The 144,179-nt window shown below is 38.0% G+C and overlaps 3 long non-coding RNA genes across 3 annotated transcripts; 2 read left to right on the top strand and 1 right to left on the bottom strand.

Moving 5' to 3' along the window:
* Positions 1 to 9,131: 9,131 nt before the first annotated feature.
* Positions 9,132 to 27,443, top strand: LOC148130393 (uncharacterized). Its single transcript, XR_015749737.1, has 3 exons — positions 9,132 to 9,254; positions 17,739 to 17,760; positions 27,339 to 27,443. It is a non-coding gene; the product is annotated as an uncharacterized LOC148130393 (long non-coding RNA).
* A 16,412-nt stretch (positions 27,444 to 43,855) lies between these two features.
* On the bottom strand, positions 43,856 to 55,412 carry LOC148130392 (uncharacterized). Its single transcript, XR_015749736.1, has 2 exons — positions 54,943 to 55,412; positions 43,856 to 44,584 (listed from the first exon to the last, which is right to left on the bottom strand). It is a non-coding gene; the product is annotated as an uncharacterized LOC148130392 (long non-coding RNA).
* LOC148130391 (uncharacterized) lies at positions 55,208 to 129,925 on the top strand. Its single transcript, XR_015749738.1, has 3 exons — positions 55,208 to 55,303; positions 68,544 to 68,679; positions 129,669 to 129,925. It is a non-coding gene; the product is annotated as an uncharacterized LOC148130391 (long non-coding RNA).
* Positions 129,926 to 144,179: the final 14,254 nt, after the last annotated feature.

Here is a 144,179-nt window from a genome sequence, read left to right as displayed (position 1 = left end):
AGTATTCTGTGGGATTAAATGGATACTGCTTCTGGAACCTGACAGGTCTGACCAAAAATAGGAATGACAAGGAACCAGTGATGTATGGACACCTGCATCAGCATATTGCTAATGGTTTCTATGTTTCTGAGGTCAATATGAGAGGTTGGGCATTTCAAGTACTATGAATGTACGCTTCCTTATAAAAAGTCAATTGTTGACCATTGGTGATCTCAGCTCCACCTGTCATCATCCATCCATTTTGATCAGGAGCAAAAGCAAGGATGAATAACAGCTTTAATGTATCTTCCCTTCCCTTCCCTTTTTGGGCAGAGGTGGGTTTCAGGTCTAAAAGAAGAAAAAAGCAATGCTACAGGAAGTGACATGGGGTTAATGCAAAGAGTGGAAACCAGTGAAAACATTTTACTGCATTTAGGAAACATCTAACATCTGGAGATGACTCTCCTTGCCTGTGGACACTTTTCTCAAATTGAAATTACAAGTGTTCAGTTTTATTGAATGAAGGGTAGAAATGTCACCAAGTGGTAAAATATCCATGCCTTAATAAATCAGACAATTTCATTCTTTTGTTCTTAACAAATCCTGAAGAAATCAATGTTGTGTTAAAAAGAGTCAAGATTTTATGTATATGAGAATGCTTTAATTATTTTAACCATTTCAAGGCCCAGTATCTTGGAATTTAAGAAGAAGCCATATTTTGCTTTTCTTTGAAATCAGTGTGAGTATATACTTAGGAATTGTGCCTCTAGTCTAGAAGAAATATAGCCGTCTTTCCATAAGCAAACTAAATACTCCAGGAGAGTTCCATGAGGTTATGCCAAAATTGTCCTGTCTCAATTTCACTCTTATTAAATTATTTTTACAACCACATTTTTATCATTAAATGGACATACAAATGACTTAATCTGAAAGACTATCAAATTCATTCCATTGGTCTGGACTTCCCATAGGAATATTTTGACATCCACATAAGCCTGGAGAAAGAAGCACGCAGGCTTCATGGAACATTTTTTTGTGCCACAATAAAAATAAAGTAAAAAAAAGAACTCCTGAGCAATTATTGATACAGAAAGAAATGTAAACCAAGCTAAACTATTAGAATATTAAACCATGGATAGTATTAAGAAGTTTGCATCTTTCATCAATGTTTGCATCTTTCATCAATCTGGGTAGCAAAGTCATTTAGCAATACTCATAAATTATATTAACAATATGAATATACAAAGTCCATTTACAGTTAATGTATAAATGAGCAAAACAGAGGTGTCTCAGGATCAAACCAAATAAGGGCCATTAAGTCTCACATGTTGATTGGATCAAAATTTTCTGGATTTTTCCTGGTGGAGATTCATTTTTAGATATTTTTTGGGGGGCGTATGTTGTTTTCTAAACCATATTAAGCCTGATTTAGGTTTATACCAAAATGCTTATGTCACTTTTTCAAAATGGCAAAAAGTCATGCCTTCATTGTAGTTGAAAAATACCTGGGGGCTTCTGAGCTTAAGGCCAAACCATGTGCCAAAATCATATCATATCACCCAGGATTTAGTCAAAAGAATAAATTAGGTTGTCATACATTTTCTCCGAGTAAAAGGAAACTGTGCTTATTTGGCTTTATTTGTTTATTTAGAGAATTTATATAGCTGCCCATCTTAAATACATAATTCTAGGTGACAAAAAATGTATACCAAGACAATATTAAAAACCTATACCCGATATGAAGGATTTTTTTTTTTCCTGGGAACCTATATTGTCTGGAGCAGTGGTCTTCAACCTTGGCAACTTTAAGACTTGTGGACTTCAATTTCCAGAATTCCTCAGCCAGCTTTGTTGGCTGGAGAATTCTAGAAGTTGAAGTCCACAAGTCTTAAAGTTGCCACGGTTGGAGACCACTGGTCTGGAGGGACATACTTAATGTGGTTTTTGTTCAATAATGATTTCTGTAGAAGAAATACATCACTCAATGGACAAAGTTTCTGGAAAATTTGATCAGGCCCAGTCATGTTTTTCTGTCCTGTATTTTCTTTGTACAGTTGGCTTTCCCATGCCACGTTTTTGCCACATTTAATGCTTCTCAGAGACCATACGCCTAGTTCTTCTCTGCATATTTAAAGTATGATCCTACTAGTCAAACCTGGGAGAAATGTTCTGGTACAGGACCTCCAAACTTGGCAACTTTAAGACTTGTGGACTTTAATTTCTCAGCTGAGGAATTCTGGGAGTCCACAAGTCTTAAAGTTGCCAAGTCTTAAAGTTGCTAGGATATGTTCTAGGATATCATTGTCTGTATCAAATAAAAAGACATTACAATCACAGTGGATTGTTGTGGAATATAACTACCTTTTGGCAATTTAACATTTCCAACATCCATTGGCAGGCCATTAAAGGCTGGTGAAATCCCCTTTTGAAGTCTCTGCCAGCCACACAGATTTTCCCAATGGCAAGAACTTGCAAGATTCTTTTCTGACTGAGATAATGGCTGGTGGGAACCCAACACTTTTTATTCTAGAGGGATACAAAACAAAGTCCCAGGACTGCATGCATTTTTTGAACATTTGGTTGTCATCTATAAATCTCCCAAAGTTGTCAGCAAATAATAGTTTTCTCCATGATAGAAGAAAATCATTTTTTAAAAATGAGGAATAATCATATTAACTGCATTTCATTAACTTAATACAATTATACTGAATGTTCAAATGAAGGTATTGTCCTTGCCCAGCCAACCTCTGTGCCTGGCTCCATCTAATTTGAGGAGTACTGTTCTTGGCAAACAAACAAAAAAAAAAAAAAAACCACCCAAAGGGAAAATGAGGTACATAGCCTGACATAGTCCTTGCATATCTGCTATAACGTTCTGGAGAAAATTGTCATTTCTCTCTTCTGATTTTGGGTTTTTGTAATATCCTTTATAAAATGTAATTGATTCCCATTTGTTTGATTCATTTAGATGATGTAATGGTATTTCATTTACTTTTAACTGTATGCAAGATTGTAGATTGTCCTTCTACCAGTTTGGTCAAATATCAATTCACTGTAGTGAACAAAACATTTTTTGAGTGAAAATATATGGAAATATGACTTAGGAAAAGAACAATATGACTTAGGAAAAGAACAGAGCCAGAGGCAGAGTCAAAAGAGGATTCAGCCTAGAAGCGTTGTGTCCACAAATTTTCCAATTCAAGCTGCTTTTGAATTTTGTTGACCCTTTTCTGGTGCCAATTTACAGTAAATCTTCTGATCTGGAACTGATCTGGAATCCTGATTCTTCACACCTCTATACGCAGATGAAATATGCTGCTAAGAATCCCTAGATTAATCCGACTATTTAAAAATGTGTTAAGTTTAGCTATAAAGTATCCATTAGAAAACATAATGATGCAATTTTTTTTTTGAGTCATTTCTATGATGATATCAAGGTAAACGTGACATCATTTATCCATGGACACCTATGAAATAGGGCCAATTAGAAGCCACAATGTGACACCACCTATGTGTCATCTTTATCATACACATTTTGTCAATTACATAATTCTCATTTGTGAGATAATAACATGTTTCTGATATCACTTATCACCCTAGCAAACAACAAGCATTAATTAATTGAACAGCCTGGTACAAGATCATTGATGGGAATTCCTCAGCTGACTACCACCAAAACTGAAAAATTTAAAAAATAAAACAGGAGGTTTTTTATTTTAAAAAATAAAGTTAGAGTCTTTTAAGACTGATATTTCAACTTTATATAATAAATAACCACCACCACCACCCCAAAAATATCCCCACCACAAGCTTGTCAACCCAGTTGTCATACTTATCCAAACTTTAAAATTGTTTTTCTCTCTCACCAGATATGATTTGTAAGTCATGTTACCTGAACCGCTAGACCAAGCCATTTATTTAAATTCCTTTTAAATAGCAGTCTTGGAGAAACAATACATCAAAGACATATATCTTTAGAAGTGCAGAGCACAGGATTGTGAAGACAACAGAAGTCAACTGAGAGGTATCAAACTACACACACCTGGGAATGCAAAGTATAATAAGGAGCTCAATGCAGCTTCCCAAGTCTTCCTATGATCTACCTAGCTATATAGTGGGGGAGTGTAGGCCATGGGAAGCCATTTTTTGAAGTCTTCCTGTGAAAATTATGAACTACAGATAGAGAGGTTTCAAGAGGCTTAGAGGACAATGTCTCTTAGATCTCCTGAAGAAAAATAGGAGATTTTGGAACAAAATTCTGAATAATAACATGGGAAAATATTTGTTTTGGGATAAAACTAGATGGTTTTCATAGATACAGTAGTCCCTTCTGAGGACATGAGTTCTATGGAATTCCAACAAAAAGACTGAGGATATTTTTTTCTTCAAAGGAGAAGAAATAGGGGTGTCAAACTTGATTTCATTGAGGGTCACATCAGGGTTGTGTTTGACCTCAGGGGGGAGGGGCAGAGTGGCCAGGGTGGGCATGGACAGCTCAACATCACTGTTGGGGGCACCTGTGGAGGCCCGAGCTCTCTGCTAGCGAAAACGAGCTCAGAAGGGCTGCATGTGGCCCTCCCAAGCTCTGTTTTCATTGGCATAGGCACTGTGGGCCAGATCTAAGCACCCCACAGGCTGGATCCGGCCCCAGGCTTTGAGTTTGACACCCCTGATTTAGAAGGATTTTTACTTTTTCCAGATTGTTCAGTGAGTAATATGGATGAATGGCTGGGCATGGGTAAAATAAACCTCCCAATCCCCTTCTTAATGATCATAAGCCAAAATTCATGGATTTGCAAATAGGGTAAGTGAAATTAAGGAAGTAGGTAAATAAACTTTATTGCTTTAAGTCATAATTAGATATTTGTTGGAAATAGGGATAATTAAGGAAAAAATTGTTTGAAGAACCTAACACATTTAATGTTTGTAAGGCAACCATTTTTATTTGAATATGGCTTCTAAGATTTAAATGATCTTTTTGTGCTCGTTCAAATTTATTCATTTTATTTATTTATATTTCATGTTTCCAGACTGCCCATCTCGCTCAAGGACATTTAATCAAGGGATAGTCAATATACTTATTTCCAGCATGTCTTAGTTACTTTGGGCAAAAGTCTCCTCATCCTGTATTAACTCTGGTTAATGAGATAGATAGCATAAACATTTAATAAACAGAACCAAGGAGCACATTTTGAGTAGAATTTTCAAGCCAGTTATGAATTCACTTAATTGTCAAGCCATCAAGCTCACATTTAACTACTTGTTGATCAGCATGGTAGGATATACATTAGTCAAATGCTTTGCTGAACTCAAGCATACTATGCCTATAATGATAGTCCAAATTCAGTGGTTTTGTCTCTTTTGTAAAGTACTCTTTTGCAATATGTACTGTATATTCATTGTATATCTATAATTTTTCCAACTGTTTTTCTAAGGAATAGCTAATCTGAGGTCACTTTATTCTCTTGCCGGATACACAGATAATATATATTTTTGGACTCTCCTAATACAGTACAATATATTTAGTTGGGTCTTTGCTTATTCTAGAACATACTACTTGTGAATATATCTCTATAATATTATAATTATAAAACCTGATTCACTAATCATTGTTCTGGTCATATTCCTGCTTTCAGGAGCAGTCACATGCATACACACAGTGCTTCAACCTCCAACACTCTACAGCATGGGTGTCAAACTCAATCCCATTCCAGGACACATTAGGAGTTTGTTTGCCCTTTGGGGGGCTGGGGGGGGCTTGGCCTGGTCATCATGACCAATTGGTTGGGTGTGGCCAGAGTGGCAGGGGCCAGCTCCTTGCTGTTTCCGGGATGGCTCTGTGGGCCACATATTTGACACATCTGCTCTACAGCATTCCCACAGACTATTTTGAAAGTTTCCCATTCAAAATATGACATCATCTGCCTTAATCTTTGTCAGTAAAGCATGTGCTCTTCCTCTATGTATAGTCTCTTCAAATGTGATCTTCAACTTTGTGATAAGTATTTTTCTGTGATAGATATTGGAACTGAGGCATTCTGGGTTATATTGGACTACAATTCTTGGAGGCCTTTGTACATTCTTAGATGAGACTTATAGGAGATGAAATCCAAAAAATGTAGATGGTCGCAGTATTCCACTCCAATTTTCAGTGATTGGTCTTCCAACCACAGCTTTGGGCATTTAATCATATCTTTTTCCTCCAGGTTCTGAATTGGATGCTACTGAAAATTGGACAACTTTCAAGACAACCGTATGAAATTACATCAGCTTCTATGTTAAGTTTTGCCTTTTGATCATTTGCTGAGGTCAACCTTCATAGCTATGGATGACTCCCTGTTTCTCAGGGTGTCCCTTTTATGTAGACTGACTGAGATATCACTAATTGCTTTCAGATAAGCTACTAGCCAGTTTATTTATGGGGTACTCAAAGAAGGACACTTAGTTCACTACCAGCCTCAGAAGTAGTTATAAATCCCCCTCCCAACTCACATAGAATTGACCTCACAGGAGAGCAGGGAGGGAAAATATTCAGAGTCATTTAAATAAAGAAAAGACATTAATTTAGAAACAAAACACATTGTTTCTACAGCTCTGTGACAGGTAATGAAATAAAAGGAGCTCACAAGCTTTCAAATGGGAACATTAGCTGGATTAGCCCCTGCAACAAGATCAAAGTAAAGGCATTTTAAGTTGCTGTCAGATAGTATCAGACAGGGAGACTCACCACAAAGCTGGTGGAACCTATCAATCGTTTTCTTATTCTGTTAACAACCACCCACCTTTACCACATTTACACCCACACTGTGTTTACAACATCCTGCCCTTAGTTCAGTGTTCTGGTCTATTAGATTCAGTAAACCTTGAGTAACCTTACCATGGATTCCACACTTCCAGGAACTATTTGTTCAGTGGCTTTTGCTTATTCTTTCATCAATAAAGAACAATAGGCACTGCATTGCTGAGGTATTTGTTATATGCTGGGTGTCATTTTTTAGGCAAGACCCAAACACTTTCTTGGACCACCATGAATTTGCATTAACCCAATGTACCCTGTAGTCTGCCAGTATTTCTTCTGATTTCATCACTAATGCACCCATTACTGACTTCTTTAACCATTACCCACCCACCTTATCTCCACCTTATCATTACTGTCTAATAAAGGTTATCAGATTTCAAGTAAGGGAAATAGCATAATTTTGTTCTGAATTAGTTTGAACACCACACAATCGTTCCATACTAGGTTTGCAGGCAAAGCAGAGACGTATTTTTGAGGAGGAAAGACTTCACATTTTATCTACCCCTTCAAATTTTTTTGAAAGAATGAATAAATTAATATATCCCAAAACCACTTGAGGTTTTATTTCTTATTTATTGCATATCTACAGAGATCATGCAATCACTGATATATAAGTTTAAATAAAGCATCAGCAAATGTATAAGGCATAATATATGAAATAAAGTATTAAGATAAAACCATAATAAAATCACCATAATATGATGCCCTAGAGTCACAATAGGATAATATGTTATGATTCAATATCTAGGGAAGCTAACTATTCTCATTCTGAATTTTCTACCAATTTTCATTCAATCCAAAGGAAAGACGTGGGGCATATTCTTGCACTGATTTCTTTATGGCTACAGTATGTATGAATTATCTTTGTACAAACATCTCTCTCTTCATCTTCCTGGTTTCCCTGGTTTTTAAATCCCCCCCAAAAAAACATTCTAAAAAGCCTAAGCCTGTTGGGATTTTTCAGGTTTCAAATGTGTGGACATTCAGGAAGTCAAGAGTTACAGAAAGACTCATATCAAAAACAGCAGCATTGCCAATAATTTATTCACCACAGTACTTCCAAAATATTATAAATTCAAAAATGCCACCAAGAAAAATTCAAAATCTTCAACAATTCTTGAAAATAATGTAGGAAAACCCAGTTTCTTTTGCAGGGGAAAAAAACTCTTGAAAGCTTGTAAAACAGATTTTGGGAATAAATTCCAACTCCTGTGATCATGCTTGTAACCACTTACAGATCCGCTGTCTTGGTGATGGAGTTGAAAGAAGGAACCAAAGGAAGCACAGACAACATTAGATTGAATGTAAAGCCAATCCATCTTCTTCAAGGGTCCCTACATTGGTATCCTCTGCTTATGTCAGCTTAGACTAAGCTTTCCATAAAGACTGAAAGACTGACTGCTCAGCTGCTAGGAAACAATTGTCCAAAGCAAATAAAAAGCAAATAAAATCAGAAAGAAGAAACTGTATATATAGGTGATCAGAGAAGAATACAGAATTGTACAGCTGATTTCCAGAAAATAAAACTTTAGAATGGCTAAAAGTTGGTGAAGGATGATAAGAATTACAAAAATTTTTTTTTAAAAAACAACAACACTCAAATTAAAAGTAAAATAAAAGAATTAACATACCAATTGCTCAGTAAAGAATGCAAAAAGCTAACAGGTAACAAAAAACAGAGGTACTCAACTCTTAGTTTGGTTAGGTCTCCAACCACAAAGTACATGTTCTACTAGGAAATTGTGAAGGGTTGAAAAGGCAAGACTGAAACTTGATAGAAACATGGTTAGAGAATCTCAATGATGCCAGTAAAGGAGGATATTTGTAGCTCAGGTTTGAAATGAGGGATCCTTGGTGCTCTCTGAGCTTGGTTGTTTTCTTGCAGACATTTCGTTACCCAAATTAGGTAACATCATGTTACCTAGTTTGGGTAATGAAACGTCTGTAAGAAAACAACCAAGCTCAGAAGCATCAAGAATTTCAATGAGTTTAAATTTCCATGATAAGATGAATTGTATCATAGGATACTCAGGTGGTAGTCTGGCAAAGACTTATCTATTAAATGTAAGAAATTCTTGAGATCTGGTAAAATGCTAAAAGTGTTGAAATGCTGCATTCTACTAACCAGAAACAAAACCAAGTACACATAGGATGGGGGATACCTTGTTAATAACACAAAGAAGAGTAAAAATAGATTATGAAAATAGAAAATAGATTATGAGTCAGCAGTATGTTGTGGCTGTAAAGAAATCTAATGTGATTTTAGGCAGCATAAACAGAAGTACATTTTCCAAAGCACTGGAAAAAAAACAATTCCACTTTTGTCTGATTTGGTCCCATCCCTTTCCAAGTACTGTGTTCTTCTTGAGCACCACACTTTAAGAAGGATCAGCAAAACTATAAGAGATTCAGAGAAGAACAAAGAAATTCAACAGACTAGAAACAAAGCCCTAAGAAGACAAATGGAAGAAGCAAGGTATGCTTAATCTTGCGAAAAATAGCTGAAGGAAAATGTTATGAACTAATAAAAACTATTTAATAAAAACTTGTCAACCTTACGAGAAAAGCAGGCTCGTAATCCTGCACCTTTGATTGGCCCATGGATAGCGAGCTGGGATTGGTCCTTACAGAGCAGCCTGATTGGCTATTAGCTGAACATCTCTCATTGGGTACAATTTAAACGTTTGAACGCAAATCATTGCTTAACGGGTCAGCAGCCAGCTCTATAAAAGAGCTGCTGCTGCCCAGGGTTTTTGGCTCTGTTCTTAATCGTTAATAAAGAGTTGAAGTTCATAAGTTCTCTGCCTCGTCTCTGTTCCTTGCTCCCATGCTCAGAACATAACAGAAAATATGTAAGCAGTGTTTAAATATCTGAAAGGATGTTTCAGAGGATGAACCTCTGGAAGGCTTTTCCAGACTACTGTGACATGCCCTTGGTGGTTATGTTGGGGGATTCTGGGTAGGGATAAATAAAGCAGATGTGGTGCGGGAGGGAAATTTGTTGAAAATTAACAAGGAAGCCAGAGAACTAAGGAGAAACTTTTTGTATACAGTGACATAGAATCTGGAACTCTGCTGCTATTCCTTCTTTCCCCACTCGCCTCCTTTTTTCTTTCTCAATCAATGATATGTGCCTGGTCAGTGAGAAAATATCTGTTGATATCCTGAAGCCTTATGGGCAGTCTCATAGGGTGGTTGAATACTAGATACTACTTGTGTCTGCACTTGGAAGATGGCAGTTCTTCACTCTTCTGCGAGCTACTAGAACTTCCCATATGGGGCTGCCTGCATTATGCTAACAGGTCCCTGGAGTGGAGAAGCTCCTTTTTAATTTTCTTTGCCTGTGAAAATGGTCTATTGCCACAGAAATATTGCCTTTTGTAGTGGCTTTTATCATTTTGTAGATTGAAGAGAATACGTGTTGTTCTCAACTTACAACCATAATTGAGCCTGGAATCTTTTTTTGTGGTAGTCATTAGATAAATTCAGTGGTCATAAAGCAACACTGGGGTTGTTGAGCAAACACAATAGTTACTCAAATTCATTTTAGCTAATAGACTTTTCTGACAGGAAGTACCGTAAATGCTTGTTTTAGCAAAAAAAAACAAAAAAAAACACCTTGCAAACATGTGACCACAGGATGCTGCAAATGGCCATAAATGCAAGCTGGTTTTGCTAAATTCCCAAAATGTAATCATATGACTGGGAGGGGCAGACTGTTAGAACTTCTGTTCCAGGTCATACGTACTTTTTATTGGGTCTGTTGTCACTTAGTCCCTAAATGACTAGTTTTAAGTCAAGGACTACCTGTATCTACACCTAATTTTTCACACTAAAGACAAAGACTTCTTCTTCTCATTCCTTGATTTATTTGGTTTTCTAGTTCTTACTCTTCTAGTCTAAATATATACACTGCATTTTAATGATTTTATATACAGTTGTTTTAATTACCTTGTTAGCAGTTTTGACTACCTGTAAACTTAAAAAGTGGGGTTAAATTACTTTAAATAAATATTTTTGTACTTTGAGTTCCAAGAAATGTAGCTGGAGAAGATTTCACCAAGAGCCAGGAAAAAGTTACACCTGTTAAAGTTCTGCTTATCTGATTTCTTTAGAGCCAAAGGGGCCAATTATGTAGGGAAAAAATCTCCATAACATCATATGTCTGGTATCTGAAGTCTGAGGCAGAGAGCTAAATGCAAATGAAAAAACCATGTGTTTCTGTTTTTAAAGAGAAGCCAAGGTTAGGTCAGCTGTTTGTAATAAAGGAAGCTTCAGAACTCCTATATAGGCAGGGATTATTGGGTTCACCACAATTTGGAATTCCAAATGAGCAGAGTAATTCTAAGAGTCCATGGTATTTGCTGTAATAAAATTTAGTTTGTTCAAAGTGAAGTCTTCTTACAGGTGTTCTCCCAGCATTCAGTACTGGGTAATAATTACTGTTTGGATTTAAGCTTTTGAGGCTCTAGAGCATTGTCTAACAGCTGGATTAGAAGATCACTTGGAATATTATAAATTTATGCTGTACTGCAGCTGTGTCCCTAGGCTAAAATAGTTCTGTTGATAAAAGCATAACATTCAGAAATGTCAGAATGAGTTCTACAAGAAAAAAAAAATAATCTATAAGGAACATGTTGCTTAAAGTACAAATCCAGCAACTTCTGTTCTTTTTTCTTTTGAAAAGATAACTGGGGCTGAAATATTATAGAAATGTGAAATGAGGAGAATACATATTTTACTGTTCTATCCTCCAGGTATGGGAATAGAAGAGTTGGAAGGGACCTTGGAGGTCTTCTAGTCCAACCCCCTGGTTAGGCAGGAAACCCTATACCATTTCAGACAAATGGCTGTCTAGTCTTTTCTTAAAAACTTCCAGTTTTTGTTCCACTGATTAATTGTTCTAACTGTCAGGAAATTTCTCCTTAGTTCTAGGTTGCTTCTCTCTCCTCCATTGGTTTCCACCCATGGCTTCTTGTCCTGCCCTCAGGTGCTTTGGAGAATAGCTTGACTCCCTCTTCTTTGTTGCAGCCCCTGAGAAAAGGGAACTCTGCTATTGTCATCCCCTTTTCACTAAACGAGACATACCCAATTCCAGCAACCATTATTTATATTTTTTAGCCTTCACTCCCCTAATCAACTTTGTGGCGAACCTATGGCACACGTGCCACAGGTGGCATGCAGAGCCATTTGTGTGGGCACGTGAGCCCCAGCCAAACTTACCTGCACTGCGCATGCGTGTGCCTCCCAGCTGATTTTCGGCCCGTTTGAGGCCTCCCAGAGGCTCTGCAGCCTCGGGAGGCCAAAAAATGGGCCTTCCGGAAATACCGGAAGTGGCGAAACGGGCCCGTTTTCAGCCTCCAGAGGCTTCAGAGGTTTCCCTTGAGCCTCCAGGAGGGCAAAAACAGCCTCCCCCAGGCTCCAGAGGCCCTCCAGAGACTGAAAATGGGCACCTCCGGTATTTCCGGAAGGCCCGTTTTTCGGCTTCCCGAGGCTGCAGAGGCTTCCCTTGAGCCTCTGGGTGGGTGAAAATGGCCTCAAACGGGCTGAAAATCAGCTGGGAGTCATGCACATGCACAGTGCAGGTTAAGAGGCGGGGTGGGGGTGTTGTGCATACATGTGCAGGAGGGCGGGGCGCATTGCATTGTGGGTGCATGCTTTCGGCACACCACAATAAAAAGGTTCACCATCACTGTTCTAAAGTCTCGACATCTATTTTACGTTGTGGCAACTGAAACTGGATGCAGTATTCCAAGTGTGGTCTTACCAAAACATTATAAAGTGATATTAACAGTTCATATGATCTTGATTCTATTCATCTATTAATGCAACCTACGTTGTCCATGGGATCGCGATGGGTCAGACATGACTTCTCAACTAATAACAAAGAGTTGCATTGTCTCTTTTGGTAGCTGTAGCACACTGCTGGCTCATATTTAGGTGATTATCCACTAAGACTCCAAGACCCCTCTCACAATTCCTACTATTCAGTGAGGTACCACATATATTGTTCCTGTGTATTTTGTTTTTCTTGCCTAAAGGTAATTGTCTTCCACATCCCAACCCATCCCCCATTATTTCATTTCATTTATACAGTTCCAGGCCTCAATGCATCCTGCTTCTTCTAAATTTAGGTAATTATCACAAAAATCAGAACAATGATATAGAAACAGTAAATGTTTTTGGGTGTGGGGGGGGGGGAACAATTTGATCAATCTTACCATTAGGAAAGTTGAGGTGGTTTCATCAGGTAGCAGACAGTGATAGCGGAGAAGAGTTCCATTATTGGTGAAGTAAAGGACAGTAACTGATGTGGTTATCTTGGCATGTGACAAGCACTTCCCCCCCCCCCCCCCCCCCCCCCCCCCCCCCCCCCCCCCCCCCCCCCCCCCCCCCCCCCCCCCCCCCCCCCCCCCCCCCCCCCCCCCCCCCCCCCCCCCCCCCCCCCCCCCCCCCCCCCCCCCCCCCCCCCCCCCCCCCCCCCCCCCCCCCCCCCCCCCCCCCCCCCCCCCCCCCCCCCCCCCCCCCCCCCCCCCCCCCCCCCCCCCCCCCCCCCCCCCCCCCCCCCCCCCCCCCCCCCCCCCCCCCCCCCCCCCCCCCCCCCCCCCCCCCCCCCCCCCCCCCCCCCCCCCCCCCCCCCCCCCCCCCCCCCCCCCCCCCCCCCCCCCCCCCCCCCCCCCCCCCCCCCCCCCCCCCCCCCCCCCCCCCCCCCCCCCCCCCCCCCCCCCCCCCCCCCCCCCCCCCCCCCCCCCCCCCCCCCCCCCCCCCCCCCCCCCCCCCCCCCCCCCCCCCCCCCCCCCCCCCCCCCCCCCCCCCCCCCCCCCCCCCCCCCCCCCCCCCCCCCCCCCCCCCCCCCCCCCCCCCCCCCCCCCCCCCCCCCCCCCCCCCCCCCCCCCCCCCCCCCCCCCCCCCCCCCCCCCCCCCCCCCCCCCCCCCCCCCCCCCCCCCCCCCCCCCCCCCCCCCCCCCCCCCCCCCCCCCCCCCCCCCCCCCCCCCCCCCCCCCCCCCCCCCCCCCCCCCCCCCCCCCCCCCCCCCCCCCCCCCCCCCCCCCCCCCCCCCCCCCCCCCCCCCCCCCCCCCCCCCCCCCCCCCCCCCCCCCCCCCCCCCCCCCCCCCCCCCCCCCCCCCCCCCCCCCCCCCCCCCCCCCCCCCCCCCCCCCCCCCCCCCCCCCCCCCCCCCCCCCCCCCCCCCCCCCCCCCCCCCCCCCCCCCCCCCCCCCCCCCCCCCCCCCCCCCCCCCCCCCCCCCCCCCCCCCCCCCCCCCCCCCCCCCCCCCCCCCCCCCCCCCCCCCCCCCCCCCCCCCCCCCCCCCCCCCCCCCCCCCCCCCCCCCCCCCCCCCCCCCCCCCCCCCCCCCCCCCCCCCCCCCCCCCCCCCCCCCCCCCCCCCCCCCCCCCCCCCCCCCCCCCCCCCCCCCCCCCCCCCCCCCCCCCCCCCCCCCCCCCCCCCCCCCCCCCCCCCCCCCCCCCCCCCCCCCCCCCCCCCCCCCCCCCCCCCCCCCCCCCCCCCCCCCCCCCCCCCCCCCCCCCCCCCCCCCCCCCCCCCCCCCCCCCCCCCCCCCCCCCCCCCCCCCCCCCCCCCCCCCCCCCCCCCCCCCCCCCCCCCCCCCCCCCCCCCCCCCCCCCCCCCCCCCCCCCCCCCCCCCCCCCCCCCCCCCCCCCCCCCCCCCCCCCCCCCCCCCCCCCCCCCCCCCCCCCCCCCCCCCCCCCCCCCCCCCCCCCCCCCCCCCCCCCCCCCCCCCCCCCCCCCCCCCCCCCCCCCCCCCCCCCCCCCCCCCCCCCCCCCCCCCCCCGCCCCCCCCCCCCCCCCCCCCCCCCCCCCCCCCCCCCCCCCCCCCCCCCCCCCCCCCCCCCCCCCCCCCCCCCCCCCCCCCCCCCCCCCCCCCCCCCCCCCCCCCCCCCCCCCCCCCCCCCCCCCCCCCCCCCCCCCCCCCCCCCCCCCCCCCCCCCCCCCCCCCCCCCCCCCCCGCCCCCCCCCCCCCCCCCCCCCCCCCCCCCCCCCCCCCCCCCCCCCCCCCCCCCCCCCCCCCCCCCCCCCCCCCCCCCCCCCCCCCCCCCCCCCCCCCCCCCCCCCCCCCCCCCCCCCCCCCCCCCCCCCCCCCCCCCCCCCCCCCCCCCCCCCCCCCCCCCCCCCCCCCCCCCCCCCCCCCCCCCCCCCCCCCCCCCCCCCCCCCCCCCCCCCCCCCCCCCCCCCCCCCCCCCCCCCCCCCCCCCCCCCCCCCCCCCCCCCCCCCCCCCCCCCCCCCCCCCCCCCCCCCCCCCCCCCCCCCCCCCCCCCCCCCCCCCCCCCCCCCCCCCCCCCCCCCCCCCCCCCCCCCCCCCCCCCCCCCCCCCCCCCCCCCCCCCCCCCCCCCCCCCCCCCCCCCCCCCCCCCCCCCCCCCCCCCCCCCCCCCCCCCCCCCCCCCCCCCCCCCCCCCCCCCCCCCCCCCCCCCCCCCCCCCCCCCCCCCCCCCCCCCCCCCCCCCCCCCCCCCCCCCCCCCCCCCCCCCCCCCCCCCCCCCCCCCCCCCCCCCCCCCCCCCCCCCCCCCCCCCTAACTAACTGGTCTTGAAAGGTAAATAAAGTTAGGCTTAGTCAGTACTTCTTTATGGGAGACCTTCAAGGAAATCTAATGCTGGAGGCTACAATAAGAAATTAGGAAAAAAAATTCTAAAAAAGATCAATTACTTCCATATTGTTGCAAAAAAAACCACAAACCTATTCTCCATAGAATTACTCAGGAGGGACTCTCAGTTTACCTTACTACTCTGGGCTTTTGTATATAGATTAGGAATTGGGGAGTTGTCATTTTGCTGTTCAACTCAACTTTCACCTTCAACTGAAATAAAATTAAAATAGACAACTATACTTTCTCATTTGTTTTTGGGAGTGAGCCTTGCTGCATTTGATAGGACGATACCCAGAATCTCAGTTAAATATGAACCAACATTGTAAAAAAATGCACACAAGATAATCCTTCAAGTTAGAAACAAGGTTTAGACTTGCATTCTGGTAAACTAAATGCCAAAGTAAAGCAAAAGAGAAGCATAATCTTATTTTTCCTAGTAACTTGTATTCCAACTTCTTTGATATGGGATGCACTTGCTTCGTTTCTCTTTAATGTTATTGGTATATCACCATTGCTTATGGAATATTTGCACTGAGGAGGGGATTGGACCTTGGTGGCCTAAATAGCCCCTTCAGATTCTACCATTCAAAATAATATCAATGTAAGACGAGTAGTTCTTCAGACCAGAGGTGGCATTCAGCAGGTTCTGACCAGTTCTGGAGAACCGATAGTGGAGATTTTGAGTAGTTCAGAGAACCGGCAAATACCACCTCTGACTGGAGATTTTACAGTATCTTTCCCCTGCCACACCCACCAAGCCATGCCCAAAAAAACGATTGTAAACATTTTTGAATCCCACCACTGCTTCAGACCCTGCTGCTACCCTTTCTCTAACTCTATGACTCAGTTACACTGGATGACCTCATTTCTAATATTACATAAGAGGGAAATATTTCATAAATAATTCATGCATTTGCCATATTTTCTGATTAAACAGCCCTAATTATAATACATTTTCATTATTTGGGAATTGATTTTCTTGTTTTAGCAACAATCTGTGCATGGTCTACCTTCCATTCGGGACTACAAAGCAGCACATGCAGCAACCCTGCCTCTAATTTTCCCCCAAGTCTTGCAAACTAGGTTGGTCTGGGAAGTAGTGACTAGGTTCAAATCATCTAATGAATTTCTACAGCTGAGGATGGACTTAAATCTATGTCTTGGTCCTAAATTCAGCACCTTCATCTTTTTAGCAGATTGGATCTTGGATTTTTTTTAAATTTAAATTATTTCTGGATTATTAGCAAATGAATTCATGTAATTGCCTTATAGACCATCAGTGAGGCCATCAATTTTGGGAGACCTGGTAATAAAACTAGTTTGTAGTCATAAAGGTCCACCCTTTTTCACAAAAGAGTCAAATTTGTGTCTATGTAGCTGTTCAATTGGGGGCATTTCTGACTAAATTCATTGATTTATATCTACCTTCAAACTTGGATGCATACTTTTTATGATAAAATGTCAATTTCTTCTTCTAAGCAAGCTGTTAATTGGGAAGAAATTAGCCCCAAATACTTACTGCTCAGAAATGAGGGCCATATTTATAATTCTGATCCCATATGCATGTATCAGGCATTTCCCCCCCCCCCACAAGCTGGACATTGTGCTTCTCTTCTGTACTGAAAGGACATTTTGACATGAATCAATATAACCTTTGCTCTTTGCATCTGTTAAAGAAGTTGCTTGTACTATTTTGCCAAAAGATGGAAGTCATTTGTTAGGAATTCATTCTGTAAGAGAATTGTATCCTTTTCTATCTGGTTTCACGCCTCTGCAATTTGATTCAGAGCTAGACACATCCTTGGAGACAATTCCCATGAACATCCTGCTCCATAGGTAGGAGCACGAACACACAAGGACAAGGGATACTGTGTAAAATAACTAAGTATGGACAGAGCACGGACAAAGAACGCTCCATGGATAAGGAGGCAAGACATTGCCCACATTAATTAACGAACATTTGTTTCTGATTGGATAAACTTTGTTTCTATCAGTATAAAATGTATATAATACTCTGAGCCGCTCTCGCAAGGTGTGGCTATTCCTTACATGCATTTTGTCTGTATGTTTTGGACAGAGTATTCACCCAGACTTCGTGCTTTGGCCAAAGAATAAAAAGCTGTTATTTCTGCAAGCCTCATCTCCAGTCTCACTCTTTGGCATCTCCATGGCTCGGGGAAAGGGCTGGGATCTTACAGTACCAAATCAAGGTAACATACTGAAATTTCCAATAGAAAGAGTGAGAATCAACAGACGGAATGTAAACAAATTGATTAAAAATATAATTGTTTTTTTTTTTAAATACCACCTGCAATGTGGTGTTACCTTTCAGCTGTTAATGTTTTGTGTTTCAGCTACTGGTCCAATCTACCTGAGGTAAGCAAATCAGAGTAATCTGATGAGAGGAACCAAATAAATAAATAAGTGAATAAATGGAGGTGGAAGAGGCAGTTGATTGCTAAGACACAACATAGGCTGTAATAAGTGAATGCCTGGTGCACCAAATTGCAAGTCTGAACAGACTCATCTAAACGACCCCCTTTATAATACCAGAAATAATGCGCCATTCAATTTAAATGACTGGATAATGTTTTAACAAAGGAAGAAAAGATATACAGCAAAAAAGCTTGCTAGCTGAAGCTTTAAAAAGAGGGACAGGCCTCTGCTAATTAATCAGTGAAAATCAAAAGGGAAGCCTGGGCCTTGTAGCAGCTAAATATTTGGGGTTTACCTGAGCTTCAGGAAGTGATTCAAGTCAGCTGAAAAGATTAACCATCCTTTCTGTGAGGCTGATGAATTGACAGGTTGGCGGTGTTTCCAAGATCAGGTTAACAGCAGGACAATAGTGCCTTATTGAGTAGGAAGTTTCAGAAATTAAGGAGCACCATTTAAAAAGTTGCTCCGGTCTGTCACAAAAGAGGATACTATTAATGTTTTGTTCTTTAAGCTAACAAATGCACCTGCAGCATTCCAGAGAAGAATATCTCTATAAGGCTTGTCATAAGACTTTAGGCAGGAGATGAAGGAACATGTTGAGGGTTGGAAGCTGATTGTGTAAAGTTTGTTTTGAAGGGGAAAAAAAGGCAACTTTCAGGTTAAAAAAATATAATGACATGAAAAGTGAAAGAGGTTGAACTCATCTCTATGTGGTAAATCTTCAGGCAGTGACTGTCATTAGAAAGTCAAGGGCAAAGTTTTTTCTGACTTCTATTAGCTGAGCTGCTCAAATCCTAGAAAAACAGAAATAGAAGGTATTGACAAAAAAAAAAGATAGATAAAACATGTTATCAGTTTGATGTTGCCCTTATCTTTCTATTCAAGCAAGTATTCTATGTAACTTTTTAAAATTAACAGAATAAACCTAAATTAAAAGTAACACATATTTACATGATTAGAACACTGGCTTGACAATCAACAAGCCAGAATTTGAGACTCAACTGCTGTTATATGATGGGCTGAGCTCCCATCATTCACTCCAGCTCCATCCCACCTGTCAGTTCAAAAGTGTGCAAACACAAGTAGATAAACAGGTATCACTTTGTTGGCCATATTAATGGGAACATGAAAGGACCCTTCAGTTGGGCATGGCACAGGCAGTGGTGATGTCACCAGCTAATCCTTTCAATCCAGAAGTGCCTTGGGATATCTAAATGTCTTACACACAAACCAATATTGTATTGATTGAAGAAGTTTAGGTAATATAGCTGAATTTTATAGCCCTTGATGTCTTTTTTAATTGTTTATTTTTTAAAAATTGGCTTTAAATATGGTTTTACATTCTGTAAGCTGCCTTGAGTCACCATGGGTGAATAGGCAGCAATATAAATTCAATAAATAATAATGTTACTTCTGTAACCCCTGAGAATGATCATTTAAGAATTCTGATAATGGATATTGGCCATTCCCTTGATAATCTGAGATGAAAGGTTACTAGAAGTAAATGAGAGAGACAGAGAAAGGGGTTATTTATCATAGAAACCTTCCATTTTAGAATTTTTATCATACCTTGAATGTATTTGCACATATGAAAACCAATTCATCTTTATACCTTGTTCCTCTAGTTTTTGTATAGATTTGAGTTCACCCTTTTCATTAAATATTTCACCATATCTGTTTGTTCCTTTTTGTATATTATAGGATAAGAAAATGCTTCAATAGTCGATAACCAGACTGGAATTTCCAAATAACATTGTCTTTTAATCTTCTCCCAGTTTAACCACAGAGACTCCCATATATAATGTTTTCTAAAATACCCCTGTGTTTTAGTTCTTTTATACCATAAAAAAGCATGCCACCCCAACAACAAATCATGTCCTTCTAATGTCAACAATCTAGTATTTCTTAGTGTTATCCATTTCTTAACCCACATCAGATTTGTAGCTTGATAGTACAACTCCCAATTAGGCAAACCAAATCCTCCTCTAATTCTAGCATCTTGCAAAAGTTTTAACTTTATTCTCGCTTTCTTACCTTGCCATATATATTTCAACACAATTTTATTTAAATCTTCAAAGTAATCTTTTCCAAGCCTAATTGGAATTGTTTGAAACAAATATAAAATTCTGGGTAATATATTCATCTTGATTGTTGAAATTCTCCCTATTAGTGACAGTTATACATTTTCCCATTTCGCCAGATCTAGCGCTATCTGCTGTTTAAGTTTGATATAATTATTCTCTTTTAATGTACTACATCTTGCTGTCAAATATATCCCCAAGTACTTGATCTTATTTGTGACCTGAATTTTCAATAGGTCTGCCAGTTCTTCCTTTTGTCTTAATAGCATATTCTTTGTCAAGATCTTTGTCTTTTCTTTATTTATTTTCAAACCAGCTATCTTTCCATATGTCTCTATCTTTTCTATCAATTTTGATGCTGTTTCTAGAGGGTCTTCTAAGATGAAAACCAGATCATCTGCAAATGCTTGCAGCTTAAATTCTTCCTTTTTGATTTTCATTCTTTTTATATTCTTTTCATTTCTAATATTTCTGTTTAGCACTTCCAAAGTTAACACAAACAACAAAGGTGATAGTGGGCACCCTTGTCTTGTTTCTTTTCTTATATTGATAGAGTCTGTCAGTTCTCCCTCTATCATTACCTTTGCCGTTTGCTTATAGTATATAGCTTCTATTGCTTGAATAAATTTTCTAGCAAAACCCATCTGTTCTAACAGTAATAACATGAATCGCCAATTCACATTATCAAATGCCTTCTGTGCATCTAGAAATATCAGAGCCATTTGTTTTTCAGGATGTGCCTCGTAGTATTCCAAGGTGTCCAAGATTACTCTCATATTGTCTTTAATTTGTCTCTTTGGCAAAAATCCATTTTGATCAGGATGAATAAAATTATTTAAATATTTTTTAAGTCTTTCTGCCAATATTGAAGCAAAGATTTTATAATCTGCATTTAGTAGGGAAATAGGTCTATAGTTCTTATTTTGTAATGGATCGGCCTCCTCTTTTGGAATAAGTGTAATATAGGCTTCTGACCATGATTTAGGTATCTTCTTCTTTAACATAACTTCATTCATAACTTCTAGCAATGGAAGATTCAACAATTCTTGTAATATTTTGTAAAATTCTGCTGGAAGTCCATCTGGGCCTGGTGTCTTTCCATTATTTTGCTTCTTGAGTGCTTCAGTTAACTCCATCATCGTTATATTGCTTTCTAACATTATTTCAGTCTCTTTAGGTATGAGGTAAATTAGCATTCTGTAAGCACTGTTTAACTCTTTCCTCATCAATATTCTCTTGCATATATAATTTCCCATAGAAGTCTTGAATGATTTCCTTCTTCTCTTTACTACCATAGCAAACTTGGCCTTGGTCATCTATTAATTGCAATATTTTCCTTGATTCTTTCTCCTTTCTCAATTTGTATGCTAACCATCTACCTGGTTTGTTTGCATCTTCAAAGTAGTTCTGTTTAGCACCTCCAATTTTCTGTGCTAATTCCTCTTTTTCTATTTGACCCATTTTATGTTTAACTATATCCATTTTTAGCTTGATGTCCTTTTTCTGTGTCATTTTCTGTAGCTCTTTTTCAAGTCTTTTATACTCATCCTCTAAGGCCTTAGAGGCTGATCTTTTCATAGTATTCCTTTTCCTTGTATAGTCTATTATCAAGCCTCTAACATATGCCTTCATTGTATCCCATACATTCTGAATTGATGTATCTTCTTTTTTTTTTTCTAAAGAAAAAAGCCAATTCTTTCTCCATCCACTGTGTTAAGTCTTTTTCCTTTAAAATAGTATTATTTAACATCCATCTAGATTTTCTTTTTTGTCCTTTCCATTTAATTGTCATTGGATTGTGATCTGCCCAAGTACTTGTTTCAATATTTATTTCTTGAATATTAGTTATTAATTCTGTTGACATCCATATCATATCTATTCTGGACCATGATAAGTGTCTATTTAAATAGAAGGTGTATTGTTTAGTTTTAGCATTTCTTTCTCTCCATGTATCTTTTAAGTTTATTTCATCTACCATTTAAAAAAAGATTTAGGGAGAGTCTTTCTGTTTTGCTTTATTGTTTTCTGTGCTGTATAGTCCAATTTATTGTCTACAATTCCATTAAAATCTCCCATCATAACTATATTAGCATAGTCCAGTTCAATTATTTTCATATGTAATTTTTTGTAGAATTCTTCTTGTTTGTCATTCGGAGCATAGATTGCAACCAGGAGTGTTTTCATATTATTGTCCATTATTTCCACCATTAGTATTCTTCCATCATCATCGGTATAAATCAATTTTGCTGGGGTGGTCTCTTTAATATATAAAACCACTCCTCTTTTCTTACATTGTGTCAAGGAAGTAAATATTTTCCCTAATTTTGGCTGTATCAACAATTGTTCATATTGTTTTTTAATATGTACTTCTTGTAGACAAATTATATCAAATTTTAATTTCTCTAATTTATGAAAGGTTTTCCTTCTTTTAACGGCTGAGTTAAGTCCATTTATATTAATTGTAATCAGTTTTTTCTCTTCCATGGTTATATTTTGTAGTTAAGTTTAGCAGCTCTCGTAGATCTTAGTTCACGTTGTTCTTTGGCTTCCACCTTTCCACCTACTGCACCTTCTTCTTTTTCAATCGCCATTTGGCAGTCCTCTTGGAATTCAATTAGTGAGATCTCTTTTTCTGCCTCTTCCTCTTTCCCTCCAAAAAATTCTGTATAAAATAATTCCGCTTTCTCAATTGAGTGAATTTTATGTCTCTGTTCTTGCCATGTGAACATTAAACCTTCTGGAATCAGCCATCTATAATTCACCTCTTTTTAAAGTAGCATTTTACTCCTGAATCAGTATTCTCTTCTTATCTCTCTCACTCTTCTGGGTATTTGTTTCAAGACTACAATCTCCTTGTCTTTATATTTCAATGTTTTCTGTTTTGCCACTTGCAATATTTGCGTTTTAATGGCTTTCTTTGTAAATCTAATGTGAACTTCTCTTGGTAAGCTATTTCTCATCGCATATCTTGTGAAAACTCGATAAACCTCATCTATTCCATCCATCATATTCTCTTGAGTTATTTCCAAAGCTTCAGCCAGTATTTCTATCATTATCTCAGCTAAGTTTTGTCCTTTTTCTTCCTCTATGTTTTGGAATCTAAGATAGAATTCTGATCTATCCATCTCCCATCTCAACATACCACTTTTATCTTGTTCAACCACCATTAATCTATTATCAATATCTCCAATCTTCTTGTCTCTTCATTTATCTTCTTCTTCAATTTTTTGGAATCTCTCATCATACTTCAACATCATTTGTTGGATCTTCTCCACTTTTTCATCGGTTTTCCCTGTTCTTTGTTCAATGTTCTCTGTTCTTTGTTCAATGTTCTCTATTCTCTTTTCAATATTCTCTGATCTTGCTTGAATATTTTGAATTCCTTGCATAATCATCTGCACAGTCACTTTTTCTTGTTCTTTTTCTTGCTTTAACATTGTCTGTATTAAACATCGTCCTCCAGTTGGTGGAAAGGAAGAAGTAGAAGTTGAAGAACCAGGAGCTGTAAATTTCCTACTCATTTTAAGCAATTCAAAATCTTCAGGTTCTTCTAAACCTTAATCCAATTGTGAAGTAACCAATTATAGTTCAAAATAAAAATAGTAGAAAAAAGAAGCCTAATAATAATGATTAAAAAAAAGAAAAAAAAGGGAGGACAAAATTTCTTCAGGTTCTTGTATACCTTAATCCAATCAGTAGTTAGATGAAGAAAAAGGCTTGAAAAAAAAAGAAAAGAAAAAAAAGGAAAAGGAAAAATTCTTCAGGTTCTTCAACACCTTAATCTAATTGAAAGGTCTCAAATAGAAAAGAGTGCATAAGAATAAACCATAAAGGTAGATGAAAAAACAAAAATACCAGGAAAGGGGGAAAAAAGGCTATTCCCTTAAAAAAAACATTAATACTAAAGCTTTCCCTTTAAAATAAAAAGCAAACGTAGAGATTGGACTTCCAAAGAAAAAAAGAAAAACAAAGACAAGCTCCAACAAAGCCAAAAACCCAAATAGTTATTACAAGAAAAATAAAATAAAATAAAATACAATAAAGCTGGTGAGGAGGGATAGCACAACTTAGAAAAAGTAAAAAGAGCACACTGCACTTTGTTTAATTATCCAAGGCTCTTATTATAGCTCTCTTCTCCAAAAACTTATCACCTTTTTCCCCCTACATTTCAACACCAGACTCCAGCTGTTGATAGAAACCCAGAAGAGCACCTGCAATAATATTCTCCCATGCTCTTCTTTCTATCTTATCGAATAGCAATGTCCTTGAAAAAGAGTCTCAGTTCTTTCTTTCTCAGCTTTGTCTGGTCACAGGGAAACAGAATATTTTCAAGCCTCTAGTTGGCAGTGTTACAAAGTTTCTTTGCTCTCACTTTCCCCCTCCTTTTCCAAGCAAGATATAATAAGAATTAATAAAAAAAGATAAAGATATTAAAAAAAAGAAATAACTAAAAGGGAGCCTCTAGCCTAAAATATTACAAAATCAAAAAGGAGAAAAAAATAGATGTAAAAGAAAAAACCAGTCCAGTTTCAAAATATAAGATCGTGTATAAAAAATCCAGCAATGAGAAAAAAACATTACTTTTCCTGTTTAAAATCACCGCTTGATCACTTCTGTCAAAACTTTTACAGATTCTTTCTTTTCCTTAGGATGTCCTTTCAGATCTTAGAATAAAGAAAAAGTTCTCACCAAACCGGCACACTCTCTCTTTCTGTTCTCTTCCGTTTCGGAGCTGTCCCAACTTCAGCAGCTTTAATGGCTGCCTCTTTGCCGCTGGCAAGAAGAGCTTCTCCTGGATCTACCAGGGACTTTGCGGTATCCCTGGGATCGACAGGATGCACTCTTTACATTCACCGTCTCTTCAGGACGGTTTAGATCCAATTGGACCACCCAGGAGCAAAGATATCGGCAGCAATCTCAGACCTCCAAGATCGCATGCCGTATCGTCGTGACGCCAGCTCCGCCCTCTCGTCTGCTTGCATTTTTTGTTCTACTTTGCTGTTCTCACTTGGGAAATATAGTAAATCCAATTCCATATATATAGGCTCCAAGCTGCACTAAAAACCTCCAATACAGGAAACACAATGTTGTCAGCCAATCAAGACAAAAAAAAAATGCTACAAAACAGACAAAAGATATTAGAAACACCAATCAAGCAGAACACAGACCAATAAACACAGACCAAGACTCCCAGCCAATCAGGATGAAGAAAAAAACATTCTAACATAACAATGGACTAGCACCAAATTTAAAACAGAAACGGCTACAAAGCCTGACACACAGACGAACCCAATACACAAGCCTGATGATGGCAGATGAGATTCTGCTGAAACGTCAATACAATTAACTACAATACTAAAAGTATTGTAATTGAAGATTGTTAGCCTCTAAGCTCTCAAGGGCTGTAAAGGACAATGCCAACAAAATTGTGTCTGACAACTACTCCCTCTCCTATTCTCACCCTTTTAAATTTGGATTCTTTATTTTATTTTCTTCTGCTACTCCTTTTACTGCCTTGCTGGTTTTATACTACTCTTTTAATTGCATGTATTATTATTTTACTGTAAGGTTATTTTAGTAGCTCCATCCCAGAGTTGCAGTACTGAAGTATCACATATAAATAAGGGAGGGGGAGAGGGGAAAAAAAAGGTCTTAGCAATAATTTAAAGCCATATTGAAAATGAAAATATTATAATTAGAAAAAAAAATGTGACCAGACATTTACAATTAGTCGAATTATAATTGCAATAAGCAACTTGACAGGCATGTAACTTCATTTCATTAATACAATAACTGTTTAAACAAAGTTAATCCTCAAGGATTCAATTTACAATCCTAATTCCTTTGGGCTAGACTTGTACTGAGATGCCAACATTAGCCATAAACATATGAAGTAATTCTGGACAAGTTATTTCATATATATTCTGTGGATAATAATAATTAATTTCATCAGATTGCTACGGTACCATCTGGAAATAATATTCTATATATCTGATGATGTAAATGCTGATCCAGAAAACCTTATGAGATGTTAAATTTGTTTGAAGACTCTTTGTTGTCTAATACAATTATCCCCCTGTCTCAACTTCTTTTTCACATCTATAAAATAATGAAAATAAAGCTTACAAAGTCACTGTGTAACAACAACGGTTTAAATGAAGGGTTAAGACATGGGGGAAAAAACATCTCCCACTGAATCTTAAAGGTTGCCTTTGGCCTCTCACTGTTGCTCAGTATAGCCTATTGTGTAGGATAGTTGGTGGATAATAAACATATGTCTGTTGCCCTAAGCTGTTTGATGGGAGAAAATCCAAAAGCAATAAATTCATCAAAACTAAGGAAAGAAACATGCTAATACAAATATTGATATATATTTCAGTTTAATACCCCTCTCTACTTGAAAATTTCTAATCACTTCCCTTTCTATCCTCAGTTGTATCTGCTATTTTTCTCTCTATGGATAAACTAGCTTTTCGTACACACTCTGTAGACAGAAGTGCCCTGAGGATGGACTCCAGTACGAGTTCGAAAACTCGGAAAACTAAACTTCTGATTGACCTGGTTCGGATCTTGCAAGCTTTTCCTAACCTGTAGCCCACTAACTTTATTGAAGTTCTACTTTTCTATCAAATGCCCCCTGAGGTTCACATGGGCTGAAAGATTATAGGAGCTGAAAGCCAACATAACTGGATGGTCCCGAGTTGAAAAGACAAAATCTGTGAAATCCCTAGTATATTCCTTACAGCTTTCTTTTCCCCCCAGATGTCCCAAAGATGCTTTTTCAAAAGACAAATGAAATTTCTTTGTTTTTTTTTTCCTTGAAGGCGTTTTGCTTCTCATTCAAGAAGCTTCTTCAGTTCTGGGGAATGGAAGAGTTTATATTCCTTGCAGTCATCTGGTCGTTATTGTCCATTCCCCACAATTCAGTCAGAACAGAACAAGCTTCTTGGATGAGAAGCAAAAGATCTTCAAGGGAAAAAAACAAAGAAAGTCCTGTTGCCTTTTGAAAAAAAACACCTTTGGGGCAACTATGACTTAGATAACCGAGAATCTCCACAGACATTTTCATCCACATATTTTCATCCACATAGTATACATCCCTTATGTACTAAATTTCCTTTTTGGGATTTTTTTCTTCTTCTTCTGTCAGTCTCTCTCCCTCCCTTTCTTTTTTCCTCTTGGTCTTTTGCATCATCTTCCAAAGTTTAGCTCAGTAACTCCAGCAGACTTGCCAAAGTAGTGATCTTTTTTCCACATATTCAAGTGTTCATAAAATGTTGACTTGTCTTATCAAAGTTACTTCATCCCATTTTCTGTAAAATGATTTTTATCACTTTCTGCGAGAACCTTCTGAGTTATGTGTAGTGGAAGAGAGCATGCCATGGACACAGTCCAGCTGGGTGAGTAAACAAAGTTTTCCGTCTGTTTCTTCTGCAGCTGCCCTTCGTGCCAAGCCATGAACCAAACTTATTAGAACTCTGACTTTTAAAAAAAGCGCTCCTGGAGTTGAATTAGTGGGTGAGCAGTTGAAGTGAAAACAGGTGGAAATAGACAAGTGCAAAATAAACCAAACATTTCACTCTCACACTCACTTTCACTAGCTTTATTTTTTTCAGTTTCTCAACACTTTCTCATATAGTATTACATACAGGGGTGGGATTCTACCAGTTCGCACCTATTTGCTAGAACCGGTTGTTAACATTCTAAGCAGTTTGGAGAACCGGTTGTTAGAAGAAATTACTGGCCTAATCCTGTAAGGAAGGCAGGAAGGAAATATTCTGGTATTACTTACAGAAACTGCCTCTCCGTTAACCCTTATTACATTCTTGGCAGGACTAGACTTCCTGTCTCAGGAACTTCTCTGGAGTTTTTTTTTCCTTTTTTGCTAGTACTTTGCTTGTGTGAGGGGACCATTCAAAGTTAGAATGGCACTGAAAAAAGTGACTTATGACCATTTTTCACACATACAACTGTTGCAGCATCCCCACAGTCATGAGAGACCAGGGGAGGAAATGCGTGCCTCAATGTGAGTGATGAGTTGGCCACACCCAGCCAATAACATGACCACCAAGCCATGTCCACCCAGTCACATGACTACCAAGCCACGCCCACCACCTAAGCTATACCCACAGAACCCGTTGTTAAAAAATTTGAATCCCACCCCTGATTTACATATCATGTAATATGGAAAGACTTCCTTATCCAGAAAACTTTTCCTCTTTCAGTACTTTCATTCTGTCCTGTTAATTTCAGTTAATGACATTAATGGCAGCTTGGTTTTAGGAAATTAAAATTAAAATTTCACAGGGACATTAAATTCCTATGAAAAAAAACTTACTACTAAGTTTATTATTGAGAGAATGCTAATGGCTAAGGATGATTAAGATAGCGATGATGGTGATTTAAAAAAATTAGAAGGAAGAGCAAACCTATAAAGTATGGGGATGATTTGAAAACAATGGCTGCAAATTCTAATACAAGTAGTCCTCAACTTGCAACAGTTCATTTAGTGATTGTTCAAAATTGCAATGGCCCTGAAAAAAGTGACTTATGACCATTTTTCACACTTACAACCATTGCAGCATCCTCATGGTCATATGATCAAAATTTGGATGCTTATTAGCTGGTTCATATTTATGACATTTGCAGTGTCATGTGATCAGCTTTTGTGACCTCCTGACAAAGTCAATGAGGAAGGCAGATTCACGTAACAACCATGTTACTAACTTAACAATTGCAATGATTCACTTGACAGCTGTGGCAAGAAAAGTCACCTAGCAAATGTCTCAGTTAGCCGCATAAATTTTGGGCTTAATTGTGGTCTTAAGTTGAGGACTACCTGTAGCATCATCATTGTTTGAAGGTAACAACTCAGACTTCAGCACATGAAACCTGAGATACTGGAGCAGTTTTCCGGATTTTAAACTGCAATAAAACAATTTAGAACATGCAAAAATATATTAAAAGCAATAAAAATGTTCATCTGGAAGTGCCAGATTAAATCTGGCACCAATGCTAGACAGAGCACTTGCTATTAAATTCTGCTTTCACTCAATGGCTGCACATTCTGTTCTGGGGAATTTGTTTTCTTTGGAATTTATTGGTGAAGGATGCTTCAGGATTCTCTCTGTTCTGCATTTTTAAGCAAATTAACTTGGTTCTCATTTTCCAGAATGATATACCAGTCAGGTCAGCTCCACTTTTTATTTTTCAAAAGTTCCATTTCCAAATGTGAAAACACTCTTTAAAAATATCACATGAAGTATTAGAATACAATATCTACAATATCTATGCAATGAAAAATATGATAATAAGACTACTCGCTATGTGGGTGCTTATTACTGATGGAGAGGCAGAATGGAGTGAACATGTATTTAAACATCTGTGAATCTAGGCTGGTCCAAGATTAGGCTAAAATATCAATTCCAGGTATAGGGCATCCCATTTTGAAGTTCATAATGATGAAATATAAAAAAATCACAGAAAAATTGCATATTTAAGTTTTTCATCCATCTTTTCATTCTCGTTTATGATATCATCCTTTCTATCATAGCACTGAAAGTTGGCTCAATGGGTTTTTTTAATATTGTAATAATCTCAGTGATAGAAAATAATATCTTCAGAGCAGGCATTTCATTCACCAGAAAGGAAGATCACATTAAACCCACCAAATTGTAAATAGCATAGGCTAATGTTCTTTGACTTAGTAGTTCCAGGGAAGTCTTCTCCCTGATTCCATAAAGTGTTGAGAAGAATCTCCCTCGAATTGTGAAATCCTAGAATATTGATCTGATGATTTTTTGCAAAGTTTTAATGACTTCTTCACTACTTGTATAAAATTGGCTCAGTAGGGAATGCAACTTTGGTTATTGGTTCCTTGACTAATCTAAGTCCCCAACAAATCTCCTAAAGTTGTGGGATGGCAAAGACATGAATGTTCAAACTATTGGAGCCACAACTCAATTTGAATATTCTCACCTTTGTAAATCATATTCTAAAAACCTATAAAACCTACATGTTTGTGTCAATGAAGTGCTGTACAATAATGTACTAGAAACTGTTTAAAATACGGGAAGGATCAAGAAATTTAGGCTATATTCCTATGGAATGCTTTCCTTTCCTTTGAAGGATTCTTTGAAGGATTCTCTGAACATGGTTGTTTTCCTGCATGTGGTAATATAACCTATTGATCATTTTATCATTTTCTGTAAGGCCTTTGTATAACTAGCAGTAAGTCTAGGAAGATGTGGGCATTCTTGGTGGGGGTAGGAGTATCTTTGCTCAGAGTGCCTCATTCTGTTTTGATTCTGCCAGTTTAGAAGGAATAGGAAAATGGGTGAAAGTTCAAGGTACAAGATACACAGTTGTGCTTTCTCATGGGACTTTCCAAACTTTCCCATGAGACTTTCCGTGGCTGTATGATCTCATCCTAGCAAGGTAACATCTGGGACTTTCCAAGATTGTGTGTTCTCATGCTGGTGAAGTAATCTCCTGTTGAGGTCATTGTTTTCTGAATATGCATACTGTATTTTGCTTGTGTTTTTACTCAATAAATACTGCTACCTGAGTTCTCTCAGGGTTGGCATTTTTCTCAGAGACAGTTCCCTGTGTCTCATTTCAATGTCAAACCACCATAAATGGTGACCCCGACGTGATAGCTTGGAAAGCTATACGCTTCCCGCATCCTATACTCATCGTCATGACGCCGACTGGCCCTCATCTTCTTCGCTGGACGAAGATAGATTCTTTTCGTGAGTATGGGAGGAGATCTCTCGAAGGCTCAGAAAGAGCACATCAGGGAATTGAGAGGGATCATTGGGAATAGTTTTGGGTTTGGAATTGGCAGTAGGGGTTGTGCTGTAGGAAAGAAAGAAATTGAGGACTTATTACAGTATGTTTGGAAAATATTAAGTCATATCCGGAGGGAGGTAGTATTAAAGTAGAGTCCTGGAAAAAGATAGGGAAATTTTTGCATGAGGAACCCCGTGCCCCTTCTTCAATTTTGTTAACCTGGAGAGTGATTATGGATGCATTAGCTACTTATGAACAACCGCTCCTATCACCCCCGAAGAAGGTTTGCCGCTTTACCATGCGGTATCGTTTGTTGCCGCTGACGGCACCTCCAGATAAATCTGGGGGACTGTCCGGCGCTAGAAATACTTTGTCAGAGGATAAGAGTTTACCTTTAAGGGTTCAGGTGGATGCAGTTACTGCAGCTATTCAAGAAGCAAAGAATAGAGGGGAATTATCAGGAGATGATTTGGTGGAGTTTGGAGTAGAAGTTCAACTTAATCCAGTGGAAATTGTCATGGATGCTGCATTAAATCCGCAGCGGGAGTGGGAAGCCTTTACAGCTCAGAATTTTGAGGGAAGTTAAGCAGCAGCAAAGAATATGGTGTTAGAACTCCATATACTCAGGCATTGTTAGAAGCAGTTGGTTATGGAAATAAAATGATTCCGCTGACTGGAAAGCTCTGTTGAATATGATTTTAACTCCAGCTCAATATTTGGTGTTAGATCAGAAATGGAGACAGCTGGCAGTCCAGAGGGAACAGCAAATGTTACCCCAGATCAGCTTTACGGAGCTGGTAATTTTACAACAGTGGAACAACAGAGAGATGGTATGCCTGATGAGGGGTTCGTTCTTCTCCACAATTAATTTTTCAAGCCATAGGGTCTCTCCTGACGGCGAAGGTGGTGAGAAGACCTTTACTAACATCAAACAAGGGAACAATGAACCCTATGAAAATTTCATTAGCAGACTGAAATTGGCTATTGAAAGACAAATTGATAATCAATTCCCCAGAAAGAGTTGCTTTTTAAGTTAGCAGTAGAACAAGCTAATACAGATTGCAAAAGATTTTAAATCCACTGGTAGCAAGTGGAGAGAGAAATCGCAGATTTGATTAATGCATGTAGGAAGGTTGGGAGTCAGTCTTTTAACATGGAAACTTTAGCTCTGGCTTTACAAACAGGACATGCTCAAAAGGGGAATTGTTTCAATTGTGGGAAGCCTGGACATTTTAAAGCGCAATGTCGGGCTCCTGGAGGAGGTCAAAGTCAGCAGTATAAGAGGTCAATGGGACAGGGTGTTCGTCCTAAATCAGTGTGCCCAAAATGTAAGAAAGGATACCATTGGGCATATCAGATGCTCCTACAGTTTTTACTGATGGAGGGAAAGTTTTGGTGCTTGTGTTTGGAAAGATAAATCTGGAATTTGGCATACAAAAGTGACTTCAGAGCAGAAGTCTGCCCAGCAGGCAGAACTTGCTGCTGTAGTTTTGGCTTTTCAAAATTTTCACAATCAGGATTTTAATTTAATAGTGGATTCATTGTATGTGTATAATTTGTTACCCTTTGTAGCAGGTTCTTATTTGTCTCCTGGAATATCACCTGATATTTTAAGATTGCTTTTGTTGTTACAAGGATGTTTGGAGCAGCGTGTGAATGTGTGTTTTGTTGCTCATATTCGTAGTCATAGTAATTTGCCTGGAATTTTATCACAAGGTAATGCCAAAGCTGATAGTGCTGTAACTTCAGTCCTCACTGTCCAGCCATGGGACAGTCATAGTTATTTTCATCAAAATGCTAAAGCATTGGCACAGCAATTCAAACTTACTACTGCAGAAGCTGCTGCCATAATTCAACAATGTCCAACTTGTTCAAAGCAGGGCACGAATATCCCTATGGGAGTTAACCCCAGAGGGTTGAAACCTTCAATGATTTGGCAAATGGATGTTACTCAATATCCGCCATTTGCGCCCTGGAAATATATACATGTGACTGTGGATACTTACTCAGGATTTTTAATGGCTACCCCTCAAAGAGGTGAGATGGTTAAACATGTCATCAATCATTGCATTAAGACTTTTTCAGTTGCTGGTACACCTAAACAATGGTCTGTGGAATACAATTCTACTGGGCAGGCTATTGTAGAACGTCATAATTCCACGCTCAAGACCATGTTGACTAAATTAAATAAAAAAGGAGGGAAGCTCCTGGGGCTTCCGCGATTCAAGATCAATTAAATCTAGCTTTATATACTTTAAATTTTTAAATTTGTCTGGTAACCCCTGACGGCGCGGCCAGCAGGCATTTTTCTTCTCCTTCTACAGATACGGTGAGACCTCGGGTGTTGGTGCGGTTCCTTCCAGATCCGGCATGGGTTCCTGCTGAGCTGATAACGTGGGGACGTGGTTATGCAGCAGTTGAACATCTTGGTCAAATTCGTTGGGTTCCTGGTCGGTGTGTTCGGCCTGATCATTCGCAGGCACCTGTGAAGGAAGTTTCGGAGGAGCAGGATGGCGCATCTGTGGTTCCTGATCCTGCTGATTCTGCCTAATCTGTCCTGGGCTGCTCGGGTGCGAGAGAGCAGCGACAACATGTTCAGCGTGCCGGAGATTTGGGCGATGATTTGTGGACCGATAATAATTACATTAAAGATTTGCGCACAACTGCCAAAAACTTGAACATCACCAATTGTTGGTTGTGTATGCACCTTCCTGGGAGAGTGGGAGAAGGACTAACATTGCATGGAGTGCCTTTTGAGGAAAAAGATTTAATAAAGAATGCAACCTGGAGAAAACAGTTGTCTTGTGCTACAACAGAGCAATTCCAGATGTTCAGAAAGAAAAATGCACACATTATAATCGGAATGTGACGGCTAAGGTCAAGGTGTCTTTAAAGGGAAGGGCGTATGTATGCTTCACCCGAAATGACTTTGGAGGAACTTTCCTAGGGAATTGGTCCAGGTGTAATGTCACTTTTCAAATGCCAACCATCTGTTATAATAGCAGTGTGCAGAACTATACCTGTCTCCCTCAGTTCAATTCTCCTCAGTGCTATATGTGTCAATATCTTGAGAAGATGAAGAATGGTTCTGAGGTGGCCCGGGGGAGCCTTGGGCTATGGGGAATGATGTGTGGTTCCTATGTGGGGAGTATGGGTATCGGGAGGTTCCCGGGAATTGGTCTGGGATATGCACATTGGGGTATGTAATACCTGTAATTTATAAACTGGATCAGTTGCCGGAAGGCAGAATCCGCAACAAGCGTGAGCTGGAATCAGGTCTAACCATGGGAGGTAATCTATGGACACAAATTTCTCGAGGTCTTATCCCGCCTTTGGGAATTGCTATGAACTATAGAGATATTCATATTTTAAATAATTTTACTGTTGCTATGTTTAATGATACTATAAAGAATATTAAGATGATTAATGTAGAAATGTCTGAAATTCGTACAGTTACTTTGCAAAATCGATATGCTTTAGATATTATGTTAGCTGCCCAAGGAGGAGTTTGTGCTTTAATTCATTCACATTGTTGTGTTTTTATACATAATTATGAGCCAAACATTACAAAAACTGTTCAGGACATGGAAGATCGTATTGCTCAGCATCAATCTGGAGCCGATGGGTTTAATGCATCATTCTGGGACAGTCTGTGGTCCTGGCTTCCTGATGGATCATGGTTTCGCTCCTTATTGCAAGGGGTTGTTATTATTATTGCTATATGTATCTTATTATGTTGTTTTATTCAATGTATACCTAATCTATTACAAATGTGTACCTCAGTCTTCCGGCGTGTGGGATCAGGTCATGAGGAACTGTGTACTATGCCACTAAAACACCCCCTATCTTTGAATAAATAAAAAAGGAGGGAATGTGGTAATATAACCTATTGATCATTTTATCATTTTCTGTAAGGCCTTTGTATAACTAGCAGTAAGTCTAGGAAGATGTGGGCATTCTTGGTGGGGGTAGGAGTATCTTTGCTCAGAGTGCCTCATTCTGTTTTGATTCTGCCAGTTTAGAAGGAATAGGAAAATGGGTGAAAGTTCAAGGTACAAGATACACAGTTGTGCTTTCTCATGGGACTTTCCAAACTTTCCCATGAGACTTTCCGTGGCTGTATGATCTCATCCTAGCAAGGTAACATCTGGGACTTTCCAAGATTGTGTGTTCTCATGCTGGTGAAGTAATCTCCTGTTGAGGTCATTGTTTTCTGAATATGCATACTGTATTTTGCTTGTGTTTTTACTCAATAAATACTGCTACCTGAGTTCTCTCAGGGTTGGCATTTTTCTCAGAGACAGTTCCCTGTGTCTCATTTCAATGTCAAACCACCATACTGCAAACTAGGTAACGTCATTTATTCATTTATGCTGTGTGACAGCCAAAGTTTTAAGAAGAGAAACCAAGTAATTTCTTCCATTATTTTACTGACTGGAAGTATACTTAGGCTTAAGAAGTTTAAGTAACAGAAGAAAGTTATAAAAAGTGCATAGTCTCTTTTAGAAGACTTCGAAACAATATACTCTTCTCTGTCAGGTGTTCAACAAGATATTTTTTATTGTGATTGGTAGGTCTTATGTGATGGTTGAGTATTTTGAATGAGTATAATAAAGCAAGAGACAAGTTTTAGTCTTCATTCTGGGAAATAGTAAAAGAAGAAGAAACGCTTCAGATAATGGATAAGGTTCTGGCAACAGTGTCCTGAAACGACAAAATAAATGTTAAATCTGTTCAGCTCTGGATAAAAGCATTTTTCTCCTGTTTACCTTCTTTGATCCAGTGTAGGAGTTCATAACAAAAGCAGTGAAAGTATTGTTGTTGTAGCCCAGGCCTTTAGTATTGTATGTGGAAGTGCCTGATGAAGTTAAAATAAAGCCAAATAGTTTCTCTGTCTCTGCCAAATATTCCCTGCTTAGGAAAAGACGAATGAGTTCAAAACACCATGACTTTTCTTTTTCTGTTTTTAAAAATAAAATGGAAAATTCCAAAAATACAAAACTAATTTATTATCTGATACTTTTTTTTTTTTTTGCTCAGTTGATCTGAAAATTTAGCACATGATAAAAAAATTGGAAATGGAATAAACAGGTGCAGTATTTTCTGTCTCTTATGAATACCTGGCATTAAACAGAGAGGTCTATTAAGGCAAGCAATTAAATTAATCCAGATAATCATAAATAGTGCGACTCTGACTGCATTTTTTAAAAAAAAGATATACAAGTATTCTTGTAGTTTTAATTCAAAATAAAATATGCATTTCATTATCAGAACCCCCCCAAAAAAAAAAGACTGAGCTGCAGTTTTGCATTTGGAGTACTAATGGCCAGTAATGTATCCATGACCTAAATTCCACAACAATTAAAACTGAGCAAGAATTTTGATGAAGGTAAAAGTTTTCCTCTGTGATTTCATTACAACATTTCACCTATAAATCAGAACAATTCTGTGTACTAATCTGTCTACAGAGCCGTGATGGCACAGTGGTTAGAGTGCAGTACTGCAGGCTACTTCTGCTGACTGCCGGCTGCCTGCAATCTCACCTGCACTCAAGGTTGACTCAGCCTTCCATCCTTCTGAGGTTAGTAAAATGAGGACCCAGATTGTTGGGGGCAATAGGCTGAGTCTGTAAACCGCTTAGAGAAGGGTATAAAGCAATGTGAAGTAGTTTATTAGTCTAAGTGCTATTGCTCAAACAATTTGCTTCATGGCTAAATGAGGAATTCTCAGTGATCCAAATCAATGGTGGTATTCATTTTTTTTTTTTTTACTACTGGTTCTGTGGGCATGGCTTGATGGACATGGCAGGGGAAGGATACTGTAAAATGTCCATTCCCACCCCATTCCAGGGGAAGGATACTGTAAAATCCCCATTGCCTCCCCACCCCACTAACCTGCTTTCCAGCTCCGTTCTCCTTTGCAGGACAATAAAAGAAGACCCAGCCAATCAGCTGGAACTCCAATCAGCTGGGACTTGGGAGGCAGCAAATAGATGGGGGCAGGGCCAACCAGAAGTGCTATTTACTGGTTCTCCGTCAACATTTCCGCTACTGGTTCTCCAGAATACCACCTCTGATCCAAATCTGAAGTTCTAACTGTTGTACTACAATATTTTTTCTTACCTATGTCACCTATACAAAAGGTTTCTCACTCCCTTCCTTCCCTGTGTCAGAAGAGTAATTTGGGATTCTAACTTGAGCCATGGCTGCGCAAGAATAAATAAAAATGAGATCCAGACAGTTGTGAGGGAAGAAGAAATATTTATTCCTAAAAGCAAAATAGATTGCCTTTAGGGTCAAGCTGCAGAGAAATAGGGTACAGCAGCAGGTTTTTATAGGGGGACCTTGTCTGGGGAGTGGAAGTGATTCTAGGGTGATACTTGAGGTGTGTGTGTGTGTGTGTGTTGTGTTTGTGTAGGTATGTTTATTCTTGTGAACATGTAATTCTTCTGGGAGACCTAATTTAACTCTGTGTTTGCTGACTTTATGCTTTGATATGTAGAGTAGGTAACTTATCCAGAGGAAGTTTGCTAATTTTAGTTGATTAGCTTAGTTTCAGCTTTACTGTCAATTACCTAGTGGAGACATTGATTCTCAGACCATTGTGGATTCTGTTAATATTTTAAGGGAAGATGGAAACAGAATAAAATCTAGTTGGATATAAAACTTCTCATGCCTACGTGACAATTTTAAATTTATTTTCACTTATTTTTTTGACCTCCTGTCTCCTTTGCTAATGGAAATTAATTTCATGGATATGCTGAGTAAAGTAATGTTTGTCAAATGTTAACGAAGAGTAAAAGTGGCTGTGCTGGATCTTGCTTTTACACCTGTGGATAGAAAGACTCATTCTTTACATCAAACACTTGTGATCCTGGGAGAATTTCCACTGGTGGGATACAGGAAGAAAAGGTAGTTTTGCTGATTCTCCCCCTCACCTCTCTGAAAAATGACTTAGCTCTTATGAACTATTATAACACTCATGAACTTAATATTGGTCCTATCAAAATTTTATCTTGTATTTCCCCCTCCCCCCCGTCAGTTCTTATTCAGATTAGATATTTTTTTTCTTTTAAAATGTCTTTCAAAGGAAAAATAATTTTAGTGAAATTCTCATGGATGACTTTTTTGCATTCAAAAAAGAAATGAATACAGTGAAGCAACAAATTGAGGAATATCCTTAGGAAAGTGTGACCCTTAGCTGCTCAATCCAATGATGTCATTATCAGCCAGAGCAGGCTGCCATTTATTCTTGTGGCCAAAGTCAAGGAACCATTGTAATAGAGATAAACTATCCATTAGTTTCCCATTGTGTCTTATAGACTATTTTGCACTACTGTATTCCCAAAGGCATTATGATACACATTCATTTCACACTGTTCCTGTTCAATCTCGTAGTTTCCCCTATCTCTAGCTAGAAGCAATGATTGGTGGAACTTCGACTGCTGGGAATTTAAGGAGGTGATATCTAACACATTTAATGGGTACTATTAAGAAAAACATGCTCTCCACGTGCCCATTCTCATGGCCTGTTATGAAGATAGACTGTTTCCTATTAAGGAATAAACTTTTAGCATTTTCTTATGACAGGTATGCATAAACATAGAGGAAAGCTTTCGCTTGTTTTTGTTTTAAAAATGGATCTTTCATGGACATCTATTCTAAATGAGGACATTGTGTGGTTTTTAACGAAATTGTGAAATCTCTAAACCATCAATAAAATATACTTTATTTATGAGCATTGAGCAAACTGTTGAGAAAGAAGGCCAATGTTACCAGCATGAACTTTTGCTAGTCTGCACTGCCTGGAGTCCTACCTCCCTATTCCTAGTGGGTGGCTCGCCTATGACAAGACATATATTTTCCCTCTAGTGTTTTTTCCAGTTTCCACTCATGGAACTTGTAGATCAAGTGTCCCATTTCAATCTTTGGATATTTCTCTTCTTTTGTTGGCTGAAGGAATAATCATTCCTTTGTGTCTAAATGTCCAACTCCAGTGACCCAGATTTGCAAAGCAATTTTAAGTATAAAGTAATACTCAAAAATCAATACAATAATACAGCATTTCCTACAGAGGCAAGGAATAGGAACCAATCGGAGGGCACTCAGATATTTTTTCCCTTTCCTTTTTTTCTTGCAAATAGCAACAACTTCTTTAGGGTTACAGTCACTGGTATAAAATAATTGCCCTTGAATTTCATGACAGCTTATACAGGGCAAAAACATAGTTTGGTGTTCACCAAGATGATGCCATTGGTCTTTGAAGAGCATTGGCTTCACACAATGCTCATGGAGGGTAGCATGGATTGTTTTATCGGTTGGTACTTCCTCATTCATCTCTAGATGGTGTTAGACTTCCGGAAGAAGAGAGGAACCTGCCCCACTTTACACTGAGGGGGGATGTGTGGAGAGTTTCCTTCTTTAAATTCCTGGGAGTCTACCTCAGTGAAGATCTCACCTGGGAAATCAACCCAATCCAGCTGGCCAGAAAGGAAACTCCATTTCCTCAGGGTCTTGCGAAAGAACAAAGTGGAACAACAACTGATGACCTCCTTTTACTGGTCCACAATACAAAGCGTCCTCTCATATTGCATTACAGTGTGGTATGCTGGCTAGACAGCCATGGATAGAAAGACACTACAGAGGATGGTGAGCACAGCACTAAACATTGTGGGCTGTCCTCTGATATCACTAGATGACATTGCTAGGGCTCGCTGCCTTAGAAGAGCAAGGAAAATCCTCAGGGACTCTGGTCAGCACTTCTTCACTCTCCTACCAACAGGTAGGAGATATAAAAGCATAACCAGCCACACCAACAGGCTGAAGAATTGTTTCTACCCATGAGCTGTCAGACTCCTGAATGGAAAATAACTTCATATCAACATAGTATGATAGACTTGCGGGGCCAGCACATTGTGCAATAAGTTCACATGGTGTAATAAGATTGTGTGTTTGTTAGTAGGATTCACTGGGTTAGGGACTTTCTGTCTCCACAGTGAGTTGTGTTGGGGGTGTGCACGATGGGAGGCTCAGCCAATCTCATTGTACACATATTGTACTCTGACAATAAAAGTTGATTTGATCTCTAACTTTTTCAGATAAGAGAACACCTATCCAACTCTAGAGGAATTCAAATCACCAGGACCAATGGATTATACCCCAAGGTTCTGAAGGAATTGGCAGATGTAATCTCAGAACCACTGATAATATCTTTCAAATATCTTGGAGCCCTGGGGAACTACCAGGTGACTGAAAAGGGGCTGATGTAGTTCCCTTCTTCAAAAAAAGGGCGGGAAATGAATCCAGGAAATTACAGACCTATCAGGCTTACCGCAATACCTGGAAAGATTCTGGAAAAGATAATCAAACTATGAATCTGTGAACATTTAGAAGCAAACAAAGTCATAACCAAAAGCCAACATGGGCTTGTCAAAACATATCATGCCAAACATGATCCTACTGCATTCTTTGACAAATTGACAAGATTAGTGGACCAGTGAAATGTTGTGGATATAATTTACTTGGACTTAAGAAAGGTGTTTGATAAAGTAGACCACATGGTACTACTTGATAAGACAGAAAAACATGAGTTAGACAGTATCATCACCAGATGGATTCATAACTGGCCGATCAATTGCACTCTGTGTAGTCCTTAATGGAACTGCATCTATATGGAGGGAAATATGCAGTAGGGAACCTTAAGGCCCAGTTTTCTTCAATATCTTCAGTGGTTTAAATGAAGGGGAACTCATCAAATTTGCAGACAACACCAAGCTGGCAGGAACAGCTAACACTCCAGAAGACAGGTTGAAGATATAGAAGGATCTTGACAGACTTGAATACTGGGCCCTATATAACAAAATGAAATTAAATGATGAGAAAAGTAAAGTTCTCCATTTAGGCAAGAAAACCAAATGCACAGGTATAGAATAGGTAGCACCTAGCTCAATAATAGTATGCATGAGGGATCTTGGAGTTCTAGTCGACAATCACTTAAATATGAGCCAGAAGTGTGCTGCAGCTGCCAAAAAAGCCAACACAGTCCTAGGCTGTGGGATAGAATCAAGATCACATAAAGTGTTGATATCACTTTATAAGGCTTTGGTATGACCACATGTGAAATATTGCATCTAGTTTTGGTTGCCACAATATAAAAAAGATGTCTAGAAAGAGTGCAGAAAAAAGCAACAAAGATTATTAGGGGACTGGGGGATGAAACATACAAAGAACGATTGCTGGAATTGGGAATGTCTATTTTAATGAAAAGAAAGACTAGGGGCAACATAATAGCAGTCTTCTAATATTTGAGGGGTTGCCACAAAGAAGAAGGGGTCAACTTATTCTCTAAATTTTAGAGAATACAACACCTGAAGGCAGAACAAGAAGCAATAGGTGTAAAATAATCAAGGAGAGAATAAACCTAGAACTAATAAAAATATATTTCTTGACAGTTGGAACAATTAATCAGTGGAATTACTTGCCTCCAAAAATTGTGGGTGCTCTTTTTAAGAAGTGATTGGACAACTATTTGTGTGAAATAGTATACCAAGCAGGTTTCCTGCTTGAGTGGGGGGAGGGGTTGGACTAGAAGACCTCCAAGGTCCCTCCCAACTATGTTATTCTGTTATTCAGAAAGACTAACAGAGAAAACCATTTTATACAGTACAGTACCTTGGCTAAAATTTGATACAGTACCTTGGATAAGATTAAATGGCACCAGATTTCTTTTTTTTTTTTGTTTGAAAAAAATAATAAAATACTCTACTAGACATTTAATAATCTAATTCTAAGGAACAAAGAAGATTGGAACCATCATACTTCATATTACTATATAGCTGCACTTTAAATATAGATTTTTCTGCTGATAACTTTGTTGCAAATTCCATTGTTCCCTTGTTATTGGACCTTCAGGACTTTATTACTTACTTACGTGTCCAACATCTGAGACAACTAGCCTGAAATGCATCTGATCTCAATGAATGGCACGAATTGGGGGGGAAATATGAGTATATTTAAAGAGAAAATGAAATACCATATTAATTTCCCAGCAAAGCAATTGATTGGTGACAGATGTTATTTTTTCACTTTGATTTTTTCTGATTCGTTTCCTAATAATAATACTGATAGCCGTCAAAGTATTTTAAATCATCCAAAATGTTAATTTAAGCAACATTCTTCTCTTCTGCGCCAAATTTGCAGAGACATCAACATAAACTACCTATATCATAAAACCTGCAATTAAATCCCCAAGAGTATGCAGTAACGGCAAATTAATTTGTGACCTTTCATCTCCAACTAGGCAAAAATCTTGCTTAGCTGTAATTATGCCACTGAAAAACAAGAATGAGCCAGATGGATATTTGGGTGGGCTAAGATAAAGTATCAGTGGTGATTAACTATTTATATAAATTGTGACATATTGAAACCAAATTTGTACAATACTCATTTTTCATCCATGATTCTTTTAAAAAACTAATAAGGCCTTACAACTATTGTTTTTCAGAACAGGATTAAATTAGGCATCCGGAACTTGCAGTCAGCTCAAGAAATTAGTGATAAACGCAGTAAAGTCATTTACAATGAACCAGTACTGCGCTTAGTGTAATATCTGCTACATGATTATTAATAACTTTAAGTTGTTGCTTGAAGATTTCCAACAAAGAACTTACCACTTCATGTAGTGTCCTGTTTCACTGGCTGGCAGCTTGTACAATTTGAAAGTTCTTTGTGATATGCAGCCTGAACATACTTCCTGATAAATTTTAACCAATTGGTTCTAGACCTGTTCTTTAGTACAATACAGAAGTTCATTCCTTTTTCAGATATCTTAATGCAGCTATCATATCTCCCTCCCTCTAGGGCAGTGTTGGCAAACCTTTTCAGCACCGAGTGCCGAAACAGGAGTGCGCACATGTGGGGGAGGGAAGGGAACTGGAAGAGCAGCTCTTTGTGTGTATGTGACCCCCTGGAGCTGGTCTTCTGGTTTCTGGCGCCATCCAGCTGGTCTTCATGCACATGGGAGCATCAGAAATTGGAAGAGCAGCTCCCCGGCGTGCATGCATGTGCTGGGAAGCTGAGCTTCCAGTTTTCGGTGTGCACATGCGTGCTGGCCACCGGGTCTTCTGGTGTCTAGTGTACATGTGCTCATGAAGACTTGCTGGCCGGTGTACATGGGGAGCTGCTCTTGCAGTTTCCAGTGCTCCCACACATGAGAAGTACCAGCATACACATGCCAGAACCCGGGTGACGGCGTGCCCGGAGAGATGGCTCTGTGTGCCACTTCTGGCATGCATGCCATGCCATAGGTTCACCACCATGGCTCTAGGGGCTAAGCATACCCAGATCCTTTAACTTCGTAAGGATTAATTTCTTTATAAGGCTTCAGAAGACCCTTCATAAAATTGTCCTCCTCTGAACGACAGGATAAAAACTTGAACAAATGGAGTCAGATGCTTTAGAAGTTTGTTGCCTTCCAGGATTAAACTCAGGAACTATTGATTGCCAGGCTTTATAGTAAACTAAATATCTTTATAGAAAATTGAATATCTTGCCTTTCCAATAATTGTGTATCATGTAGTTTGAAATCAGCAGCTAAAAATAATCTTAAAACTCCATAATATTTCTGTGCAGCAGTCTAGATGCAGTAAATAAGTTTATTGATAAAACAAAATGGACATTTGAATATCAGAAAATATGAACCAAGTATGGAATAGAAATGATACTGATGTATCTTCATCCAGGGTCCCCACAGTTTCCAACAATGAAGATTCATTGTTTATGGAACCAACTGCTTTAATTCTTACAAGAAGTTAAAAACAATCATTCACACCAATGGTGGGATTCAAAATTTTTTACGACCGGTTCTGTGGGCATGGTTTGGTGGCATGGCAGGGGAAGGATACTATAAAATCTCCATTCCCTCCCCACTCCTGGGGGAAGGTTACTGCAAAATCCCATTCCCTCCCCAACCAGGGCAACAAAAGAAGACCCAGCCGATCAGCTGGGACTCGGGAGGCAGAGAATAGATGGGGGCTGGGCCAGTCAGAGGTGGTATTTGCCGGTTCTCCTAACTACTCAAAATTTCTGCTACTGGTTCTCCAGAACTGGTCAGAACCTGCTGAATGTGACCTGACTGTGACCTGGAACACAGAGAACTAGGGTAAATATTGGACAAAATAGAATACTTTATTGGCCAAGTGGGATTGGACACACAAGGAATTTGTCTCTAGTGCATAAATTCTCCATGTACATAAAAGCAACAAGGTAATATAAGCAGTGTACACATAAACAACATGTACATACAAATACAAGCGTACATACAAACAAGGTAATATAATCATAAGATACCAATAGAAGATAGTGGAAAAGATGAGAAGGATAATAATACAGTCATACTACATGGGTAAGTATCCTTAGACATAAGGCCATACTGTGGGAATTAGGTATTTAGCAGAGTGATGGCACAAGGGGAAAAACTGTCTTTGTGTCTAGTTGTTTTTGGCTTGCAAAAGATAGATAGATATAGATATTGCAATATTGTTCCCCTTTGACACTCAGACCGAAGTGTGAGTGAAAGGATACACCCCTTTCCAGTAAATACCACTTTATATAGTATTATCACAGTTAAATGTTTACATAACACTTCCTGTTTTTCATACATAGCAGTTACAGAGAATCCCAGAGGAAAGTTGGGGGTATTTTTTATAACTCCCCCCATGTGTCCCTGGAAATTCCCCAACTTTCTTCACTTCACTTGCATAGTGGTGACCTGAGATGAAGAGTTGAAACAGTTTATGCCCAGGATGTGAGGGGTCTGTACATATTTTCTCAGTTCTGTTTCTGGCTCATGCAGTATATAGGTCCGGACAACTGCATAACTGGATAGAAGCATTCCTGTCAAACAGACAACAAATGGTCAAAATTGGGACTGTCCTATCAAATTCTGTACCTGTCAATAGTGGTGTCCTCCAAGGCAGTGTTCTAGGACCAGCTCTCTTCATACTCTACATAAATGACCTCTGTGATCATATTAAGAGCAACTGCGTTCTCTTCATTGATGATGTAAAGCTGCTCAATACCACAGACAATACTACTACCCTTCAAAAAGATCTTGACTATGTATCAGAATGGTCAAACAAATGGCAACTTCAAATCTCAACCAATAAATGCTCTGTCTTACATATTGGCAAAAAAAAATCAGAAAATAAAATACAAGCTGAATAGTCAAGACCTTGTTGATGATCCAAGCTCTGTAAAGGACCTTGGAATACTCATCTCTAATGATCTAAGTGCTAGAGCCCACTGTAACTACATAGCCAAAAAGGCATTAAGAGTTGTTAACCTAATCCTACGTAGCTTTTTCTCAGGTAATATCACACTACTAACTAGAGCATACAAAACATTTGCTAGACCAATACTCGAATACAGCTCATCAGTATGGAACCCACATTACGTATCTGATATTAGCACAGTTGAGAAAGTCCAGAAATATTTCACAAGAAGAGTTCTTTACTCCTCTACTCATTGTAGAATACCTTATACCACCAGACTTGAAATTCTAGACCTAGAAAACCTTGAATTACGCTGTCTTTGGTCTGATCTAAGTATGGTATATAAAATCATACATTGCAATGACTTACCTGTCAATGAATACTTCAGCTTCAGCCATAACAACACAAGAGCACACAATAGATACAAACTCAAGGTTAACCGCACCAAACTTGATTGCAGGAAATACGACTTCAGCAACAGAGTGGTCAATGTCTGGAATACTCTACCTGACTCTGTGGTTTCTTCCCCAAACCCCAAAAACTTTAACCTTAGACTGTCTACTATTGACCTCACCCCTTTTCTAAGAGGTCTGTAGGGGGTGTGCATAAGCGCACCAACGTGCCTACTGTCCCTGTCCTATTGTTTCTTTTATTTTTCTTATATGTACCCATTTCATGTATTCATAACTATATATATACTTATACCTATTGTCTTGTAAGCGATTGACAAATCAAAATAAATAAATGAATAAATGAATAAATGAATAAATGAATAAATAAATAAATAAATAAATAAATAAATAAATAAATAAATAAATAAATAAATAAAATATAGGTCCTCAATGGAAGGAAGCTGAGATTTAAATGTGTCAAGTCTTGCTCTGTTTTATTATGACAGCAGTGTCGTCAAAAAAATCAAGATGGCAGCTGTGAGGATTGAATGTCTGTCTGATTTTTTTATGTACACTAAACAGTGGGGTCTTTGTGTGTAGATCAATTCCATTGTGACTGAACTCAATGGACGGAAGCTGGTTGCAATTTTTTTTTCTGCAGTCCTACCTACCCACTGAAGTCTGTACCTGTCCTGTTTGATTGCTGTACAAATGAAAAACTCAATAATCCCTCTGTAGAATTGTATCAACAGCTCCTGGGGCAGTTTGAACTTTCTGAGTTGATACAAGAAGAACATTCTTTGTTGTGCCTTTTTAATGATGATTCTAATATTAGGCGCATCAATTAATGTTAAATGCATCAAGTGATACTATGTTTAAGGGTGATTTGCGTACTATGTTATGGGACATTCCATTTTCTTGTCAATGTTCTTTGTGTTAATATTTTTTGTTATTGAAATATTAGTACTAATGAATAAACTAAGAAACTTTGAATTATTCTCTCTTAGCTTTCATCATATTGGATCTCAAGTGGGAAAAATAAGTTTCACTATCGATTCCTTTTGTTAATAAAGAGCGTAGTGATTAGACTGTGTTTTACTGATTGCAAGTAAAAGGTACAAGAAATGAGAAGGATTTGGGATAAACAACAGGGAAAGTCTTTGTTTATCAGGTTCCCAGTGGCCTCTGGCTGTCCAGTGTTGGAAACAGAACACTTGCCAAGCTAAACTGTGGTTTAAATTGACAAAGCAGTTTCTCATGCCATGTATAAATAATGATACGGGCTGATGTAAAAGGTGTGTATGTGGGTGGGTGCAATTGTTTTGCATCATGTTAGAAGTATAAATAAGCAATATCACACTGATCAAAAATCTCATACAGACGTATTGCAGACAAAGAAGGCTGTCTTGCAGTCACCAAACAAGCTAGCAATTTGCCCCTGTAAAGCAAAAAGCTGATCGTGGGGAAAGATAAATGGCTAACTTGGAATGCTTGTCTTGACCTGCGAGACTTGGCAACATTTCAGTGTTGGCTCACGATCAGATTTCTGGTGCATTTCAGGCATCTGTGGTTTTCCCTAGACGGGGTGATCCAACTTTGGATGAACATAATTGGATATAGGCATTTGATAGTGTGTGGATAGTATAAATTGACAGGCTGAAAATGATCCCTATGGCAAACCCTTAGCAGTTTGCAGTGATGACAGTCTCCGTCTTTATGTTTGTAATTGGTTATGCAACCTCTTGTCAGTTACCCTATTTTTATTCCAATTTGTGCTTAGCTAAAATAAAAGGATTGTTGATTCAAATGTTTCTGATTAGAGAGGAGGGAGGGAGAGAGGGGGAGGGGGAGGGGGAGAGGGAGGGAGGGAGGGAGGGAGAGAGAGAGGGAGAGAGAGACAGAGAGGGAGAGACTGAACAGCTGATTAGTCCAGCATCTTGTTCAGAACTCCAGGCCTAAAATTTGACCAGACAATCCTTATGAGCCAAGTTTAAATGACCACATGGCAACAATGAGATCCATCCTGCAGAGAAAGAAATCTGCTTTGGTTATAAGACCTTTAACACCATCAAACAACATCATCTTGGTTACAAGAATTGTTCCCAAACTGGCATTCATTCATAATAATTTTTGGAAAATTATAAATGCCTTTGGAAGCATCTGCTATTATCTATCAAATAAGACAAAGCTATTGTCATGAAATAATTACTTATAAAAACAGAAAGGAGAGTGTGAGAGAGAGGGGGGAGGAGGAGGAAAAAGAAGAAGAGGAGGAGTGGAGTAATATTGGATTTACTTTGTGCTTAGCTAAAATAATACTCTTACAACCTGTCTGCCAGAAAGGAAATGTGGCAAACAGATTGTAAGAGTCAGAAGCCAATTGAAGGACATGATTCTGAATTTCTGGAAAGTTCAGATCCTCTGCTTCTGACTTTAGATCTTTGTCTGAGTCATTGAAATATAATAATTCCCCATCAGAAGCCTTCCTGCTTACAGCTTCTGAAATGTTATAATTTAATGTGATTGCAGTCTCTATTCTTTTTTAACTTTGTACATAATTACATTTGCTTATGTTTGTCATTTCTTATCTTTGTCTCTAGCACCTGATCTCCCTTGTTTTCCTGAGTCAACAGGGACTCTGCTGAGTTTTATCTTGAAAAAAACCCCCACATGTTCTATTTCTGCTATATGTTTTATTATTGATGCATAAATCCCTAACAACATGGGACCAGGCTATTTAATATATCACCTTTTCCATCTGGGGTGCCATAAATGCTGAATTATCAACTTGCAATTAATTTGTTTCAGACTTTATATTAAACTACTAGAAGTAAAAATGCAAGGTTACGTAATGTGAGTAGGGATAGGAGCAAAGTTATTTAGTTCACATTTTAATTCAGGACAACCTAGTTTATAATTCTTAGATTAGTAGGTGGATAAGATGAGTTTTCTTTTAGACCACACATTTTTTTCACAAATTGCATGTAAATATAAACCATGGAACTATACTTACAAATGTGCATCTATTGAATCTACACTAAATACTGTGATGAGGAGAAAGAATGCATAAAATAAATGTTATTGGTGAAAGTTAAGTATGGAGTATGAATATATGTATCTTTTGTATTGCAGAAGGGTAGAAAATGAATAAATCAGGACAAGTGAAACTGACATGCACTGGGGCAAGTAGAATAGGGTAGTTGCTAAAATAAGAGCAGAAGTCAAAACATCAATGGTTCAAATTAAATATCAGCCCTGAACTGATTAGGTGGCCACAAGTCTCTCTGCTTCTGATATGTCAGGAAAACAACATTGGTCTTTTTGGGAAGCTAGTACCAGGTTTATTGAAAGAAGACAGGCTGTGTTCCAGTGGTGGGATTCAAATTTTTTACTACTGGTTCTGTGGGCGTGGCTTGGTGGGCGTGGCTTGGCTTGGCGGGCGTGGCAGGGGAAGGATACTGCAAAATCCCATTCCCTCCCCACCCCACTAACCTGCTTTCCAGCTCCATTCTCCTGTGCAGGGCAACAAAAGAAGACCCAGCCAATCAGCTGGGACTCAGGAGGCAGAGAATAGATGGGGGCGGGGCCAGTCAGAAGTGGTATTTGCTGGTTCTCCGAACTACTCAAAATTTCTGCTACTGGTTCTCCAGAACTGGTCAGAACCTGCTGAATACTACCTCTGCTGTGTTCTAAATTTTTAATCATTTCCAAAAGGAATGTTTCACAAGCTCCATTCCTGTTCAGCAATTTTATCAACCTTGGGTGGAGGGAGTTGAGACATTCATAAAGTTTGCAGATGACAAAGAGCTAGAAAGAACAGCTAGGGATGATGGCTGAGAAGAGACAGGAGCAACCCTCTGCTCTTCTCTGCCTTCTTCAACAGGGGTCTGAAGTGAAAAGGATAAAACTTAAGAGAGAAATGTACGTTGTGCATCTGGATAGAAAAAATACAAGGCATTCATAATAGGAAGGGCCTATACTCAAATACAGCTCATCAGTCTGGAACCCACATTATGTAGCTGATATTAACACAATTGAGAAAGTCCAGAAATATTTCACAAGAAGAGTTCTCTACTCCTCTACTCGTTGCAGAATACCTTATGCCACCAGACTTGAAATTCTAGACCTAGAAAACCTTGAATTACGCCGTCTTCGGTCTGATCTAAGAATGGTATATAAAATCATACATTGCAATGACTTACCTGTCAATGAATACTTCAGCTTCAACCATAACAACACAAGAGCACACAGTAGATACAAACTCAAGGTTAACCGCACCAAACTTGATTGCAGGAAATAAGACTTCAGCAACAGAGTGGTCAATGTCTGGAATACTCTACCTGACTCTGTGGTTTCTTCCCCAAACCCCAAAAACTTTAACCTGTCTACTATTGACCTCACCCCTTTCCTAAAAGGTCTGTAGGGGGCATGCATAAGTGCACCAATCGTGCCTACCATCCCTGTCCTATTGTTTCTTTGTATTTTTCTTATAAGTATCCATCTCATGTATTCAAAACTATATTTATTCTTATACCTGTATCTTGTAAGCGATTGACAAATCAAATAAATACTAAAATACTAAATACTAGAAGGAATCTGGGTATTTCTAATGATAACAAGTTGTACCAGCTGTGCAATGTGGCTGCTAAAATAGTAAATACTATTAATGATGCATTAATGAGAACATAAAGTCCAGATCTCAAGAAATATTTGTTCAACTCTGCCCCGATTTGTTGAGACCCCACTTGAAGGGAGTACGGTGTTTAGTTTGGGGCACTATACTTCAAATAAGACAGTGAAATTGGAGCAAATTCATTGACGCCTACCAATATGAAGACTAGAAATCACTTCTTTAAGTATAAACTTAGTTGTATTTTGCCAAACAAATGACATTTGTTTGCTGACACTGTAGCTTTATTTTCTGCCCCAATTCCTCAAAGATCTCCTGAAATATTTCATGTGATATCATTTTCTGCCATTTTGTCCCAATGCTGACAAAAAACAAAAGGCAAGCCTTTTTGTCTCATTTCCCCCCCTCCATTATTTTCTGGTTCTGCTTGGCATTTTTAGTTCCCTCTGGTATCCAATTTCTGAAAATATAAAGTCGTGAATTTCTATTACAACTTAAGATAGACTAAACAATTTTGTTTGAATGAAAGTGCTATTTTTATATAACTATCTTAAAAACCAAATTAGAATTTGTCTGGTCCATTAATTCATTCACGATTTTCTTGAATTCAAGTTTTATATACCCTTTTGCTGTTTATTTCAAATTCTTTAAATTCTTAAGTTAATTTTTCTTTTATTCTGGAATGATGGTAAACCAGAGGTGGTATTCAACTGGTTTGCACCGGCTCGGGCGAACCGGTAGCGGTGATTTGGTGTGGGTCGCCGAACCGGTGGCGACCCCTGGCTGGCCACGCCCCCAACCCAGTTGCCCGGTCGCTCACTTGCCCCGGTTGCTCTCCTAGGTTTCCCTACCACATGGTGGCTGGGCGCAGCTTGGGCGGATGTCCCGCAGCTGCTGCACATGCGCACTGTGAATGCAGCCAATACACTTGCAGTGCGCATATGCAGCGGCCCTGGGACATCTGCCCACCTGCCTATCTGTCCAGAGCACGCTTCTCCTGGCAGATGCGCCTCCTCCAGCCTGATCTGGCCAGGCACAGCTAGCCAGTAGGTGGCCACATGTCCAGCCACCCCTTTTGCAGTGCCAGAAGCCTCTCCCAATCAGCTGTACTATTCTCTTCCTCCTCAGCCATATAAAACAAGCAGGCAGAGAAGGAAGGGAGCAGCCGTCTGTCAGGTTGTGCTGAAAAGGGGGTGGCTGGGAGCGAAGAAAAGCTGTTTCTAACCACCTCTTTCAGAGTGCTGCACCAGCAGGCTCAATGGGATAGATCTGCGTGGCTGGTGGCTAGGATGCAGCGGCGATGGTGGTTAGAGAAGCGCAGCAAAGTCTCTTGAAGAAGCCTATAGCCACTGCGTGTTTTTTTCAGTGTGGAAGGAAGGAAGGTAAGGTTTCAGGCAGTCGAGAAAGCTGCCTGGCCCAGAGCTGCTGGGGTGTGTGTGTGTGAGGCTGCAGCACACACCTCGCTTGAATTTCCCAGCCTCAAAAGCGGGAGGTGAGGAAGGCTTTTTCAGGCAATGCAGGACAGGAAACTGGCTGGGATGAACCCTTGTAATAAGAGATTCTGCCAGGCAATACCCAAATAGTTTCTTAACATGTCCTCATTTACCTCCTTCTTTTTATAAAGATCTTCAAAAAATTTACATGCAATTTCTTTTTTCTGTTCTATCCCTTGTTGGGCATCCCCGTTCTCATCTATTAATTGGTAGATCAATCTTTTTTGTTTTTGTTTTTTAAGTTTATAGGCCAACCACCTTCCTGGTTTATTGGCCTGTTCAAAAAATATCTGTCTGGCTGTATTCAACTTTGAAACCATTCCTTCTTGTTTGATTAAATTTAATTTATGTTTAGTTATTATCATCTGTTTTTTCAATTTGCTATCTTTTGGGGTGTTTTGCAGCTGAATTTCTAATTCTTTGATTCTTTGTTCTAATTTATTTTGTTGGGCATATTTTTCTTTATTTCTTTTAGCAGTATATGATATCGTTGTGCCTCTTATTATTGCCTTCATTGTATCCCAAATATTCTGTTTCATAGTTGCCTCATTATTATTTTCTTTTAAAAAATAGTCTAATTCCTCATCAAGTTTATTCATAAATTCTTTCTCTTTAATTAGCTGTGTATTTAAGGTCCACCTTTTCCTTGGTTTCTTCCTGCCTTTCCACATTATCTGAATCGGGTTGTGATCTGCCCATTCGTTTGGTAAAATTTCAATTTCTTTTAATTCATTTACTAACTCACCATTCATCCACACCATATCGATTCGTGTCCATGATTGGTGAGGGTTGGAGTAAAATGTAAATTGCTTTTTCTCGGGGTTTAACTTCCTCCACATATCTATCAAATTTAGTTCAATTATCATTTCTTCACATGTTTTTGGTAGTTCTCTTTTATTCTTCTTTTACCCCCCACTACTGTGATCTTTCTGGTGGTCCACAATAGCATTGAAATCCCCCAAGATGCAAATATTCCTTTTATCTAATTCCACTAATTTCCCATGTAATTGTTTAAAAAATTCCTTGTTGTTTAGTCTAGTGTTGTTGGTTACTAGTTGTTCCACTCCCAGATTTGTAACAGCATTGTAGAAGGTTGCGTGTATGGGTTCAGTTGTACATTCATTTAGGGTCCAGTCAATATGAGGTAGATTGAAGTCACCAAGAAAGATAAAAGCGTGTGGGCAGGATGCTGCCCATGTTAGTAGTGTAGTTAGCTTGTTTACATGTTCGATGTCATAATCAGGTGCTCTGTAACATAGTAAGAATCAAAATGTGATATTTAAGGATAGTTCACAGATGATGGTCTCAGGAAGAGCAAGCTCCTGGGTAACTTGGATGTTTTTTAGATGTAAGGACTTTTTATAGAAGATAGTAACACCACCTCCTCTACGAATTTCATGATCTGATCGGTAAACATGATAGTCTCTAACTGTGGTAATGGAGTCAGGGAGAGATGCGTTGAGCCATGTTTCACAGACAAATATGATGTCGAATTTAGCCATATTTAGTAAGAGGAGAAATTCAGGTATTTTATTCGCAAGGCTTCTTGCATTGAGTAGCTTGCATTTAAGGATAGCAGTAGTTGGAATTGAGGTAGTTAGGGGCGTGCGTGCCTAGTCTTGGGTGATGGTGGATTGGTTGAGGTAGGGTTGTGGTTGAAGGTTAAAGCTGAGTTGCGGGTTGTGTGACTTACTTTTGATACAGTCAGCATGGTAGTCAAAGTACAGGTCCTTCTCTCCATTGTCTAGACATTTTTTGAGTTCAGTGCGGAGTACATGGGAGCAGGCACATTGCTGTATGGTTAGGTCAGGGCGACAACGGAGGTTCTTATGGTTGGTGTTGGTTTTGGCGAGTGAATTTATAGTGTAAATGAATTTACGTTTGCTTGATTCATTTTTGCAAATGACCCTGCAGAAGCGTGGGGCCACAGAGCCATCTCTGTTTTTGAGCTCTTGGCCAATGCGGGAAATGTCAAGTATTTCATCAGGGGAGATGGTTGATGCTTGATAATCACTGATGATGTTTCGGACAGTTGTGATGTCATCATTATCATTGATGTCCTCTAGACCAAATAAGATGGCATTTGGACGTTTCCGTTCACGCTCAACAGCTTCTCTGATGAGGATTGGGATATCATTATTTGTCTGGCTTATGTTTTTTTGTGGATTGGGTTTTGGTTGTTGGGTAGAGATGTGGTTTGTAGCTATTGGATGTTCAGGTTTTTGCGTTGTGTCTTTTTTTTCAAGGTTGGATAATCTTTCTTTTAAGGCGTCCAGGGATGCTACTATGGTGTCAAGGGATGTTATTCGTGTTTCAATGGTATCAACTCTTTCCAACTGATCCAGTTTGGGTCTGCATGATTTGCAGAGATATGGAAACTCATTGGATGATTCTAGGTATTGAATCATTTGCTCAGGTAATCCCAAGCAGTCATGATGAGCGTATTTGTTACATAGAGAACATTTGATGGAGTTTTCATTATCCTTTAGAGTTTTGTAGCATTTAAAGCATGTGCAGGAGTCTTGTGGTTCATTGGTGGGGATTACTTTCTCTTTAGGTTGTGGTTTGGCATTGGATTTTTTTCTTGGCATGGTAGGTTTGTTAAGATGGTACGTTGATTAAATTAATTAATGGAACAATTTTGGGTAATCAATATAGCCAATATCACACCAATCAATCAATTGCAGTAATCTCTCTAGTCAAATAATTTTCCTAAGCAACAATCAGCCTAATCAATTAATTACACTAATTATTAATCACACTGTTCAATTAAATTCACTAAATCACTGATTTTACTAATCAATTAAATTACATGAATCTTGATCTTTTAAACTAATCAGTAATCACACTATTTGCACTAAACACTCTAATCACACTAATCAATTAAAACAATAAATCAATTAAACCATTAATGAAATATTTTATAGAAATTGATTATCTAATCATTGATATAGGTGATGAGGTAGAAAAGTTGTAAGTTTTGAGGTAATGAATTAATCAGTGTTTGATTAAAGTAATGAGGTAGTAGAGTCTGCAAGGAAAGGGTTAATTGTTTTACTAGCAGCTGTGATTTACTGGGTGGGAGGAATTTATTGCTCTGATGGCTGCTGCTATTACTCTGTAAACAATAGGCTGTAACAAGATGTTCAAAGCACGCTGGATTTTTGAAAGAGAGCAAAACTCGCAGAATTAAAACACTTTAACTACAATCAATATGTCTCTGAATAAGATTGTTTTCCAATAGTTTCCTAAAGTTCTTCAAGTTGAGTAGTAGTAAAAATACAGTCCAGAAATTTGGGTTAACCAATCCAATCTGTCTTTTACTTTTAAAGTTACTTCTAGTTGCAATATCTTTTTTTTAAACTAAATCTGTCAGTCACTCCAGATCGTTAATCACAGCTATTTTCCTCCTTTGAGTCCCACTTTCCAAGGAAAATTCCACTGTAGAAATTGGAGTGATTCTTACCAAGACTAAGCACGCTGTTACAAGATCTTTCCTTTCTTTTTCACTTCTGTCTCAGCTGCCTTCCTGGCTTCGATTTAGCCATGCTGGCAGTTCTCTTTTTAGTTCGGATGGAGGGGTTTTCTTCGGGTCAGTCGAGGAGACTCTCCTCTCCTCGCGACCACCGAAGCTTTCTTCTGCCTTTACCACCCGTCTAGGGTGACTTTCAGCTCCTTAAGAACCTCAGGGCTTTCTCCTCCCTCCTTGTTTCTCCCTGCCAGCTGTCCGATGTGGCTCCGGGGAAACTGTGTGGGGGATATTAATGGAAACACGTTGTCTGGTGTGGAAGATACTTCTATCAGCTGTGTGAGGGATTTAAATGAAGGTACGTTGTTTGCACTCCGCTGGCTCCAAGTGATCCAGTTCAAGAGCTCCACCAGTGTGGTTAATAGGGCTCGATGGAAAGAGCTTCACTTCTCTGGGGAAGGAGAGGAGGGCTTAGTATCAGGTTATTAGATCAGGTTAATTATATATTAAGTATTAGATCAGGTTAATAATATCTCACTGATTAAACAGCAAGACTCTGGTTTAGACACTGATTAATAGCCAAGCCATAAATACTACTGGTAAGTTCAGTTCAGAAATCCCAGCACTGTGTAGAGCTGCAAAAAGTGGCAGCTACGAAAGCTAAGGAATTTTTTTAGAAGAGTGGAGGTTGGGGAGGAGCCCTTGCCTCCAAACATAGAAAACATCTGTGTATCTTTTTCTGTTCAGGCTTATTTTTCCAATGCTTCACATACTGCAAATATTTCAGAATGACTCCTTTATTAGGACAGAAGGCAAGCAAGGGGAAAACGCAGGGTAAATGTTATTGAAAGAATTCTCTTATTGCCTTAACAAATTTTATCAAACAAGTTTTGCTAACCTCTCATTTTCTCTCTGTCCCCAGCCCTCTCTCCCCTTTTGCCTTTCCAATGAACTTTTGTCATACTGTTGGATAGGATATTCTTATGTTATGGGTTCTACTTCTTTCACAAATGTTTTCTATAGCTGTTTATTTCACTCCATCCCTTTTGGCTTGTTCATTTCTAATTTGCTGTTATTTCATTTACAAGGCTGCAACCACTGGATGAGCTTTGTCATACAAATCAAAGTAACCTTATCTGGAGGAGGTAGTTGTAGGAGGAGAATTGTGTTCGTTTATGGTATCCAAAAATCATGAGGCGTCTGGGAGTACCTTTTCCGAATAACACGTTTTACTAAAAAGCAACATTCCCAGACTCCTGATACAATATCTACAAGTCAACTAAGTAGTAGAAGAGATATGTACACTGGGTGAAAGTGACCGTGTAATGCTTAATTTTTAAAGGAAATTGAGTGTTGTCAAACATATATTGTCAACATCAAATGGTCGATTTGACTAAGATCAGTAATAAGTAGGACTCTATGTCAGGAGAAGATAATGAGAATAAGAGCTAAAGATAAATTGCTGTTCTTTTTTAAAGTTTTTTTTTTTATAACAAAAGCAAACAAGTAAATCCATCTTTCAATTTTCCAGTGTGTCGGTTGGATACATATATCTTGTGCACATAGTAATATCATACATTTCTTATTTATATTTATAAGCATTCTAATCGATATTTTATATCACATTGGTCAATTGTTGTATTATCATTAACATTGTAATTATTATCTTTCAAAAATATATTCCATTTTTACCTAAGTTATATTCATTCTCTTATTCAATCCTAATCAATCAGTTATAATATATTGCTATTATCACATATTTAGTTTCTTACTCTTCTATCTAGCCATTCATAGAATAAATTCCAAATCCTATAATAATCTTTTTCTTCCTGTTCTCTAATTGCCACTGTCAATCTACTCATTTCCTCACATTCTGTTATTTTCTTAATTGTTTCCTCCTCTGTCGGAATTTTCTCATTTTTCCAATTTTGTGCAAATACAATTCTAGCTGTTGTTAATACATTGATAATCAAATATGTTATCTCTCTGTTATAACCTTCAGGTAAAATTCCCAATAAAAATATCTCTGGTTTTAAATCTATATGTTGTTTTATCATTTTTTTCCAACCACATGTATATTCTGGTCCAATATTTTTTAGCATCAATGCATGTCCACCACATATGGTAATATGATCCAGGTGTCTGATGCCATTTCCAACACTTTGCCGATTTGTCTTTGAATATCTTGGCTACACTAGCTGGGGGTAAGTGCCACCTGTAAAACAAGATGTTTTGTAGACAGTTGACATGGTTAATTTATAGTTTCTAGTTCAAAGTGTCTGCCATTTATCCAAATCTATCCTATATCCAAAATTTTTCCCCCATGCAACCATTGTTTCTTTAACTCGCTCTTCCTCTAAGTTCACTCCTAATAGATAACCATATAGTTTTTTAATCATCTTCTCTTCAGTGCCTGTTAAGATTTTAAAGTTGCCATTCTTAAAAACAATTTTGATGAAGGAAAAAATGAAGACATCTGAAGAAACCATGATGGCTACCCCAAAAACCCAATGAAGACCTGAAAACCATAAAAGACAGGAAATGGAAAGAAGGTGAGGCCACGAGTTATACAGAAAAAGTAAACCCACTCATCCAGAGCTGTAGAGCTTACATTGGAAAGTGAAACCACTTAATGACTTGAGGTTAATGAAGGATGTTAAGAATTTTGTTTTAAAGATTATCCAGTTAAGATTCAAAATAAAAGGAAATAGAGACAATCAGCATACCAATTTGTCTTCAGTGAGGACAAATGCTAACAGCTAACAAAGAAATGGCAGAGGTACTCCTACTTCCCCAACCAAAAATATAGGAAATTGCACAGGTCAGATTCAAGGGATAGAATTGAAGCTTCAAATTAAGAGAAATATAGCCAAAAATCTCTTTCCTTTGAATGAATAACCCTCAAAGTAACAAATAAATTGTATCTCGGGGAACTGAAGAAACTAGCCTTTTATCCTTGGGAGTATTCTCCCTATAATAAGAATAAAACTCTATAAGCACCTAAAAACAAAACAGTAACTACAAGAGATTACTTTGGCTTTTCCAAAAGAAATGCACTCTTATCCTCTCCCAGTAACATCTTATCTCATTTTTATATTGAATATCTTTCTTATGTGAAAATGCTGTAGACATGATATATCACAACTTTAGTGAAACACTGGACAAAGTACTCAATGAACATGATGACTAGGAAGCTAGGTAAGTGTAATGGAATGTGTGGATGACCTTGGGGGATGAAGGGAAGACATACTGCTTAGGAAGCAACCAGACAAGAGAGGTGATTAATGTCAGCCCTCCTGGATAAACCAAACAGGTAACTCAACTAGATGGGCTAATTCTTTATTGTAAAGCTGCATTAAACAAATTTTGCAAGTCTGAAAGTACATGCTTCCCACCACTTTCAATTGCTTGATAAATTAGAGTGGGTTCTTCTTAGGTTCTTCTTGATAAGCCACTGGGGGGGGGTCTCCATCTCACGTAATTGTTCTCCAGGCATCATCTCTTCCTAAAGGGCATCCACTCATTCCATTACAGTAAGAGTGGGTTATGTGCCATGGCAATAAAATGAACCCAAAGTTACATTTATCAGTTCATCGGTGTCCATCATTTGTTCCTCATCAAATTGGAGTATTGAGGATTTTGTTGGCTAGTCTTTTATGATATAAAAATCTAGTGAGGATTGGGCTTGAAGTTCAATTCATTGGAGAGTGAGTCAACTGAATTTTGTTTGCTTCTAGGAGGATGAACTATATGATAAATATTATTAATGAGCAATTAATCCATGTATGTATCTTCTCCATTTTTCAGGTGGATATAATTCACTGGTCATGCAAGTCATATTTATACATCTACACCATCCAACAATATAGAAGTCTCAAAATTTTAAATAGCAATCATGATTGGATAGCGATAAACACTGCTTCATTATTTTTAAGAATTACAGATTCAATATTTCTATTTGCTTTTTTATCAGTTCAGTGAATGATTTCCAGCTCATTTTCCATTACAAATCCAACAGTGATTAATATTGTATAAAAATAGAAAGGGCATTTTGAATGAGACAACATTTGAAAATCTGGCATCTCCAGTAAACTTAATGTCTTTCTAAACAAGGGGTGGAATTTTGCCACATGCTTCTCTACACCAATTGACTACCTTTGAATTAATATGATTTTTCAGTTTCATTTCCTGCTTTGTTCTTGAAATCATAGCAGGTGGCCAAGAGAAAACACAATGCCATTTCTTCTCTCTTGTTTGATTTGTTCAGACTGTGCTTTCATTTTAGCCAGGTGCATTTTCAGCTACTGACATACTAGCATAGAACAAACATCTTTCTCTCATCATAAGGTTTCAGTATGAATTGGGTTTTGTGATCTTATGCTCCAATACATCTTCTTCTTTGATGGACATCTTTTCTTTATAGTATATATATTGTCAGGAAATCAACTCTATAGCAAGGCTAAAACTATTTTTATTGAGATGGGCTACAATAACAGAATCTTGCAAAGTTGATTTTGTAAAGTATATTTTCTCCTTCTTCTTGCAGTTCAGTGAATTAGGAGGACACTTGCAAATTTTATTTTATTGGAATAGCAGACAATTCCAAGTAAATTGTCAAGCTTTGTAAACTCAATATATTTAGTCGTGCCTTCCAGTGAGAGATTTGAAATCTTATATAATCAAGAGGGATGAGGGTGTTTGTAAAAAAAAAAAAAAAATCAAGGTAGAGACTATGATGAGACTGAAGTCCTGTTTCTTTTTATTTGTGACATATATGTGACACACATAACAAGGGGCATTATTTTGATTACAGGTCAAGGCAACCATCTTGACTTTTTTGATATCCCCTACAGATGCTTCTCTTCCTTGTCTGGAATCATTATAGATAGAAAGACAGGTGACATTTTCAAGAATCTATACATTATGATTCAAACCATTGTCAGCACAGATCCCATTAATTTATATGTGAACTTTGAAAAAATGCTACCAATTGAGTATTATTTTGTACATGTTTATTTACTGAATTTATTATTGATTATAGTTTTTAATAACTACCAAAGCCCTAAACAACACTAGGTGGTTTGGAATAAGTACCAAACAGGATTCTCTTCCAAAATGCCTCTTTAGGTGTTGTCTCATGAAGAAATGATGATGAGACCAATCTGATGGACTTACGGTCAGATAATATCTTTTAGGTGAACCAAATCTCAAATGAAAAGAAGAATTGGAGTTTGAATCCAGTAGCTTGCCACTGGATCACATACAGTACTTACAATTTAAGGAAAGATTTAACTTAGACAAAAAAGCTATGGGTTTGAATCTATGAAAATGAATTTGAAATTGTGATATGTACTAATGAAGTTCATGCCAAGGTGTACAAAATGATGTTGAAATTGAATCTGGAAAATGAATATGAAACACTGAATGTATGATTCAGTGGGCAAAAAACTTTGGATACCATATAATCTTGAGCAATGGGAAAATAAGTGGAGAAATGGTTTAAAAATTACACTGAATTATAATTCAGAAGAAAAGTTTTATATAATGATGCACAATTGGTACCTAACAGTTGTTACAAATGTCTGAAGGTACCTCAAATATATGTAGGAAATGTAATTCAAAAGAAAATAATCATCCACCATCTTATCATAAGTCCATCATCTTTGGTGGAAATATTGGGGCCAGATCCATATTATACTGCCAAAGATCCTTAAAACTAACATAAATTTGAAACCTGAACCTTTACTTTTAGGATTTCTGGATAAGGACTTGGAAAAAAGATTTGGAACTTTGATATTGTATATTTTGACTGTAGTGGGAATTCTACATGCACAGAGATGGAAAGATATGTCAATCCCCACAATAGAATAAGGGATGGAAAAAGTGATGGGCTAGAGAAGATGGCAAAATTTGCTGTTTTAATTAGAGAAAGGAATATATCCAGCTTTGTTTCTACTTGGAAACTGCTTCTGGGCTTTGTGCTTGAGACAGAAAAAAGTGACTTTTGTTTTTGCTTGTTAAATTAAATTATTGTTATAGAAATGTCATTGCAAACCTGTTCATGGAAGAATTGGAATCCAGAGCCCTAGCCAATGCCACTCACAAACCCAAACTATAGTTAAGATACATCGATGACACATTTGTTATTTGGCCCCATGGAAAAGAAAACCTAAACAATTTCCTAACACACCTAAACAGCACACACTCCAAAATCAAATTCACCATAGAAATGGAAACAAACAAACAACTACCATTCCTAGATGTACTAATCTAGAAAAAAACAGATGGCACACTAGGACACACCATATACCAGAAGAAAACACACACCAACCGCTACCTCAACGTCCAATCCCACCACCACCCAGCACAGATAAACTCCGTGGCCAAAACACTAATTGCCAGAACCTTGCCTGGCAGACAAGACACACATAAAGACTGAACTATGCACCCTAACTAAAGTACTGACAGCCAATGGCTTCCACAAAAGCAAAATCACTGGCTTGATCCACAAAAACACACTGAGACATAATGGAGACCTAGAAGATGAACAGACCTATGGAACAGCTGTCCTGCCCTACATAAGAGGTACTACAGACAAAATCAGTAAGACTGCCTTCAAAACAGACAGAAAAATAGCAGCCATCCTAAGAAACCCCAAAGATAAAATTGACCTGGAAAACCAAGGCATATATGAAGTCCCCTGTGCATCATGCCCTGCCACATACATTGGACAGACCAATAGAAGAATAAGTACCCGCCTAGATGAACACAAAAATGCAGTAAAAAAGCTGGAACACACTTCCTCACTAGTCCAACACATGAAAGCCACAGGTCATAGCATCGACTTCAATGGCACCAAAACCCTAGCCACTATAGAACACCCCAGCTACAGAATTATCAGAGAAGCCATAGAGATTGAAAAAAGACCTGAAAGCATGAATAGAAGAGATGACTCCACCAGACTGTCAATTATCTGGAAGCCTGCACTCTCAAACAAAAAAATCTCCACACCACAAGCCAGGCAAACACCTGGGCACAAACAGACTCCCCCTGATACCTCCCGCTCAAACACACCCCAACCAGGCACCCAGATGAAACCTAGCTTCCTAATAAATGATAGCCGTCTGTTTACTCGGACCCAAGCCGCACTAAAAGCCTCCAATACAGGAAACACAATGTTGCCAGCCAATCAAGACAAAAAAAGCTACAAAACAGACAGAAGATATTAGAAACACCAATCAAGCAGAACACAGCAAACTCCAAGACCAATAAATACAGACCAAGACTCCCAACCAATCAGGATGAAAAAAAAACCATTCTGGCACAGCAGTAGGCTAGCACCAAATTTAAAACAGAAATGGCTGTGAAAGTCTGACTCACAGATGAACAGTATACAGAAGCCTGATGATGGCAGATGAGATTCTGCCGAAACGTTGCTACAACTTTAAAAGCACAACTATAATGACGTGGGAAAATACCCGAACAAAGCTGAATACCATACATATAAATACCCGCGAAAACTTCGTGCCAGTGCAAGCCGAAAGCACCAGCCTGAGGATGGCGAGTGGGACCTCGCCGAAACGTTGCCAAGATACTCTTAATCTTACACAGGAAAAGACCCGAACACATCTAGACCTACATACCTGTACCCGTGAAAATCTATGAAAACATATACATATACATATACATATATATAAATACACAATGTTTTACAGTCATTGGAAGCCAGGTGGCATATTTATTGAATAATAATTTAAAAATTACTTGTCTTGCCTTTTTATCTATCTCTAGCTAGCTTGCTATTTCTTGTTGCAGTTCTAACTCAGTCTGCTGAAAGTTATTTTGCATTTACAATTATTTCAGAAGATATTATTTTAGTTAAACTCTCATACTGACTCTAGCATCCTAGGCTAGCACTTAGCAATGAGGTAGCCAAGATATGTTGCTTGGATTATTGTACAAATATCTCTCCAATGGTTTACATTTCCTTGGCTTCCCACAACTCAAGGAAAGATTAATTCTCCCATTGGTCTTTCTTAATTAGGCCAGTGCTTCTATTTGTGGTAAGGAACAATCCAAGCTCTGAGAATGTGTCAAGAATTTCTCCTTCTTTTAGAGAACTTAGAGAAATCATCTACTTAATTTCGGTATCTACACATTTGACATATCTGATGTACTATATTTATGAAGTGAGAAAGAGAACAGGATTATGAACACATATTTATAATTTTGCTATATATTGTCCCATCACTTCACATTCAAGGTGTTTAACATTTCCTATTTTTCCATCTATAAACTATTCCACTTGCTGTTTTCCTTTTTTGTTCTCAGTGATAAACTTCTGTATAACACCAGACATATTTGTTTACTAATTCATTATTTCACAGGTTTTTTTAAAAAAATTCCATTCAGTTCCATGCCACCAAAATCATTACGTTAAAATGAAATTCCATACTTTTTGTAAATCCATTCCTTATTCTGCAGTTACCTCGGTGGTACTGAAAATTATCTTAAAATAAAATTTTAGACAGTTTGTGTGTATATGTATGCACACACATACACACAAACACATATTTACATGAAGCAAAAGCTTTCTACCTAATCTAGTAAAATACACAGCTAGCATACTGCCCTATTGTTTTTTCTTGCATATCTATATGGTCAAAACCAGAAAAGTTTCCAAACTATCTTTCTTAGATTTCTATGAAGAAATGTGAACAATAAAAAGTAGCAAGTAAATACTGAATAAACTTGTTTATATCCCCTCTCTTCTAATTATAAAAAACATATATTTTAGTTGTCATAAGTTCCTCATAAAAATGGGACTACCAATTCTAGACAGACATTTTAGATTTCTCATATAATTCAGATATTTCCAAAACTTGAAAAATATTTAAGCTTATTTAAATCGGTTCCCAGTTACACCTGGGTCATGTCCAGTGATATTATAGGAATGTAACTAGATCTATTCCCAATGAGCTTCCTTAATTTTTTTTCATTTACTGCTTATTTTTTGTTGAACTTCTATTCAAATTCTTCCACAGCATTTTCTTTGCTCTAATCCAGTGGCAGCAATACAGGTAGTCCCAAAGGTGCTTTTTCAAAAGGCAACTGGACTTTGTTTTTCCTTGAAGACATTTCACTTTTTCCAGAAGAAGCTTCTTGGATGAGAAGCAAAATGTCTCAGGATCACATAAAATGGGAATCAGTGAAGCCAAAGAGGACTTTGAAGCACGGGAATTAGATGAGGTCTACTCCGTATTTCCCTAATAATATTTCCCTACTATTTCCCTCCAGATGTGTTGGCACTGCAATTTCCTGAATTTCTGAAAGTTGCAATCCCAACATATCTGGAAGAAGCCGGTGTACATAAAGCTGGAGTTCATGTTAGCCAGTTCCTTAAATAAATGATATAGTTCATTCTTCTCTGATAGGCCTTTTGTTGCATGTCTCTACCTGAATGCTGTGCAGTGTGTATTGCATTCATCTTAAGTTTATTTGGGGTCTCTCTTTCTTTAACCCATCTACCTCAAGCTTCCCTTGACAGCTGTGGTGGGCTTACAAATTAAATTTCTCACACTCACTTAGAAGGTAAGAAGACTCTTGATGGAGTTCAATTTGATTCCTTTTCTGGATACTGTCCAAAGCCAGCTTGCCGCTCTTTTCCAGGGCCAGACTGCAGCTGCAAGCAGACTCTGCCCCTGCTTAGAAGTCTCTGAAAATAGTTGTCTTTGTTGTGACTAAGCTATCTGGGGGCCTCCTGAAGCAGGCCCTTTATTTGATTGACTGATGTGCCTGCAAGTTATTTTCAAATCCAGAGCTATTTTGAATTCTGATGTAAGATCTCAGTGGGTAAGGAAAAAGCTACGCAAAGGCCACTCTTTCATTTGATGATGCCTTTTCATCCAAAACCAGAAGCAAATTGGTTTTATTGTGTAAAGCTGGAATTTTGTTTTCATAAATGCTGACAGTGAAGTTCAGGCAAAGGGCGTCCACCTTGCATATTAAGTTACATTTCCTTGAGGCATAACAAGGCAGTTTCATTCTGCTCAAAAATGTTGAAGAAAGACCCTTACTTCCTTTTGTTTAGAAAAGCAATGTTTTCCCCCTCCCATCTATTAAATGTGGTTGTGGTTGTGTGGTTTGTGCTTGTATCAATTGCTCAAATCTAATGGAATTATATAAGTTGTAGATTTCAGAAGGACGTTTATGCAATAGGGTTAAAGATAATGCAAATCTTTCAGTATACCCCAAAATGCCTTTTCCTCCCCTTTATGAATGCTGAACAGAATTGGAAGTTGACTTCATATACATTTTTTTTCCCACTTAGTGGCCCTGATTTTAAGAATGCACCTGACAAGATGTTGAGAACATTGGAAGCAATTGTTAAAATCTGGATGTTTATATGTATTAGTAGATAACAATAGGAATAAGAAACTATGCTAGACTACTTGGTTTACACATTCACTGTGTGCTTTCTGCTTGCCAGGAATCAAATAACCATAGTCAGAACTCCTTTTTTAACCCACAAAAAGGGACAATATTAACAGAGATAGCCACAGAGAAAATGTATACACCTTTTTGAAAAGTTTAAAAGAGGAATAGGAAAAATGACTATTTCAGGAATTTAGCTAGCACTAATTTTGCCACAATTTTAGTTTTTCATTAAAAATCTGTTTTTAATAGATATGATTTGAGGTTGTCCAGGATTTGTTTATTGTGAAAAAGTTTTTCATTTTTGGTGATTTTTCCAAAATTTCTTGCTTCTTTTATATAAACATGGCAGAAAAAGACCCAGTGGTCCATCAAGTCAGCACTTTAAGGTTTTTTTTTTTTGTTTTCTTATTTATTTATTTAATATTTATTTACTTTATTTTAATTTATGTTGGGCGATGGACATGTGTTTATCCCATGTATGTTTAAACTCAGTTACTGATGCCTTTGCCAGAAGTTTGTTCCAAGCTTCCACTACTCTCTGTGTGAAGTAATACTTTCTAACATTATTTTTCCTTTTTCCTTCTGTCCTCCAGGCTGTACATAGTCACTTCCTTCAATCTCTCCTGGCAGATTTTGTCCTTTAGACTTCGCAACGTTTTTGTTGCCTGATTCTGAACTCATTCAGTCTTATCATTTTTAAGTGAGGTCTCCAGAACTGAACACTGTGTATTTTACCTTTTACCATTTTTCCTTCATATAAAGCTTATTTTATTTAATGTCATCACATAGCTTGGACTGATGCAGGTCATGGAGTTATCATGATAACTTCATGATTCTAAAAAGATAACCATTTCAGGGAAGAATTAGAAGGAGGAGAAAAGAAGGATGCAGGAAATTATCCCCCCAAAATGCCCTTTTTCAAACAAATGTCAAAATAGAGAATATATATCCTAGTTCTGTATTAAATTGTTTTAGTGGCTTTGAGAAGCAAACTTAATTTAAAGTTTAATTGAAATTTGAAATTCTTGCTTATGTAAATAATGACCTACATATGCATTTAGCAAATCTGCCAGCAAATCACAAAATTATGCTATAATTACAAAAACTGTTCCATAGAGGAGTAGATTGTCTCGGAAGATGAAGGGTGAGGAATCAGGAATCTTCTTCCCTGAAACTTCTTAACCAATACACAAATTTCCAGTGCAAGGAATTTGTTCCTTGCATATTACCTGACATTTGTAAAGAAGAGGGTTAGAAAAAAGGAAGATTTGCAATAGGGGCCCACTCCTTACCACCTCTTATTTTATTCCTCAAAGTAAGATAAGAATTGGTGTTATTTTTTTTTTAAAATAAATTTTATTAAATTTACAATTAAAAACATATCGACATTACATACACAAAAGGGAAAAAAACATAAAAAAAAAAAAAGAACACCCAGGATCAATGTAAAGGCCTTACAAGATGTGAAAAGTAGAGGGGGTCTAGCCCTTCCAAATTGGGAATTATATTATTCGGCAGCTATCTTATTATGGATAAAAGACTGGGTGAACTTACTTAACAAAAGAATTTTAGCATTAGAAGGGCATGACCTCCAGGGAGGGTGGCATGCCTTCTTATGGGAAGTGGGGAAACCCAAGCAGTCTTACTTTCACAGACACCTCATTAGGGACTCATTATTAATTAATTGGAAAAAAATATGCAAAAAACACTATCTAAAAATTCCGATCTGGCTATCAACAATGGAGGCAATGGTACACCCCAATAATTTGGACATAACAAAAATGATTAAATATAAAGATTTATTAGATCCGCAAGGAAAATTAAAAACTCGACAAGAACTACAGGAACAGGGATTTAAAATTGATCAGTGGTTATATATACAAACCCATAGCAGATACAAACAAGATATAAAAGACTTTGGAATTTATAACAAACTGCAGTATTTAGATAAAATTTTACTAGGATCAAACAAAAAGAACATATCCAAATTCTATAAATACTTACTGGAAGTAGAATTAGAACAAGAGATAGTCAAAGGGAACATGATAGCCTGGAGCAGGAATGTCGGAAGAAGTATTACATTATCAGAATGGGAAAAGATTTGGAACAGAAATATTAAGATTACAAAATCGGCAGCATATAAAGAAAATACATACAAAATGTTTTATAGATGGCACTTGCCCCCTTCGAGGTTGGCGAAAATGAACCTAAACACGAGTCCAAAATGCTGGAAATGTAAAAGCATAGAAAGCATAGAAGGAACCTACTTTCATATGTGGTGGTCTTGCAAAGAAACCCAGAAATATTGGCAAAAAATCAGAAAATGGTTGGAGGAGATAACAAAAGAACAAATCGAATACAAACCAGAGTTCTTCCTACTAGGGATCTCTGATAAACATTTACCCAAAAAGATGAAATATGTAACAATTCATATCCTAACTGCAGCCAGATTAGCGTTTGCCCAGTGTTGGAAATCACCCTATGCACCTACAGAACAAATGGTCATCCAGAAAATATGTGATTGTGCAGAAATGGATAAATTAACTATAGCACTTAAAAACAAAGAGTCTTCAACATTTTACGATAATTGGAACTCTTGGTATAATTGGTTAGTCCAGAGATAAACTGCTTAATGGACAATGGGTAATTTAAGCATAGATATCGATAAGATGTGTGTATTCAAATTAAGGTAGGAGAATTGGATCTTGCAGACTGTCAAAAAGGATATTGTCTGTTTTTAAACGCATCTTTTTTTTCTTTTTTCTCTTTCTCTTCCTTTGTTTCTTTCTTTCTTTTACATCTCTTCTTCTCTTTTCTTTCCAGTTTGTAAGAATTGGTGTTATTATGCACTTTATCAATACTTTGGGGCAAATTCACATGAGATTGCTTTAGCAAGTGGAAACACTTAGCAGACACTGACAAAGCAGAGCCAGCTCTTGTTAGTACTTGCATGGAAAAACTCATGGAAAGTTTAGAATTGTAGGTTAGGCTGGAAAATTAAAACTAAAACTAGACAATTTCTCTAGGAGGCCAAGAAAACTGTGCAGTTCTATTTATATAAGTTAGCTGATGTAGACTAGAAGACAATTTACCAATTTTTTTTTTGTGTGCAAAAGTCCTTATAAATTATGGAACAAGAATTATAACTGCTTGTTCCACAGGCAGATGAGGATGAAAATGAAGATGAGGATGAAGATGATGCAACCTGGTAATAATAGATCATCCAGAAACAAAAAGATTGCCATATATCACTTCATATGTTGCTCCTGGCTGTTGCTTTAAACCTCAAATGTAAAGGTATTTCTGCTTAGTACTTACTTATTTCCTACTCAATTCAGTTTATAGGTTTACAGTAAGAGGTTGCAGATATATTAATGTTGTCAAACTGTATTTTTCTTCATCCTGGATAATAGTTGCCAAAAGTGAATTTATCTATTAACCCAAAGTAAAAAGATAATGACTGGTGTCTTAAATATCAGAACAGAATAACAGAGTTGGTTCTCTCCTTGATTAGCTTCCATCCAAATTCCCAGAGGTTGTGGGAGGAGCTGCTGGCTGCTTGTGAAGGAAGCAGAGGGTGAGTAGAAAAGAGAGAGGCAGTTTGAATTGCTTCCATTGCATTTCAAATTCCCAGAGGTTGTGGGAGGAGCTGCTGGCTGCTTGTGAAGGAAGCAGAGGGTGAGTAGAAAAGAGAGAGGCAGTTTGAATTGCTTCCATTGCATTTCAAATTCCCAGAGGTTGTGGGAGGAGCTGCTGGCTGTTTGTGAAGGAAGCAGAGGGTGAGTAGAAAGGAGAAAGATAGCAGCCATATCATATAACTATAAACCAAGAATACCAATAAGACATTTAGGGTAAGTGTCCTCGAGATTGTGATTTTATTTTATTTCAAAATAAAATAAAACTCTTTTCAAACTTGGATACTGTCCTCTTTGTAAAAAAATTACCAGTCTGCATGGACAGATTACCTATCTAGAATCTCTAATCTGTGCTCTCCAAGCAGAAATTAGGTGCCCAATCCAGCCATCTATTGAGCTGCCATGCTACCAGCCCCCACTACCACAAAGATCCTACAGGAAAAAGGCAGTATGGACAACCGTGGGATCTGGCAGGGTGAGAGCTGTGGACCATAAACGCAAAGCTTTTGCTGTGTCCCAGCATAACAGATACAGTGTCCTTGCTGACCTTAATAGGGACACTAAAGTGACAGGTCAAGGTAGTTGTGATAATGATAACTCAAGTAAGCTGGGGATCATGGTCCTAGAAGAAGAACTTACTTTGGAAAGGAGAAAGTGTGAATCAGGTATTGTGCACCAGTCACACAAGAAGAGCAAGACATCGGCTTCCGGTTTCGCGCGGCTTCGGTGGCAGCAGGAATTCGCGACTGAGTGCTGCGCTTGCCACCAAGGTGCCCCCGATCCAAATGGGTCAGGGGGATATGGCTGCCCTGCAGAGGCAGCCGAAGAGAGAGGGGAGCCGGACAGGGGGTTGGGGGTGTCGCAGACCCCCTCCTCGTCCGGAAAAACCCCTTTTTCCCGAGGTGGTGGAGCGGCGGTCAGTAATGGCCGCCATGAAGAAGCCGGCAGCCGGGTAAGATTGTGCTGGAGGAAGCAGGAAAAGTGAAAGTGCTGTCTGAGCTGGGTCAATCAACAACTTTTAAACACCCTGGAAACTGAATTGTTTGAATTGCTAGAAGATACATTGTATCCCTAAGAAGTTCGGAAAGCGGCGGAGAAAGCTGTCAAGGGGAAAAAAACCTTTTCTTTTTCTTAACTCTCCCACCCCATGGAAACAGCAGATGAAGATTTGGAAAATTTATCTGAGCACTCAAGGTAAATTATTTTGAAAGTTAAAGCCAAGGGATATTCCTGGACATTGGATTTAATAACTTAAGAAATCGGAAAACCCTTATTGGAGGTATGGATTTCTGAATACTTAAAAGAAAATTGTTGTTGTAAGTGGGAAGGGAGAGGAAAAAAATTGGAGCAGAAGTTGAAAAAGGAGGAGATTGCCTAGAACTTTAAAGAAAGATATATTGTAATTGGATCTCTTTGATTAAACAGTAACCCCAGAAAGAGAAATAGAAGAAAGAACTTTGGTAACTTTGGAATTCTTTGCAATTATTTTTGATTAAAAATACTTGGGTGGTTGTTTTGGAAAAAGTTTTTCTCTTCACGATGGCATCGCTTGTGGGTGAACTAAAAATTGAATATAAAAAATATAAAAAAGAAAAACAAGATGGAAAAGATACTTTGGGCACTCTATTTCAATTTTTAGAAATGGCGGTATGCACTTATGAAAAGTTGACTACGCAGCAGGACGACTGGGACAAAGAAGAAGAAGAAGCCATCTTTGATGAACAATAGGTTCTTTTTGGGGAGGAGGAGAAAGAGGAAAAGAAAAAGGGGATTTTAAGGTTTGAAAAAACAACCAAAAAAGAGAAAAAGGAGATGAAAGGTGGATACAAGGTTAGAAAACAACAGAAAGGGGGTAAGAAAAGGGAGGAGAAGAGACAAAGGGGTAAAAAGGGCAAGGAGAAGAATAAGCAAGAGAGAAAGGAGGGGATGAGAAGCCTTAATGGTGGGAAGCAAGACTGAAAGAAACAAAGCTTATTTAGAGACAATGGGTAATTCTAATTGAAAAAGGGATTCTGGAAGGTACATAAGATTGTGTTTTTATATGTGTATTTAGAGTAAAATGCTTAAGATATAAATGAGTATTAATATATATGATTAGCTTTTTAATGATATGGATAGTGGTTATATATGATTTTATTTAATTATTGTTATGTTTTTACTCCTTTCATAAAATTTATTGTGTAACTTTAGAATGTACTAAATAGAATCCCAATATAAATTAAGTGTTATATTAAGTAATTTTAAGCTAGGGGAATGAGTCAAAGGCGTCCCTCCAATCAGTGTACAGGAGAAGTATATTAAAAGAGAAAAGATGAATGGATAGATGGAAACAGAACAGACAAAGAATGATAAGTATTATGAACTGAATTGAGATAAGATAAATAAAACAAAATTAAGAAAGATAAAAGAGGGAAGAAGCTATATAGAAAGTTGAAAATGGTAATAAGATATGGAATGATATATAAAGTAAATATGATTTTTGAATTTGTGTCTGTGCGAAGAGTTTTTAGCCCGGGATCAAACAGCCTTCAGAAAAGATGTTTTATGTTTGTTTTTTGTTTTTTATGTTTTATGTTTTGTACGTTTGTGTATTGTTTATGAAAGGCAATAAAACTTTAATTAGCAAGAAATATAATTTGGATAACAGAATGAAAAGGAGAAGTTGGGATAAGATACGAAGTTGAATAGATAACGTAAATATATTACAATTTGGAACTATTTTGTACGTTCTATTGGTTTTCTTGGAAAGGATTTTTTATGTTATTATGCCTTGATTGTTTGTGTATTGTTTTTGTAAAACTAATAAAATTTGTTGGGAAAAGCAACAGAACATAATGACACCAGAGTCTTGGATTTTAAAAGAGTTGATTTCAGTAAACTCAGGGAGAATTGGGAAAGATTCCATGGATGAAAATCCTAAAGGGGAAAACAACTCAAGAATCTTGGGAAACTCTGAAAAGTATGATCATAGAAGTCCAGACTAACACAATACCACTGAGAAAGAAAAACAAGAAATCCAAGAAGAAACCAGCATGGCTGCACAAAGATCTCTCTGGCAAATTGAAAGAAAAAAAGGACAAGTACAAAAAATGGAAAGAAGGACATACAACTAAGGCAGAATATCAGCAGATAGCCAGAATCTGCAAAGATGAAGTTAGGATAGCAAAGGCTCAGAATGAACAAAGACTTGCAACAAAAGTCAAAGATAATAAAAAAAGTTTCTTCCAACATATAAATAACAAGAAAAAAATCAAGGAAACAGTCGGTCCACTAAAGAGAGAAGATGGCAAGGAAGTAACTGGCAACAGAGAGAAAGCAGAACTGCTTAACTCATTCTTTGCATCCATATTCACGCAAAAAGAAACTATAGCTCAACCCACTAAAAACATAACTGTAAAAGACAGACCAGAAATAAAAGTTAAAATAAGCAAAAAAATAGTAAGAGAACACCTGTCTGATCTTGATGAAAACAATTACCGGGGCCTGATGGATTACATCCCAGAGTTTTAAAGGAGCTGGAAGAGGTCATCTCAGAACCACTGCACCATATTTTTCAAAAATTCTGGAGCACCGGGGAACTACCAGAGGACTGGAAAAGAGCTGATGTGGTCTCCATCTTCAAAAAAGGGAAAAAAAACAGACCCAGGAAACTATAGACCAATCAGCCTAACATCAATACCCAGGAAAAAAATAAAAAAGATAATAAAAAAACAGATCTGCCAACATCTAGAAACAAGTAAAGTAATAACTAGCAGTCAGCAGGGGTTTGTTAAAAACAGATCATGTCAAACCAATCTTATTTCATTCAACACAGTGACTAAATTAGTAGACCAGCAAAATACTGTGGACATTATATATTTAGATTTCAGCAAGGCATTCGACAAAGTAGACCACAACCTACTTCTTAGTAAGCCAGAAAAAGTGGAATAGATAGCACCACCACCGGATGGACTTGCAACTGGCTGGCAAACAGTACTCAACGAGTAGTCCTTAATGGGTCTAAGTTTCCATGGAGGGAAGTAAGCAGTGGGGTGCCACAAGGTTCCATCTTAGGCCCTGTACTCTTCAATATCTGGATCTTGACAGACTAGAACACTGGGCCATATCTAAGAAAATGAAATTCAATGTAGAGAAAAGTAAAGTCCTACACTTAGGCAAGAAAAACCAAAAGTACACATACAGACTGGGTGAAACCAGGTTCAACTGTGAGAGGGATCTTGGAGTCTTAGTAGACAACCAGCTAAATATGGGCCAGCAGTGTGCAGCCGTCGCCAAAAAAGCTAATGCAAACCTAAATTGTATTAACAGAGGGATACAATCAAGATCAAGGGAAGTACTAATATCACTCTATAAAGCCTTAGTAAGACCACACCTAGAGTACTGCATCCAGTTTTGTTCACCACATTATAAAAAAGATGTTGAGACTCTAGAAAAAGTACAGAAAAGAGCAACCAGGATGATTAGGGGACTGGAGGCTAAAACATACAATGAACGGTTGCAGGAACTGGGCTTGTTTAGTCTAGTAAAGAGAAGGACCAGGAGAGACATGATAGCGGTCTTCCAATATTTGAGTGGCTGCCACAGGAAGGAAGGGGTCAAGCTATTTCCTAAAGTGCCTGTAGGCCAGACAAGGAATAATGGATGGAAACTGATCAAGGAGTGATTTAACCTGGAAACAAGGAGAAGCTTTCTGACAGTGAGAACAATCAACCAATGGAACAGCTTCCCTCGGAAGTTGTGGGAGCGCCATCACTTGAGACCTTCAAGAAGAGATTGGATTGCCATTTGTCAGAAATGGTGTAGTGTCTCCCGCTTGGGCGGGGGGTTGGACTAGATGACCTACAAGGTCCCTTCCAACTCTGATTATCTGTTAAATTCATTGCTTCTTGTCCTGCCTTCAGGTGTTGTGACCCCTTCTTCTTTGTGGCAACCTGCTTAGCTATTGGAACACTGCTATCTTGTCACCTCTAGTCCTTCTTTTTATTAAACTAGACATATACAATTTCTTCAACCATTCTTCATATTTTTAGCTTTCAAATACTGGCATAATTACTGTAGCATAAGCCTTTCACATCACAGCACTCTTACTGCCATCCTGTGTAAGGCCTTTCTTCATCCTAAAGGCCTTGTATATGCTAAAAATATGCCCTTTTATGGTTTTATTTACTGGTTCTCTCTGCGTACTACTGTGAGCATTTCTGAAGGGGGAAAAAATGCAACTTTTAAATGTAGCCTGAAAATACTACTTAAAATGAAAGGGCTTCTGCCAAGCCCTTCCTAGCGATGTAGTACACACAACTAGCCACAGCTAGAATGGGATTAATACGACTGCTTCTCAGTATGTGGCTTGCAAATTGCAGGTTGTGCCCACATATCACTCCATGCTTGTTTGTTTGTATCAATTTCTCCCAAAATAAATGCTCATTCAGAGAACACCTACGCTTTGAGAGACAGTATTCTTACTGGGTTGCCAAAGTGAAAATATATGTATATATATTTATATATATATTTCATGCAAGAGCTCAACCACAGGGCTTCATTCATTAAACTGAAGCAACATGTTCCTTCAGCTCATATATATACTTCTCTCTAATTAAGGCCAGTTCTCTTTCTTAATACAAATACTATTCTCAGTCTCAATTATAGTGTATTATACAAATCAACATGGCAGTGCATAATTAACCCCCTTTTCAGATGATGTCAATAGGCTATAAATTCTATTTCAGTCCCCAGTGACATGGATTCACTCTCCACCCCCACCCCAGTGCTCCAAGATCTTCTAAACTACAAATATCATTTTAGAAAACCTGTTTTCTTGCCATTTCTTACCTAATTGTGTTATTCTGGTGTCTGTTTAATGAAATTAGAGTTATTCTGTCAGGTGACCATATGTTTGTGTCTGTGTGTCTCTGTGTTGCACTATATAATATACGTAGTATATCTCACTATATAGTGATGAAACATCAAACTTGATTTTCTATCAATTACGCATTTAAACAGATCCCACATCAAATGCAGCCAGCTAGTATCAGCATAGTAATTATGGTGACTTTTTTATTTTGTTTTTGAAAAGAAATAGAGGACTTTTTGGAATTAATTACATCCCACAAGGGAAACAAAAATGGCTTTCATACATATTTTTGTGATGTAAGTAATGAAATCGCAGGATGAGCCTGGAAAAGGGCTTGTGGTGAATGAAACAAACTTAACTGGATTGGAACATGATGAAAAATTCAGTCATCGAGAATAAAGGGGATTAAGTAGTATCTTTCACATTGATAAAACTATATACATACAGCTGTAATATGCTTGAGTAGCAGAAGTTGACCATTGCTGGTATTTTAGTGGACTTCATGTGGGCTCAGAGAAAAGAAAAAAACAAACAAACAATGAGCTGTACAATGTCATCCAGTTTTATATTTTAAAAATGAAATCTGAAAACACATTTAAAACCATATATTCAAACCTACACTTAAAAAATGTAGAGCAAAGATGAAGAGAAAACTAAGTATAGATGATACTATGCCTAGGTATTATTTTAAATAATCATGCTGATCTTGACCGTTCATATTTCTACCTCTGGGAGATTTTTTTGTCTCTGCCCGTTTTCTTTATTTTCCATTTTCAAATTTCTTCAATTGTTTATCTCTCATTTTTTTCATCTGTTTGCTGTTCTATAGATTTTAATCTATTGCTTTTCTTAGCATCTCCTCCTGTCCCATAAAACTTTGCTTCTGAACTGTCTTGATTACAGATCTCTATATGATCTGAATTTAGCCAGCCCTAGTTATAAAAATCAAGGAGCACTGTGAAGAAATGAGATTAAAATTAAATATAAAGAAGACCAAGCTAATGACACGTGGCAGAATAATCAACCTTAGAAATGACAATGAAGATGTTTACATAATAGATAGATTCTGCCTTTTACACTCAATCATCAATGACAAAGGATCAAACAGTGGAGAAATATGACAAGAAATGGCTGGTATATAAACTTAAATAAATAATAAATATACTCCAGACAAGTGATTGGTAGAGCATCTGGGAAGGCTTTGCAAAAGATATTCAAATGCTGCAGTATATCTACCTACAAAGGTTAGAATCATGTAAGTAATACTGTTACATTATATGGAAGTGAAAATTGGACTTTGAAGAATGTGCATAGAAAGTCTATTGATATTTTTGAACTTTGATGTTGGAGAAGACTTCTAAAAGTACTATAGAGTGTGGGTGCAGTATTCCAAGTATGGCCTCACTGGTGCAGTATATCATGGAGATATATTTATTTTTATTTATTTATTTTTTATTTATTTTGATTTGTCAATCACTTACAAGATAATAGGTATAAGTATATACATAGTTATGAATACATGAAATGGGTACATATAAGAAAAATAAAAGAAACAATAGGACAGGGACGGTAGGCACGTTGATGCGCTTATGCACGCCCCCTACAGACCTCTTAGGAAAGGGGTGAGGTCAATCGTAGACAGTCTAAGGTTAAAGTTTTTGAGGTTTGGGGAAGAAACCACAGAGTCAGGTAGAGTATTCCAGACATTGACCACTCTGTTGCTGAAGTCATATTTCCTGCAATCAAGTTTGGTGCAGTTAACCTTGAGTTTGTATCTATTGTGTGCTCTTATGTTGTTATGGTTGAAGCTGAAGTATTCATTGACAGGTAAGTCATTGCAATGTATGATTTTATATACCATACTTAGATCAGACCGAAGACAGCGTAATTCAAGGTTTTCTAGGTCTAGAATTTCAAGTCTGGTGGCATAAGGTATTCTGCAACGAGTAGAGGAGTGGAGAATTCTTCTTGTGAAATATTTCTGGACTTTCTCAACTGTGCTAATAGCAGATACATAATGTGGGTTCTAGACTGATGAGCTGTATTCGAGTATTGGTCTAGCAAATGTTTTGTATGCTCTAGTTAGTAGTGTGATATTACCCGAGAAAAAGCTACGTAGTATTAAGTTAACAACTCTTAATGCCTTTTTGGCTATGTAGTTACAGTGGGCTCTAGCAATTAGATCATTAGAGATGAGTATTCCATATATGCATGTGCTCTCAAGCAACACTGATTTGATGGGATATCATCCATCCATCCATCCAATAATCAGATCTGAATTAGGTTAATGACATGCCAGAGAATATATCCCTCTGAGAATTCAAAAAGAATTCCATCATTACCATACCCACATACCCATTATGTGGGTATGTGCATTTCTATTATGGAGCTTTTGTTCAGGTTTAGAAATATTCTGCAAATGTAAAAAATTTAAAAAAAATTAAAAAATACTAAAGCAGATAAATTAAAGTTGTTAGGTAAGAAAGGAAAAGAAATATAATTAAATATATTTTATAACAAAATCATTCTATAAGTCTCCAGATTTTTCTGTCCTTCCAAATCATCCTTGCTTCCACATACTATTTCACTAAATTCTTTTGGGTCTTTAAAATCTCAGTTCTCTCTTTCTTCATCTTTCTCAACCTCTCAACTCATTTTCTTATATTCAAATATTTGTTTTACAATTTTGGTTCTCATGCACTTTTGATATGTGAACAAACCATTTCAGCATTCTTCTTTTCTACTGATCATTCATTTCTGTATTCAGTCCACATTCATTCAATGCTCATTCATTTGTGAACTTGTGTTTACTTGTTTTATCACATACATTTCTTAAGTAACCACGTTCGATTACATTTGAAACATAACGTATGTTTAACATGACAGAACCTACTTTGACTTCCATATAACATATAACAAAGTGGGCAATTATTCACTCCATTGTCATTATGAAGCTCAGCTACCTTGATAAATACATATAAAAATATGCACACATGCATGTCCTTACTCTATACACCTCAGACATCACAAAAAGCATTCTTACATACATTAATTCATAAATACTCAAACAATAACACATATCACATCTCCTGATTTACTCTCTCTCGGTATTTAAGTACCACTCAGAGCATTCTCTTTGGCTTTATTTTCTTCTTACATCCATCAACCAAACTTCAACTCTATAGTCAAAACAGACTATATAATTCAATCCTTTAATGTATCTTTTCTCTAAATCAAATAATATGCAGTAAGCTTTTTTTCTCATATACATATTTTTCCCAGCAATCCACTGAAAAGCAAAAATCTTCATATTCTGCCAAGTCAATATAAAATGCATTGCCTAATAGGCTGAATCAGTTCCCGATGACTTCATGGAAAGGCCCATGTAGTTTTTTTGGCAACAATATAGAAATATTGTATTCCTTTCTTCTCATAGCTTTTAAGATAGTCAGTCTAGTCTACAGACCCGGTATTTCCTGGTGATCTCTCAATCCATTCTAAACCCATTCAACTTAACTTTTGAAAAAGAACAAAAGTTGTTTAGGTGATATCATATAGCTGGACACAAGATTATTATATCATATTTACTAGAGCAATGCCAGATGCCAAATTTATATGTGTGTGTGTGTGTGTGTGTGTGTAATCAAATACATACATACATATATTATATATATGTATGTATGTATTTGATTATATATATGTATCGGGCAAACAACTGATACAAACTCAAGGTAAATTGCTCCAAACTCGATTGCAGAAAATACGACTTCAGCAACAGAGTGGTCAACACCTGGAACGCCCTACCTGACTCCGTTGTTACAGCTTCAACCCCTCACAGCTTTAACCTCAAACTGTCTACCATGAACTTCACCCCATTCTTAAGAGGTCCTTAAAGGGGCATGCATAAATGCACCAACGTGCCTACCGTCCCTGTCTTACTGTCCCCATTTATCTGCATTTACTTCCTTTGTTCTTATTTATGTTCATACTTATGCTTGTTATCTTGTACATGTTTGAGAAATAAACACACAAACAAATAAATATGTAGTCAACATTGGGCTATTGAGGAATTAAACAAGATACTAGCATGTTCAGTGTTTGTAAAATAAGAAGAAAAATGCCTTTCCCCAAAGTACAATATCAATAGCACTTAGACTTATATACCACTTCACAGTGCTTTACAGCCCTCTCTATGTAGTTTACAGAGTCAGCATAATGCCCAATAATCTGGGTCCTCATTTTACCGACCTCAGAAGGATGGAAGCAGAGGTAGTATTCAGCAGGTTCTGACCAGTTCTGGAAAACCAGTAGCGAAAATTTTGAGTAGTTCGGAGAACTGGCAAATGCCACCTCTGACTGGCCCCACCCCCATCTATTCTCTGCCTCCTGATTCCCAGCTGATTGGCTGGGTCTTCTTTTGTTGCCCTGCAAAGGAGAACAGAGCTGGAAAGCAGGTTAGTGGGGTGGGGAGAGAATGGAGATTTTACAGTATCCTTCCCCTTCCACGCCCACCAAGCCATGCCCACCAAGCCAAGCCACACCCACCAAGCCATGCTCACAGAACTGGTAGTAAAAATTTTTGAATCCCACCACTGAATGGAAGGCTGAGTCAACCTTGAGACACTCAGAATTGAACTCCTAGAGTGACCAGTGAGTTAGCCTGCAGTATTGTATTCTAACCATTGCACCACCACAGATCAATCCAATGAGAGTAGCATTCTCATCAGTATAGAAAGATTAATGCTCCTTGAGAAGAATAAAATCGAAAATGCAAATGGACAGAGTTTGAGGAAAGGAATCATGATCAACTTACTGGAATACTAAAGCTCTCCCAGAAACCTCATTTTATTACAGATTGCCCTTATCAACAAAGTGTATTTAGCTCTTAACCAGGAATGATTCCATAGACTTGCCATGTTTAGGGCGTTCTTTTCCCAAATTCAGTTTTTTTTATCAGTTACAGTGTTGAAGTCAACCATTTCTCTAATTTCACAATGATGCTTCTCTAATTTAAATAAAATGCATTACTATATGAAACATGCTTAAGACGTTCTTAGAATGCTGTATATGAATTAACATTGGCACATACAGTCTCATGCCAAAATTAAGGTATTACTCTTATCTGTATACCATGGTCACATTTAAGAATGGTGTTATTGGGAAGAGAAGAACAAGTGATAGATGAACAAAATTACAATGGCAGAGAGAGATGAAAGTGATATGAGGATAAGGCAATTGTATATTTAGCTCAGGTTCCCTGGTTTATCAAATGCCAGTCCCATAGAGGTCCAAACTAAATGCTCCTTTTTAAAAATTGAATTCATCTATCATGTAAAACAAACTTTCATTGCCATATCCACTCTGGCCAAAAATTACTCATAAATATATTTCTAAAATAATTAGCTTCAGTTCAAAGCAGGGGTTGATGTTTTGATTAGTTTTATCTGATTTGATTTGGATTGATACAGCAAAACTGTACTATTTACAGTGTAGTTAGCAACTTGACCTGTAGGTAGACCTGGATATTATCTAATTTACATTTCTGGTTTTACATCATTCTGGATTTTAACAAAAAGATTCTTGAGAGAAACCATTTCCAATTACAAATCTGTGTTTTTCAACTCAGCAAGTACGTGGACTTTTTCAATAATATATATTTTTTTAAATTAGTGGTATCACACAATAAAAAGAACACATGACAGGAAGAAATGCATCTGAATCTCAATCCATCTGTACATTAGCATATGAATATACTACATTGCTAAATCTACATTGTTAAAAGTACGGAAGACATAGACTCTCAATGCAAATGGTTCCAATTTGGATTCATGCTAAAATGAAAGGTTTATATACAAGAAAAGAGCTCATGTAAACAAGTTTTTTTCTCTCCATGGTAGACATTCTATTTCTATTCTTTAAATACAATTCATATGACTTATAACTTGTTGGGAGTGCAAGATTAGGAAATAAGCTCCATTGAATAAAATAGCAGTTACGTGCCTGCTCTGTAAGGAGACATAGATATCATTCTGTTTTGCTCTGATCCAAATAAAATAAGATTTAAGCAATGTTTATAAAACTCTGAAAGGGGAAAAAAAAACCAACCTACAATAATAAAAAAAGATTTGCCTCAACTATCAAGTATATCATATTTGTTTTATAATTTTAGAATTGTAAGCAACCCAGAGTCTCTTGGCTGAGTTGGGAGGCTATGAAAATTGAATAAATATGGAAAATAAATAAATAAAACCTTGGTTGTGGTTTATTCATCCTCATAATCCTGAATTCTGAGTCAAATCAGGCTGCATCTCATAAATTAGGGGTTATATAATTTGAATTATCCAATCCCCAATACAGTGCTTGTCTCAAAGGAGATTCTAGTCTTGAGTTAAGAAACTGCCCTCCACCATTCTATATCATTGTCTGCTTCACTTCTCACTTTTACAATTTTTGAAGACAAATCCTATGTACTTAGCAGTGGTAGGATTCAAATTTTTTTACTACCGGTTCTGTGGCTTGGTGGGCGTGGCTTGGTGGGCGTGGCAGGGGAAGGATATACTGCAAAATCCCATTCCCTCCCCACCCCACTAACCTGCTTTCCAGCTCCGTTCTCCTGTGCAGGGCAACAAAAGAAGACCCAGCCAATCAGCTGGGACTCGGGAGGCAGAGAATAGATGGGGCGGGGCCAGTCAGAGGTGGCTTTTGCCAGTTCTCCGAACAACTCAAAGTTTCCGCTACCAGTTTTCCAGAACTGGTCAGAACCTGCTGAATACCACCTCTGGTACTTAGGTTTGGGAAAATTCACTTCAAAGCTCGCAAAGATTAAAGATTAATATTAGTATTTTCTGAAAAATACAAAACTCTAGATGCCAGAATGTGTGTGGGCTCATTGACATATTGTGTCATCTAACACAGAGCTTTTTGGGAAGCTGCCCCAACCTTTTTTCTTTTGCTGCTGCTACTTTACATGCTTCCATGAATATAAGTGAGGCTTTCTGGTTTTCCAGCTGCATTTTCATCCTGAAAAGAAAGAAATTGGAAGGAGAGGGAAGAGTCAAGTTTTGTTAAGCTGGCACTTCCAGTTTTTTAATCTGTGGATGAGTAAATTACTTCCTCCAGAAGCCTGAAAAGAATTTCTGCAAGCTTTTGTTGAGTGATGGATATGACAGCAGGTTTTGTGAATCCTTGCCAGGAGATCTTCAACAATGCCAAATCATAATAACAACAACATCATTGTTTAGAACAACCTTCTCCAATGTTGTGCCCTCCAGATGTGTATGCATCTTTAGTTCAACCTTACAAATTTTTAGGTAGTGACAAGTGTTAGAAATCCCAACAACAAAACAAAGCAAAATTCCAGTATGTGTGAATTGACTGACATGCTATCCTTTGACAATAATGGCTCTGCTGTTAGCGCTAACAGCTGAAGAGAAAGTCGTGCTTGCAAGTTTGTTTCTGAAAAATATATTTTTAAAAAAATTAATGCTATCTGAGATAATCCTGAAGTTATTTGTTTTGTTTTGAAAAAGTGCCATAAGTTTCTATAGCCTGAAATTCACAGAACTGAAGTTGTTATTTGAAGCTGTGTATAGAATTTGTATATGATTAACTCATATTTTCTAGGGGACACTACACAGTAAAAGCAGAGAGAAATAAAATATTATCAAGGTGAATTTTTCCTGGAGTAGAATAGGTGAAAAGTTCTTTGGTGTGGCTCCACTGTGTAAAAACAGAACCTTTGTAAACCTGCTGTGATAAATTTGCTGCACCTCTTTTGTAGATAGAATTACAAAAGCATCTGTTCCAACTTAGATGCCAGAGTTCTGACAGAATCTGATAAATGATTCAGCTAGATTGAAACCCAGTTATATTGGACACTGGTCAAATGCAGTTTAATTTGTGGTCATTGAAAATATGGGGGGAAATTGGAAGACTGAGAAGAGTTATTTTTTTTCTTGAACCTGGCTATTGAAATCTTCTAGATCTACATAAAAGAACTGAGTTATAGAAATGGTTTTACCTTTAAAAGGTATTTGTTAGCGTTCTCTTTGTTTCTAAAACTCATATAATGTAGAAATTTGAAGAACGTTGATTACTTACCTCTTCTTCCAGTTAGGATATAGAGTTATTTCAGGGGCCGAAAATCCCACAGCCATGTAAGTTGCTGTTATAAAATCAAAATTAATACCTTAGCTCTAGAGGTTCTTTTTTGGTGATTATATGTAGAGCTTCATAGATAAGAAACTTCTGGCAGAAGTCTTAGTTATTAGGGAGAAATGTTATACAAACCTGCTATACAAAACATACAAGACATTTTTAGAAAAGAAATCCTCTGTACCAGATTAACATACAACTGTTAAGTGCATTATGGAGTCAGATACCTTGAGCAGTTGTAAAATCTTTTTTCATGCTTACACCTTCGATAATTTTAATATCACAGGGGATTTTGTTTGCATGAACCTCTCTTACACAATAATTGCTCTTCAAGATCCATAACCCAAATAAGCCTTCTCATCTCTTACTTTCCTAAGAACAATACCTGTCTCAACTGGTGGCCAGGTGTATGGAGCTGACTATCAGTTTACTCAGTTATAATTAAATATATGCCTCTGCATGTTCAGAGCATGTTTCTATTTATTCTAAATAGGACAGTTCTTAAAATACCAAATATTATGGAAGGAAAAAGCAGGAGGCTTTTCCTGAATGTGCTGCTAAAAAGAAACGAAAAAGAAAAGTTTGCCCCACTACCATTGAATTACTGGCGGAAGACCTCCAGGCATATTTATAAAACAAACATTCCTAACCCAATACCCTTCAAATGGGCAAGCCATGCTCCAGTCATAATGGAGGTAATCCTTGACTTACAACAGTTCATTTAGTGACCATTTGCAGTTACAACGGTAGTGAAAAAAGTGACTTATGACCATTTTTCACACTTATGACCATTGCAGCATCCTCATGGTCATGTGATCATAATTCAGATACTTGGCAACTGACTCATATTTATGATGGTTGCAGTGTCCCAGGGATATTCGATCCCCTTTTGCAATCTTTTGTCAAGCAAAGTCAATGTGGAAACCAGATTCACTTAACAACCATGTTACCAACTTAAAAACTACAGTGATTCACTTCACAACTGCTATAAAATCTTCCAGGCACTCACTCTGTTCTTTCCCTTCTCTGTTTTGTATTATCTTCTCCAAAAGGCATTCAGCATTTCTTATCAACTCCCATGCTCAAGCCTTATTAAAAGATACGTTCTCTTTTGGGTTAAGCGTGACTCCTAGTGATCTCATGGATACATCCATGGATTTTCTTGGCCACTATATAGAATCTAACATTATCTTATGTATTAACAACTTTCCAGTCTAGCCTACAATGCTGGATTTTCCAGACGGTTGGTTTCACATCTAAATACTGTCCTAAGCAATATGAGCAGTGTAGTATTTGGGTGGTAAATTGGATTTAGAAATTCTAAATTCATTCCATATTTGTTAGGGGAATTTTTCTACAGATCTTTAAATTAATCGATATAGCAAAATTACCAAACTGGAAATGTGTATCTCAAAGTAGACAATTAATTAGAGCAAAGCAACCTTGGCCCTCTGTTGCCTACCTGTTTTTAGAAATGCTGATTTGGAAGAGGATATCTTCTCTACCATCCCACATTTATTTCCCAATAATAAATTTGTCCCAAAGGTTCTTTTTTTTTCCCTTCAAAAGTCAACTGGACTTTCTTGGTTTTTCCTTCACTTCTCATCCAAGATGCTTTTTCACTTCTTTCATTTCAGTGGTATGATTGAAATAATTTAACAACTGGTTCTTCCTAATGATTGGCTGGGTGGGCGTGGCAAGCTGACCGCCAACTCGCAGAACCGGCAGAAGCAGCACATTTCAATTCCTCAAAAGCCAGCCAGTGGTTGGATCAGCCGAACTGGGCCCAAAGTTAACAACTGGTTCAGCCGAACCTGGTTGAACTGGCTGAATCCCACCTCTAGTACTAACTAACTGGTGGGGAATGGAAGGATTTTATTCTTTGCAGTCATCCAGTCATTAACACTCTGAGCATTATTGAGGCCATTTGGGGGTTTATCTGTATCCTCAGAATCACCTGAATCAGAGTGCAAATAGGTGTCGAACCTCCTTGGGACTACTGAAAGCACTCTGTTGTAAACAGGAGATAGGTAGTGCCATATCCCTTATCCCTCTGTTGAGGGAGAGCTACTCAATTTTGACATAGGTGGTCTCTTTGACTCCTCTTTGACTCCTCTTTCAAACCAGTCCAGAGTATGAACCTTTCTGTCTTCCAAAGAGTGACCCTCATCTTTTATTTATCTCCCATTTCCCACCATAAGTTAGAAGAAGCTTCTTGGATGAGAAGTGAAATATTTTCAAAAACCCAAGGAAGTCCAGATGCCTTTTGAAAAAAGCACTACTTTTGGGGAGTACAATAACCTGGATGATTGAGAGTCTCCATAAAAAAACAACAAATTTGGTTCTGTTTGTAACTAATGAGAATGACATTGACTTCAAAGTCTGAACTTTGACATGTAGAACTGGAGCAGAATCCACCTAGATCCTCCAAAGTTTCCAAAGGGTTGCAACAAGTTTTAAATCTCATAAATCTCAGACAACCCTTAGCAAAAAGGACTGCTAAATGAAACCTCATAAATAATAAAAAGCTATATTTAAATATAGGTACCAAACGTATTGAATAAAATGGAAATATTTGAAACCAGATTTATCTTGGGCAGGGGCAACACTAATGAAATTGCCCAAAGCTTTCAATATTTTTAACGTGGCTGTACATTATTGAAATGTAAATGCGTTTTGCTCAGTGAAAAGATTTTTTTCTACATGCTTAGAAAGCCAATAGGAATTTTTAGAACCAAACACTGGTAAATATGAAAAACTGAACAACGGATAAGCAGGGTTGGCTGCTCTCTAATGGTTGCCTGGATTTTTACTGCCTCAGTAGGATGTGGCTATATATGCTTATACATTCCAGCCTACTGGAAGTTAACAAATGATCTTGTCATTCCTTATTAAGTGCAGGTACAGGAAGTGGAGAATTAGGATTTGATATATTTTCATGGTGTATCTACTCTGTAGGGGAAATCCAGCTTTATTACCAAATGCATGCATTTTGCAATGATTGAACATTGCATACCACATTTTGACTGTAGGTACTTGCAATGATTTGCAAAAAGATTCTCATATAGAAGCTGGTTTCTCAACTATAGCAGTTTCATTAAGGCTTTTACTTTAGCAAATTTAAAATACAGCTTCTGAACATTAGAGGGATCAGTGAGCAAATTATCCATTTGTTCCTTAACTGATGTTTTTCTCATTATAAACAGAAAATTGAAAAATACTGAAGCTCTCAATGTTTTAAATGAAAATAAAATTAAAGATGTGTAGCATTTGGGGAAATCTTTTATGGACATTATGTCATTATTAATAGACATAATGTCTATTATTAGCTAAGACAACTGTTAGATTGTTTCTCAGCAATATAATAGTGCAGATATAATGAATGGAAAATGCTGCAGTTTCGTTAGGCAAGAGAATCCAGGACATAAATTTTGTCAAAAGGAGCAATAATATTCCTATTCGCTGTACTCACATAACTCATTCAATTGACTTACTGAATGACTGAATGAACAAGATGGAATACCAGCTGTTTGATTACTTGATTACATTCTGATTGATTGACTGACTGACTCATTGATTATTAGCAAATTGTTGGGACTATTAATGGTTTATACCACTGAAGAATGTGAGGTATATGAGTCTCTCTCTCTGAGATCAGAGTTATATAATTTTTGACTTCACACCTTGCTTGTAGACTTCTTAGGAGTTTCCTGTGGACCACTGAGGAGGACATTATACTCTGGCATGAGGTTTTTGTTCCAATCCATTCCTATATACATCTGAATTAGTTGCTGTTGTTTTTTACTTCTATGCCAGGTTGACACCAGGTCAGCTATCCTACATTACATTTATTGTCCATCAAGACTGGAAATGGACATTTCTCCATTGTAGCCCACTAGAAAATATATAAACCAGAAGATATCCACAAATGACGGATAGAAAAGATGTAGCATTCCAGATGTCTAGACAATGAGTACTCATTCCATACAACCTCCAAAAGCATGTGTCAAGTACAGGGCAGGATTTCACCTTGAAGGGACCTTCTTTGCTTCTTCACCTGGGGAATGTTATTGTTTTCAAGACTTAGAATTCTTTCTTAAATACCACTAGCATTGCTGAAGGAAATGCATGAAATGCCAACCTTGCTGTTGAACTAATGGGTACCAGAAGTTTCTGACATAAAGAGAATGAACTTTGCCTTATTTGTTTTCGGAATTCCAATAAAAAAGATGTTACTTTATACTTCTTCATAATAGAATGGAAGGGACAAACCATAAATTTACTATACGAATGATATGCAAGTGAAATATGAAAAGAATTTTTTTTTTACAGGAAATGCTACTTGTGAAATGTGGTTTCCATGTAGGAGAAAAATATCTTTTTAGCTATTTCTGTTACTAATTAACATGCTATACAGTTAATATACAAAAGGAACACAGAGATACACAGGAGGTAGATTTAAAAATGGGATTTTAAACGACATCTAGGTATTTAACCAGCAAACTAGTTTTTAAATGTTACTACTTGCAAAATATTTGATGTCAAAATATTATATCAAGCCTTTGAAGACAATGTTTAAATCCTCTAACAGATGTAATAGATTATAACTAGACCTCTAGTTAGTAGGCATTATTGCAATAAGATCAGTAATAGTAATTATAGCAAAATTCCTAAATGTGGGGCATAAATGCGAGAGATGCCAATTGTTAAAATGGAGATGTTCATTTGACAGTTATGTGCATGCATGGGTACCAACAACTTTTAAAAGTTTAATGTGACTTACTCTCATAGATTCAATACCTGATAGTTCTAAGGTATTTGCATCATTTTCATCATACACGCTTCCTAATGTTAGAATACAAGAAAAGCTATGTGGTTGTGAGGTTGTTTCTAGAACTGACATTCTAGCATACTTAGAAAACATATTTGTGGCTAAATTGGACCATATTTGTTTCTATATATGTCTAGAAAACAAAATATGCTATATGCAGCATAGGCACAAATTATATACAATATACAATTATGAATGAATAAGTAATAAATACATCTAATTAAAAAGAATTATGTGACATATGCAATTGATCAAACCATAGTAAGGCAACAGAGGTCAATATTTATGATCTCACCTGGTAATGACCATGACATAGAAGACTGCAGTTAAGACTGTAAGAGGAATAAATTTTAGGAGTGTGAAGGAATGAAATAAAAATATGTATGTTGTGTCTTGGTAAAAATAAGAAAAGTTTTTCTCATCTGCTGGAGGAGAAATGCTGGATGTAAGACAGAAGTGAAGAGGTAGAATAAATTAGGCATGAAAGGACTAAAATGAAAAGGCATGGTGTCACCTAGACAAACACATAAGTGTGAAAGTAGAAATTCCCTGACTGGAAATATTGCATGTTTGTCTCCAGAGAATGATGGTAATGGAAGAAACAGGGATGGGTTTTGGAGAAATAAGTATAGTTTATTGGATGGATGTAATCTAGGAGGAGGAAGAGAATATTAAAAAGTATAAAACAATGTGTATGGACATTATGGAACCAAGAATGATTTGCAAGAATAGAAAATTTATGGAGAGATAAAGAGAAAGGTCTTAGTCTAAAACATTTTTTTTCTTACCCTGCCTCTTTGCTTACTATATGTTTCTATGTATGAATAGCATGTATATCCACAACTGTATACAGAATTATTGGATCAGGAAAAATTGGTAGCAATAAAGCAATATTTTCCAGTAAGATTTTGGTGCTGGAATAAGATCTTTCTGTAAATAAATCAATAGACTTCTGGCTGCCCTGTAATTAAAAAATAATTTCCTATTGATTGCAAAGAGAATTACAGAAATGAAATGTGGCATACATACATGTCTTCTAGGCTTCCTTTTGACAGAAAAATTCAATATAGATTGACAAAAAGATACACCTTGGGCCATTGGTTTCTTTATTTTTTTCCCCATAAATCATAAACACATGAATAATAGAAAATTTAGCCTTCCCTTTAAATAGTTGCTGCATTACATGTTGCAGTATTGCTGCTGTAAATTGAAAGAGAAATAAATTCACATGATATAGGAAGTTGTTCTATAGCAGTGGGAGAGTCACACACATTCTTTCTTGAAAAGATCTATGTTGTCATTTCAAAAGAATAGGTATATAGCTTTTGAAGAGCAGCATTATGTGATGCCTGTTCCCAGGCTTAACTGAAATTTAGATATGAACAATATGACAAGGCCACCATGTAGAGGAGTTAGTTTACATGTAAAACTTGTCCTTTTAATAAAACCGTTGTAGAATTATTTGCAGGTAGGATAAAGTAATTTCAAACAAATCCCTATGTATTATTGAGGATTTCCATAAAGCATGTTGATAGGCTTTTGATTTATGATTTGGAAATGTGCTAGAATAATATATAATAAGCTCATGAACATGGCAGACTGGTTCAAAAAATATAAGGAAAACATATTTGAAAGAGTTAAACAATGCCTTGGGATCTTGAAGGAAAGCAAGAGAAGCAAAGAACCTGAAACCCTTCTTTGACAAAAGGTTTTCTTTGAACAAAAAACCCATAATTTTCTTCAGCTTGACTTTCCTCATAACAAAACACAAGTTGTTCGTATTAAATTCAGAAACTAAGAATTTAGGTTTCTTATGAAAAGTTCTTTATATGGATACGATAAATTATTCTATTAAGAAATACAACTTCTATTTTCATTCCTGGTATTTTTAATGACAGAATTTAAAATCTATCCACAGACAGGAAGCTTTTTCTATATCTTTTGAAAAGCAACTGAACTTTTTAAGAGTGCCAGTTTATTATAATGATTAAGGCATCAAGCTAGAAGTTATAAGACTGTGGGTTCTAATCCTGCCTTAGGCATGAAACCAGCTTTGGTCTAATTACCTTTTCACAGCCCTAAGAAGGAGGCAATGGCAAACCACTTCTGAGAGGAAAAACTTACCAAGAAAATTGCAAGGATTTATCCAAGCAGTCTTTGTATCAGACACAATTGAACAGAAGGGGAAAAGACTGTTTAAATTAAAAAAAAAAAACTTTTAAAACACACTTTGCACATAATTCTAAATCTCAGCATACTTTTTTTAATTCTAATACTTCATTTGAAAGACGTATATAATCTGCTGAATAGCCCAGTTTCAATCTATTCTTTAATCCCAACAGCACAGATCAAGTCATGCCAGGATTCAGAATGATAACAGTCTGCCTCCAAATATTACATAGATCTACAACAACCATCTACAGCTGGTGGTTATGGCCGCGGCAGCTGAAAAATCAAAAAGTTGTAGGGCTATCCTACTTCTCAGCTTGTTTCTGTTTCTCCTGGACACTGGATGAGGAATCAACCAAGTACCTTTCTGGATGAGTGATCAACCTTTTTATTGGTAGTCTCAACACCAGTCTGTTCTGGGCCCAACATTTGTTTACAGAGGTCAGCAGAATCAGTGAAAAATAAAGAAATAAACCACCCGCTCTTCAAATATTTGACATTATTGTTATTATTTTAAAATGAGAAAAAGGAAACAAAAATTCAAAGATAATTATGTTAATAATGCATACATTTTTTTAAAAATATATGTACTTTTGACATTATTTTAAATTTAACTTTATGTTGGGCCACCAATGACATCTGCAGTGAACAACAATACCTTCGACTTACAACAGTTCATTTAGGGACCATCAAAGTTACAACAGCACTGAAAAAAGAAACTTGTGATCATTTTTCACAGTTACGACCTTTGAAGCATCCCCATGATCAAAGTTCAGATGCTTGGCAACTGGTTCATATATATGACCATTGCTTTGTCCCAAGGTTATATGATCCCTTTTTGCAACCTTCTGACAAGCAAAATCAATGGGGAAGTCAGATTCACTTAACAACTGGGTTCTAACTTATCATTCACTTAACAACTGTGGCAAGGAAGGATGTAAAATGGGACAAAACTCAACAAATGTCTCATTTAACAACATACATTTTGGGCTCAATTGTAGTCGTAAGTCAAGGACTACCTGTACTTAAATAAACGCAGAAATAAATGCTGCTACAATGTACTACTATTTGACACAAGAATGGAAGTCGCATTGTTTATATGATAATGTCATCGGGAACGGTACATTAATATATTGCCCCATACCCATCCCAACCCTTGCACACACCTAGACTGGTTATTCTGGGGAGAACTGAGCTTATTCCTGTGTAAATATTAATGAAAATATAATACGTGTGATCTCTTTTGCATCCAGCAGTACATTATATGGGGAAATGAAAAAGAGCCCTCAGTGGCAATCTAATCGTGGAACAGCCACTTTCATGATGGGAACTAGGATCTCAAAATTAATTTCATGTTAGTGCCAAAATCTGTGTCTATTCTATCAAACTTGGGATTCTAATAACTTCATTTTTATCTTAATTGGGTTCTGTCTGACTTTATTTATTCTTCTTCTTAGAGTTTATTTGATTATTTGCTGTTCATACTCATTGCAGCCTCTGTTGATGCCTATTATGAAAATGGGATAGGGATTGGATAAAAGAATCTAAATGAAGGTCTACTAGAAACATATTTGAACATCTCTTTCAAGTTAAGCTTTACTCCTGATAACTTCATGACATCTCCATGTAATTTTCTTGGAAATAACCTTGTCTTTGCTAGGATGTTTTGCAGTGGTGGGCTGCTGGGGGTTTGCAGGGGTTCGGAGGACCCCTAGCTAAGATTCTGTGCAGTTTGGAGAACCCCCCCAAATCCCACTCCTGGCTGGCCCTGCCCACCCCTCCCCTCCCCTCCCCTCCCAGAAGTCCCCATGTGGTCCATTTTTGATGCAGGTAAGTGCAGGATGCACATGGAGGCTTGGGAAGGGTGAAAAATGGGCCTCCCGGAAGTTCAGGAAGGCGGAAATGGGCCCATTTCTGCCTTCCAGAGAGCCCTCCTGGAGGCTAGTAGAAAGCCCCACCCACGGCATGGTGTAGGAGGCCGACTAGGCCACACCCTTCATGGCCACGCCCATCCAGCAACTGGGCAGAGAACCCTTTGCTAAAATTTTTGAAGCCCACCCCTGATTTTTTTCAACTTCCTAATCTAATGTAATTCCAGTATTTCCTCATGGTTTCCTCATCAACTATGTCTGACAATGCTTAAGTTTTTTAAGTACAGCCAAAGTCAATCATATCAGTAGGAGGAAAAGCGTAATGTGTATCTCTATAAGACTTTTTTTTTAAACTGGCAAATGTAAAATACTGCATGAATTTGTTAAGATGCACAAATCTTTTCCCTTCAGAAGTCATTCATGCTTCAAAATAATTCATGCATAATGCAGATAGCACAAGGTGAACCTAGAAGTGCTCTATGATATTATAGATGGATATGGATATTGTACATTAATGTCTTGTCAACATTGCTTAAGTATATAAATCATCACTTTGAATACCAAAAGTGTGTTTTATGACAAACTTAATTTTCAGCAGAAAGTTAAGAAAAGACTGGATGGGGAATGATGTAAAATTTCAGACAAAACCCCAAATAGTTTAGGAAATCAGTATCTCTTTAGATTCTAGAAACACAGGAAAGCTATAGGTGGAAAAATACTTGTCAAATTCTGGAGTATCCTGTCAGCTATAATTATACTTGCCAAATACTAACAAAAAGTGGCTTTTCATGAAACTTTGCTATGGAAACAAAAAAGGGAGGTGTCAAAAAGCAAGAGGGTTCTCCCCCAATCCTTGAGTTTTGGAGCAACAATTTCCTTTGTTTGTTTCCTTCTTTCAGTGACTCTGTAATCCCTTGCACTGGGGTGGAATCAAGGCAACTGAATGGAGTTGAGCATTTACTGGCCAGATGTCCTTCCCAACACCTACATGGAGCTCATAGCAGATATTTTTTTCTTCACGCCCAGAGAGAGAAATATCTGCCACTACTCACAGTCTCCTGATTGTGAGGCGAGAGCTACACCTCTAGGCCACCATGCCACTCGAAGCAACAATTTCAATAATAATAATAATAATAATGAAGAAGAAGAAGAAGAAGAAGAAGAAGAAGAAGAAGAAGAAGAAGAAGAAGAAGAAGAAGAAGAAGAAGAAGAAGAAGAAGAAGAAGAAGAAGAAGAAGAAGAAGAAGAAGAAGAAGAAATTTAAATTCTTTAAAAAAATCTCTTCATAATGGAAAATTGATGTAAAAAATTAATTAACCAGAGAACTTTTCTTTTTGAGTTCTGTGCAATAACACATTTCTAAAGGAGGAATTCAATTCTTGAATGTGCTAATGTTCTCACTTGAGAAAAAGTATTTCACACAATACCAAAAAGGTATAGACATTTTACGACAGATACAGAACTAAGCTGATATTTGGATCCTGCAGGGCCAATTGTTTTGCAAAATATTATTTTCTTGAAATTGGTCCTATTGTTTTCCATCCCGTTTCTGAGTTCTAGTTATGAAACAACATCAGAATACTCTTTTTGTATTTAATATTCAACATATCAAACAGAAGGCCTACAACCTTTTTTTTTTTTTTTTGAAATGTGAGGAGTTCCTTTCTCATCCTTTTTTAATATTCAAGGTTCCAAACTGTGTTTTTTCCTATTCACTTCCTGATTGAGTTTATACAACTTATTGTATCATAATGTATTTTTTTACTGGCTTAGTATGATTTACTCCTAGCCAATTATGTATACTTATGTAATATGATATGGTAAAGCAAACCATGGAATTGTGTGTCGATTTACTTCCAACCTATATTTCTATGCTGTCATATTTCCCAAGGAATCATGATGGAGAAGCAACCTGAGTATGCCCTCTTCGGATGAGTACCAGACAGATAAGATCCAGTTGCAGCAGACAGTCTTGATGGCTAAGCCATGTAGGGCTTTGTAGATCAATACCACCAACCTGGAATTATATCTAGAAGTCAACTGACAGACAATGGAACACAACTGACAACTAATGTGGTGCTTATGCTGGCTCTCACCTGCTACCGGTGGTATGTGAGCTGTTGCATTGCAATGTCAGCATTCCAACCAAACTCTCCATCCCAATTTAGCACTCAGAGACAAAGTCCATCCAAGTAAGAATTTATTAGAGAAGGCATATTGGCACATCTGGGAAAACCCGAATCTGAAATCCCATGTTTTCCCCTGCTATATTAAACTCACACCCAACCCATATAAAAGAAAAAATGATTAATAAAAACTATTTAAAAAATAAATAAACTCACACCCAACCCCCTTACTAATGACCCTCAAGCCACACTCTCCAATCCATCTCCATTCTGAACTCCCGTCAAGTCCAGGCACTCGCCTCCAAACTCCAGCAATTTGACTTTGAGCTCTAGCGAAAGAATGATGATGTAGCTATCCTCCCTTCTCACTTTACACTCATTCTCTCTCAAAGTTACCCATCTTCCCTTTGGCAACCCCAAATCTGATTTAAGATGGATCCGGGGCTGATATGCAGCTTTTGAATAGTCTTCAAATGCTGCCCTGAGTTTAGTGCATTGCAGTAATCTAATAGGGAGGGGTCAAGGGGGTGAGATTATCTTCTCCAGGAAAGAATAGTGGTACATTAGCTAAACCTGATGCAGATAGTTTTTTCAGCACCGTCATTCCTTGTCCAGTGGTAGATAGGAATTTTGGAGTCCAAGTTACAGACCTGCTTTTTCAGAAGCAATGCTATACCATCCACTGGCAGTAAGAGCACCAGATAATGGTGGTCTTGCTGGGATTCATCTTCAATCTGTTTATCCTCATCCTACATACCTACAAAGTTACTCTGGCACCAAAAGTATTTCAAGAAAATCTCAAGTAGCACAAGGAGGATAACAAGACAGAATTGAGGTTATCTTGGAGCTTCAGTTTTATCTGACCTTAAGCTGCAGCACAAAAATTAAGTCTTAGGTTACTTCATTGGCTGGTATCCATGTTTTCTTTTTCTGCAAAAGCACAAACCAGAAAGACAACTTTTAGGAACTTTGATCCCTCAGCAAAGATCAAACAGATGTTTTGATTTATTTTATTTCATTTGAAAATGCACTGTTTTTAGCTATTAAGCATTTTTCTATTAAATTTGCCAGTCTACTAGAATTTCATAAGTTTGTGACAACTTTTTATGACCTACAACCAACACTGATCTCCCTTTCAAATTCCATTTACTGAATATGCATCATTCGTATTTTCCCAGCAAGGCAATATGCCACGCTGTTAATTTTCTTGTGTTTGTCTTCCAAAATCTCTGTGAAGTAAGTTCAGTTGTAGAGCTTGAGTGCCAAGGTCAGCCCCATAGCTAAGCTACTTCTAAAGAACTTGTTTTGGAATTTTCCAAAACTTTTGTCAGTAGAAGTACCAAGCTAGAACATGCAGAAATAATAAATATTTATCATGCTTTAGATACTGAAGCATTTACTAGTCTATTGTAAATATTGTAAATCTTTTTGAAGAAGGTAATCTTCATAATCTTAATAATTCTTCTCTGATTTGGATAAAAATCTATGTAGCCAGATTCCCAGATTCTTTCCTCCCAAAAATTACAAGTTTTGTAATTTATTTTATTATCTCCAAGTACTAAAAGAAATTTCTTTCTCATCTCTTAAGTTGCAATCATTGCTGAAAACCACTGGATAGATGTTAGCAGTTGGCCTTACACAAGACTAAAAGGGCAAATGATCATATTTGTACTCTTCTAACTTTTTAAAATTCCTTAGATTTATGTATTATCTTCTTGTGGCCTAGAATGCAGTATTGCTACCTAACTCTTCCCATAGCCTGTAGTTCAATCCTGACAGAGCTCAAGATTGACTCATCTTTCCATCTTTCCAAGGTCAGTACATTGAGGACTCAGATTGTTAGGGACAATATACAAATAATGCTGCTGCCTTGTAAACTGCCCAGAGAGTTCTACAAAGTGCTATGGGGTGTTATATAAACTAAATATTATTGCTATTCTGCCCTGGAGCAAAAGTCAAGGTGAAAAGAATTTATTCTTCCAATTTTTAAGCCACCATAACAACCTTGTAAAGTAGACTGAACTAGAAGAAAGATTGGCCCTAACCAAGGAGTCCAAAACAGGTTGTAGGTTTGAATGTGAGCTTCCCCATCCCTAGTCCAACACCGAGATCACTTCACCATATTGGATATGAAAAATAATACATTCTGAAGGACCTTTCAGCTGTAAGCAAATTGTCCTTGATTTGGTTTTTGCTTCTATAACTCCTATTAATCTGTTTCAGTGTTTGCATAGTTTCTTAGCTGAACCAGTGCTTTATAAATCTTTTATGTCACCCTCAAGTTCAATGTTTCAAATTTCATTTTCTTACAGTAAACTTCTCTAACAGTATAGGGGAATTAGGAGTAAGTCGACTGAATTCAGTGAGGTTTATTTTCAAGTAAGTGGATATAGGATAGCAATCTTAAAATCCTAATTTCAGAAACAGAGACAAGAGTGAGAACAGGTGGGTAATGGGAAAGCAAATATCAGCAGTTTTAAAATGTTATATTTTGAATCCAACTGACTCATTCTGTTGCTATTGAATAATTATTTCTGGGATTTATATAACGTATTTTATACAACCCATGCAAAGGGGGAAATATGAATTTTTGAGTTGGCAGCTTTCTGGGAGATTTGTGTGTCTATTAACTATAAATGGGATTGGAAACCAAGACTCAATCAAGTTTTCAAATCTGCCCTACAGGTATGATAATTATTTTTCTCTGAACCATTTTGAACTCTTCTATTTCTGCTTACTTTCACTCTGGGAGGCCTGACCCCTCCTTGGGCTTACAGCAACAATACAGTCTTCATAACACAGTCTCCCTCTGTAAAAGGAAATGGGCAGTTCAAAAATTAGATGATGGACATAGATAGATATATGATAGATGTAGACATAAGATGATAGATAGATAGATGATAGATAGATAGATAGATAGATAGATAGATAGATAGATAGATAGATAGATAGATAGATGTCATGCCCCCATCAGAGCCCCCATCGTTGGCTTTGGAGGAAACTGGAGAAGGGCAGAGCCAGTCAGGCCAAGGCGTTTCAGGATTAGAACAGCTTGTAGATAGGGAGGAACAGGGGCAAGATGAACATGAGAGACAGAGCTCAGGTGACTACCCCCTCCTGCTCCTAGAGCATGAAGAGAAGAGAGAAGACGAGAACAACACAGACTGAGCCAGCTACGAGGGAGGAGAGTGCCCCACTCCAGAGGTGGTATTCAGCAGATTCTGACCAGTTCTGGAGAACCGGTAGCGGAAATTTTGAGTAGTTCAAAGAACTGGCAAATACCACCTCTGACTGGAGATTTTACAGTATCCTTCCCCTGCCACGTCCACCAAGCTACGCCCACAGAACTGGTAGTAAAAAAAAATTGAATCCCACCACTGCCCCACTCCCTTTCACAAGGCACACCTGGAGACTGAGATGTAAGGAGATGCTGGTGGGAAGGACATTTGTCAGGAATGAGCATTGAATCTGTGGAGCCTCGTATGCACTTGCCGAGCTTACTGTGCTCTGTCTTGTGGCGCTTTCGCTGAACTTCTTGCTCTGGTTACTAATTTCCTAACCTTGTTAACTGGACTTCTTGTCTTGGTTACTGCTTTGCAAACCTTGCTTACTGGACTATTCACAGCCAGAGGCTGTTGAAGGTGTATGTAAGATCTTTGCTCCAGGACTTGTTGTAAATTTGGGGACGCTTGGGGTAAAGTTGCAGCAATAAAGTGGAGTTAGACCTGTTCTCTGGCTGTGTTACTTTCTTGCCATGCCCCAGGTCATCGCAGATAGATATGAGAGAGAGAGATGATGTTATCTGTCTTCTGCACTAAGACTTCTGCACTACTTTACTAAATGCATTTTTTCTTGCATTTAGAAGAAGAGAAATTCAGTAACATTAACAACAATAGTAAACTGATGGACTGGCACTAAAGCAATTCAGACTCAGGAACAGCCTCAGCCATGAAAGCCTACTGGGTTAGTCACTCTCTTTCAGCTCAGCCTGGCTCATAGGATTGTTATGACAGGGAAAAGGGGGAAGAGAAGATGCTATATATATATGCCAGATTTGGATCTTCATTGAAAGGGAAGATATACATCTAATTAAATAAAATGTGTAAATGCCATTATGTTTTGCTGTTGCAGCAGGAAAGACCTTGATAATTAGAAATGTAAGAGGTGTGTTTTAAAACAAATCTTCTTTTCAAAAAACTTAGACCCACTGAGTAAAATCAATTTAAACTTTGAGGTTGAGCAAGACTCCCGAGATTACTGAGGAGAGCCAAGAAAACAAATAGATTATCAAACAAATCAACCTAAAGTTTCCACTTGGGACACAAATGACAAGGCTCAAATTACCCCTTTTGATACATTAGGTGAATATTCAGTACTCTAGAAATGCCTCTAAGTCTAGGTAGAGGTAGGGAAAGAGAAGAAGAGGATGACTACCAGCAAGGTAGATGAACTCAGACTATGGCAGAACAGTTTTTATCTTGAATGACATAATAACTCTTGCATCTTTTGAGATAAAATATTCCTATTTTTCTGCATTCGTTGAAATTTATGTACCATAAGAAGTTCGGTGCAGCTAGCTTTCTCATTAACCTTACTGTTCTAAACCATAGGGAAGCCTTAGCACATTTTAATGTTCTCCTATTTGCCTTTTTAGTTTTAACTGTTTGGGCTATGGTTTTTTTTTTTTTTAGCTATATATTGGATTTTGTAAGCTGCCCAGAATCTACTAGAGTGGGTGGCCATAGCAAAACCAAATAAATAAATGAATTTCAAATTTACCATATTAAGTACAGATCTGCAAATATTTGTTTAAATAGACCAATCAGCCTAACATCAATACCCGGGAAGATACTGGAAAAGATAATAAAAAAACAGATCTGCCAACATCTAGAAACAAGTAAAGTAATAACTAGCAGTCAGCATGGGTTTGTTAAAAACAGATCATGCCATACCAATCTTATTTCATTCTTCAACACAGTGACTAAATTAGTAGACCAGCAAAATACTGTGGACATAATATATTTAGATTTCAGCAAGGCATTCAATAAAGTAGACCACAACCTACTTCTTAGTAAACTAGAAAAAAGTGGAATAGATAGCACCACCACTAGATGGATTTGCAACTGGCTGGCAAACCATACTCAACGAGTAGTCCTTAATGGGTCTAAGTCTCCATGGAGGGAAGTAAGCAGTGGGGTGCCACAAAGTTCCGTCTTAGGCCCTGTACTCTTCAATATCTTCATTAATGACTTAGATGAGGGAATAGAAGGGGAACTTACCAAATTTGCAGATGATACTAAGCTGGCAGGAATAGCTAACACCCAAGAAGATAGGCTCAAGATCCAGATGGATCTTGACAGACTAGAACACTGGGCCGTATCTAAGAAAGTGAAATTCAATATAGAGAAAAGTGAAGTCCTACACTTAGGCAAGAAAAACCAAAAGTACACATATAGACTGGGTGAAACCAGGCAGTAACTGCGAGAGGGATCTTGGAGTCTTCGTGGACAACCAGCTAAATATGAGCAAGCAGTGTGCAGCTGCCGCCAAAAGAGCTAATGCAATCCTAAATTGTATTAACAGAGGGATACAGTCAAGATCAAGGGAAGTACTAATACCACTCTATAAAGCCTTGGTAAGACCACACCTAGAGTACTGCATCCAGTTTTGTTCGCCACATTATAAAAAAGATGTTGAGATTCTAGAAATAGTACAGAGAAGAGCAACCAGGATGATTAGGGGACTGGAGGCTACAACATACAACGAATGGTTGCAGGAACTGGGCTTGGCTAGTCTAGTAAACAGAAGGACCAGGGGAGACATGATAGCGGTCTTCCAATATTTGAGGGGCTGACACAGGGAGGAAGGGGTCAAGCTATTTTCCAAAGCACCCAAAGGCCATACAAGAAATAATGGATGGAAACTGATCAAGGAAAGATTCAATGTAGAAATAAGAAGAAATTTTGTGACAGTGAGATCAATCAACTAAAGGAACAGTTTGCCTTCAGAAGTTGTGGGAGCTTCATCACTGGAAGCTTTCAAGAAAAGATTGGACTACCATTTGTCAGAAATGGTGTAGGGTCTCCCGCTTGGGCGGGGGGGTTGGACTAGATGACCTACAAGGTCCCTTCCAACTCTGATTATCTGTAAATCTTTATCTGTAAATCTGTTTGTCTATCTATCTTGGAACTATACTTTCCAGAATATATTTATTCATTTATTACTTTCCCTACAATGACAACCCCATGAGATTATTTGAGATAAGAGGGAGTGATTAGTCCAAGGTCATCTAGCTGGTTTCATGGCTAAGGTGGTTTCATGGCTAATGTCGAGTTGGCCACACCCACTCTGGCCACGCCCACCCAGCCCCCAAGGTCAAACACAACCCTTGATGCGGCCCTCAATGAAATCAAGTTTGACACCTCTGCACTAGACTAAGCTTTCCAAGTCCTCGTGACATGTAAGTTGCCTTTATAAGAACTGCAGTCCTAACAGATCATGAGGCTGCTAAATTGGCAAAAGAAATCTGATCAAAGGATTGGTTTACATTGCTTTGTACTGGCTTTCATGAAAATTGCCCAAAAGTAGAATGTAGCAGATGGATAAGTACAAACCCCTAGCCAAACTTTCCTTGTGTGGAGAAGTAATGGAGTACTTTGCATGCATTTGCATGAATTTGCACCTCCTATTCTGCATAGGTATATTCCCAATTTCTAAATCACCGTTTTGTTCCATATTTGTTGACAGAGTGGCTAGCACTTTAAAACCTTTCGTCCTTGCAGCTTTAAAAAGTTGAGCTAGAATTTCATCAGCAGCTACTACTTTCCTATCTGATGACTGACCTGTTATCTTTCAAGCCTTATTTTTTATTGGAGTTGATTTGTCATTATGTTGTCCTGTCAACGTTGTATCATTCTATAAACCTGTTCATACAGTGCATCAGTACACTATTTCTGTCTTCTTTTAAGGTCATTGGCTTCAGTTTGAACTTCTCCATGATTCCTCTTAAGCAGGCCTTTCTTAAATGTAAATTTTCTTGTGATTTGTTTTTTTTTTAAATATTCCTCACTTTCCTTTGATTTTTTGCTTTCCTGTGTTTGTTGATATTTCACATTAAGATCTTTCTTTGTCCTTTCCTGTTTGATCTTCAAAGTCAGTCCTTATCAACATACATTTTTCTTGTTCCCTAAGGCTTTCATTCTATTTTTATAAGTTTGTTCTGAAATGACTTGGACATTTTCCTATTTGAAATATATATATATATATTCTGTTGTGCTTTTCACAGTATTTTAAGTTTCTTCTGAAGTTCCCTTTTACATAAGTTGATTCTGAATCTTTTCCTTACATTGACCTTGCATTCTAATTATATGTCCTCCAAGCCCAATCTGGCTGATACAAGCACACTTACTCATAATAACATCCACAAAGAGAGACAAGCAGGCAAGATGCTGATTATAGAATGGGATCCATCTCTTTTGCATGTGCTTTGGCATTGCATACATGCAGGGGTGGGCTTCAAAAATTTTAGCAAAGGGTTGTCTGCCCAGTTGCTAGGTGGCCATGGCCATGGTGGGCATGGTCTAGTTGGCCTCCTGCACCACGGCAGGGGCAGGGGTGTTTTTGCCCTTCCTGAGCTCCGCAGGATTTTTTCATGCCTCCAGGAGGGCGAAAACGGCCTCCCTGGGCTCTGGTGGCTCTCTGGAAGCTGGAAACAGGCCCATTTCCAGCCTTCACGAACTTCTGGGAGGCCCGTTTTTCACCCTCTCCGAGCCTCCATGCATGCCCTGCACTTACTTGCATCCAAAACAGGCTGTGTGGGGACTCTTGGGAGGGCCAGGAATGGGATTTGGGGGTTCTCCAAACTGCACAGAACCTTAGCTAGGGGCTCTCCTGAACCCCTGCGAACCCTCATCAGCCCACCCTTGCATACACGCACAAAACAATAGTGCTTCAATTACAGTACTGCAAAGACCATCTTCTTTCTTTTGACACCATCCTGTGCGCTTTTGAGGATGCCACTGCATAATCTTTTTATTTTCTAAAATTCACTTCTAACTGTTGCATTCCATGAGTATCACTATATCCCTTCTAAATTTTACATTGAATAGCTCTTGCAGTTTGCCATAAATGTTTTCAGTGTGTTCATCAGAGCTGATGTTCTAATAACAATCTTCCATTCTTTGAAGAATTCTCATACAGAAGTAGCAGGTATCTAAAGTTCTTTGTTTCAAATCTTCAGAAACTTATGTCCCAGAGTTGATTTACTGGATCCTGTGCTAAGCAGGGAATGGATTAGATCACCCTCTCTTCCGAATCTATGGTCCTATAGTTATTAACTGAGCAAAAACTTGCAAAAATGAACCCACCAGGAGTACCTTTCACTTTCAAAGATCACTTTCAAAGTCACTGAAGATATCAAATCCTCCCATAACATCAAAGTGATAAACCCCTGGGAGAGAATAACTTTAATAGCTCTGCTCAGATTCAGAGATTTTTTAAATTTCTAGCATGGACAGGATACACCTTAGTAATAATGCTCTAATATCAGTGAACTGGTCCTGATCTTATAAATATTGCTTTAATATCAAATCCCTTGCATGCCTACCTTCTTGTCATGCCCCTGTCGGAATGTGATTCTGAGGGGGAGGCCAAGCAGCTGACAGGGAGTGGGAGTGTGGCTCCATTGTTTGTGGAAGAAACTGGGGAAGGGCAAAGTCTGGCTGGGCAGAGCAAGGGAGAGGTACAGCAAGGCAGAGGGAATTCAGAGGAAAATCCAGGCCCACCCCCTCTTCATCCTAGGGCATGCAGGGAGGAACAGAGAAGGGAGCAATGTGAGTTGCATGGCTTATGGGGGAGGAAAGGGCCCTGATTCCTTTCATTAGCTGCAGCTGGGAACACAGTGTTTAAAAAGGGAGGTTGTACACAGCAACTCGTGGGAAGCAAATCATGAGTTATCTTTTATGGTTGAGGCTAATCTGGGTCCCAACTCTGTGTGTTTTGCTGGCCTTTCCAGTCTGGAATTCCTTATCCTGCCCTGTCAAGTTAATTACAGCAGTGTGATTTGTGTGGATTTTTATTTACAGTTTGTATGTAAATAAATTGTTTTCAGACTGAATTTCCTCACTTAAAGACTGTTCTTGGGAGAGTTTTTTTTCTCCAGCCAAAGGTAACCTGGACATTGGGGCAAAGTTGGAGGTATTAAAGGGGCTCTTCTTACTTATGTGACTGTGTTGCCTTTGTGCCACGCTCCGGGTCATCACACTTCCAGACCAGAGGTCTCCAGCCCCGGCCCTTGGATCAACACTGGGCCATGGCATGCCAGAAACTGGTTTGTGCAAACAAGCAAAGGCCCGTCCACGGGATGCAGGCAGCATGTGAAACCACACACCCTCCAGTACATGGAAAAACCTCTCTCGGTCCCTGGTCCTCAAAAATTTGGAACCCTGTTCTAGACTATCCAAGAGATGAGTACAAAATGTGATCACTGGGTTGATTTGTTCAATGACCCATTTGTTTGTTTTCTTAGCTATTCATGGTAATTTTAGGAGCCTTTTCCAATGCCCAAATTCAGAAGTGTCAATGATGTTTCTACCTTGGTTCTTCCAAGTCCAGATGCACATTTTTAGCTCTGATTATTCTATTTGCAATGATATCCAGTCATCCAAAAATCCAAAAGAAGTCTTCTCCAAGTGCAAATACCATTCATTTCATCAGTTTTATGGCATAACCCAGATTTATAGAGGTAAAAACGCAAGTATATACCTGAATTTAAAGAAATCAGACCCCATTTCTATAAATCAGTGATACTTCTGTGGAAGCACTGTTCTACTGTTACATTCCTGGAGTGAATCATGTCCATGTTTTTTTTCACTAGATCATATTCTGACTGTCAGTCTTGATTAATTTTTATATTTTTTTCCTTTTATCTTGGTTGAAATGCTCTCAATAACATTTAAATAATTTAGCTCAGTGTCATGGTTTTCTGTCTTCCATTAAAAAAGCAGCTCTCACTGCCTTTTGCCAAAAGTCAGCAAAAGACAATGCTGGCAGCTTTTTATTGGCTATTGTTTTATCTCCTGTCATCAAGTTAAGCACATACCTTTTCTTTGGACTTATATCAAGGACATTATGAATCTTAAATCTCTGCTGACTGTATTTAACTTAAAACTTATTGAACCTATTATAGCCTTTCCCCAAAGTCAAAGTAGCATCCCTTTAAAATTACCAGCTCCTTTTCAGAAACATATCCCTTAATCCCTGTGCTTTTATTATATTTAATGACCATCTCTCCCAATACATATTTTCTTGTTTTTTAAACTCTTCTCTAGATCCTGTCGTCCAATGGAGATAATTCAGAATAGAAACTTTTCTACAGATTAAATTTTGGAACCAAGGTAGAGACAAACTGGATTTTGGCTTTAGCCTCTAATTCAAATCCTCATTCAGTCATCAAGCCCAAGAATTCTGTGTAAGTTGCTTGCTCTTAGAGAAAACACATATACATTCATTCAATCAATATCTCTAGATATTTTTCTTTACTAATTACTACTCTCCTGGGCAGTAACAAAGCATAGGATTATCTGCAGCTATGGGTTAAAATGATGTCAAAATGGTGGCCATGACCAGGCAACAGTGCCCTGCCCCTTTCTAAGTTGTGTTGCATTTTGGAATCTTTATTGAGCCAATAGCTATATTGGAAAATTGAATGAAACATAAAGTGCAAAATATAATTGTGTTTTTACAGTCTATTTCTTGGACTTTTAAGTGCAAATTATGCTCAGTTTTATGGATTAAATACAATTCCGCAATATTCAGTGTGTGATTCTTGTATATTTTTCATTAATAAGTTAAATGAAAAGCTTGAAGGAATATCAATCATATTTTAGATAGCAAACAGTTGGAGAGAATAGACAGAAAGAAAAAAACAAAATAATATTGACAGAAAAATCGGTTGAAAATAACAGGATGAAATAGAAATAAAAGAATACCTGGTTTATGGTTTGTTGACGGTTTTTAATCTTACAATAATAGCAAATTATCATATGGATATAAATTGGCAGTATGGTGAGGCTGCAAAAAGTACATATTTAGTTTTACATTGTATCAACAAAAGTACAATTTCTTATGCAAAATTATGACTAATTCATTCTGCGTTGAATAAGTTTTTTAAAAACAATTCACACAAATTGAGAAACTTCAGAGAAGGGCACTGAGGCCAATCAGGTGACTACAAAATATGTCGAAATGAATTTTTAGTCTTAACATTTAGCCTTTAAGAAGCTCAAATGATAATACTCTTCAAATACCTGAAAGGATGTCATAGACTAGAGAAGACCATGTTTCATTGTCTCTCGTTCCAGAGTACGTGACATATCATAGTGAATTTAAGTTAGAGAAAGACAGATTCCCTCTGAAATTATGAACAATTTCCTAACAGGAAAGGTTTTTGACAATGGAACTGATCACAGACAGTGAGAATGGGCTCTTCTTCTGGATATGTTCAAGCAGAAGCTAAACTGCCATCTGTCATAGACTTCTTAATGTGGACCACAGCACTGAGTTGAACTCAGTGGCCTAAATGGCTTATTTAAATGTTATAATTCTGTGATTGCTAATCCTCTCTTTGCTGGATTCAATCTTATGTTGCTTATACTGCATTTAATTTGCTATTCTTAATTGTTGCATCTTGTTTTAATACTGTCATAATTTTTTTTGCATCTATATATGTATTCATATATAAACAGATGCATATATATGTATATGGACACAACAATGAAATTCAGGTTTGGTTCAAGTAATTTGTGGGGTCTATACAGTTGGTGCATGCTCAGAGATCCAGAGATTGTTCACAACTGCCAACCACACATGAAAGGGGGGTGGGAGAGGTAACACAGAGAGAGATAACACAATAATACAGAGAGAGAGAAAGAGATAACAGAAAAATATGACTTCTAACCCTCTAGAATAATAAGACCTCTAGGAGTGACATGATAGCAGTGTTCCAATATCTCAGGGGCTGCCACAAAGAAGAGGGAGTCAAGCTATTTTCCAAAGCACCTGAGGGCAGGACAAGAAGCAATGAGTGGAAATGAATCAAGGAGAGAAGCAACTTAGAACTAAGGAGAACTTTCCTGACAGTTAGAACAATTAATCAGTGGAACAATTTGCCTCCAGAAGTTGTAAATGTTCCAACACTGGAAATTTTAAAGAAGAGTTTGGATAACCATTGGTCTGAAATGGTGTAGGATTTCCTGCCTAAGCAGGGAGTTGGACTAGAAGACCTCCAATGTCCCTTCCAACTCTGTTATTATTCTGAGAGGGGGGAGGAAGGGAGGCAGAGGAAGAGGGAGGGACGGAGGTAGAAGGAGGGAGGGAGAGAGAGAGAGAGAGAAGGAGAGAAAAAGAGAGATTTTCTTTTTCCCCATCTCACCCCAATAAACAACCAAGCAGTTGACACTAGCAACACTTTTAACTGTCCACAAACTTCACACCTACTAAAAGATAAAAGGATTGCTCCACCAATTAAAAAAATATAGACACTTGTTAAAACTGCACCGGTGGGCAAAGTCTGAGAAATGGCACTTGCAGTTGGCAACTTTGAGGCCAGAACTGGAGGAGGAGACAACATTTTGAATTCATCCTTCCCTGCATCTTATTCCAAACTGCAGGAGACATTGTTGCCAGGGCAGGGCATCCATGGGAACGGGGTAGAGGTAAAAAAAAAAGTCAAGATAATAGCCATGAGCATGCAGTCAGAATCCTTTCGCTTTTTATGGGTGGAGTCGCCAGGGTGTGGGTGCATGCCATTCATGTTGCCAAGTAGGAATCTTGTTTTATTTTTTCCAGCTGATTGGCCACCCCAGGTTATTTTTCATTTGTTTTGCTCAACACTTCTGGCTCCCATGAAGATCTGAGGTTAAGAAAGGAATTTTCTTTGATGATTTATTACAATGAGGTAGTCACTGGCAATCACTGGAGGGTGAATTACAGTTAAACGAAGAGCAAACTAAGATTGGCTGGCTGTCCAACAGCAATGCCAAAAGGGTATAATCCTCGGTCAAAGGAATTTGAACTGAGATACACCATTGGACTTGGTGGTTGGGAGTTGCTTTGTTCTGCTAAAGCTATGAAACATGTATGACAAGTACCTCTAATCTTGTGGTGGTTGCATTTTATAAGGAGTTAGGTGCAAATTTGCACCCATATATATCTTCTTTCTCTTGTGCCTTCAATTTAGTTGTGGTCTTATTTTCTCCATTCCTTTTAACACTTTTTCTCTGTGTCTGGAATCTTCATTTAATGATTGGTAGGCAGGGGTGGGATTCTACCAGTTTGCACCTATTCGCTAGAACCAGTTGTTAACATTCTAAGCAGTTCGGAGAACCGGTTGTTAGAAGAAATTACTGGCCTAATCCTGTAAGGAAGGCAGGAAGGAAACATTCCGGTGTTGCTTACAGAAACTGCCTCTCCATTAAGCCTTATTGTATTCTTGGCAGGACTAGACTTCCTGTCTCTGGAACTTCTCTGGAGTTCTTTTTCCCTCCTTTGCTGGTACTTTGCTTTTGTGGACCATTCAAAGTTACAATGGCACTGAAAAAAGTGACTTATGACCATTTTTCACACTTACAACTGTTGCAGCATCCCTACAGTCATGAGAGGCCAGGCGAGGAGATGCGTGTCTCAATGTGAGTGATGTTGAGTTGGCCACACCCAGCCAGTCACATGACCATCAAGCCACATCCAGCAACTAAACCACGCCCACAGAACCAGTTGTTAAAAAAATTGAATCCCACCCCTGTTGGTAGGCAATAGTCCTAAACATTGCACAATGGTACTTTGGGAAATTTAACAGATGGATAGATTCAACTGCCTAAAGCTGCAAAAAAAAAATAAAAAAAATGGCCCCTGCCATCAGGTGAAACTAAGCAATCAGACTAAGGATCTTTATTAGAAACAGCCTGGTAGGAAAACAGGAACTTTGTCCTCATGAGAAATATGTATCATTAATTGCAAAAGATCTAGTACTCTAGAATTTAGGTACTGCTTATCTTCTTTTTGTTCCCACAGTCCCAAAAAGATGTTGTCAAAATTAGCAAGAGGAAAATATAATGGAAGGCTTCTCAAGAAGCACTAAAACATATAACATCTGGCCTCCACTTAGCAAGAGATGGGAGGGCTGGACTAAAGGGAAACTTACCAGGAGATAAGAATTTTCTGCCTGAATGTGTGAACAAGCCTTCAGATGACAAGTGAGAAATGAGAAACATAAACAGAGCAGGAGTATTATGAAATGTTACTTGTTTAAAATGCTAGAAATTAAAGATCGCTCTTCTGCTTTAAAAAAAACTGCACCATATTTAATATGAAATCACAATAACTCAGAAAGTACCTTGAGATGTATCCAGAGGGAGAGAAGCTTTATACTTCCCCATCATAATTGGCAAGTGGAGGACTATGAGATGGGAAGCAGTCTGGATAACACACAAAAGTTTTGAAAAATGTCTATTTGCAAAAGCTCCTGGTGTGTGCATGTGTGTGTGTCTGCATATCCACTTTCCCAACCACCAAGTTTTTAACCTTCCTCACACTTAATTTATCAAAGGAATTTCAAGACATTTTCTTGGTAACCAAGGACCACATGCACAGAAAGAATCCATTACTGCATTTTGTGTCTGTGGCTAAGAATCCTCATTAGGGGGACCAAGAACAGGAACACGCAGGGGCTCCAAAACCCATGTATCTGTCTAAGGAGTCATGCCCGAGTATCACTGGTGAAGCAGAACCACAATCCCATATTCCTGACCCTGTACCTTCCTGATTCTTGCAGTATTCTAGGGGAAAATCTCAGATCACAGACTATGTTCATGATATTGAAAGACAGAAAGTAGTAATAGAGTTGCCTGGAGAGAAATGTTAGAAAGGAGCATGACAGCGATGGCAAACCTTTTGGGCTTGGCAAGTCAAAGATTTGGAAAGTGCCCGAATTGACTCTGCTGACATGTCACATAGACACACCACCCCAAACAAAAGATAAACAATTCTTTACATAATTATTTTAAAAATGTAGTTCAATCATGTGTTTGAATCCCAGGATCTTCCACATGCCACTTACCTTCAGGTGCTTTCTCCTTCTGTTTATAAGCCCAAGGCAGCTCTGGCTTGCATGAGGCCTTCATCCTCGAAGAGGCTTCAGAGAATGCTCTTATGAACCTTGCAATCTCTGAAGACCATGCATACTCCATTCTCAGACAGGTTTTGGAGGCTCTGGTGGTCATGTGAGTGCAGGGCTTTCTTGCATGACTTTCAGGGAGTCTGGGGGCCATGCACAAGCACACCCCATTCTTGTATAACCTCTGCAGTCTTTGAAAATCATGCGAGAATGGGACATGCTTTCAAGAATAGTTGCTGTCAGGTGTTGGTGAATACTGTGGTGTGGCATGTCACCTTTGACACATGTGTCATAGGTTCATGATCAATAGAGTAGGATATTGCTGCCAAATATTTTGGTTCCTGCAGTCATAAGACAGTAACAATTTAATAAAGTAAGAGTAGCCTTGCTAAATCAGATCATTCCAAACCTCTCTGAGGTATTGCTATCATGAAATGAGCATACTCCTATTCCACCATTGTTCTCTTATGTTTATATTTGAAGCCATGCTGCTTCACCATTGTTCTCTTATGTTTATATTTGAAGCCATGCTGCTTCACCATTGTTCTCTTATGCTTATATTTGTAGCCATGCTGCTTTCTCTTATGCTTATATTTGAAGCCATGCTACCTTCAGAGGTACCATCAATTTTTTAAGAGTATCAGTCTTATCCTCCATGAATTTATTAAATTCCCCTTGAAAACATGGCCACCACCAAATCATTTAGTAGTGAATTCCAAAGGTTACTTATGAGTTTGTGAAGAAACACCATGCTTACTTGATGTTATACATCACAATCACATTGTTCCTCAGAGATCATTTTCTAAGCTAAAGAGACCTAAACACACATCTTTCAGTAAAGTTCTTGATGAAGAACGTTACCCATCTCATTGGATTAGGATTAACATTTATCTAGTGCCTTGAACTACCTCTGTTCATTTGGATCCTGACTCTTTAGAACTTTGATAAAGTCTTGCTGGCTAAATCAGACCAGTAGAAGAAACAGAACTTCTAAATTAGTGTCGGTCTCTCCAGCTCCTTTCATGACATACAAACTTGTTTTCTGGAATGGACAGTGTTTAGACAGTATATATTAGCTAGATAGAAGCAGAGTTGTTTCTAGGTTTGATATTTCTCTTGGTAGTTATAGTAATTTTCAAGGCCAGATTGAAACACCTTTGCCCAGTTTGAAATACAATAGTGGCTAGATAAAACAAATGCAACAACTATAGTGACCCATGCCTAAATCATGTCTCGTTTAGATCACTGTAATTTTTTTATGTGCAATTATTCCAAAATTGCAGCCTTTTTCTTCTCCACTGGATGTCAGTTTGTTTCTGAGTTGAATCTGAGGTTCATTCTTAAAATCATATATAGTTTAGCAGGATATCTTTAGAATGAACAACTGATGTACGGACTTTTCTTCATGAAAACATTTTCTGCACCCTACCACAGCTGAATAACTTTTAGAAGTCTCTCTTAATGCCCCACCAGCAAGAAAGGCTAAGCTCAACTCAGTTTCATAAAATGTTTGTCTCCTGTTTTGATTTTTTTTAATCAGTAATGTTCTAAATTGTTCTAAAAATCTTAAATTGAAAGTTGCTTACCTGAAGGAAGAAAGAACACCTCAGAAGTAATGTTATGTTAGATAAATATTCTTTAATCACCTGAGCCATTATTTGGCATTGTACTTCTATTTTATAATTCAACTTAGAGTCCAGAATTTTATAATCTGCCCACCCCATCTACAGAAATGTGACCATGTGGAGATAGATTGCATGGAAAATCTTCTAAAGAATGAAGCTCTGCAATATAACAAGCCAAACTGCTTGATGTTGTTGTTCCAGAAATCCCAATTTTGAAAGGATCGTCATATTTTCAAAAAATACAATGATTGCAGGTTCACAAAAAATATTTTGCTATTCTTTTTTTTTAACTGAAGACTTCAGCTATTTACTTACCACACACACACACTGAGGAAAAGGACTTCATTACATGATGCTATAATTAAGGAGAAAGCATCAAAGCATATTGTCACATTGAAGTATAAAACAATGGCTTATTTCAAAATGCATCTGTTTCTCATTAAGTACAGATGTGAAACATTGATAGAAACCTTTGGTATTATCATTGCATTGTTGCTTTCCTTCATTTTGCATCACCAAGGATCTGGCTTGTTCAAGCATCTTTCAATAAAGGGGTTTTTAATCCAATTAGGTAAAAATAGCCTGACATTTGAACAGCAATTGTTTATACTTTCAGAGTCTTTTCCATCACAAACATGTGCCAAAGTCTTTGTAAATTCAAGAAAAATTCCAAGTTATATTTGCCAATTGCTGATATGAATAAATATTTCCAATATAAAGCACTTTATTTTTCTCTCACTTTCTTTCCTTTTTCTTCCAAAAAAGATGCAAGGTATATCTGAGAACACACAGAGTACTTTTTCTTGGGGATTTGATTCTCTTCCTACTTAATAAGTATCTGTGACATAAATACATAAATCTATGTATTTATGTGTATGTATGTGTGTGTGTTCATATATAATATAAATTATATATATATATATATATATATATATATATATATATATATATATATATATATACCCATACATACATACATACATACATACATACATACACACACACACACACACACACACACATATATATTTCATAGTGCTTTTACAGCCCCTCTAAGCAGCTTACAAAGTTAGCATATTGCCCCCAACAATTTGGGTCCATTTTACCAAACTTGGAAGGATGGAAGACTGAATCAACCTTGAATCAGTCAGGATCAAACTCCTGGTAGTGAGCAGAGTTAGCCTGCAATACTGCATTCTAACCACTGTGCACAAAGACAGGACCAGGACAAAAGAAAGTATACTAACTGAATTAAGAACTACTAATTCAAGTAAGAATATCATTTGCAAATTAATTGAACCTCAGGTGCAGATATATCACAAATTATCTCATATAATCCATTTTCATACCCCCGTGAAAACACAGGTTAACACATACACATTCCACTTTTGCCTTTTAGCAGAAACAACAAACAACTTTGGTATGGAAAAGATCCATCCATCTTGTACATCTTGCACATAAGTTAATAGTTCCTTGCCTCCAAACTGACCACAAAATTTTTATCCAGCTATTTCATTAAAATTAAGAGCACTGATGGTTTTGAACTTTGGTGTTGAAAAAGATCCCTGAGAAAACCAGGAACAGCCAAGAAAGCAAATAAATGGATTATTAACCAATCAAGCCATAATTCTCATGTAAGGCACAAATGACCAAGTTCAGATTATCCTACTCTGGACATATTATATGAAGATACAGATCCCTGGAGAAGAGAGGGAATGTGCCAGGAAAATGAAGGGAAGAGAAGAAGGAACAGAATACCCTACATCACCAGACTTGAGATTCTAGGCTTAGACAACCTTGAACTATGCCAGCTAAGATTGGACTTAAGCATAGTACATAAAATCAGATGTTACAATGTCTTACCAATTAATGAATATTTCAGCTTTAACCACAACAACACAAATACACACAACAGAGATAAACTAAATGTAAACCACTCCAAACTTGATTTCAGGAAGTACGATTTCAGCAACAGAGTGGTCAATGTCTGGAACTCACTACATGTGATTCTGTTGTCACATGCTCAAACCTCCACTCCTTTACTCTCAAACTAACCTCCATCGACCTCATCCTATTCCTAAGAGGTCTGTAAGGGGCATGCATAAGTGCACAATGTGCCTACCGTCCCTGTCCTATTGTCCCCAATTATTAGTTCCTATTTAATGTATTTAAACTTATGTTTATTCTTATTTCTATTATATTGTAAGCATTTGAAAAAATAAATAAATTCATTAAAAAAATAAGGAATTGATAAATAGCAAAGTGGATGGACTCAGTTACAGCAACAGAGTAAACAGTTGAAAGAACTGAAGGACCAGGCTAGGAACCAATCATCATGAAGAAATATATTTGTGTGGTCACTAGGAGTCAACAACAACTCAATAGCACATCATCATTTCATTACAAAGTCTACATAAATTGGCTGGAACAGATCTAACTCCAGCTATTTACATGGCATGGCTGATAGAAGAAAGAGTATGTGAAAAGCAGCATTTTTTTAATTGTTTTTGTTGCAGTTTAAAAAAAATATACAAATCTTATTTATATTCATTACAGCGTTTTAGCATCGACAAATACAGTACATATAACCTTATAAAAATACATATATACCTTATTATATACACTTCTACATTAATATTTTCTTAAGGTTCCTTGTTTTATTTACATTCCTCTGTTCTTCCTAATCTTTATATCTATTTTCTAACCACTCATACCATTTATTCCACATTGTGTAATAATCGGAATCCTCCTTGTCTTTCATTTCCAATATGAGTTTATCCATTTCAGCACAATCCATTATTTTTTGTATAACTAGATCTTCTGAAGGAATATTAGCTCCTTTCCATAATTGTGCAAAAGCTATGCTGGATGCTGTCAGGATATGGAGTATAATGTACTTAATCTTTTTAGGGTATTAGTCTGTAATTATTCCTAATAGAAAAAATTCTGGTTTGAGTTCAGTTTGGTGTTTGGTGATCTCTTGTAACCAGTTCTTTATTTAAACCCAATATTTCCTGGTCTCGGGGCATAGCCACCACATATGATAAAAGGTACCATCTTTTTGTCCACATTTCCAACATTTTGGACTTGTGTTGGGATATATCTTGACCAATCTTGCTGGGGTCAAATGCCACCGATAGAACATTTTGTATTAATTTTCTTTGTAGGCCGTAGATGTTGTTTATTTATAATTCCTAGTCCATAATTTCTCCCATTCATCTTATTCAATACTATATCTGAAGTTTCAAGTCCATGCTATCATAGAACACTTTACAATTTCTTCCATATTAAATCCCAATAAATATTTATACATAGATAGAAGAAAGAGCTGTGAAAAGCAGCATTCTTTAACTACTAGTTATTCATGTGAAATAGAGAAAGAAATGAATTGATCTCATGTCTTGTCCATGAGGTTCCCAAATGCTTTTCTTTGAGCACTGAATGACAAAGGAAACCCCCCAAGATTCTTCTTCCATTTTTATATTGGTACAACTGTTGAGCTTTACAGGATGCAGGTAACTTTAAAATGCATCCTTTACAAAAATTGTAGGCACCAACTAGAAGGCAGCTGTTGACCTTTGATGGCCTTCCTTCCTTGACTTATGTGAAAATTATCATTATGGATCACTGCACTGCAGTTGTTCCTACCACTCCCTCCCTTGCATCCAAGCATAAAACAGCATGGAAACATGAGACGTGTTTCTCTATAGCCACATTGAAGTTTTACATCATGACACCAAGACATGTTTTCCTTACATATGGCAATGGTTAAATTAAAATTGTAATGACTGGATCCAGAAAAGCTCTTTTAGGCCACAGAAAATTAGTTTAATCTGCAAATGTGATTTATGCCTGTCAGGAGGAAAGCCTTGTTATGAATAATGCAGTTAGCTTTTTTTTTAATGTTCTATTTGCCTTTGTACCTGTTTAGAAGAAACCAGTTTCACAACTTCAGAATTCCTCACTTGCAGTTCCTAGGACTATCCCTATTATTGAAAACTGGCAACAGCCTGGATACTGCTATATTTAGGGATATTAAGGGGGACAGAATTAGCTGGGTTAAAGCAGGTAAGTTAATCAACTAAAGTAATCAACTAAAGGTTGATCCTTGGCAAAGGCTGGAAATTAAGGGGCACTTACTCATTAGCACTGAGTGCTGGCTCTTGATTATAAAACGCTATGTAGAGCAGCAGATCTGCATAGTATTCATGCCTCTCTAATTGTATTCCTTCTCGTCATTACAGTACAGAGGAAATGATCAAAGGAGAAAAAAAAGAGGCAATAAGAATCCAGGTCTTGTGGATTTTGTACATTAAAAAGTGTTATGAAGAAAAGTAAGCCATGTATATAATATGTTTCAAGTTCTAACATTTCTTAGACCATTAAATTGGACTTCCGGTAATACATTTGATGATTGAGAGATAAATAAATAAACATATTTTCAGGAGAACCAAAGGGGAGCAAACATACCCAAAGAGCATCCATAGGCAGTTGTTATGTGTATAATCAAAAGTATATTACAATAATGTCATAAATTTCTACAAATCTATAAGGCCTGCAGGAAAGATACATAAATTATAAATTATTATAAATTGTGACAAAGTTGTGTTTGTGACTAAAATTATCTGTGGTTGGGTCTATTTGGACTCAAGTGAAGAGTATTCTGCTAAAACTTTAAATTGAAGGTTTAATTTTTAAATTGCAACATATTTGAAGAAATTTACTTGTGAGCAGCCAGAAAGAAAGACAAAGCTACTGGTCAAAAGCATCTGGAGGAACAGGTCAGGGAAGGTATAAATACAAGCTCCTTCCCTTTTTATGTGATACACCATGACATCATACACACACCAAAGGGTGGAAGTTGTGGTGCAACAACACAATGGTTGTGTTGTCATTTTGACAAAATCATTGGATCCTGAGAATGTAAGCAATTAGCCAAAATTACAATCCAGATTCAGGAATTTTAGTTCAACGAGGAATTAAATTTCATCAAAAGGTTTGCCCTCTTTTTGAACTCTTTTGTGAAACTTAAATCTCTCAAACATCTCACTTGTTTCTGGTACACAATATTTTGGAAATGTTTTACAAGACAGGCCCATAATTCTTTTTCTTTTCCTAAGTAAGTTTCATGACTTTAAAAACATCAGCTGTTGCCTAGTCAATTACTTTAATGAACTTGCTATTTTCTGTTCATTTTCTTTGGTTGCACAACCCATAGCCAGCTTATAAATATCAAAACTTTGGTTGATGATTTTCCTGGATTCAGCAATTACCTGAAAATATCAGCTGTTTAGGAATCTTGAGCTAATGCAACTTCTAAATAGAAATGATCCTTGGCTCCATTTGTTGAGAAAGATATAGCTTTATTGGAGTCAAGATTTTGGCCAGTTTGACAGCACCATTTCTTTTTCTTCTCCCTCTTCCTCCCCAAATTTTTGACACCATATGCTGTTCTTGTATTGATAAAAGAGAGATCCCAAAACTAAGAAAACCTCTATTATTGTTGATTTATTAAATCTTTAAAGCAGTCGTGTACATACACCAAGACTACTCTGCAGACAGTCTTGGTAGTTGTTTTGTCTTCATTTTACTGTGTGACTTCTAAAGAATTCCAACAGCAATACTGCTATTCCCATGGAAATAGAGATTACCAAGGAACAGTATACCCAGAACCTAGAACCATCAATATGTAAACAGGGAAGCTAAAGCTCAAAATAAATCTAGTTTGATGAAAGATTGAAAGATGCTAAGAAAAAAAAAGACTTCTTCAGAGGGGTGTGTGTGTGTATGGAAATAAAAAGAATAAAACTAATTATTCATCGAAGGTAACAAAATACTAAGAAGTATTTAAAAATGATAAAACAATTCAAATACTATTTTAGATTATTAATTTTTTTGTAAAGAACATAAGGTGTGAAGAGCAGGATAAAGAGGTAGTGTTGAAGATTGATATTATCAGAAACACGATCAAGGAATTTCTGTTTACTTTGGACAGATTTAATCCCCAGGTACAGAGGAACTGCATTTATAGGTATTGAAGGACTTTGCTGATAGTCAGGGTAAACACATGAGGAAGAAGAGTGGGTTGAGGAAGTCTGATAAAAGCAGCATTGTAATGAAAAAGTTGCCCCTTTTGGATATGCGTCATCACATTTTACTCACATACCAAAGGGGTGGAGCTTGTACTGCAACACTGCATATTACTGCATGATACTGTGACAAAAGCATAAAAACATGTACAGGCCTTTGATGCCTGTAAATAGACAATGGAACAAATGATGTTCCTGTCTTCAAAAAGGGAAAAAGGAATTTTGGGGACCTGTAGACCAATTTGTTTGATATCAGTCCCTACAAAGATTATAAAACAAATCATAAAAGCAATGAGCTGAAATACAGTACATTAAAACAATTTGGTTGTTTCTAAATGTCAACCAGGATGGTCAAGGACACGTCCGGCAAGGTTAATCATATCTCATTTTTTGATCTTATTAATTTAGTACATTGTGAAATGATGCAGATGTAAAATAATTTCAACAAAGTATTTGATAAAATACTGTGTAACATTCCAATTCTGAGGCTACTGATAGTGGATAGGAATGCATGACAATCAAGTTAACTGACTCAAAACCAAACTCATAAGGAGTAGGATGCCATAAGTTTCAACTTAAGTCATGTCCTCTTTAACAATTTACTAATGACTTGGATGAAAAAGTGGAGGAAATGCTTGTCCAATCTTCAGAAGTTACAATTGGATAAGATAGCTACTATCCTATTGAAATAAAATTTAAAATGACTTTGATAGGTTAGAGATATAGAAGCAACAAAATAGGGATGAAAAGGATGAGAGCTATCTGGTTTGATAATCATGTGTGTGAAAAAGATCTTAGAAAAAGAGCTGATTATATATAGACTGAATACAAGTCAGGTGCTGTGGTTTCAAGAAACAGAAGTGATATTGGTTCCCAATAGCAATAGCACTTAGACTTATATACCACTTTACAGTGCTTTACAGCCCTCTCTAAGCAGTTTACAGAGTCAGCATATTGCCCCCAACAATCTGGGTCCTCATTTTACCCACCTCGGAAGGATGGAAAGCTGAGTCAACTTTGAGCCTGGTGAGATTTGAACTGCCAAATTGCAGGCAGCCGGCAGTCAGCAGAAGTAGCCTGCACTCTAACTCAGGGATGTCAAGCTCACATCGTCACAGCTGCGTCACGTGATGTATCGGGACTTTTTCTCCCCTTCGCTAAACTGAGCGTGGGCATGGCCAGCACGTGATGCATCCAGCCCGTGGGCCGGGAGTTCGACAGCCCTACTCTAACCACTGCGCCACCGTGGCTCATCACAAGATATGTCACAGGGCATGTTTCCATTCTATGCTGCTTGAAGAATAAAATCACCAGAGTCAATCTCTAGTGTTCTGTTTAGTTCTGGGGTACCATACTCTAAGAAGGGTTCAAGTGTGGATTTTTCTAATTTTTCTGTTTTCCATCTCAAACATGGCAAGAAACTAAAATATGATCAAGCTGTCAGAGGGGGTTCTGCTGTGGCTTCAGTTTGCCCACCCTGACTCTAGATGGTTTTAACCATATTTCAGCTAGCATAACTAGGAATCAAGGATGAATGGAGATGTGGTTGAAAACAATTGAAGGAACCCACACGGAGTTGTATATCTGTGTAAATGTGATTATAAACAACTGAATAATATTATTCTCATAGTCAGTACCTCCTTTTCCCAATCATCTACATTTATTAAAGAGGAAGTTGAGTTTTTCCTGACAACCACCATAAATTCACAAGAGATTCAGATAATCGGATTCTTGTGCTTTTGATTCAGGCTATTTCCATTATTTCAATTACAAGAGCAGCTAATTTACAATGCAAAAACAACTCCCACCATGCTTTGTTCCCCATTCCTTCAAAATGTAGGCTTATAGTATTGTATTTCGCTAAGACAGCTTGTGATTTTAATGTAATAAGGAATGCATTAAAAAGTATGTTATGTTCAAGCTGTCTTTGTAAGGAATTATGATGAAAGCATTTTGTAACGCTCCCAATAAATAAGATGCCGAGTATGGTGAATTGTGAATTTGAGTTTTTCCAGGGTAGTTCTGCTGTAATCCTACATGTGCCTCACAGCTGGTAGATGTGTTCCACAAACGGCTGAAGTTTAGGAATTCATTGGATTGCGGGGGTGGGGGTGAAATAATACTAGATCCAACTTTCTGGGAACCAAATTTACCATCCCTGGTGAAACTTTCCTTTCTTTAAGAAAAGGAATGAGATATATTAAATACAGACTCATTTTCAAATTAGCCAGGAAGTTTGGAAGAGACTGCAGCAACTTCATGTGGAATGAGCGAATTTGCTCATCTATTTTGTCAAGTGATTCCAAACCTTGAGAGAGAGAAAGGCAGTGTTAACACACGTTTGTCAGTTATTAAAATGCTTTCCTCTTCAATGAATCTCAGTGAAAGGAAATTCGCTTCTTCCCTTCAGCAGCGTTTGTTTTTGAGAGGTGAGCATGGAGAATGTAACCATTATGAAAACTCTGGGAAGAGACCTCTTCTTCCTCAGTGATGGTTCTGTTGGTAAACAGTGTTGCTCACACATGCACACTCATTCAAAAGCCCATGCTTAGCTTTCATATGCCACAGGTGCAATATTTAGAGGATATTTGTTCTTGGAAAACAGGTATATGTGAATGCAATAAATATAAAAATTACAAAATGATAACGGTATAATTCTTGGTGTGCAAAAAAAACATTCTTTTCATTTTTCTTTGTGACCTGTAAGAGTACATGGATGAAAAGCAAAGTAAGCATTTCAGTTTGTTAGTATGCTAGTCCTAGAAAGAATAGCCACCTCATACCTCTGAGGGCAATGTGCATTGATAAACAAAGGGATCCATTGGACCAAACCTGTTTCCTCTGGATCTCTAAGATGCTATGTTTGGAACCCAGGAAATCTTTTCATATAAAGCATAAACCCAGTTGCTGTGCTTGGGGAAGCGCAGTTTACACTGGAACTGATAAAAACAGACATTGTTAACCAGTGGTGGGATTCAAAATTTTTTACTACTGGTTCTGTAAGCGTGGCTTGGTGAGCGTGGCTTAGTGGGCGTGGCAGGGGAAGGATACTGTAAAATCTCCATTCCCTGCCCACTCCTGGGGGAAGGTTAACTGCAAAATCCCATTCCCTCCCCACCCCACTAACCTGCTTTCCAGCTCCTTTCTCCTGTGCAGGGCAACAAAAGAAGACCCAGCCAATCAGCAGAGGCAGAGAATAGATGGGGGTGGGGCCAGTCAGAGGTGGTATTTGCTGGTTCTCCAAACTACTCAAAATTTCCACTACCGGTTCTCTAGAACTGGTCAGAACCTGCTGAATACCACCTCTGTTGTTAACCTCATTTACCATCTAAGCACCCAACTGTCTCACATATGAAAAATACAGCATATGAATCTGGTGAAACTTACAGACCCCTCACATCCTGGATATAAACTGTTTCAACTCCTACCCTCAAAACGATGCACTGTACACCAGAACAACTAGACACAAGGACAGTTTTTCCCAAACGCCATCACTCTGCTAAGCAAATAATTCCCTCAACACTGTTCAACTATTTACTAAGTCTGCATTACTGTTACTATTAATCTTCTCATCACTCCTTATCACCCATCCCTTCCCACTTGTGACTGTATAACTGTAACTTGTCGCTTGTATCCTTACAATTTATACCGTTTCTTAGTATGATTCAATCGCTTGTTGTACCCTATGAGTATTATTAAGTTATTATGATTCTTGACTCTTGATGAATGTATCTTTTCTTTTATGAACACTGAGAGTATATGCACCAAGACAAATTCCTTGTGTGTTCAATCACACTTGGCCAAATAAAGAATTCTACTTCTATTTCTACTTCTATTAACAGCTTTCCCAGCTTGCAAGAAAACTGAAGCTTGGATGCTCCGTTCAACTGCCCATAAACAAATGCCTTTTTGTGAGAACCCGTTGCTAAAAATTTTGAAGCCCACCCCTGACTACAGCCCAGAGTTTGGGGGCCCCTACCCTAAGGTATGGATACCCTAAGGTATCCATGGCCCCCACATTAAGAATGCCTGGACTAGATTTATATTTAATTTTTAAAAATTGTATGATGTAGCCAAGCAATCTCTTCATATCTTCTCTATTAACACTGGAAATGTCCTGTGTTTCAGCTGCTAAGCATTTTTACAAAACTTTTTTTTTCTTCAGCAATATGTCCTCCATGCTCCCCTCATTCAGTATACTAAAGATTTTAAGAAGAAAGTTTGTGGTATTCTCCTTTCCACAAAGTCTAGTGGGAACACTCAAATTCATTCCAAAAGGGTTTTATGACAGAATTCTCTTAACATATCTATTTTGGAAATCGTCCAATTCTACTCAAGACAATAATTCAAATATCAACCTAGATTTCAGAATGTCTACTTTTACGGTTGATTATTACTTTAAATAAACAAGGTTATAAATAATCCCTCATTTTATAGGAAAAGAAAGGAAGATTGCTAATTTTCAGGTAATGAAATGGAGGGTTTTGTAAAGTGCCTTTGAATTTTGATCATCATCAAACATCTAAATAGGGATGCTCATGCATTTCATTTGAACCTCATTTCAAACACACTTTCCAGATTAATGGATGCTTTGAGACACAGTCATTTTCAGTTGTCACACTTCTCTGAATGTTGTAATGTTCTCAACTCAAAAATGCTAATTTTGTGGAAATCACATTCCAAAATGCATATATAAGGATTTATTTATGCACAATTTTCAGACATGTTTAAAATAAGGGTTCCCCCGCCCCTAATGTTCATTGACTGAAGTAGAAACAGAAAAGAATTAAATTCTGAGTGTGTCTTTTGAAAGTTGACAGATATCACAGAGTTTTTTTTTACCCCAAATTACAAATAAAATTTCCAATAAGCAATGTATTATATAAAAGATAACTTGTCATAAAATGTGACTATAAGGGGTTGGGTGGGGCCATTCTGAAAATCACATTTTAATTTCACTTATTTGATAGATTAGTATCCTGTCTTTCCTCCAGGCGTCCAAGGCAGCCTTTATTTTTAAATCCCTAAGGGCAATCCTGGGCAGACATAGGATGAATGAGCTTCCATAGAAGGGGATCGATCAGCTTGAACCTAAGGCTCCCAAATCTTTTTTCAACAATTGAAATACTACATGACATTGGCCCTTCTCTTTGTGCATGTATATTTAAGTACATATGCATATATACTTGATATAGACTGCAGCACTATAAGCACATAGAAAAATATAGTAAAAGAGTGATTCCTCTTCTTTTAACCCTTTGGTACTGAGGAAAAATGCCTGGAAATCTTGACTTCTGCTATAAAATATATTAAAATAAAACAAAGAGTAGTCCACTCTTTGAAACTTGGCAAAGGGAATTGAGAACCGAGAAGGAGGTGGTAAGAGAGAGGGAGCAATGGAGGGAGGGAGGGGGTAGGGGGAGAGGGAGAGGGAGAGAGTACAAAATCAGATCATCTTAGATCCGGAAAGAAATATAAAACAAGCCACCTTAAATTCTGCACCTCTTAAAAGCTCAAAACTCTTCCAGTGTTTTGTGACCCAGGAGCCAAGAAGAATTGCCATTTAAAGTACAACTTACTTAAAATGCATCTTTTTTTGGATCAATGAAATTTAAAACTACGGGAATTTGTTTCTGTTGTAAAATTAATGCCAGCAATGAGCCAGCAGCACCCAAAGCCAACTATAATGACAAACATGGAGCGGGTACAAGCATGGAACTGTGGGTGATTACATCATCTCAAAGAGAGTTTTATTGCCCTTCTCCTTATTATTACCTGTTTTATTATAACCAATAAAATGAACTTCAGCCAAGACATTAATCAAATGTTAGTTGTTAATGGAGGATTCTGATCAAATCTTTCCTGAATGAGCAACACAAGATATTTTTTCTGAGTCTGTTCTCTACATTGTTTGGGTAGGGAAGCTGGTTCCGTTAGACCTTCTTTGCGGTAGTACCTTATTTCTCAAAATAAGTCTTCACCTCAACTACTGTTATTAGCACCAATTGATACTTATCTTAAAGTGCTGTGTTTATACTGAATTGGCTAATTATTATTTGAATTCCTGTAGAGAGTAGGAACCCTTTAGTACCATAAAATCTGACAATTTCTCAATACCAATAGAAGAAACCAGTAATGTGTCGTTTTCTGGTAGTCAATGCAAGAAAAGCACATTGTGCAAAAAGTAGAGGAATTCTCCTTCCTTCCAAAAGAAGATATGGACTTCATGTAAAACTTCTGTTTGGGAAGGCATAACATCTGTACCTTCCTGTTTGGGTCCTTAAAAGAAAAGATGGAGAGTATATATGATTCTAAAGATAGATTTTATTAAGATGCTGTTTTATGGTTTCCTTTTAGTTTAGTTTAGTTTACTTTATTGTCATTGCACGTCGTACAATGAAATCAAACACCATCTTCAGTGCACATCATGACCATGAAAATAAACACAAACACACATCCTTCATCCTCCACACATTGAACTGGAAACCCCCAACTCCACACCAACACTGCACTATACAGCAGAATTCAGCAGAGCTACTGCCCTGAGATAGAAGCTGTTTTTCAGCCTATATGTCCTTGTTTTTATTATTCTGTACCGTCTGCCAGGTGGTAATAGTTCAAAAAAAGGGTTCCCAGGATGAGATGGATCTTTGAGAATGTTTTGAACTTTCTTAAGGCAGCGGGAGCTATAAAGCTCTTCCAAAGAGGGGAGAGGGCTTTTCCTTTTCCTTTTACAGTAGCATATTTATTTTTTAAGCCTCTTGGACACTAACTGGACATCCTTGATGGTTGAACTAGCAGTACTACTTGTAATAAAAGAATTAAAACAATATTGATGCCTTGCCAATTGACACAACTTTTTCTATGCTTTGGGGAAAAAACACTGGATCCTGTAGAGTTAACCTCTATGGTATTTGAGGGGTGAGGGGAAAAATGCCCTACAACAATTGTGATCTGAAACTGTTTCCCACAATCACAGTCAGAGCTGCTGGAAGATCAGTGTATTGCTAGCTGTGCTTCAGAACATATCAGATAAAAAAATATAAACTAAACTTTAAACTATTTTTCTTCCCTTTTGGGGAGAGTGAGAGCACAAGTGTTTGTTCCTAATCAACACATTGTATACTCGACTCGAAGTAATTTTTAGGAATTTCAGCCTTTCTTCAACTTATATTTCACTTCTGAGAATTTATAGCACAGTTATATCTTTCATTTGTTTGCACCTTCCAGTGAAATTGAACCATTAAAATCCCTTGTGTTAAATGTAAACAAATCTTAAGTCACAATTTGACTTAAAAAAATCCGTATGGAAAATGAACTATGTATATAATTGGCAAAATGCCCACCTGCAAACAGTGCAGAAGTTGAAAATAACACACACACACACACACACACACAAACACACATACACACACACTTTGCTTTTACAAAGCGTATAAAGAGCAGGAATGCCTTCTTTTACAATTGGAGCTACCCAATGCTTAAAGAAAAAGAGAGCAATTTCTTAATTCCTTCAGATTTCATTGAAGATCCAGACCAATGTCCACCTAAAATGGTGCCATTCAGGAAATGTTGGCTTGGTTTTTCATAATTGGAGACTATTAATTCTAACTTAGTGAAAGACTGTTACACTTTGTCTTAATAAAGTGTTTTGTTCTATTGCTGATTATTGTCCTGTCAAGAAGATTATGTAATTCATCTTGCTATGGTGTTTTTGCTTCTGGAGAAGTCTCCAAGACAAATTAAAGTGAAACAATGGAGCTTCTTTACCACATAGCTTCATTAAAAAAAGTACCTAGCTCAAAAATACTTTCAAAGCGTCCTTTTGAAACTCTGCAATACTGCTTTCCTTTGAATAATGGGCAAAGAATCTGCACTTTAGAAAAACCATCATGCCTATCTCTGAGTTGTCAATAAGAGTTGAACTCAATTCAGTTTATGTTAGCAAAGGGACCTCATCAATCAAATTCCACATTTTTTAAAGCTTTTTAGGTTTCAAAGTGTACTTCTGCAACAAAGACATAGTATGAAAATATCCTGCTCTCCCCCAAAAATAAAATCCTTGAAAATTATAAAATTTGAATACTTTCATGCTACTCTTAGCACTTAGCAGTAGCAATTAGACTTATATACCGCTTCATAGTGCTTTACAGCCCTCTCTAAGTGATTTACAGAGTTAGTATATTGCCCCCAACAATCCTTATTTTACCAACCTCAGAAGGATGGAAGGCTAAGTCAACCTTGAGTCAGCCAGGATCGAACTCCTGGCAATGGGCAGAATTCTAATTATTGAGATTTTTTTTTATTAGCAGGTTCTAGGATACTTAAACCATGGAAGAATAAGTATAAATATCTCTGGGGATAGTCTGCAATCTCCAGGATGCTGAGCTTGTGCAAGATTAAAGAAACCTTGGAGAGATCCCTAAAAACTCCCTTTTTTTGACCCTGCAGTCCCTAGTTGGGATAGAGTCGGGGCAACTGAATGGAGCTGAGCATTTACTGACCAGATGCCCTTCTTGATATCACATGAAGTTTGCAGCAGATATTTATTTCTTTGAATCTAGGAGAGAAACTTCTGCCACTACCTAGGATTGAACTCTCAACTTTCTGAGTGGGGCCAAGTGTCTTCATCATTAGGTCACTGTCTTCGCCACTAAGCCAATATTTTTGAACACTAAGAGTGCCTGAACCCTTTTTTTCTTACAGATTTTTTAAAGTCTTTAAGAAATCATGCTGAATTAGAAAACTAGCCTGCAAAGAAGACAGCAGAATGAAACAGGATTTGCATAATCCCTTTTCTAGAGGACTTAACTTTCTGTGATTGATCATAGGACTAGAAGATAATGCTGCTTTTTCTCATGCTTCAAAAGAGGGGTAAATAATATAGAGCCAGCTCAGCTGTAGAGCTCTTCTCTGTCACCTTTTCATATCTTTACCATTTAAAAGCCACCAGCATTGCTAAGCCAAATTGTCTGTGATTGCTGCAGTCAGTCTCTGGGAAACAGCGAGACCTAAATAAGTTTGGAAATGGAATCCTCCCTTTCCTATCCAACAAGGATAGTGGGGTACAATGCAAATGGGGTACAATGCAAATATGAAGGTTTGTTCAGAACTTTGATGATTGCTAAGATCCTCATCTTAATCCTTCCAATACTCATGGCCATTAAATATATATAGCATGTAAGAGGAAATACACAGAGATCCAGGTGTCATGGCGTCTTATTTGCTGATATGAAACACCTATTTGTGCCATGCATACTGTTCAAATCTCAGCACATGCATAGTTACTCACATTAGGTCATGGTAACAAATCTAATGCTAGATAGAAACAATGATTGGATGCATACATTATATTAAGCATCATCATGGTTTATAAACCACCGTTGATAATTGGACTACATGCTTAGGCAAACCAAATAAACTAGTGTAATAAATGAAATCTAGGTCTAAAAATAACTGGAAAGGAAAAAAAAAAAACCTCTTATTCCATATTATAGTCAGAAGGTGCTCTAAAATAATATAATTTATGGTTAATTTCCTACATCAAACAATAATAGTTTAGGTAAAGTTAGATGGAAATTTCAGTGGAACCCGCTCAATCCTCCACAATGTGATATGTAATCTTGTACCACACAAACTTAATTATAAACCATTGTCATAATATGAATAAAATATGATTGTCATATCACCAACTCTGGTGGACTTCCATTCCCCTTTATGCATTTTTCGGTGTCTCTCACAGTAGAAAAACAACTCATGCATCAGAAAATGGAGCTGATATCCTAGAAGGAAAGGATTTTGCAAGAAAGTCCATATTTGCAATGCAATTGAAACAGATGAGATAGGAAGCGATTATGGGTATTTATGAATAGGATATTCATGAAAGACAGAGATGAAGTAAAGACAAATTCCAGACATTTCACTGGAGTGGTGACAGGTGGACTTACAGCCTAGGGGTATGAATGAAAAGAGAATGGGGGAGGGAAGAGAGTCTCAAATCAAAGATGACTCTTCAGTTTAGGAACATGTTGAAGTGTTAGCTTCCTAAGGTTAGATAGTCAGGCTCAACTACATTGACATGTTTATGTAGCTCCTATTTAAGCAGTGATTTTAATCATCAGGTGGAAATAAGCATTAAATAGATTACCGGTAACAGTTGAGCTATCAAATTTGGGCTGCAAAATCCAGATGATGCTTCAACAGCAGCAAAGAGTTTCTTGTTGATGTCATCTAGTGGTCATTCAAAGTTTTGCAATCCAGATATGGCAGTCTTAGTTAACAGGGTAAGCAATATGCAGTACAGTATTTGATAAACACAAAAACACAACAACCAAGCGCTAGTTTGGGTTGGGTGAACCATAATTGTAGTAGTTTTAGCTTTGATAAATATTCTGCAGAGCTATCAGAATTTAAATTTCTTTAATTAGCTGGATTTTGGATCTGGGGCTTAAGAGTGTGATTAATAATTTTCATTTTTGGCAGATAATATTGAAGGATGGGGATGCAAGAAAAATCCTACAGAAACTGTTTATTCCCATTTTTATAATTCTTGAAATCTCAACAATGACTCTGTATCAATGGCACAATCTCATGAAGAGCAATAAGGAATGGTTTTGTATTATATGAAAAGTTGAAATCATTCCTATTTCAGATGTGGGTTGCTCATGGGTGATTTTTGTTATAAAAATCAATTAGTTGGTGATGAATTAGAAGTCACAGCTGGTCCTAGAAGCTGCCATTTTTACAAACTGGCATTTCTAATCACATCATTGAGATGGTAGCACCCACAAGGAATCAATTTGGGCAACCAATGATAACCAAGATGGCAGCAAAAAGATTTTATTTATTTGTACGGCAGCAAAAAGATACTCTCATTCTTCAGGGCCATCTAGATGTTGTTTATCTATTTGGAACCCAATTAGGTTACCTCCTTCTCTCGGAGAAGTCCAGAAGTGTTTTGCTGATTAAAAATTGATGCAGCAATCTTATTTTGTGTATAAAGAAGTTTGAAACTCATCTACATAGAACTTCCAAGAAGATCCACAAGTTAATATTCAATGTTGAGCTTTCTGGGTCATGCTGCAGAATCCTTGACAGGAAGTAACAATTTCATGCTGTACTTTTGACCTAAACCACAAATATTTAGAAACAGGGAGGAGACAAAGAAAAAGGGGCTGAAGCAGAGTATATAACAAATCGTGATTACGTAGAAAAATATTACCTTGAAACACGACTGAAGTTACACCCTATATGATCTCTATATTTTATCTGTTGACAATATAAAGGGGAGCCAGCAGCTTTATCCTACTTAATGAATGTTATCATGAGGTAAAGGTAAATCAGTAACTGTTAAGATCAAACATACCTTGCTTCTTTTGAACATACAATGCCCTCATTTATATAAATCTTCACAATCTGCCAGTCTTTCTCAAATGAACCCAAGGCAACCCAGAAGGCTAGAGAAGAGGGCTTCTCATTTCTGAAATCTCAATAACACGTTTGAAAACTCAGCCCCACTGAATCGCTGAAAGAATTAGTCTCTGGATTTCCAATTATCTAAGACCATCCCTTCTAGCTTTGGAAAGTTGTAGAAGTAAAATGCACCACATCTTCTCTTGTCCAGAACAGAGGAAGCTGTTTTAAGCAAAAAAAGAAAAAGAATCTTTGATACATCAGAAAGTTCTTGAATCAGAAACCCTTAGATTCTCATGAAATATTTGTGCACACCTGTAGAGCTTCAACACTGTATTCAACATTTTTAGATTAGATCTTGTAGGCACTTTATTCATCTGATAATGTTACCGTATAACTTTGCCCACTTAATGAGGTGGGAAATACTTTGCTCAGTTTCTTCAAATAGAAAGAATTATCTTGGGAAGTTGACCAACGGAGGACAATGCAGGGGATATGGATAGTAAGTGATATGGCAACCATGAGGAGGACCTTTTGTTTAGTTGACTTTGAATCCCATCTGACAGAAAAAATGTCAATATTTGTTCATGAATTCACCAATGATTGTTTTCTTGGAACTAATATGAATACAGGCTTTAAGGTAGCAATCCTGTTTTGATAGTATTTAAATTTTTATTTTATTGTATGCTGTTGACGCACGACCATAATATATATGCTTTACCACATGTTGACTGTGAATTGGTGTCACAATAAATAAACAGTGAGGTCAGAAAGCTTGAGAAAGAGCAAGTTACTTTGCAAAAACAAAAATTCCTACCTTTTTCTGGACATAATAACATGTTTTGCTGATGGAAAAAAAAGAAAATAAAAATATTACTTTTTTTTATTCAAACATGCCCAAACTGGGAGAAGAATATAACCCACAAGGATACATGGAATAAAATCCTGCTTAAAACTGACTTGATCTCTTTGTTTATATGTTCTCTGAGAATGTATCTTTTTTAAAAACAGAATATATAAGGGTTTTCTTTAATGTCTGTGAGATGCACAATGACAAATTCTATGAGGTGACACATGTAACTGAGTAAGCTGTATACCATCAGGGAGAAAAGGCAGACATGAATTCCTGAATATAGGGACACCTGGAAGCTTACTGCTTTTGTGATTGTAGTTTACTATTTCCCTTTCAAATATAGGGAAGTTTCAGCTCTGAGGAGCAGAACACTGAATGTGTGGTTGATACAGAAAAGGTTAAATGGGTTGAGAGATTTTTTCCCCCATCTCCTTCTTTACATGATAGATTTTTTAACTACATCATTTAACATAACTTTTTTTTTGTTTTCTGTCAAAGCAGGACAGGAAGATTAGCTGAAAAATGAAAAACCTTCTGAACCCTGCTGAGGACTACCTTGTGGTTTAAGTATTCCTACAAAGACTGATAAGAACCCAGTAGGATTTTTGTTACGCTAAATTGCACAAACACACCAATTGCACTAATGGAAAGAATTGAGCATCTGATTTTTGAAATGGTAAAATTATAAATCAGGAAGATAATTGCCCTCAAACAGTTTCATTCCAGAATAAAGATATTGTACATAAATCTAAATTCTACTGAAACTTTCATTGTCATGACTTTTAACTGGGTGAAACGATGCAACAATTTTTGAATCAAGGTACCTGAAATGGGCGAATTTACAGAATCTGTCCAAAATCTGGAACCCATGACTCTCAAGGGAATGAAATTTGGAGAATTTGTGGTTGCTTCAGTGCTACTAGTTGCTGCTATACTAGTAGATTGCTGCTGTGGTCATTTGGTCTTCATTTTCAACATTCTATGACAGTTTCCCAGCCAGTCTCACAATCCTTCACTCCCTCCCCACCCAGCAGCACTTGCCTGATTAAAAGGGGAGGGGAAGGAAGGGAAGGGATTTCTAGTGCTTCCTGTCAGATTCCCACAAGGCAACTCAGTGGGGTAATTCACAGGAAGTCAGAAGTCACACTTGCTCCAACTGCTTTTTCTTCTATGATCATTCTGTTTCTTTGTTTAGGTAAAGTACTATCTCTGAAGTGATGACCCAATGGACATGGGTTGTCTAGTTACATTTAAAAATATTTTAAAAGTTGATTCCACTATCTAAAAAGCATGTTGTTTATGAAAACACTGTCATGGGAAAAGATTTCTTCTGAAATGGACATGTTTTCAAGCATAGAGCATCACAATCCTGGCCTTTTCCCCTTAGGATAAGCAATTGGCAGACACAACTACAGCTTACATTTGAAAACTTGTCATTTGGGAATACCTATGTCATCAACTTGCAGCTTGAGCTTTGACTTCTTTTAAAAAGGCAGAGGGAAGGATGAGCTAAAAGAAACTTCAATTTGGACCTCATTTGAAGGTGCTGCAAATTTTGCAAAGGAATACTGCAAATTATATTTTCCATGTGACAAGTCTTTGACCCTCTCTATAATTTCTTCTTAATATAGGGTAGGGTATCCATAAACAGAAGACAAGACTCTCTTATCTTGATTTCTGTTACCGATTAAATGAAAATCTTTTCACAACAGCTTATGCCATACAAGATCTGGATTAATTCATGGATTAATATAATTCATTATTTCAACTGATATCCTATTTTTTTATTCATTGACCGGATTCATATAACATGGTTAACTACATTTGCTAGTAGAATGTATTGTACAGTATATGGAATCATAAAATAAATGGGTTTACAGAACAGATCAAGACTCAGAAAAATAACCAAAGTTGCAACTAATCAAATTTAGCGTAATCTTTGAATGTAGTTTCTAATCTCTAATAGAATTGATGAAATGAATCATCTGAACCCAACAAAACAATCAAGATTGACAACAGTCCAAAAGTTCTTCTTTTCCTAGCTTCCGCGCTCTCAGGGGTCCCCCCTCCCCCCCCCCCCCCCCCCCCCCCCCCCAGCCCCCCCCCCCCCCCCCCCCCCCCCCCCCCCCCCCCCCCGCCCCCCCCCCGTCCCCCCCCCCCCCCCCCCCCCCCCCCCCCCCCCCCCCCCCCCCCCCCCCCCCCCCCCGGCCTTGATCGTGTCCTCCAGCGTTGCTTAGGTCTACCGCGGCCCCCCCCGCCCCTCCCGACAATCACCTTCATCAAGTTTGATGATGGTTCTTCCTTGCCCCCCCCCTCCATCGGCCGACCTGGCGGGACTGCCTCGCCCTGGGGCGGGGCGCCCGAGGGTGAGGCCAAAAGTAAAATATGAATAAAAATAATATAAAAAGTCCAAGCTAGACATCTATCCAAATATGAATGATTGTGGGGAAGCTGGGAAAGAAATAGAAGTGAGAGTAGATATAAACTATCAAAATACAGAGGGTGAATGAATTGGGAAGTGTTTGAAATGTTTCTTCACACATGCATAGATTATCAGAACCAAATAAGAAAAACTTGAAATTCTAACACGAGAGACAAAAATGATATCATAAGCATTAGTGAGACTTAGTGGGATGATATTGATTGTAACAATTCTAGAACGCTCCAACTGATTCATAAGGAAAAGGAAGGAGATGTTGTATTGTATAAAAAGAAAACCCTTTTCTGCACTAAAATTTACTAATTGCAGCATGGAAATCCTGCTGAGACCTTTCAAAGAAAAAATAAGGAGAGAAAGAAAAATGTTATATTATCAAGGGAATTTATTATAAGCTGTCTAGACTTCAGCTGCCCTAATATCTGCTGGAAAATTATTTTTATTAGCCTGGAAGGTCGAAACAGTATGAATAGATTGAAACTACAAAGAAGTAGATTTAGCTTGAGTATTAAGAAGAATTTTCTGGTGGTTAGGATCTATCAACCAGTACAACAAGTTTGCCTCATGAAGACTATTTTTTTTAAACCAGGAGTCTTCAACCCAAAGCTCAATAATCATCTATCCAAAATGGTTTAGCAGATCCTTCACTGAGAAGAGGGTTGAAATAGGGATCCTCTGTGATCCTTTCTAACATGGTCTCTTTCTGTGAGACTATTACCAATCTCCCAAAAAAGTTGGAAGCATTGTCAGCCAAATGCAGCTCCTAAATAAGTAAATTCCATAATGTGTGAATTAGACCTATTCTCATAGCAAGTATTACATTTAGTCAATTCATTCCTATCTATAATGTGTACTCTCACCAAAATATTTCTATGAGGATTTACTTTCAAAAATGAAGAATTTTTGGAAGTAAAATTCAAACAGAGATATTTGCTTGATTTTTTTTAAATCAGTACAGAAACATTAGCACTTTCATTATTGCTGACTATATTGCTATGAAATGAATAGAAACCCCTTATTTCATTTAAAAGGAAGGACCAGTCTAGTAATGCAATCTTGTGCTTAAGCTCTCCCAACACTGAGAAGTTAGGTAAAAGCCATTATAGAAAGAATTTCAAAGGTCCCTTTTTCTGAGATTTTCATCAACAATGCATCCCATTGTTTACACTTTAATTAACTTCTGTGTCACTGATTTATAAGAAAGATGGATTAGTCTTATGCTTTCAGATGAATTATTGCAATTTGAACCTATTTGTACCTTCAGGTAAACTCTTCAAAGCCTACGGAAGGTTGTTTATATACAGGAAATCGAATTAGTAATGCTGTTAGTGTGATTTAATAATGTTTGGTGGCTCAGCTGCCACAATGAGGAACAGAAATTGGAGAATGTCTGCATTTATATCCTGCTCAGCCAGGGTTTTTCCTGTACTTTTACAACAGATACAGCAACTATGTTATTAACTAGCCTGTTAATATGGGAAAATCAAATGGCCACCAAGATCCTTAAAGTATCACAGCCTTCAAGTTCAGAGCAGAAGAAGATTCAGCTGAACTTCTAATTACCTGAAAATCGGGATATTTATAACTAAAGAATTAATAAACAGGCTAGAGAACAGCCACTGATGCACTACGTAAAATAAATGGGAACACTCTGTTTACAAAGCTGTCATAAGTCTGTCACCTTCTGTTTCACACTACTCCTTCTTTATTTAAAAAAAATTAAAATTAACACTTATTTTCATCTGCAGTTCTCTATAAGATGTGAGGTTTTGCAATTTCTCTCTTATCAAGAAATTCATCATCTAATTTAGCCACTAGATCAGTGATGGCTAACCTTTTCGTCGTCATGTGCTGAAAGTGCGTGCGCGCGTGCCTGCACCCATAATGCAATGTGTGCACAACACCCCCTGTGCACCATGAACCTCTGTGCATGTGCACGTGCCCCTGCGTATGCATAGCAGATACCCAACAATCAGCTGGCTGGCAAGAGGCGCGCACCCATGCACATTGGATCTGTTTCGGGCAGTAGCTCGTGTGCCAGCAGAAATGGCTTTGCGTGCCACTTCCGGCACACGTGCCATAGGTTCGCCATCATGGCACTAGATGATACTGAGATAGACACTCTGTAGAGATAGATAGATATAATAAGAGTAAATTCAGATGGTCCAATTAAAATGCAGAATGAAGAATATTTTCCTTTTTTTACTTTTCTTGATAGTAAATCATTAGTGAATCAATATACAATCACCAGATAATTGGAAAAGAGAGGTTTCAAAATGAATATTTAAAAGCCATTGACTCATACAAAACAATCCTTTTTTAATGTCTCTTATTAAGGGAAGCTTCTTTAGAGTCTCCCCATCAGAGAATTAAGCCTGATAAGCATTAAACGGAGCCCAATGCTACTCTTCCTTTGGACCAAATGGACAGATATGGGAGTTGCCCAGTTATCATAACAAGATGGTTATGGTAGCTGGATCAGTCAACTTAGTGTGTGATGACCCGGGGCATGGCACAAAGGCAACACAGTCAGATAAGCAATAAGAGTCCTTTTATTATCTCCAACTTTGCCTCCAATGTCCAGGTTACCTTCTGGCTGGAGAAAAACTCTCCCAGGAACAGCCTTTGATTGCAGAAAATTAAGTCCAAAACATGAGCAACACAAACTGTAACTTAAAGTCCAAACAAGCCAAACTGAAGTAATTAATTTGGCAGGGCAGGAGCAAGAATTTTAGACTTGAAGGCACAGCAAAACTCACACAGTTGAAAAGATGCCAGGAACACAGATAAGCCACGACAACACAGGGGAAAATCACGTTTGCTCCCAGCAGCCTGCCACATGCAGCCTGCCTTTCTTATCAACTTATCAACTTTCTTATCCCAGCTGTGGCTAATGAAGGGAATCAGGGCCCTTTTCTCCCCCATAAGCCATGCAACCCACGTTGCTCTCTTCTCCATTCCTCCCTGCGTGCCCTAGGATGAAGAGGGGGTGGGTTGGCTCTTCCTCTGAACTCCCTGTCCCTTGTTCTATCTCTCCCCTGCTCTGCCCAGTCAGACTTTGCCCTTTCCCAGCCTCCTCCACAGCCAACAGAGCCACACTCCCATTCTCTGTCAGCTATCCTGCTTCCTCCTCGGATTCAAACTCTGACAGGGGATATAGTGCAACACTGGGAAGAAATTTAGAGCAGTGTTTATTAAAATGTTATCCCAACTCACCATGGCCACCTCACTGCTGAACAACTCACCATGGCAACTCACCACAAGACAACTCATCACATGAAAATTCAATTCTGTATTCATTGTTTCATTCAGGTACTTTTATTATTGGTCACCACTTTTTCATCAAAATTATTGTAACTCTTGTATTTCTGGATTGAATTTCCTTATTTTATTGTTATCGGCCACAGCTCCGTTGAAATTAATTTAACTTTTGTGTTTATTGAATTGTCCTGCAGCAAGTTGTCCATGACGAATTGGCCATGGCAAATTGACCATGTCAAGTTGTCCCATTCTGCATTTCTGCAATTCAGGGAACATTGTATTCAGGAAGGAGATTGGTTTATCCATTCTTTAGATATTCATAAAATCAGCCAGTAAACAGAAGTGTTGCAAAAGCCATTCCTGCAAGTCAGGAATATATCTTCTGTAATTTCTTATGGAAGCTGAATTTTTAAACTAAATTGTCTTAGATTTTTATGAACACATCTGAAAGTATTTGGCCATATACAGTTATATTTCTTTTGCCATGCCTGGGTGTGTAGCACACTGCACAATTACAGCAGGAATACTTGTTAAACTATACCTCTAATGATCTAAGTGCTAGAGCCCACTGCAACTACATAGCCAAAAAGGCATTAAGAGTTGTTAACCTAATCCTACGTAGCTTTTTCTCTGGTAATATCACACTACTAACCAGAGCATACAAAACATTTGCTAGACCAATACTCGAATACAGTTCATCAGTCTGGAACCCTCATTATGTATCTGATATTAGCACAATTGAGAAAGTCCAGAAATATTTCACAAGAAGAGTTCTCCACTCCTCTACTCGTTGTAGAATACCTTATGCCACCAGACTTGAAATTCTAGAACTAGAAAACCTTGAATTACGCCGTCTTCGGTCTGACTTAAGCATGGTATATAAAATCATACATTGCAATGTCCTACCTGTCAATGAATACTTCAGCTTCAACCATAACAACACAAGAGCACACAATAGATACAAACTCAAAGTAAACCGCACCAAACTTGATTGCAGGAAATACGACTTCAGCAATAGAGTGGTCAATGTCTGGAATACTCTACCCGACTCTGTAGTCTCTTCCCCAAACCCCAAAAACTTTAACCTTAGACTGTCTACTATTGACCTCACCCCTTTCCTAAGAGGTCTGTAGGGGCGTGCATAAGCGCACCAACGTGCCTACCGTCCCTGTCCTATTGTTTCTCTTATTCTTTTATTTTTCTTATATGTACCCATTTCATGTATTCACAACTATGTATACACTTATACTTATTATCTTGTAAACAATTGGCAAATCAAATAAATAAATAAATAAATAAATATACAGATAAGAATGCACAATTTACCATTAACGCAGTAGTTTTGAGTAGTTCACCAGTATTTTTAGTTTATCGCTGGAGAAGTAAGATTTTAAAATCGAGATTACAGCATTACCAGGGACATACTTATCAGTTTAAATTTGGTTATCAATACAGTCAAATCTTCTACTTCCAATTCATCTGCAAATAAGAGATTTAAGGAAGGAAAAGAAAAAATACATGCATATGTCACTTTCCAGAGCAAACTCTTTGGCATACATCTTATACAAACCTTTCCCATATATATTTGAAATGCAACTTTCCCCAAAGATACCCAATTTTGTATATAACATCTTCACATTTAATACAAATATGAATATAAGAAATATTGAAGGATAGACACCCACGGTCTTGATAAATTACTTGCCTGTTCATGTCACAACAGATTTTGTTTTGATGGATCACACCATTTCACTTGAAAGAAATCCATGATGGATTTCTTTGATATTTCTGCTTAGCATGAAACATCAAAGTAGATCCTTGCCTTCATTATTCATCTTCATCCACATTTGCAGGATTTTGTCTTAAACTATAATCATATATTTTCCTTCTTTGTAGATACATTTAGTCTTGTTCTATTCCATAACATACATAACCCCCAGCCCACCCCAGCCAAGCCTACAATGAGTTTAGTGAATTACAATGAATTACTTGCAGAAAGATTGGTATAAAATTTCTCAGGGACCAAATGGCTTAAATATCCAAGCAGTTTGTGCTCTAACATAAATAACTGAAGTACATATTTTGAATTACTGTACTGTTGAAAGTCAGTTTGGTACAATGGATTATTAACCATAGAAATTTGCTTGGTGACTTTGGGCTAGTCACAGCCTATGTCATAGAAATACTGAGTGAACTCTTAGCTGCTTCAGTAAAGACTGAATATAAATATAAATAATAAATAAGTATACATCTAAATCATCAGCATCAGGATTTTCAAACCCATACTGTCTGCAGAAAGAATATGATTTGCATTATATATACTATATTCCTTAAAAGCATGTTTAATAAAATAATCATTTCTAACACAGGTAGACGGTTCTGCAATTAAATACATGAAAACTAATATCAAATTCAGAAGCCCAAAATGCTTTAATTCAAAGATAAATTAAAGCATTTCTATGGATTTAATGATTAAGAAAATAAGTATTGAATAAAGGCTGAAGGGATTTATAGGCATGTAAGAAACAGGTGGAGCATCAATTGTATTATTACAGAAACCACATTGTGAACAATCTTGGATGCATATGAAATTCTCACTGCTTTTAACTGTTGATTTGGAAGATCTGCCAGAACACACTTGCCTTAGCATAGATGGAAACATTTAAAAGAATCTGCTGATGTTTCTTGATCAAAAAAAATCACAAGCATTTTTCTTTTAAAAACATATGCTAGGAATATTTGCACAGCAAATAAAAGCAATAAGAAAAATGTCTTAAATAAGCTTTATTAGAAAATTTATATTAGGGAAACTATGTACTTCAGGTGGAATTGGATATGATATTCTGCATGTTAAGAAAAATTGCAGATCAAGAATTCTGACACTTAAATGAAGGTGTGCTGAATGTGGTAATCTGGTAATACAAAAATATAAGAATATAATTATTACCACTGGCTTCCTCTAAGCAATTCTATAAACATTTACTAAACATGGCAGTTGCACAAAAAAGCAAGAGAACTTCTTCAATAAGTTTTTACTCTTGTCCATCCAGTTTCACCATCTCATTCTTTGAAACAACAGTTTGCATTTAGTACAAAAGATATATGATAGTTTTGGTAACCTGAAACCTCCGTTTTTTTCACTAAGAAGAATTATTCCTTCATATAGTATATTTGCCCTTTCTTACTAATCCTCGTAGGAATTCCACACACATTTTGTTTATTATTCTAAAGATTTATTGAAGAATATGCATTGGCAGCCAGTTAAGTAGACCTGAATGCCAGAAAAATGCATATGTAGATATGTAACTTTAAACAGAATGTTCACCTTTTCCAGTTCTCTTCGGGTATAATAAAGCTTGTAGATGAATATATCTACGATTACTATGAATTTCTTCCATAATCAAATCTCATTTAGAAAAACAAAAGAAATCTTAAATATCCATGAAGGATCTCATGGTAGGAATGACATTACTATTGAAGCTCTACCCCATTTATAAGTGCATGGGAAATGCTTTGATTGTGATGCCTGTCTGTCATCTTACAGATTATGGCACTCACCACCAATCGATGCTATGTAATGGTACAAATCTGCACTTGTCCTATTTGGAAACAACAACAACAACAATAATAATAAGTCAAGATCCTGTGAGACTTTCAGATCCAAAAAGACCAGACATCTGGCCCACCACATGCCTGACATCACTATTGTGGAAAAGAAAAAAATGTCTGGTTCATTGATATTACAATATCAGGGGATGCACAAATTGATGAGAAACAGTTAGAAAAAAAATAACAAAATATATTGATTTGCAAATTGAAGTTAAGCGACTATGGAGGAAGAAATCATTGGTTGTACCAATAGTAATAGGAGCCCTTGGAGCAATATCCAAAGCAGAGGTGGTATTCAGCAGGTTCTGACCAGTTCTAGAGAACCGGTCGCGGAAATTTTGAGTATTTCGGAGAACCAGCAAATACCACCTCTGACTAGAGATTTTACAGTATCGTTCCCCTGCCACGTGCACCAAGCCACACCCTCAGAGCTGGTAGTAAAAAAATTTGAATCCCACCACTGATCCAAAGGGCTGCCTAGATACAGGAAAATTTTGAATGTATTAGATCTGAATATCCTGACTTTGCAAAAAAAAAACCCTGCCTATATACTATACAGGAACTGCCTATATACCCAGACACTACCTTAACAGATCTTAGGTCCTTGGTTAGGACTTGAACTGTTAAGTTTTTACCAGTCCCATATTGTGAATTGAATTGAAGATTAAATCTGTAATAATAATAATAATTGCAATAGGTGACTTTATTCATCAATTACAAAAGGCAGCTTTATTTGGAATAGCTTGCAACCTGCAGTGATATTTGTAACACTATCAAGCATCCACATCTGCCTATTCCAGGTCCTTGGAAAGGACTCAATAGGTAGACAAAAATGCCAAATCTCATCTGAACATCTGGCAGACTGTGCGATGATACATAAATAATAATAATAAGACTATTATAATAATAAGACTGAGTCTAGATCAGGGGTGTCAAACCCAAGGCCTGGGGGCCAGATCCAGCCCTCAGGGTGCTTAGAACTGGCCCACGGGACCTTTCTGGAAATAGCAAAGGACTGACCTGTGGTGCCTCTGCCAGCAAAAATGGAGGCCATTGCAGCTGAAAATGGAGCTCGCGAGGGCTGTGTGCGGTCCTCCTAGGCTCTGTTTTTGCTGGCAGAGGATTGCAGGGGGCCACCGCAGTTGGAAACAGAGCTCAGGAACCTGTTTTTACTGGCAGAGCAGTCGGGCCACCAAAGGCGCCACTGACACAAGTGATGTCAGGTGGCCATGCCCACTCTGACCCTGCCCACCCCAGCCCCCTGAGGTCAAACAGTCAGATGCGGCCCTCAATGAAATCGAGTTTGACCCTGCTTTAGACTGAGCCAGTCTACAATACTGTTAGGCAAAGTGATATACTATGTTGCTGAAGGCAGATGATGGAATAGTACACATTCCCAAACATCTAATTTTCAGCATATGATGAAAGTGTTTATTTGTATTTGAAAAAATAACTTCCTGTTGCATCATTTTCATTGTATCTAAATTTGATGTGCTATTGTTGTATTTTACAATTATTGACTCCTTATAATATATGTGCAGTGTTTTTTTTTTGTGTGTGTATATATATATATATATATGTATATATATATATGTATATATATATATATATATATATATATAACAAATATATATATATATATTATTATATATATTTTCCCACATGATTATAGTTGTGCTTTTTAAAGTTGTAGCAACGTTTAGGCAGAATCTCATCTGCCATCATCAGGCTTCTGTAAAGTTGCTACAACTTTAAAAGCACAACTATAATGACGTGGGAAAATACCCGGTAACAAAGCTGAATACCATATATGCCAACTAATACCGTGATATTGAAAACTTAAGAAATCATTATATATATATATATATATATATATATATATATATATATATATATATATATATATATATATATATATATATATATATATATATATATATATATATATATATACACATACACACACACACACACATACAGACAGACAGAGAGAGAGAGAGAGAGAGAGAGAGATCATAATTTCAATTGGGTTGATATTAACATTGTACTTAGTATTTGTATTGAGTAATGACAATCGAATTGTTCAGAAATATTGAACACATTCATATAGTGTGCTACACCTTGGTTTGCTTTACTGTGGTTGACTGAATGAACCACAATTAGCTGAGTTAGTATAACATGCTAAGTCATAGTTCAAGGTACATAAATCACAAAAGTAGATTCACATAAGCTGCCATGTCAAAATGAAATAAATCACTTTCTAGCTTTGTAATATGCCAGAACTGATTTGTTTCACTTTTATATGTATTCAGTTACAAATATTTTGGCATCTATTTCTGCTTCACTTTGCAATATTGACAAAAGAGATTTGCACTTATTTTTCTATGCAAATTTCTCAGATATGTATTTTGTGTACATGTTTCTCTAATATACATGTTTAAATATCCATGTTTTAAATGGAGTTCTAAAATACAACTTCAGTCTCATATAACGTACAACTTTGTATATAATTTTTGAGGCAACAATATACACTGCAAAATTTGGAAATGTGTATGGTTCAGTTTTAACTTGCTGAACTCAGAGCCTGGCACTGGTGTGATGATCACCTAACTAATGTACAGCAATCAGATTATTGTAATTCCCAAGAAAAGTAGTAGCTCAGTCTTCATACTACTTGTAAACATCCACAGGTGATTCTTTACAGACAAAAAAAAAAAGTTGGAAGGAATAAACATTCAGTCTGGAACCAATTTTAACTGTGTTCCAATATACCTATTTTGCTAAGAAGCATGAAATAGCCCAGATGCTTTAAAATGCACATAAAGCAAATACTCTATTAACCCCATCAGTAAGATAAGTTTGCTCACAAATGCTGTAAGAGTTGTTGCTATCACATTGCTTATTTAGTGGGTTTAAGAAGCCCCATTTTTTTTCATGTTTCCCTTATTTTTGAAATGGTTGGATGGTTTACCTACCCACAGAGCTGTTTCTTTACAAGTTTTCTTTTAATTAATAGACTTGTGAATAACACAATTACCTTGTAGGACACCCAAAATGCTAAGCAGATGACTAAACTTTCACTGAATCAATTCACTTGGTACAGTTTGCCTTAATTTAACCCATATGGGATATAAGAGACAGATGGAAAGAGGCGGAGATACATGACAATTATTTTGCTTAACATCTAGTTTTGGTCCTGGTTTAAATTAAAGGAGTCCTGGGTGTACAAAAAGTAACATTTTTAAAAAAAAATTGAAAGCAAAAAGCCTTTTCTTATGTATTGTCATCTGTTCACACGATATTGATTTCAAGGGAGAAAGGATTAAGTTACCATTCTTGGGGGTCTACATCTTTTTTTTAGTATTTGGATTAAGGAACAGCAATAATAATAATAATAATAATAATAATAATAATAATAATAATAATAATAATAATAATAATAATAATAATAATAATAATAATAATAAGTTGTTATATTCCTGCAGCTAATTTGTTTTACCTTTGTTACTCCTGTAACATATTTTGATCACTTCGAATAGATGCAATGAGAGGTTTAAGTCATTGAACTCTATTAGCTTCTTGATATTATTATTTTGCTTCAGCAAGGATCATTTCTAGATAAGGATGGTGGAAGAATAAGAGAATAAGGTGGAAGCATAAGAGAAAAGATAATAGATCTGCAATGAAGGAGGAGGAGGAGGAGGAGGTGGAAGAGGAGGAGATTTAAATTTTACAGGCTATCTGCAGGAAAAACCACAAATGTCCCATTACTTTTCCTCCTTTCAGAAAGCTGAATATTAATTGGACTTCATTTGAGATAACATTCATTCTTCCATGATCATCAATATAATACCCAAAGACAGTCCCATGACATAAACCAGAGAGGACTCATACATATTTTTCCCTAGTGAGAGAAACAAGTAAAATCTGATGCCATTCATTAGTAAAGAATTGCATTTGATTGTTGAAACAATGACTCGCTACTAGAGTCACCATGTTCCTGTCCTGCCAATGAGCAGGGATCTCTCTTGGAGAGGTTCATTAGAAATTTAGCTGGAGGGCAGTCCAGTTCCATAAGCTCCTGTTCCCTAATTGCTTCTGTGGATGGGTGCTGTCTTTGCTTTTATTATGGAGGCCTACTACACAGCCCTTCTAATTAGATTGTACAACGTAATAGCAGCACAGCCATAAAGGAATGCCCATTTACCCTTTGTTAAATGTAGAGCAGTGCTCAGCAAAGATCCAGGTTTGTTTTTTCCAGCCCATTTCCCCTCATCATCAGATCAGATAGTAATGAGACTATTTGTTTGTTTTTTTCTTCCTCAATTACTGCAGCGCAAAAGAATATAGCCTTGATGAAGACCAAAATAAATGTCCAAACACAATTCCAGTAGTGGACACATATTCTCTTTTATTCTGTTGTCCTGTCATTTGTTTGGAATACTCAGCTATGCACTAATTAGAGCCCTTGTTCACTGTTTTCATACAAAGGCCAAATAAAGAAGGTCTTTAGAAACTAAGCTATTATCTCACTCTTGGGGGTGGTCTCTCAAAAAGGAACACTGGTGGTGTGATGAATAATATTCCCAAGATATCATCCATGCTGTGCTGAATTTCACAATAGAATATTAAGAATGACAGAAGGAGGGTTAGTCAAGTCAAAAGATCAAGAGCTGGTAAATAAAGAATGTTATTGCTACAGTTCTGACATAAAGCCATGCACTGAAGTTTTTCTACTATGTTGGTTGGTGCTTGGTGCCTTTTTTACTTGTTTGGCCAAGGCAAAGGGCATCTGTAGAAAAGGGGTCTAAAAGGTATAAAGTGGGCAGCCATGACTGCATGATCAAAGTCCTATTATGTTTTTACGTGCAACACAGAGGTGGTATTCAGCAGGTTCTGACCAGTTCTGGAGAACCGGCAAATGCCACCTCTAACTGGCCCCACCCCCATCTATTCTCCTAAGTCCCAGCTGATTGGCTGGGTCTTCTTTTGTTGCCCTGCACAGGAGAACAAAGCTGGAAAGCAGGTTAGTGGGGTGCGGAGGGAATGAGATTTTGCAATAACCTTCCCCCAGGAGCAGGGAGGGAATAGAGATTTTACAGTATCCTTCCTCTGCCACACCCACCAAGCCATGCCCACAGAACCAGTAGTAAAAAAAATTTGAATCCCGCCACTGATGCAACATGACCACTATCTTGTCTTTTTGGACCCCTCATCTGCAGATGTTCCTGGCCTGAGGTCCTTTAATGACAAAACACAGCTGAACTACTGAACTTCAACTGAAGTCTGTGACATATTGTGGATGTTCCAATTAAGAAATAATCTTTACATTATCAAGAAACAGGATGCACAGCCTAATTTAAGAATGGCCTAATGTACAGAGTAGTGGCAATTTCTAACAGATTGGCCTGCTTTATGTCCCAAAGGTGCTTTTACTGGACTTTGTTTTTCCTTGAAGATGTTTCACTTCTCATCCAAGAAGCTTCTTCAGTTCTTCTTTAGAACTGAAGAAGCTTCTAGGATAAGAAGCAAAACGTCTTCAAGGAAAAGCAAAGTCCAGCTGCCTTTTAATAAAGCATCTTTGGGACAACCATGACTGAGAAATTCCATAGACATTTGCCTTCATTATGTTTTCAAAACTATATATTTGTTGCACTTCTGTAACTCATATCATGATTTGCGTTTCCTGTTCCACAAATAATGAA

The sequence above is a fragment of the Notechis scutatus genome, chromosome 5 (assembly GCF_049901735.1).
Source record: "Notechis scutatus isolate UNSWTSFEM ecotype Mainland chromosome 5, rNotScu1.2, whole genome shotgun sequence".
NCBI classification, from domain to species: Eukaryota; Metazoa; Chordata; class Lepidosauria; order Squamata; family Elapidae; genus Notechis; species Notechis scutatus.
The sequence above is the reverse complement of the archived record's forward strand: the minus strand, read 5'-3'. Positions and strand labels throughout refer to the sequence as shown.